At 45.0% G+C, this 144179-nt stretch overlaps 2 protein-coding genes across 9 annotated transcripts in view; one reads left to right on the top strand and one right to left on the bottom strand.

Annotated features, from left to right (window-relative positions):
- Window positions 1-17507, top strand: part of USP47 (ubiquitin specific peptidase 47) — a 130859-nt gene extending 113352 nt beyond the window's left edge. For all 7 annotated transcript variants that reach the window (XM_082269626.1, XM_082269625.1, XM_082269622.1 and 4 more), the window contains 2 exons: window positions 5013-5143; window positions 16909-17507. In XM_082269626.1, coding sequence (XP_082125752.1) covers window positions 5013-5143; window positions 16909-17083 — 306 coding nt within the window. In that variant the 3' untranslated portion in view covers window positions 17084-17507. The remainder of the gene's footprint in view (window positions 1-5012; window positions 5144-16908) is intronic.
- Window positions 17508-34643: 17136 nt separating this feature from the next.
- On the bottom strand, window positions 34644-131310 carry DKK3 (dickkopf WNT signaling pathway inhibitor 3). Of its 2 annotated transcripts, none has more exons than XM_082270294.1 (8): window positions 131183-131310; window positions 96531-96799; window positions 88039-88167; window positions 86774-86854; window positions 45283-45375; window positions 40736-40874; window positions 37747-37900; window positions 34644-35021 (listed from the first exon to the last, which is right to left on the bottom strand). In XM_082270294.1, exons 2-8 carry the CDS (start codon window positions 96729-96731, stop codon window positions 34811-34813), a joined length of 1008 nt encoding a protein of 335 aa, XP_082126420.1. In that variant the 5' UTR covers window positions 96732-96799; window positions 131183-131310; the 3' UTR covers window positions 34644-34810. The 2 variants fall into 2 exon arrangements, with proteins under 2 accessions (XP_082126420.1, XP_082126421.1); XM_082270295.1 differs by lacking the exon at window positions 131183-131310 and adding an exon at window positions 130602-130719.
- Window positions 131311-144179: the final 12869 nt, after the last annotated feature.

The raw sequence follows: 144179 nt of genomic DNA, 5'->3' as shown, positions 1-144179 counted from the left end.
GTTGGCCCTGGTGGTAGCGTTGTTATGTTAGCAGGAGATTGCGGTCCTGGGCAACTTGGACGACCTTCTTCTGCGAGCAGAGTCTCCTTCTGCGCTGGAGGAAAACCTAGAGATCTCCATACGGACCTTGAGGAAGTTGGGCTTGATTCTGAATCTTCAGAAGTCTGGCTGGTTCCGTCCACAAAACTAGACTATCTGGGTCTGACTCTAGACTCGGCCTTAGCCAGAGTAATCCTTGCTCTGGACAAAAACTAGAAACTGCAGACTGCAATTCACCTTCTGCTGTCCAGCAGATGGTCATTCCTCCGGACTTCCATGTGAGTGCTTGACAACCAAATCCAGCTGAACCGGGGCTGCAAACGGGTCCTTGATCTGGTGGTTTCATTCTCCGGCAGGGCAAGTCCTTCCTCCCCTTGTATTGGAAGGTGACCACCACGGATGACAGCCTGTCGGGGTGGGGAGGCGTTCTCGACAGTGAATTCTGATCAGGGGATCTGATCCCTGTAAGATTCCAGGCTACCGAACAATATCCTGGAGTTCTGAGCGATCAGACTGTGCCTGGAACATTGGACGTGTGATCTCCAAGGATGTCAAGTGCGCATTCAATCAGACAATGCCACAGCCGTGGCTTATGTCAATCACCAAGGGGGCATAGGAAGTGTCCTGGCGGCTCTGGAGGTAGCCAGCATTCTCAGGTGGGCAGAAAGTTCCTTCCAGCCCTTTCCACCGTACACATTCCCGGGGTGGAAAACTGGCAGGCGGATTACATCAGTCGGCAGGCGTTGGACCAGTTGGGAATAGTCTCTTCATCCTGAGGTGTTTCATTAGTTGTGTCTCCGGTGGGGCATCCCCGAGGTGGATCTTTTTGCATCTTGGCTCAACAGGAAGGTGCAGAGGTTTGTGGCATGGTCACGGGATCCTCTGGCGGACGCCACAGACGCACTGGTGGCCCTGTGGGGTCAGCATCTTCTGATTGATGCCTTCCCTCCTCTCAAGCTTCTGCCAAGACTTCTACGCAGGATCGAGACAGAAGGGAATCCGGTCCTCTTAGTGGCCCCGGACTGACCTCGCTGGGCTTGGTATGCCAATCTGGTGCGGCTGCTGTCCCAAGGGCCAATCTTCAACCCTGCTTTACAGTCGCTGGCTTTGTCGGCTTGGCTGTTGAAAGCCAGATACTGAAGAATAGGGGTTGGTCTGAATCGGTGAATCCAACGTTGTTAAAGCAGAGTTCCACCCTGGAATTTTTTTTTTTTTTTTTTAAAATACCCCCGGGACAGTCAGGGCTAGTGCATTCCACAATGGCTAGCCTCTGATCTGTCCCGGGTTGCACTTACCTGTTAGGACAAATACTTACCTTGAAAACGTCTTGTCCAGCGCTGCCATCTCAGATGTGGGCAGCTTGAAGCCAGCGAGATCCTCTTCGGCGTCCTCTTCCGCCTTCTTCGGTCCCACGATGCCCTGCGCCGGCCCTGCCGTCACTTCCGGGTCGCGCGCATCATCCCTCCACAGCTTCTGGGCATGCCCAGAAGCTGTTTAGAAGGGGATGACGCGCGCGCCCCGGAACTGACGTCGGGGCCGGTGCAGGCGCAATGATTCCTGGGAGCGATGACGTTCAGCTCCCAGGAATCATTGCAGAGCCAGGAAGTGACGACGGGCCGCGGCCGAGGAAGGAGGAAGAAGGAAGTAATGTAAGTATATTTTCTTCGCTACGTGGTAAGTAAAAAAAAAAATGCGATTATCCATTTCTTTTTCAGGTGACCCGGAGCGAAAAGATGGAGGTAAGTATAAAATTAGGGTGGAACTCCACTTTAAAAGCTAGGAAATCTACTTCTAGGAAGATCCACCATTGTATGTGGAAGATGTACATCGCGTGGTGTGAGTCCATTGGGGTTCATCCTCGCTCCTTCTTGGTGGCTCAGATCTTGACTTCTTCCTTCATGGGGGGTTAAACAGAAATTGGCCTTGAGTACCGTCAAAGGCCAGATGTCGGCTTTGGCAGTCTTCTTTCAACGGCCCTTGGCCACACACTCCCTGGTACCTTTCTTAAGGGTGTTCGCCATTTGGTTCCTCCAGTGCGGTCTCCATTGCCGCCTTGGGACCTCAGTTTAGTGCTTTAGGTCCTCCAGAAGTTTACCTTTGAGAATCTTTGAGAGATTCCCTTGTTTACACTGTCTCAGAAGGTGGGAATGTAGAAATTGTGTTGACTGGTGGCGTTATCCTGTCTTTCACCTTACTTGGTGGTTCACAGGGATAAGATGGTTCTTCGCCCCTGCCTGTCATTCCTTCCAAAGGTTGTCTCTGATTTCCATTTGAATGAAGACGTGTTGCCTTCCCTGTGTCCCTGGCCAAAACATCCTAAGGAAATGGCCTTGGATGTGGTTTGGGCAATTTGGGTGTACCTGGCAGCTATGGAGTCTTTTAGGAAGTCAGACTCACTATTTGTGCCTATGGATGGGTCTCAGACAGGGTTGTCCACTTCCTCTGCGACCATTTCCAGATGGATCAGTCATACAGTAATTCAGACCTATTCCATCAGGGGTCATGTTCCTCCTTTGGGAGGTTCCGGACATCGCGCTTGTCACGCCCCCAGGACGCCGGCTGCATGCTTACCATAGCGGGACGCCGCTTTTTATATCCAGTCGCTTGTGCATATTCATCCTCTTGTAAGTAGAACTTGTAATAAAGCTGCATTTTTTACCATACGGGAGTACACTATGTTATCTTCATTCCTCCACATATTGCCATATACTCCGGAGTCATTCCTGGACCTATGAATAGGCGGAGGATAACTGAAGTGCAAACCTGGTCTGTTCGTGCAGAGGAGAGAGTCCAGCCCATAAGAGCTAACATCTTATACTTTCAGTGGCCTTTCCATTAACTTGGAGGCCCACGCATTGTGGTAAGCTGCCACCTTGTCTATCTGCACGGGTGCCTGTTTTCCATTCTGTTTTCCACATCTTGGGATCTTCATTCTTTAAGTGGACTCTTTATATCTCCATGTGCTGAATGGACTCACGTTTTTGATGCATATTATGTCACCATATTGCATTTGTTTATCCTTTTTTAAGCACAATTTATTTTTTTGTTCATAGCGCTGCACTACTTGATATATATACTGAATGGGGATTGCTATGATTCCAGTGTTCTAGCTGCTATTTGCTTATGTCATTTGCTTATGTCATTTCACTATATTGAACTCATCTACCATTAAGCGCAGGATTCCCCCCTTGATTTACATGTTCCTCCTTTCCCTGTCAAGGCGCACTCTACCCGTGCGCTCAGTGCCTCCTGGGCACTTCCGTCATCAGGCGTCAATGACGCAGGTTTGCAAGGCGGTCACCTGGTTGTCGGTGCACACTTTCACAAAGTTCTATAAAGTGGATGTGTTGGCATCTGCGGATGCCTCTTTTGGTCTCAAGGTTTTGCAGGCTTCTGTTTAGAGGACTTGTTGGTCCTCTTTGAGGGTGTATTGTTTTTTCAGGTGGGCTCAAGTTGTTTTGGTTAAGACTGTTGCCTGGTTGGCTACTGTTATTAGCCTTGGGAATTTTTTGCTGTTCCCAACCCTCATCTTTAACACTGCTTTGGGACATCCCAATGGTTAAGATAAATCAGGAGCTGTGTCTGTCAATGACCCAAAGAGAAAATGGGATTTTTGACTTACCGTAAAATCCATTTCTCTGACGTTCATTGAAGGACACAGCACCCACCCCTCTGTGGAGTTATATTTTCTCTGACACTGCTTGTAACAAAACTGAGTACCTATAGCAGAGAGAGGGAGAATACCCCCTGGGACTGCCCTATAAGCGTAGCCAGACTTTTTTCTGCCTAGTGTCCTACTCCTGTAGGGGGCAGTATAACCCAATGGTTAAGAATATCAGGAGCTGTGTCCATCAATGAACATCAGAGAAATGGATTTTATGGTAAGTCAAAAAATCCCCCCCCCCCCAAATAGAACTTTCTTTTGGTGGTATTTTATCACCTCTGCGTTTTTTGTTTTTTTTTTGCGATCTAAACAAAAAACTGACAATTTTGGGGAAAATAAATATATTTTTTACTTTCTGCTGTAAAACATAGAAAATAAAAATCAAAGTTAAATCTAATTTCTTCATAAATTTAGGCCAATATGTATTCTGCTACATATTTTTGGTAAAAAAAAAAATCAGAATAAGTGTATATTAATTGGTTTACGCAAACGTTCTAGCATCTAAAAACTATGGGATATATTTATGGAATTTTTATTTATTAAATTTTTATACTAGTAATGGCGGCAATTAGCCAGTTATAGCGGGATTGCGATATTGCGGCAGATAATCGGACACTAACTGACTTTTTTTTCCCTGGCTGCAGCTGCACAGACCGGGAAACATCTCAATGCCTGGCTGGATCTACTACTGACAGTGTCAGATACCTCCGCATACCTTTGGGGGTCTAGTGGAGTCCTTGCCTCAATGGGTCAGGACTGTGTTGGCGGGACAAGGGGGACCAATTTAATATTAGGTGGTTGGTCTTAATTAGGGATGCACCAATCCCACTTTTTTGGACCTGATACCGATATCTGGCATTGTGAAATCACCGATACCGGAACCGATCCGGAGCTACACACAAAGCAAGCGGCCGCAGTACAGAGCAAAGCCGCTGCTTCATGTGTACGGCTCCTCCATTCACAGGCGGAGTGCATCTGATATCACTCCGCCTGTGAGCCGGGACTATACAGGAAGTAGCGGCTCCCATCCCATACTACTACTACACCTAGTAAGGGAGGGCTGAGCCGTTACCAAGCAAAAACCGGATCGGCCAGTGGATCGGTCAATGTTACCGATCCCCCGATCCAGCTATAATGGCCATATCGGCGCCGATATCCGATCCGAATATCGGATCGGTGCATCACTAGTCTTAATGTTATAGCTGATATTTGTAACAGAAACTAGGAAATGTCTGATTTGAAGTGACCCCCCCCCCCCATCTGATTGATGAATCTACATTTGCCAATCCTTATTCTTTGTACCCTGCAGGGTCGAGGGACATTTCCCTGTGACATTTCTGTCCTGGAGATCCATCAAGAGCTAGACTGGAACCCAAAAGTATCGACACTGAACGCCTGGCCGCTGTATATCTCGGACGATGGGGCCGTTATAGTCTATAGGTACGCTGAACAGTCAAATTAAAAAGTCAAATTTTAATTCTACAAAAAATGTAAATGCTGAGTAAAAACTCTGGTCTCTATACATGCAAAATTAGACACCTTAGCAGCAGTAAATGTTGGAAACATCAATACTTACCTAGCAAATTAATTTAATCACAGTACTTCCAACACGTTTCAATTCTCAAGAGATCTTCAGGGAATAGTGGTGAAAATGCATGAATGAGTTAAGAGTTGGGCCGATCACCACCCTGTTCGGTTTGCACCAGAACTTCCAAACATGTAATATTTGCAACCATCGAACTGTTGGCCATACCAATCAGGAGGAGAGGCATCCATCCCTAATGGATAGACAAAAAGTGCCAGGTGGGCCAAAAGGGGGAGGAGTGGGACTTTGAGCGATGAGAGAAATCATATGATGAATAAGAACATCATTGTATAAAATTATAAATTTATTGTTAGGGCTCTTTCACACGGTCCGCCTCCGTAGGCGGATCCGTGCTGCTCAGCGGGGATCGATCCGCGATCCCCGCTGAGCCGGCGGATGGCTCAGCGGGGATCACAGTCACAGTCCCCGCTGCTCTCTATGGGGAATCGGATGAGAGCGGACGCCTGTCCGCTTTCATCCGATCTGATCCCCAGGACGGATGGAAAATAGGGTTTCCATCCGTCCGGATTTCACGGACTGGATCGGATGCGGATGGCAGTGGGTGTCAGCGGACATGTCACCGCTGACATCCGCTGCTCCATAGGGCTGAATGGGGCATCCGATCAGATCCGCCTAAAAAACTGACAGGCGGATCTGATATGACCGCCCGTGTGAAAGAGCCCTTAACATGAGTTAAAACATCCCCACAAAGTGGGACTCAATGACAGACGGTTAAAACAACCACATAAGCGGTCAAACCCATGTAGCATCGCAGCATGGACTTGTCAATGTTAGTGCACAGCAGGGTACAGTCCCATTGGTTGTTGTCCAAATTCCAACGCGTTTCAACTTGTTCAGTCTTCTTCAGGGGGCTACTGGATAATAGGGTTATACTGATATTTCTGAAAATATAACATATATTCAAATGCATGTATATATAAGACAATACAGCATATACATGTGGTCTCACAGAATGGATGAAAAGCATTACAAAAATGGCACGTTGTGCTGGGAGTCCATCCAAGCATCGGAATCAAAAAATGAGGAGTGATTTTTTTTTTTTTTTAAACAGCGGCGGTCCGTTTAACATAAAAGTGGTCCCAGCGGTGGATTCGCCGCGGGATCACTTTTATGGGCGGCGGGAGAGGTCCTTTTCCCCGCTTAACAAGGCCGCCGGTAGCAGGGAAAACAATCCGGTGCTTTCCCCCGGATGGTCCCCCTCAACTCTATGGCCTTGGAGGACCAGAGCAATGCCATACATCGCTTCCTCCCAATGGTGTGTTACTAGTGATTTAAATCGACTTGATTAAAATCAAATCCACCCTGCTGAGTTGTACAAAAATATGACCCTCTCCCCTGGCAACACCCTTCCACTTTATTAGCTTTATTGGGGCTGCACTTTTCCCTTTACACCACAAGATGGCACAGTCCATACTGTAGGTCAGGGGTGTCAAACTCAATTTAATCGCGGGCCGCATCAGCATTATGGTTTCCCTCAAAGGGCCGGTTATATTTATCGATCTGCTATACTGTGGTGGTCCGTGGTCTGCCTGTACTGTGGTGGCTTATTATCTGAATCCATTAACCACTTAAGCCCCGGAGGATTTGGCTGCTAAACGACCAGAGGGCATTTTGCGATTCGGCACTGCGTGACTTTAACGGACAATTGCGCGGTCGTGCGACGCTGTACCGAAACGAATTTGGCGTCCTTTTTTTCCCACAAACAGAGCTTTCTTTTGGTGGTATTTGATCACCTGTGCGATTTTTTGATCACGCGCTATAAACAAAAAAAGAGCGTAAATTTTGCAAAAATAGCAATATTTTTCCCTTTTTTTTATATGAAATTCCCCCAAAAAAAAATGTAAAAATCAAAATTTTTTAATATTTTCGGCCAATTTGTTTTATGCTACCTATGTTTGGTAAAAAAAATCGCAAAAAGCGTATTTTGATTGGTTTGCGCAAAAGTTATTGCGTTTACTAACAAAGGGAAAGATTTTTGTCATTTTTGTTGTTTTTTTTTTTAACGCGTAATGGCGGCGATCTGCGATTTTTTTTGCGGTACTGCGACATTGCGGCGGACAGATCGGACCCTTGACTGACATTTTTGACACTTTTGGGGTTACCAGTGACATTTCTACAGTAATTAGTGCTATACATATGCACTGTTACTGTAAAAATGCACTGGTAGTGAAGGGGTTAACTTTATTTGAGAGGGAGGGGCTGTGTGTGTCCCTAGGGGCGTGATTCTAACTGTGATTGGCTGTGGCTTCAACTGTATGCAGAGTGATCAATGGATCTACATAGTAGATCCATGTGATCAGCTCTCATACAGAGAGGAGAATGACAGGCAGCTTGTTTACACAAGCTGCCTGACTATCTCCCTCTCCCCCGCCGATCGCAGAGTGGCCGGCGGCGATCGGGTCCGCCGGTCACGCGCGCGGGGGGGTCCGTGACCACGCGGGAGCGGGAGCGCGCCTCCGGCGGCGCGCGCTCGCTCCCTAAACCCTCACAGGCGAGCGACGTAGACCTACGTCACTTTGCCTGTGAGGGGCTGACCGCCGCCGTAGATAGTCGTGCGGCGGTCGGCAAGTGGTTAAGGATAAAATCGAAAGGCATAATTTCTACCATCTTCTGGTAAGCATATGAGCTTGTCTTTCTAACGCAGGGGTGTCAAACTCAATTTCATCGCGGGCCACATCAGCATTATGATTGCCCTCAGAGGGCCGATTATATCTGTAAGATTAGATGTCCAGAGCACCCCCCCCCCCCAACTTACATGAGATGTCTAGAGCACCCCACCATTATAAGTCAAGAGTCACCCACCCTTCCTTACATCACAGTGCACCCCCTTACCTTGTGCTGCTGCCAGGAAGAAAATGAGGATGAATCTGGGAAGAAGTGCAGGGTCAGGAGGAGGACCAGAAGAGGGCTGAAGTCCGCTTCCAGAGTCTGCTGAATGCTGAGACCAGGGGTGGCAGAGACAAGGTGGTGTTGTGGCTGCACAGAGAGGTGCAGGATCTGTAGGAAGTGTTCTGCCCTCCTGTCTGCTGCAGACTGCTGAGAAGGGGGGTGGGCAAAGACGAGCCTTTCTGCAGAAGCACAGGATCTGGCAAAGGAGTTCTGTCCTCTCTGCTGCCTACTGCTGGGACAAGGTTGGGGCAGAGACAAGGGGGGATGCCGCAGCTGCAGGAAAGTTGCGAGGGCCACATGAAATGACCTGGGGGGCCTTGTGTTTGACACCTGTTCTGTAAGCTGATAACTAGTAGCAGAGGTGTAGATTATACCTTCATAGAAATCTCCCTTCCTTGCTCATTATTCAATGTCCCACTGGGGCGGTTACCATGGACATATATAATTAATGGTGCCACGTCCAAAAATATATATATATATATATATATATATATATTTTATATATTGAAGAAAAGGTAGAGAAGCGCAAACTTTAATGGCACATAGCTTCAAATGACCCATGAATATAAAATCAATCATTTATTAAAGTACTTATATTAAAAATGTTTACTATTTCAAAAACGCAATCCCATCACAAATACAATTTTTACAATGTGAACACAAGAGTGTGTCTATACATATATACAGCGCTGTGCAAATGGATGCCAACTACCACTTAAATAATACATATAGATTGAGGACATAACTTCCCTTGATGTATTTTTCCGACCAACGTCAGTATTCTAATCTTCTTATAGCCTAGGCCAGTGATGGCAAACCTTGGCACCCCAGATGTTTTGGAACTACATTTCCCATGATGCTCATGCACTCTGCAGTGTAGATGAGCATTATAGGAAATGTAGTTCCAAAACATCTGGGGTGCCAAGGTTCACCATCACTGGCCTAGGCCATCTTTATGTAGAGCAACAATTCTTTTTTTCAGATTCTCAGAGTTCTTTGCCATGAGGTGCCATGTTGAACTTCCAGTGACCGCCGGTACCTCGAGCCACACAGGAGAGGCAGAAGGAGATTAGGGAATTTAACAAGTGGCTGAGGAATTGGTGTAGGAAGGAGGGGTTTGGGTTCCTGGAGAATTGGGCTGACTTCTCAGTCGGCTACAGTCTCTTTAGTAAGGATGGGCTGCACCTTAATGGGGACGGTACAGCTCTTTTGGGGAGAAAGATGGCCACCAAGTTGGAGGGGCTTTTAAACTAGGAGAAGGGGGGAGGGCTCAGAAGTATAGTCAGTTAGAAGGGATCTAAGGACAGAAGGCGTTACTAAGGACAGCAGCAACAGCAGGTCCGTAAGGTCTAATAACGGGAAGACTGTGTGGGAAAACCTCAAACCAAACAGGAATGCGGCAGCAGTGCAGTGTGCGCAGTGTCAGTCTGTGTCTGGTGGAGCCGTGTGTTGGCGTGCTGCTGGCTCTCTGCTCCGCTCACACAAATCCTGCAGCCGGAGATAATTGTGAGATCATAGTACTGGTCTAGTGCAGTCTGTTGGACGCTTCCACCACTGGCCAGCCTCCAAACTCTCACACATGTCATTCCTAGTGGGCTCAGTTTTTGAGGGTTGGATCCACAGAACCGGATAGAACATTTATGGGTCCCTTTTGTGGCAGTGAAGTGCTGAGCCCCTGTCAGGGGCAGTGTTGGCGGTGAGTAACGAGCATTGTCTTCAGCTTTTAATTAAAAAGAAAAAAACAAACAGAAATTAAAGTAAGCGCCAATCACTATCAACTTCTACAATAATAAGAGGGGTATGTGCAAATGCCAGGAGCCTAGCTAATAAATTGGATGAGTTGGAAATGTTAGTACAAGAGGAGGAATTTGGGAATAACAGAAACTTGGTTCGACCCTTCACATGACTGGCTGGCCAATATCCAAGGGTATTCGGTGTATCGGAAGGACAGGGTAGGAAAAAGAGGGGGAGGGTTATGTCTCTATGTCAAGAATAATGTAAGGGTGATAGAGAGGAGTGATATTATGGAAGGGATGAGTATGGAGTTGGAACCCGTGTGGGTAGAGCTCCGTAGAGAAGATGTAAAGAGAAAAGTAGTTGTGGGGGTTTGTTAATAGACCACCCAACCAAAGGGAGGAGGTAGAGCTGGAATTTATATCACTGTTGGGTAAAGTGGCAACACTGGGATCAGTCATCATATTGGGGGACTTCAATTATCCCGACATTGACTAAGAAGAGGGGACTGCACACTCACAGAAGGCCCGTCTATTCGCGGAAACCTTACAGGACAACTACATGTCACAGTTGGTGGATTCTCCGACTAGAGAAAATGCAGTCCTGGATCTATTGATCACTAATGACCCAGACCTAATCTCGGAGGTAGGAGTCCAGGACAACCTGGGCTCTAGCGATCACAGAATGATCACATTTAGCGTAAATCACAACATAGCAAGGCATGAGGGGAACATAAGAACCCTAAACATCAGAAGGGCAAACTTTCCCAAATTGTGCTCAATGATGGAAAGGGTAAACTGGGACTAAACCCTGGGAACACTGACCATAGAGGAGAAATGGGAATACTTTAGGAATATTTTAAACAAATGCATCTCGCAGTGCATTCCGTTGGGAAATACATTTTAGAAGAGACAAAGCCAAACCTGGCTGGCTAAACCATAATGTTAAAAAACTTATTAGGGGAAAAAAAATGGCCTTCAAGAATTATAAATCAGAGGGCACAGTATTGGCCTTCCAGCAATACAAAGAGGCAAATAATAAATGTAAATGCGAAATCAAAATGGCTAAAATCAACTTTGAGAGACAAATAGCGGAGGATAGTAAAAAGAACCCAAAGAAATTCTTTAAATATATCAACAGCAAAAAAACGAGGGCAGAGCATATTGCACACATAATTAACGATGATGGGAGGATGGTTACAGAGGACACTGAAAAGGCAACCGTGCTGAATGCTTTTTTCTCTTCAGTCTTTACACAGGAAAAGGAGGGGTACACGGACCATGACTGTATGGTTAGTAGTAACACACAGGTCTTGCCGCTATGGCTAACAGAGGGTGAAATCAGGGAAAGGCTGGATAAAATTAACACAAATAAATCACCAGGCCCGGATGGCGTACATCCGAGAGTACTCAAGGAACTCAGTAAGGTTATATCTAGACCACTGTTCCTGATCTTTGCTGACAGTATTAGGACAGGAGATGTACCAGGGGAGTGGAGGAAAGCAAACGTGATTCCGATATTCAAAAAAGGGCAGAGGCATGTCCCGGGAAATTATAGGCCGGTCAGCCTGACATCGATAGTATGTAAACTTCTGGAGGGGATGATAAGGGACTATATCACAGAGTTTGCTAAAGATAACATCAGCAGTAATCAGCACGGGTTTACAAATGGGCTTTCTTGTCAAACCAATCTGTTAACATTCTACGAGGAGGTGAGCTGATAGGGTGAGACCAGTGGATGTGGTGTACCTGGATTTCGCTAAGGCGTTTGATACAGTTCCCCACAAACGCTTAATATATAAAATAAGGTATGCGGGCATCGACCACAACGTGTGCTCTTGGATACGGAACTGGTTCAAAGGGCGTGTCCAAAGGGTGGCAATCAATAACGCATACTCAGACTGGTCTGAGGTAGTAAGTGGGGTCCCCCAGGGATCAGTCCTAGGACCAATCTTGTTCAATTTATTCATAAACAGCATTGAGGACGGGATCAGTAGTTCGTTATCAGTTTTTGCAGATGACACAAAATTGGGAAGGGCAATAACTGCACAGCATGAAGCAGATATCCTACAGAATGACCTGGACAAAATAACAGAGTGGGCAACGACATGGCAAATGAGGTTTAATGTGGAGAAGTGTAAGGTTTTGCACTTGGGGGCTAAAAACATAAAAGCACAATACACGTTAGGAGGGAACCCTTGGGGGAATCAAAAATGGAGAAGGATCTGGGAGTCCTGGTAGAGGATAGACTTGGCAATAGCATGCAATGTCAAGCTGCAGCTGCCAAGGCCGACCGAATATTAGCATGCATAAAGAAAGGGATGCATTCCAGAGATAAAAATATAATCCTTCCACTTTATAAAATTCTGGTCCGACCGCATCTGGAGTATTCTGTCCAGTTCTGGTCGCCAGTCCTCAGGAGGGATGTGTTGGAGCTGGAGAGAGTCCAGAGAAGGGCAACTAAACTAATTAGGGGATTGGAGGACCTTGACTATGAAGAGCGTCTGCAATCGCTTGATTTATTCTCCCTGGAGAAGAGACGCCTGAGAGGGGACATGATAGCAATTTATAAATACCTCAATGGTGATCAAAGCTATTCAGTCGAAAGGATTTCATGAGGACTCGAGGACATACAATGCGATTTAGAGGGGAAGCATTTTAACCTCAGGCAACGCAGGGGGTTCTTTACTGTTAGGGCTACAAGATTGTGGAATTCTCTACCACAAGAGGTGGTTTCTGCAGAAAGTATGGCTACTTTCAAAAGACTCTTAGACTTACATCTCATGAATCCGAACATTCAGGGCTATGTGTGATGATTACGGCCACACACACCCACACAGGTTGAACTATTGTCTTTATTCAACCTCAACTACTATGTAACTATATGTATGAGAGAGTGAGAGCGATAACACCAAATTTAACACACTTGATCCTCATTCACACCTGAGACCTTGTAACACTAACGAGTCACATGACACCGGGAGGGAAAATGGCTAATTGGACCCAATCTGGACATGACAATTTTTTTTTTTTTTATATCTTCATTTTTCAAAACAAGTTACAACTGCAAACGACTCGCCATGCCTCTTACTATATTCATTGGACTGTCTACTTTCCAAAAAGGGGTCATTTTTGGAAGATATTTGTACTGTCCTGGCATTTTAAGGGTTCAAAAAATGAGATATGCCAGTACGTCAGGATTGATCGACTTTCAGATATACAGTATATACCATAGTTTGTGGACGCTATCATTTCTTACAGACTAATATACACTAATTTGGGTTATTTTCACCAAAGAAATTTAGCAGAATACATTTTGGGCTAAATTTCTGAAGAAAGATATATTTTCTAACAGAAACTAAGAAAAATTTGTTTTTTTTCCATAAAATTTTCTGTATTTTTTTCATTTAGCAAAACTAAAAACAGTGGTGATTAAATACCACCAAAAGAAAGCTCTATTTGTGTGAAAAAAAAAATGATAAAAATATAATTCGTATACAGTGTTGCATGACCGCTCAATTGTCATTGAACTACTTCCGGACCGCCCGCCGCAGTTTTACTGCGCCAGGCAGCCCCTCCTGCGCCAACCGACGTAGACCTACGTCAGTCGCGCGCCTGCTGCTCGGGGGCAAACGCGCGTCTCTGACGGCACGCTCCCACCCCCACTCGTCAGCTGGGACTCCGATGCACGGGACTGACGGCTCTGATTGCCATCCGCGATCGCTCCCCGCTGAGAGAGAAGGATGGTCGGCTGTTGTAAACACATCTGACCGTTCTTCTCCCTGGAATAATCACAGAGCGCCTGTGATCCTTCTATATAGGATCACATGTCTCTATGGTCATTTCAAAAGCCCAACCCCCATACAGTTAGAATCACTCCCCTAGGTTTACATTTAACCCCTTGATCACCCACAGTGTTAACCCCTTCCCTGCCAGTGTCATTATCAGGGCTGCTGTTAGAAATCACGGGGCCCTGTACAGCCTACCTGGCAGGGCCCCCCCAAATACTGTATATCAAGACAATATTTTCACTAAAAATACACTAAAATCATTATTAGCAGACACAAACATAACCGAGAACCTGTGTGAATTAACCTTTTTTAATTTTTTTTTTACATTGTATTTTTACAAAAATTATAATTTATTTTAAAATGTTAAAAATGTTTACAATTTTATTTTACAATTTTTTGTTAAATTATTTCATTCAATTTTTTTTAAATTATTTCATTCAATGTCTAATTATTTTTTTTCTTACATGAATGGGAAGCCCGCAGAGATTCCCCATGCTGTTGGGGCCCCCTGTGTGCCTGGGCCCCCTACAGGAGGACTGGTGGTCCCCTCCCCATCAGCAGCACTGGTCATTATTACAGTAACTGTGTATATGTCTATCACTGATTACTGTAGTAATGTCACTGGTACCCCCAAAAGTGTAAAAAAAAAAAAAGTCAGGTGTCCGATCTGTCCGCCGCAATGTCGCAGTCCCGCTAAAAATCGCAGATCACTGCCATTACTAGTAAAAAAAAAAAGAAACCATAAAAATGACATAAATCTTTCCCATAGTTTGCAGACGCGATAACTATTGCGAAAACCAATCAAAATACGCTTATTGCGATTTTTTTTTTTTTTTTTTTTAACAAAAATATGTAGCAGAATACAACAAATTGGCCTAAAATGATGAAAAAATTTGATATTTTTTTATTTATTTTTGGGAATATTATATAGCAATGATTAGATTATCAATCAGACTGAACCATGTGAGCACCATGAGTAACAGTGCAGCATTGTGATTGGCAGCATGTGGTGCATTACCACATTTCACCAGTAGAGGTTACTGTAGGCTAAATTGTACCTACAAAACATTATTATAAATAAATTATTATTATTCATTTTATTATTATTTATTAGGCCCCTATCTCCCATACCGTGCAAAGTATTCACAGTGCTTCACTTTTTCCACATTTTATGTTACAGCCTTATTCCAAAATGGATTAAATTCATTATTTTCCTCAAAATTCTACAAACCATCCCCCATAATGATGTGAAAGAAGTTTGTTTGAAATCTTTGCAAATTTATTAAAAAATGAAAAGAATGCCATGTAAATAATTATCGCAGCCTTTGCCAGGACACTCAAAATTGAGCTCAGGTGCATCGTGTTTCCACTGATCATCATTAAGATGTTTCTACAACTTGATTGGAGTCCACCTGTGGTAAATTCAGTTGATTGGACATGATTTGGAAAGGCACACACCTGTCTATAGAAGGTCCCACAGGTAACAGTGCATGTCAGAGCACAAACCAAGCCATGAAGTCCAAGGAATTGTCTGTAGACCTCCGAGACAGGATTGTATGGAGGCACAGATCTGGGGAAGGGTACAGAAAAATATCTGCAGCATTGAAGGTCCCAATGAGCACAGTGGCCTCCATCATTGTAAATGGAGGAAGTCTGGAACCACCAGGACTCTCCCTAGAGCGGGCCACCCGGCCAAACTGAGCAATTGGTGGAGAAGAGCCTTAGTCAGGGAGGTGACCAAGAACCTGATGGTCACTCTGACAGAGCTCCAGCATTTCTCTGTGGAGAGAGGAGAACCTTCCAGAAGAACAACCATCTCTGCAGCACTCCACAAATCAGGCGTGTATGGTAGAGTGGCCAGACGGAAGCCACTCCTCAGTAAAAGGCACATGACAGCCCGCCTGGAGTTTGCCAAAAGGCACCTGAAAGGACTCTCAGACCATGAGAAACAAAATTCTCTGGTCTGATGAAACAAAGATTGAACTCTTTGGCCTGAATGTCAAGTGTCATGTCTGGAGGAAACCAGGCACCGCTCATCACCTGGCAAATACCATCCCTACAGTGAAGCATGGTGGTGGCAGCATCATGTGGTGGGGATGTATTTCAGCGGCAGGAACTGAGAGACTAGTCAGGATCGAGGGAAAGATGAATGCAGCAATGTACAGAGACATCCTTGATGAAAACCTGCTCCAGAGCGCTCTGGACCTCAGACTGGGGCGAAGGTTCATCTTCCAACAGGACAACGACCCTGAGCACACAGGCAACATAACAAAGGAGTGGCTATGAGACAACTTTGTGAATGTCCTTGAGTGGCCCAGCCTGAGCCCAGACTCTAACCAGAATGAACATCTCTGGAGAGATCTGAAAATGGCTGTGCACCGACACTCCCCATCCAACCTGATGGAACTTTAGAGGTCCTGCAAAGAATCATGGGAGAAACTGCCCAAAAATAGGAGTGCCAAGCTTGTAGCATCATACTCAGAAATACTGGAGGCTGTAATTGGTGCCAAAGGGGCTTCACCAAAGTATTGAGCAAAGGCTGTGAATACTTATCTACATGGGATTTTTTTCCTTTTTTACTTTTAATAAATTTGCAAGGATTTTAAACAAACTTCTTTCACGTTGTCATTTTGGGGATAAGACTGCAACATAAAATGTGGGAAAAGTGAAGCGCTGTGAATACTTTCCAGATGCGCTGTATATACATATTACGGCCAGTTAACCTACCAATATGTCTTTGGAGTGTGAGAAGAAATTGGAGTACTTGGAGGAAACGCATGCAAGTACAGGGAGGACATGCAGACTCCTTGCAGATAGTGTCCTATCCTGAATAAGATCTGAGGACCCCCAGTACTGCAAGGTAGAAGTGCCAACCACTAAGTCTTAGTGTATGCCAGTGGTTCTCAACCAGAGTTCCTCCAGAGGTTGCTAGGGGTTCCTTGAGCAATGAGCAATTTCTGCCTCTCAGATAAGTTCCTCCTTACACCTTCTCCCCAATGTCCTCAAGTGTAAGGAGCATTCATCCCACTGACCATCACACTAATGTATCATGAGCTGTAAATAGTAATTTTTAGCAGGGGTTCCCTGACACCTGAACATTATTTTAAGGGTTCCTCTGTGTTGAGAAGGTTGAGAAAGGCTGGTCTATGCCCTGATCACATAATTAATATTCTCTTCCTCTTATAGGGATAAAACCGAGGAGCTGGTCGAGTTAACAGACGAGCAGCGCAACCAACTGATGAAAAAGGAAAGCAGTCGGTTGCAAAAAACTGGACACCGTGTTACTTACTCCCCCCGGAAGGAAAAAGCCCTCAAAATCTACTTGGACGGAGCTTCGAGTAAAGACGCCACTCAAGACTGACGGGCAGCCCGGCGGCCCATCTCAGAGAGCCGTGATTACCACACAGACACTGCCGCCAAGGAGTGCCTCTCTTAGCCCGGGTTCCACTTACAGAGTGTGAAGCTATAAAGTAAAACCAGCACTGATTGGTGGACTTGCACGGCCAATCAGCACCCTTGTTCCTTACGAGAAAACAAAAAAAAAAAAAAAGTGGGGGGGCAATCACCGTTTGTGACTTGAGATCTTGTTTCTGCACTATGGTCGATTAAACTGTAAAAAAAAAAAAAAAAAATACGCTGAAAGGGATGTGCAAATAACAAAAAAAAATATAGAAATATATAGAGAAATATATTAAATTAAGTCAGGTGCATTGAAAGGTATGGGATTCATCTTGCTCAGGTAGGATGTGAGCCCCACGTTGGCTTCTGGCTATTCAAAAGAAAAAGTCTTGTACAGTCTTTTTATTTTGCTGATAAACACATTACCTCATTGAACGCTAGAAACGTTTTTATGTAAAAGTCTGAAAGCGAAGCACAGCGCAAGAGAAAAGGAAAAGATGTCTATTTGTACCGCAATCAGGCTAAGCCACGTTTTCAACTGGGCATGGCACAAGATCAGCGCCCCCCCCGTTACCGTAATAAAGTTGAGGTGGTCGTCCACTGGGCATGGCGCAAGAGGGGGAGCCTTGTATTACAGTATTGACACTGAGACAGGCGGTTGTCCACTGGGTGTAATGCAGGATATGCGTGCCTCCTCCCCCCCCCCCCCCCCCCCATTGCGGTGTTAAAAACAAGGGTAATCACCAACTGGGCTTGATGCACGATGGGCAACCCTCCCATTATGGTATTAAAATCAAAGCGGTCTTCAACTGGGCATGATACAAGGTGAGCGTCCCCAATTATGACATTGAAATTAAGGCTACAGTCAACTGGGCTTGATTCAAGATGGGCGCGCCCCCGCATTACTGTATTGAGATCAAGGGGGTTGGCGACTGGGCATGATGGGTGCCCTGCATCACGTTCTTAAACTCAAGGAGGTAGTCAACTGGGTGTGATGCAAGATGGGCGTCCATCATTATTGGGGGCCCATCAAAGGTGGTTGGTGACTGGGCATGATGGGTGCCCTGCAATATGGTATTGAAATAAAGGCGGTCGTCAACTGGCTATGATGGGTGCTCTGCATCGCGTTCTTGAAATCAAGGAGGTAGTCAACTGGGTGTAATGCAAGCTGGGCGTCCATTATTGGAGGCCCATCAAGGTGGTTGATGATGGCCATGATGGCTGCCCTGCAATATGGTATTGAAATCAAGGTGGTCGTCAACTGGGTATGATGGGTGCCTGCATCACGTTATTGAAATCAAGGAGGTAGTCAGCTGGGCAAGATGGGCATCCCCCAATTTTTGGTGATAAAATTAAGTTAGTTGGTGGCTAGGCATGATGCAAAATGGGTGCCCTGTATTACGGTATTGAAATCAAGCTCCCCCCGATTGCGGAATTGAAATCAAGGCAGTCTTCAACTGGGCATGGGCATCCACCATTACTGGGGGCCCATCAAAGTGGTTGGCAACTGGGCATGATGGGTGCCCTGCATTATGGTTATGAAGTCAAGGCGGTCATCAATGTGATGCAAGATGGGTGTCCCCCCATTTTGGTATTGAAATCATGTCAGTTGGTGGCTGGACATGATGCAAGATGGGTGCCAAGTATTACGGTATTGAAGTCGGTCAGTTATCAACTGGGCATGATGCAAGATGGGGGCCCCACCATTATGGTATTGAATTCAAAGCAGCGGTCAACTTGCCTTGATGCAAGATTGGTGCCCCCCCACCCCATTTTGGTATTGAAATTAAGGTTGGTCATCAACTGGGCATGGTTAAAGATGGACACCCCCCCATTAAGGTATTGAATTTAAGGTGACTGGGCATGTAATGCATAATGGGTGCCCTGCATTACAGTATTGAAATCGAGGGCGGTCATCAACTGGACATGATGTAAGACGGGGGCCCCGATTATGGTATTGAAATCAAGGCAATCGTCCACTGGGCATGATGCAAGTTGGGTGCCCTACATTACTGTATTGAAATGGAGACGGTCGTTCACTGGACATGACGCAAGATAGGCTCCCCATATTACGGTATTGAAATCAAGGTGGGGGTCGGTAGCAATATAAGAGGTCTCAGGCCTCCCGCAGCTTTCTGGCAGTTGCTAGACTTGAGAGCTGCAAGGGAGTCTTGCTTTGCAATAGAGCAATCTCCTGTGTTTCATGGTAGTGTAAATAACCCTTCCCCCTATAAAATAAATTAAAAAAAAAAAGATCCCCCCCCCCCTCCCAATTTCCTGTTCCTAGATTTATCGCATATCAACACTGTGTACATTGGGAAAAAATGAAATTAGCTGCCTATTTAAGTTTTTCTTTACTGCTGTTTGACTATTCTGGTACTTTAATTTTTTTTTTTTTTTTTTTAAGCATGGTTTGTTTTTGTTCCTGTTTTTAGTTCTCCTCCTCCACTCGCACACCAGATTTTTAGTTTTTTTTTTTTTTTTGTTTTTTTGTTTTTCAGTAAAGACCCGACATCTGACAAGCGCTGACCTGGGGATATATATCATGTAATCATTTTTTTGTTGTTTTTCAGTTTTTGATCTGTATAATTTGCAAAATAAACTTTCACACGCGCGCAAACCACAAATGTAACAGATTCTCGCCTACCTTTTGGAAAATTGCCATAATTTGTAACAGATCGATAATGAGGTTTTGATAATTTTTTTCATGCCGCTGTTTACACAGATAAAACATGCCAATAAATTAAAAATGAGAAAAAAGTTTAGTTTTTTTCTGAGTTTTTTTTTTTTTTTTTTAGTTTTGGGAGGTGGGTATAAGGTGGGTATATACCTAGAACGTGCCTGGGCAGAATACTCATCGACCAATTCAGCCCATAGTTCTTCCCCCCCCCCCCCCCCATCTCTTCTGGGAGGCTAGTAAGGCCTTTTTACAAGGTCGCATTATTTCGTACGCATCGGCTTTTAAACGACACGCCAATAGCTGTAATAAACTAACCAGCGAGCAATTACGGGTGGCGCAGCGTACTCTCATATTGACTGACACCCCTACGGCTAGGGAAAACTGGTTGGAAGCCAAGACCAATTTTGACACTTGGGCTGACAAGCTGGAACTTATCAATAGCATGTACCTTTCTGCAACTTTGCACAGATTCGGCAACAAAGCTGGCAAGCTTTTGGCGAGGCTGTGCAAGGGTCAATATTACCCAACCCATATTGGCTCATTGTGGGATTGCACAGGGTCAGTTGACTCAACCTCCTAAGGAATCCAACGCGTTATGCAAGCCTTTTATTCCTCATTATACGCACCTGATAATATAGATAGCTCCATAGCGGACACCTTCCTTTCTAATACTGGGCTCCCCGTACTCTCCCAAGCACAACTAGACATGTTAAACGCCCCTATTTCTCCGGAGGAAGTCTCTGCGACTATTAAATCTTTAGCCTTAAATAAGTCCCCGGGACCCGACGGACTCCCTGAGTTCTACAAGGCCCTTTCCCCTTGCATGGTCCCTACACTAGTTGATGTCTACACCTCCATATGGGAAGGTGGTTCTTATCTCCCTACAGGTAATCAAGCGATTTATTAAATTACTAGCAAAAAAGGGTAAAGATCCTCTCGGACCGGGCTCATACCGTCCCATCTCGCTGCTAAATCTGGACATTAAAATTCTCTTGAAACTCATGTATAGCCCTTATCATGCCTCATTTGATCCATCCGGCCCAATCGGGCTTCACTAAAGGTAGGTCGGCTACTGTCAACATTAGGAAAGTTCTCGTAGCCTTAGATTACGCCCACTTACACCCAGAGAAGGGCACTGCCATTGTGACCTTAGACGCCGAAAAGGCATTCGACAATGTGAACTTTGCCTCGCTTTGCAGAGTTCTGACTACCATGGGTGTTCAGGGTCCTTTTGTCAACCTTGTGAACTCTATGTATGCCTCTCCGGCGGCTAGGTTATGTGTGGGGAGCTCCCTTACCGAAGAATTCCGCCTCTATAAAGGTAATACACGCCAAGGCTGCCCCCTTTTGCCACTCCTCTTCAATCTAGCGATTGAACCCCTCTCTCGATATCTGTTAACAAAAGCCCCCCCTTCACGCTGTACATATTGGCTCCCAAGAATTACGCATGTCCTTGTTTGCGGACGATGTCTTACTTTTTACCTCCAACCCCCTTGCGGATATACCAGTGATTGTCTCTACCTTTTGATAAATTTAAACTATGCTCAGGTTTGCGGATTAACTACTCTAAAAGTGAGATACTCCCACTGGGGGGGAAACCGGGGACGACCGTGGGAAGTCAATTCTCCCTTCATGATTGCAAAAAATTATATCACATATCTCGGCATTAAAATAGGAAAGACCCCCCTCCACCATATACACTTTGAATTACCACCTTTTGTTCTCCAAGATAATGCGGGAACTGGAAAACTGGATGGAAATGCCGCTGTAACTTCTGGGAAGATGCCACTTAATTAAAACGGTCAGCTTTGCTCGCCTGCTTTATCTACTACAGACCCTCCCCCTGCTGATTAAACACAAGGATGTACAAACCATTGACAGTGCTTTCTCCTGATTTCTTTGGAGGGCAAGAGACCCCGCATTTCCATTAAAAAACGTAGTCTTCCCAGACGCGACGGTGGCATTAATTTTCCGAATCTGAGACTGTTCAATTTATCCTGTTTACTTAGAGTTGCCTTGGACTGGATATCTCAGACCTCACAATATTCCAACTATGCTTTGCTTTGGAGTCCCAGATGTCCCGCCCTTTCTCCTTGTCGGCTCTTCTCCATCCCAAATGGGCCCTGATGCGACCAGAGCTTCGTCATAACCTGTTATTGGGAGACACTGTTATTGTATGGAGGGAGGTGCGCAAACTTTTAAAACTCCCCTTACAGATTTCTAAATTTCTCCCGATCCGGGGTAATCCTAATTTTCCACCGGGACTGGATCACGCTGCATTCCAGATGTGGGAGCACAAGGGACTCGTAGGTTTTGCGGATCTTTGTGACTTACAGAAGGGAACTCCTTACCTTTATCAAACTATCATGGCCAAATATGACCTCCCGAGCTCAAACTATTTCTATCTGGTGCAATGCTATCACTTCATTGAATCCACGGCCCGGAGCCCTGAGAGCAGGTTTTGGACATCTCTTATAGACGGCCTGCTGGAGTCAGGGAATTTCAACATCTCAAGCATCTACAAACCTCTCTTGGCTATCTGCCCACTGGCACAGGCCACATCTACTGCCTCTAATTGGCTAAAAGACTTCCCGGGAGACGGTGTCCTATCTAACATATGCCAAGGATTGCGCACCACTCTTAGCCTCACTCCGAACGCGATCTGGAAAGAGACTCAGCTGAAAATTTTTCGCCGGGCTCATATCCCGTTTCTCTCTGACAAAGCTAATCCTACCGCTAGCAAATGTCCTCTTTGCTCTGCTGTGAGTCCCTCTCTACGACATAAGTTTTGGTCCTGCCCCTCTATCTCCTTGTTCTAGGATCAACTCTTGACTTTCATCGCTGACACCACACATTCCAATATACCTAAAGACCCTTTGCTTCTTATTTTTGGGTACTGGGATAAACTATTGCAAAAACGGTCGGGCACTCCCGCCTCGCCTGTGGATCCTTACCTGCTTGTTAGTGGCGAGAAGGGTAATCCTGGCTCAGTGAATCTCTAGGACTCCCCCCTCAGTATCCCGAGTACGAAAAGGAGCTTACAACTCTTCTATCGACTGCATCGACACAAATTTTAATTCACTCTCTTCCCGAAAACGTTTCTACCTTAAATGGTCAAGTTTCCTCTCTTCAAACTCGAAGGACTCGGACCTGTCTGCCGACACTACTACATTCTCATTCCAAGACCCGTCTAAGGAAATTGCCTTGATGACCCCTACCCACTAAGAGGTCATTGAGTTCTGACCTCATTTCCCGTCCCCCCCCCCCTCTCTGGTTCCCCCTTTGTTGTGTTCTCCCCACATGTTAAAATGATATACCTGTACAGTTATATATATATATCTGTTCTATGTCCTCTTTGTTCAATAAAATTTTAAATTTAAAAAAAAAATAGACCCCCCAAAAAAAAAAAGGCATGTTTTACTGTTTGTGCTAGCTGTAGCTGCTCCCTAGCCTGAAGCCCAATTTATGAGTGTTCCTATAGGGGAGTTACAATCAGCACTGAAACTACATCTTTCATCTCTTTCTTACATCTGCTGCCCTATCTAAACTTGAATCCCTCTGCCTCTTCTGCTCTACCCCTCTGCTATCTGCCTTTTTCAATGCACTGAAAAATACTTCCTTGTACTTAGAAGAGCATAGCCAAAGTGCACTGCTGTGACCCAGATTCAGCCGAAAGTAGGCTTTAGCACATTGTCGGAGGACATCGCAGAGGCTAGTCCAGTCTCTGCAAGGATCCCGACCATATTGTCGGGATCCACCCAGATGCCTGATTGGCAGCTGGCCTAAACTCTAAGCGCGCTGCTAAGAGCCTGAGCCACCCGGTCTGCCCTGGGGCGAGCAGAGAGCTGGTGACTGACAGTTACTGCTCTGCTCAGTGAAGACCGAGAACTGAGTAATCAGCGCTCATGTGATCACTCGGATCTCAGTCTTATAGGCCATACACACTATACAATTGTCGTTAGATTTTTTCCTTTAGATTTACCAAAACCATATAATATGAGGTCAAATCTAAACACTTTTAATTTGTATGCAATCAGGCAGGCCCTTGCACTACATAGTAAAGGTAAATCTAAAGGAAATCTAACCACAAACGTTGTATAGTGTTTATCCAGCTTCAGAGCCAGCGGGGGACAGCTGCAGCTCGGATCAATGCTGCTTCCACATTTATGAGTATGGATGTTTTTTTTTTTTTTTTAACCGGTTGCCAACCGCCGCACGACTATATACTGCGGCGGTCAGCCCCGGCCAGGCAGAGTGACGTATCGGTACGTCACTCGCCTGTCACTGACTTGCGAGCCTATCGCGGGCGGGCTCGCGCCCGCCGAGGCGCGCGCCCGCCGCGGCTCGTTCACAGGCAAGTCAGTGCGTGTGACCGGCGGACTCGATGTCCGCCAGTCACACTGCGATCGCTCCTGTGAAGGGAGAAAGACAGAGCAGCTTGTGTAAACAAGCTGCCTGTCAGTTCTCCCTGTGTAAAAGTAAAGATCTGACCGTTCTACTATGTAGAACGGTTGATCTTTGCTTTTACACCAATAGGAATGTCCCTACACAGTAGAAAGCACGCCCCTAGGACACACTTAACCCCTCCCTGTCCAATAAAGTTAACCCCTTCCCTGCCAGTGTCATTTTTGCAGTAACAGTGCATATGTATAGCACTGATTACTGCAGTAATGTCACTGGTAACCCCAAAAGTGTCAAAAATGTCAGTCAAGGGTCCGATCTGTCCGCCGCAATGTCGCAGTACCGAAAAAAAATCGCAGATCGCCGCCATTACGCGTTAAAAAAAAAACACCAAAAATGACAAAAATCTTTCTCTTTGTTAGTAAACGCGATAACTTTTGCGCAAACCAATCAAAATACGCTTTTTGCGATTTTTTTTACCAAACATAGGTAGCATAAAACAAATTGGCTGAAAAATGTTAAAAAATTTTGATTTTTACTTTTTTTTTTGGGGAATTTCATATAAAAAAATGTGAAAAATATTGTTATTTTTGCAAAATTTACGCTCTTTTTTTGTTTATAGCGCGTGATCAAAAAATCGCACAGGTGATCAAATACCACCAAAAGAAAGCTCTGTTTGTGGGAAAAAAAGGACGCCAAATTCGTTTAGGTACAGCGTCGCACGACCGCGCAATTGTCCGTTAAAGTCACGCAGTAAAAAATCGCAAAAAAACCCCTGGTCCTTTAGCAGCCAAATCCTCCGGGGCTTAAGTGGTTAAATTCCGCACTTCTCAAAGAAAAGACTGAGCCCAGACCTGCCCACCAGATCTTATAAGGAGAGAGGCTAGGGTACTTGCTGGAAGCTTGTGTTGTGAACGATGACACACTGGAAAAAGTGTCGTCATTTACAACAAACCAACACACAATACACACCAGCTACTACTCTAGTCTCTTCCTTAGCATAGCAGGCAGGCAGATGGGTCTGGGTGCAGCTGTCCAAGGGAGACTAGAATGGTAGCTGGCAGGTGGTATTTTTATCTCCAGCACGCTGTCATTCACCAAAATATAAGCCCACAAAACCACATGCCAGCTACCACTCAAATCTCAGACAACTGCACCAAGACCAGCCCGCAGGCTATGCTAACTAAGAGGCTAGAGTAGTAGCTGGCATGTGTTGTGGTCTGGGTTGTGAATGATGATGCTATTCTCTCTAGTGTACCATCATTTACACTGCCAGCTAATACGTTAGTCTCTCTCCCCAGAAGGGCTGACTGGTGGACAGGCCTGGGCTCAGTTGTTCGAGAGAGACTAGAGCAGTAGTTGAGTATGTTGTGTTGTAAACTTGTATTTTTGTTCAAGATGGTGCTCGTCGCCAGTGAGCCATCATTTACAACACAAGCAGCCAGCTAGTATTTAAGTCTTTATTACCCAGAAGAGCTGGTGAGAAGATCTGGGCTTAGTTGAGCAAGCGAAACTAGACCAGTAGCAGAGTTGTAGGCTTATACATTTTTTTTTAATGAAAATGGAATGGAGTGCTCATCTCCAGTGACCTAGTACTCTAGTCTCTCTTCAGGTAGATCTGGGCAGCATGGTCAGACAGTGGCGGGGATGGAACAGTGGTAATCTTTGGATCATGCAAATTCAACAACCACTGCACACAGATCTTAACAAGGCCTAGTGCTATGTGTAATGGGTTCCTCGGCAGATTCGTCAGTGATTTTTAACTTCTGGTGATACATTTGTAATGTAAAGTAGGAGGAGGAAGTATTGGGTTTTACACCTAAACAGATTAATTTGTCAAACTACCCAAATCAGTGAATCAAAAACTTTTACCTCCAGATTTGTACCTGGTCCAATTTTTGATCCCCGACCATACACAAGCAAGCTGCACTGCAGGATTATCTCTTCTAGCTTACTGGATCCAACAAAGAGAGGGGTTTTCGCTTACTTTTATTGATGGACTCCGCTCTTTTTTTTTTTTTTTTTAAGATATGTTTGTTGTTATTTTTTATAAACTCTTAATAAACAGAAGATATTAGGTTGCAACTGCAACCAGAATGTGCCTCCCAAGTTACATAAGGAATGAACTAGTCATCAACTGATATGGTGTTTTTTTTTTAGTGTCGATACCGATACCAATATTTTGGTCATGGGATATCGGTATCGGCCGATATTTTCAGACATTTATATATATTTTTTTTTTTTTCACAGGTACAGTTGTGGAGTCTAAAAGATCCCAAACCCCTCCTCTGCACTTAAAAGCATTCAAAACAGCATTTTGAATCCAAGTTTTGAAGCCAAGTTTGGCTGTTTTGAATGCTTTCACTTTTTTTAATCTGGCATCGAATACCTAGAAGTGATGTCATTGTCAAACTTTCTGTTTTTTTTACATAGAGACCCGATCAGAGCCGAATGCAGCTTTGATCGGGTCTTCTCTTCGGCGGCCGTGCAGGTAGAATGCCTGGGTCTCCCGGTGGGACAGGAGACCCGGGCAAGGTAGTATTCAGAGATTAATTTGGTAGTTTATGGGTTTCTAAGTAATTTTTCCAATGGGGCCATACATAATGGGAATGAGAGTGAGCCGAATTGCGCTCTCAGGGCATGCCAAAGCTGAAGATAAAAAAAAAAACAGAGGCAGGAAGATCAAAATCCTCTCTCAGCTGGACAAAAGACTTGAGGCCTTGTTCAGTATATAAGTGACAGATATTTGATGCCTCTAAAGCCCCGTACACACGATAAGAAATTTGGCCGGGAAATTTCGTCCGACGAACGATCTGCCGATTTTCGGCTTGTTAGTATGGTGCTTCCGACAGCCGACTCCGACTTTTCGGCTGACAAAATCCTGATGTGCAGGCATTAAAATTTTTGTCCTCTGTCAACACACGTCCGATTTTCGTCTCATTAGTACAGATTTCGACGGAGAAAAATCTTATGAGCAAGACTAGGCATGCTCAGAGATGAAAGAACACATAGAAAGCAATCCAACACAAGACCTCACTTCTAAAATAGAATTCTGTCGTACGGGAGGAAAATTCGTGTGCAGTCTAGAGCACATTCCAACCAACAGACACGCACTCTGGACAAAAGACGGACGACCGGTCGGCGGAAATTCGTTGCGTGTGTACGAGGCTTTACAATCCATTATTGTGGATTGAGGATTGTGAGAAGTTCATTCAGCGTGGGGTTGTACCAAAGGGGATTGTTAGGAGAGGCGGTCCAGGGATCCCTAGAAAAACGGGTCACTATGGTAATAAAGAGAGACAGTGTAGTATGTAGCATTGCCGCTTCGGGGCAGGTAGGTATCTGTCTCAGGTATATGATATTATGTAAAGTTTCCAAGGATGAATCTATAGTTTCTAGGGCTATTTTGGGAGCAGGGCGATTTCAGAGGAAACCCGTGCATAGGGAATCAATTTGTTTGAAGAGAGATTTGGGGATCCTGCAAGGAGCAAGAAATGAATTGGTTGTGCTGCAGTGTAGGGAGAACGCTAATAGTTGGAGAGGGAAGAGAGATAATCTCATCAGTCTGATGCTTCTCCTTTTTCTGTCCAATCACAGGCTAAGGGAGGGACAAATATATAGTAATGTGTATCAGCGCTGCTAACCTCCAAAACACACAAAAATATAAACTATGATCAATAATACTAATTAATTATCACCATATCTGCTAAATCGTTATGTGCTCATCACTGCGCATCAAAAATCACCAATCAAATTCACTGATACAGCGCTACTCACAAATTACTTTTCATGTGTATGTGCAAATCCAGCAAAAATAAAGTGCATATATAAACGTAAAAGTGCTAAAATAGTGCAAGGAGTAACTTCCTATGGCAAAAATAATCTTTACCCTCCGATATCGCTACTTTAACTGAGATCTCACTAATGTGTCCAAGTGGATAATATAGTATTGCACTGTATTTGATATGCCTATGTGCAAATAACTGCAAATATTAACCACTTTACGAACGCCAGCCGCAGCTGCGCAAACCCCGCCGTAGGTATATGTCGGGCACTTGCAGGGAGCTAGGGGGCGAGCGCGCTACCGCCCCCCCCCCTCGTCAGCGGGGAAGCCGATGCACGGTGGGCAGATGGCTCCGATTGCCGTCTGACACCAGCGATCGTTCCCCGCTGAGAGAGAAGAACTTTTAGCTGTTGTAAACACATCTGACCGTTCTTCTCCCTGGAATGATCGCAGAGCCCCTGTGATCCTTCTATATAGGATCACAGGTCTCTATGGTCATTTCACAAGCCCCATCCCCATACAGTTAGAATCACTCCCATAGCCTCACATTGAACCCCTTGATCACCCACTGTGTTAACCCCTTCCCTGCCAGTGTCATTACAGTAACAGTGCTAATTTTTAGCACTGATTACTGTAGTAATGTCACTGGTCCCCCCAAAAGTGTCAAAAATGTCAGTTAGGGGTCCGATCTGTGCGCCACAATGTCGCAGTCCCGCAAAAAATCGCAGATCGCTGCCATTACTAGTAAAAAAAAAAAACTGTAAAAATTACATAAATCTTTCCCGTAGTAGACGCGATAACTTTTGCGCAAACCAATCAAAATACGCTTATAAATTTTTATTTATTTTTTTTACCAAAAATATGTAGCAGAAAACAAATTTGCCTAAAATGTTAAAAAATTTTGATTTTTTACATTTTTTGGAGGGGGGAATGTTATATAGCAATATGTAAAAAAAATATTGTTTTTTTTTTTTTTTTTTTTTCAGAATTGTCGCTGTTTTTTTTATGTATAGTGTAAAAAATTAAAATTGCAGAGGTGATCAAATACCCCCAAAAGAAAGCTCTATTTGTGGGAAAAAAAAGGACGGAAATTTCGTTTGGGCATGACCGCGCAATTGTCTGTTAAATTCACGCAGTGCCAAGTTGAAAAAAGTGGCCTGGTCATTAAGGGGGCAAATCCTTCCGGTCTTAAAGTGGTTAAAGTGCATGTAAAATCCAAAAAAAAAAAAAATAATAATTTCCCCGCTCGTCAGCGGGGAAGCCGATGCACGGGGCACGTGGCTCCGATTGCCGTCTGTACAGGCATGTAATCAAAGGCGGAATCGCGTCCTGAGCCGGCTGCCGGATCTCGTCCCACTCAGAGTCTCCGCCCCCCTATACGCATTGCGTCACTTGCTTCACATAATCGACTTCCTCAGTATTGGTGCCATAGGATATTACTCCTTGCACTATAATAGTACTTTTAAGTTTATATATGCACTTTATTTTTGCTGGATTTGCACATACACATGAAAAGTCCTTTGTGAGTAGCGCTGCATCAATGAATTTGATAAGGGAGGGACAAGACTTGTAAGTGCTGCTGAATCGCAGCAGGGAATTACTTGTTAATGGCAGTCAAAACTATTGATGGTCTTAGGCTGGCCATACACCATACAATTTTCTTATTCAATTTCCTTTAGATTTACCTTCAACTATGTAGTGCAAGGGCCTGCCTGATTGCATACAAATTGAAAGTGTTCAGGTTTGAACTTATATTATATGGTTTTGGTAAATCTAAAGGAAAGTTGAACAAGAAAATTGTATGGTGTATGGCCAGCCTTAGAAGCTGAGTTGTGAACTGACAATCACATGAAAAAAAAATAGAAAAAATAGCAAAATTTGATCAAATATCCTGTATGTGGTTAAAAAAAAAAAAGAGGAAACAATGTTAATAATTAGTGATTTTATTCACTAGTGATCATTTTGATCCTAGTATGTGAAAATGCATTATCCTATTATCCACTGATGGACACTGTGATAAAAGGTAAGCTATGGTGTATACTGCCACCTACAGGGGTTACTAGGCACAGGGAAAATTGTAGATCAGCTTCCCTGAGGCTACAACCCCCCCCCCCCACATCACAGCTGCCCAGTTTTACATAGTGTTCTTGGGAGAACAGAAGTCTTTCTTTTCTGTTTTATTTTTGGCTTGTATTGAAATGTTTTTCTGCTATTAACAGCTACTGATATATTCAAGTCCAATATTGGAAATCCTATAAAAGTCTCAAGTTAGCATGAAGCAAAATTTTGGAGACAGACTGAACTATTAAAATATTTTAATAAGGACATGAGAACATTAAATAGATCATTTAATAATCATCCAAAATCTACAACCTCTCCACATCAAATGACACATGCAAACAATGAAATGAGAATATAAATTAGACACTTGGAGTTATTGCATTTCCATCCAGCAGAGGGCGACATCAACCAAACAATCCTGTCTGCTCAGCATAAGGCAACACTATACTAAAAGTTTAAGCTAGCCACATTTTTATCAAGATGGTGAATCCAACCAGAAAGAAATAAAGGGAGAAGTCAAAAACCGTGAGAACTGTCTCACCCTGAGGTTTGTGGCCAAGTGGTTTGGAGGATGACGTTCAGGCAGAGCCAACGAGTTAGCAACTCAACTTGAACTGAGACTCCTGCCATGGATGGAGGGTTCTTTTCATGAAGGGTATTTCTCTTCTGTTCTTGTAAGGGCGCAGCAAAGATCTGGAAGATCTGAACCGTTGGGTTATAGTGCCGTCTACAAGAGTACAAAATTCAGGTGGTGGTGGTCCTCAAATGATGGGTCAGCCCAGGGGCGTAACTAGAACCTTCAGGGCCCTGGTGCAAGAAACCATGAAGGGCCCCCCGGACCCCTGGCCTGGGGTCGTTCCCTTCAAGCCTGGGGCTCTTCCCACTGATCCTGGGGCCCTTTACTCTGGTTGTGGGGCCGTTTATTACGGTCCCTTTCACAAGTTCTGCAGTGCGCCCCCTTTCTGCCATCTTGGTGGCACTGATGTCAGTAGTTTTTATTTTTTTGGTATTTTAATTGTATTATTTTTTTATAATTTTATTTTATTTTTTACAATGTCACTGACTATGACTCTGTCCATTTAGAAAAGGAAGGAGCTGGTAAATTACATAATTACCGACCCCTTCCTGGTTCTCTATTGTGACACATCCCCTGCAGCAACTGGCAGGAGAGGGAAGGGAGAACAGTGGGGGGCAGCACAGTGGGGGGGGGGACCAGGGGAGCACACAGGGGCCCGGAGACAGCAGAACACAAGTGAACTGGATGGGAGGAGTGGCGGGGGCAGCATACAGAGGAACCAATCTCCTCTATTTTCCTCCTGCAGCTACAGGAGGAAAAAGGAGGACAGGGATTTCTCTACATGCTGCCCCCGCCGCCCCTCCTATCCAGGTGTACAGGGGAGCTGCATGGGCCCCCTGGAGCATGGGGCCCGGTTGCAATTGCAACCCCTGTAGTTACGCCCCTGGGTCAGCCCGTAAAAACTGGTTGAAGACCCATAGAGAGTCCTGAGATGTACCGATCAATGACTCTGTTTATTAGGACAAGGAAGGGCTGGTGAATGACACATTTACTGGCTCCTTCCCCACTCTCCATCTTGACAGATCCCCCCGCAGCAGCCAGTGGGAGGGGGAACTCTGCAGCGCTGGGGGGGGGGGGCAGGGAAGCACACAGAAGCCCAGGACAGTGTTAGGGGAGCGGCATGTGGAGTAACCGATGCCCTACATTTTCCTCCTGCAGCCGCTGAGGGTGAGGAAGAGAAGCCGGCATTCAGCAGCTGCATGGAGTGAACGGTTCCTCTACATGCCGCCACCCCTCCTATCCAGGCGTACTGGGGCTGGGTCGTGATATTGACCCCTGTATGTATGCCCCTGCATCTAGCTCATGCTGTGTGTGGCATTGCCTACAAAAGCCCTATCCTGGACCCTAAGGCAGCCTGTAGGACATCACATGTTGGTCAAACATGGCTAAATGCAACCGGCAAATAGTGTCCCCAGAGGAGGTGGCCTGTCAGGGGAGAGGTACCCCCACCGTCCCTTACTAAGGGTATATTTTGGAATTTATCTTTTTTTTTTTTTTTTTTTTCTTTTTTCCTTTACAGTCTGGATTAAAATGTGGCCATAAATTGACATTAAACAGCAAAGATGAAATAAAATATAGATAAAGCAGGAGAAGAAAGCGGAAATTTTATGTTATAAATATAGGTAATTCAGCAATATAAACAGCGTTTGGCAAAGCTGAATCTGAGGGTCTTCTCCCAATTTGGTTTTGTCAATCTTTGGTCCATATTCCCAACCCTTCTCTCTTTCATTGCAGGCCAGAATGGACCTCTCTGTATATTCCCCGCCTATAGGAGGATGGATGACGATAGTTGCTTTTTGCTTCAGTTTAAAGTACTTCTGGGCTTTGCCCAAATCAATGGTTTCCCTTTAATGGTGCCCCCATGGCTGCTCAAATTTTAATTGCCTGCATGGGTCACCATTGGGAACAGTGAAAAGAGGTCCTGCATAAACTGCAAATCATGACTTGGTGCCTACAGGAGGACTCTCTCCCCACAATGCTGGGTGCTGAGCAACCAATTACCAGCGCCCTCATGTGGCAGGCACTGGAATGAGTCACATGCTCTCCCATACTTGGAAGTACCAGGTAGTTGGAAAACAGAACACCTCCATTATAGAGAACCTATTGCCTTGACCTGCAAGGGCAAAATGCTGGTACACGTTATGTAATTTTTAATCTAGTACTCAGTGGTTGACTTTGGCTGATCATGAGGAGAGGCGTCTGCCGGGCCTTTTGGATAGGTCGACCTGAGCCTAGGAGTCCTGAGCTCTGGAAGGATCAAGAAAGAGTCCATCCTCTTTGGGTGGGGACCATATGACACACCCTAGTGCAGAGGCGTAATTAGAACCTTCATGTCCCCAGTCCAAGAAACCATGAAGGCCCCCCTGGACCCCTGGCCGGGGCCCTTCCCTTCAAGCCTTGGGCTCTTCCCACTGAGCCTGGGGCCCTTTACTCTTGTTGCAGGGCCCTTTATTACGGTCCCGCAGCGGGAAAATTTCACAAGTTCTGCAGTGGGCCCCCTTCCTGCCATCTTGGGGCCTCCCCACAGTGGTGGAATGCCAGGGCCTGGTCGCAAGTGTGACCTTTGTGATCCTGGAAGTTCACCCACTGGTGTCAGTAATTTTTATTTTTTCTGTATTTTAATTGTATTATTTTTTATAATTTTATTTTATTTTTTTTTACAATGTCACTGACTATGACTCTGTCCATTCAGAAAAGGAAGGAGCTGGTAAATTACATATTTACCGACCCCCTTCCTGGTTCTCTGTTGTGACATCCCCTGCAGCAGCCGGCAGGAGAGGGTAGGGAGGAAGCCGGCAGCACAGTGTGGGGGTGGGGGAGGGGGGGCAGGGGAGCACACAGGGGCCCAGAGACAGCAGAACACAAGTGAACTGGATAGGAGGAGTGGTGGGGGCAGCATACAGAGGAACCAATCTCCTCCATTTTCCTTCTGCAGCTACAGGAGGTAAAAGGAGGACAGTGATTTCTCTACATGCTGCCCCCGCCGCCCCTCCTATCCAGGTGTACAGGGGAGCCGCACAGGCCCTGGAGCATGAGGCCCGGTTGCAATTGCAACTCCTGTAGTTACGCCCCTGCCCTAGTGCAATTTTTGTGGGTGTTCACATGTACTTTTTGGTTCACTTTGATGTTATTGTATGTTTTTGGTAACCCATCACAGACTTGAAGAAACAAATTATTTCCAAATTATTAAATTTTTCTAGTAACTAATAAACAGAGCATTGTCATAGAGGAAATCCTGAGGCTGTAGTTGGCAGCAAATAGATAGTTACAGACCCAGCCCTGTTAGACAAAGACTATGCAAGTACAGATTGACAGCCAGCAAGGTATGCTGGGACTTGTAGTACTTGAGCAGCTGGCTGTATCAAAAATTTGGCAATTTCTTGCTTCTATGTACATGTCAGTATTATAATCCTCTATGAGAGCTGTCCTGTGACAGATTAAAATCTGGGCTGGTTACTTTTTGCACATTAGATATATTGTTTGGAAGCATCCCCAACACCCCTCTGAGGTCCTGCACCACACTCCAACCATGGGTGGCCGCTGGACTTTTGAGTTCCGTCACCCCAACCCTCATCCCCTTTGCAATAGAAACAGATGTGCAGCCGCCCATTGTTTCTTTCTCTGCAAACAAAATATTACTGTGCAAACAACAGAGAGACACTCCACCCACGCATTTTGCCACCCACTGGGGCTTCATTGAGATTAAGAGAAAACTCTACATGTAAGCCCCCAGTAGGGGGCGAAGCAAGTTAGAGAGGATTGAGTGGGGTGTGGCTGCTGTTTGCTCAATAAAGTTTTGTTTGCAGACGCAGTCTCCAGTTCTTTGTTTATATTTTTAGGCATTATTCAGCACTCGATGTATCATTTTACGGGGGAAAAGTGCCAAATTCCATAATTACAGCATAATGCAACCCGTTAAACTTAAACTAGATTTAACCCATACATACGCTCTTTGTAGGTCAATTTGATGGCGTGTGAAAGATCTGTCGTCAGAATGGGTCAATGGTCAAAGAAAGGTCCCATGTATGTGTATGCACCATGCCAACCACAGCAATGGCTTCCCAGTTTCTCATGATATAACGGAATTTGCCAGTTTGGAGAATATGTGTCGATTTCCGAGTGATCAGTTCTTCAATCCACCCCCCCCCCCCCCCCCCCAGAGGTCCTTCATTAATTAATAAGTTCTCTAGATATAGTCCACAAAGGGACGTTCAGAATCAATAAAATCTCTTTCGTCTTCGGAAAGGCTGAGATCGGCTCCGATTCCCGTGGGTGAAATATTGCCGTCTTCGTAGTTAATCTCCTCCTGCGGCAAGGCGGTAAAAAATGGCAGGTTGATCGTCTCCTCCCTCTTGGTCTGTGTAAAAAGTTCTTCGCAGACAAGCGCAAAGCCGTCCCTGCAGCAACAAACAACGAAAGAAGTTATGGCCGGGAAGTCTCTAGGACTACAAGTGCATCTCATAAAATTAGAATATTATCAAAAAGCTAATTTGTTTCAGTAATTTAATTCAAAAAGTAAAACTTGTATATTTTATATAGATGCGTTACACACAGAGTGAAATCCCAAAATTCAGTATCTCAGGAAATTAGAATATTACATAAGACCACTTTCCTCTTTTGACCCACATACAGGAGCATCTCATAACATTCGAATATCATCAAAAAGTTGATTAATTTCAGTAATTCAATTCAAAAAGTGAAACTCATATATTTTATATAGATGCGTTACACACATAGTGATATATTTCAAGCATTTCTTTCTTTTAATTTTGATGATTATGGCTTACAGCTAGTGACACCCCAAAATTCAGTATCTCAGAAAATTAGAATATTACATAGGACCAATAAAAAAAAGGATTCTTAATACAGAAATGTTGGCTTAGTGAAAAGTCTGTCCATGTACAGTATAGTATGCACTCAATACTTGGTTGGGGCTCCTTTTGCATAAATTACTGCATCAATGAGGCATTGCATGGAGGCGATCAGCCCGTGGCACTACTGAGGTGTTATGGAAGCCCAGGTTGCTTTGATATCAGCCTTCAGCTCCTCTGCATTGTTGGGTCTGGTGTCTCTCATCTTCCTCTTGACAATACCCCACAGATTCTCTATGGGGTTTAGGTCAGGCGAGTTTGTTGGCCAATCAAGCTCAGTGATCTCATAATCATGTGACCAGGTATTGGTAGTTTTGGCAGTGTGGGCGGTGCCAAGTCCTGCTGGAAAATGAAATCAGCATCTCCATAAAGCTGGTCAGCAGAGAGAAGCATGAAGTGCTCTAGGATTTCCTGCTAGAGGGCTGTGCTAAGTTTTGACTTGATAAAACACAGCGGACCAACACCAGCAGATGACATGGCTCTCCAAATCATCACTGACTGTGGAAAATGTTGCATTTCATTTGGAAATCAAGGTCCCAGAGTCTGGAAGAAGAGTGGAGAGGCACAGAATCCAAGTTGCATGAGGTCCAGTGTGAAGTTTTCACAGTCAGTGATAATTTGGGGAGCCATTTCATCTGCTGGTGTTGGTCCGCTGTGTTTTATCAAGTCCAAAGTCGGCGCAGCCCTCTACCAGGAAATTCTATAGAGTACTTCCCTCTGCTGACCAGCTTTATGGAGATGCTGATTTTATTTTCCAGCAGGACTTGGCACCACCCACACTGCCAAACCTACCAATACCTGGTCACATGATCATGGGATCACTGTGCTTGATTGGCCAGCAAACTCTCCTGACCTAAGCCCCATAGAGAATCTGTGGGGTATTGTCAAGAGGAAGATGAGAGACACCAGACCCAACAATGCAGAGGAGCTGAAGGCCGCTATCAAAGGAACCTGGGCTTCCATAACACCTCAGCAGTGCCACAGGCTGATCGCCTCCATGCCACGCCGCATTGATGCAGTAATTCATGCAAAAGGAGCCCCGACCAAGTATTGAGTGCATACTATACTGTACATGGACAGACTTTTCAGCAAGCCAACATTTCTGTATTAAAAATCCTTTTTTTTTATTGGTCCTATGTAATTTTCTAATTTTCTGAGATACTGAATTTTGGGTTTTCACTAGCTGGAAGCCATAATCTTCAAAATTAAAAGAAAGAAATTATTGAAATAAATCACTCTGCGTGTAAAACATCTTTTTTTTCACTTTTTGAATTGAATTACTGAAATTAATCAACTTTTTGATGATATTCTAATGTTATGAGATGCACCTGTATGTGGGTCACAGGGGAAAGTACATTGAACAGTACATTAGGTAGAAGAGTGTCTTAAAGGGTCTCCGCTTCATCAACGTCAATTTCACCAGCCCCCTCTCTAATCTGGCCACCAGAGTTGAGTGGTGGCTTTATTGTAAGGCATGTTGGTGGCTTTATGGTAAGACATCTTATGTTGGCTTCATGGTAAGACATTAGCTCTCAATTAATTGGTGCCATTATTAGCCAAGACTGGTTTAAAGAAGCAGCAAAGTATCGACCCAAAAAGTATCATCCTAGTAGTTCAGGAGATACTTCAGGTTTTGGAGTCAACAAGGTGCTGATTCCCTTTCAAAGGGCCAGTTTATGACACCCTGTGCTCCCAGGCAGAGTGGAATAACTGCAGAGGGACAGCGCTGGAGAGGAGGTGAATGCTGCAGCCAATGCAGGTTTAAACCCACTAGCAAGGGATAGGGTTAACTGCTAAAATTAGAGTAAGTGTATGGGTTTAGGTAAGGCTAATGGCTAATTTTCAGTGTTAAGGATTGAGCAGAGCCCCCTCTGAATGAAGTGAAGAGTGAGGAAGGATAAAACCTCTCTTAAGCTGTTTTTTGTGTCCCTCTGGTGAAACGAAGGTATATGTCATCAGAGAACCATAAAATTGCCTTTCACCCAATCACAATTTAAAAAAAACAGCCCTTTCTGTTCCCTTTTCTACTAATCTGGATTTATCCTCCATCCAGCATACTAGCATCTTCTGGTAGTAGAAACTGGTGATCCACCACAGTCACAACAGTCGGGGCTCTCCACCAACCAGCGATGGTTGATGCCATTTGTTGTAGCGACCCAATGGGAAGTACACTGGCTGGACCTCTACTCTACACTGGAGAACCTTTTCTTGTGTTTTATGGGAACAGTGATGGTCAAAGGAGGCTACCTACCTCTGAGCCTGGCAGATCAGTCCGCTGGCACAGGGACAACGGTTTAGAGGAGCTTCTGACTCCAGATCCCATGAAAATATATCGAGGAGTGAGTTTGGATTCTGACACTCCTCGCCCTTAACCAGATAAGGAGTGCAGACTGGAAAGAGGAGACCTGAAAGACAAAGAAACCAGGTTTACAAATGATCACTTAGAGCAAACTTGGTCAACCTTTTTACCCTAGTGGAATCCTTCAAATAATTTTCAGGTCTCAGGGAACCCCTGCTTAAACAACATTATTAGGGGTCAATGGGAAAAATGCTCCTTACATCGGTAGTCAGTGGGAAGAATATCCCCTACATTTTGATCAGTGGGAAGAATGCCTCATACATTTTAGGGTCGATGGAAAAAAATCCCCTTACATTGGTGGTTAGCAGGAAGAATGCCCCCCATATTGGAGGTCAGCGGAAAGAATGCTCTTAATATTGATGGTCAATGGAAAGAATGCCCCTTACATTGGTGGTCAGTGGGAAGAATGATCCTTGGATTGGTGGTCAGTAGGAGGAATTCCACCTACATTGTTGGTCAGTGGGAAGAATGCTCCTTACATTTGTGGTCAGTGGGAAGAATACTTCTTAAATTGGTGATCAGTGGGAAGAATGCCTCTTACATTGGTGGTCAGTGGGAAGAATGTCCCTACACTGGTGGTTAACTGGAAGAATGCTCCTTACGTTGGTGATCAGTGAAAAGAATGCCCCTTACAGTGGTGGTCAGTGGGAAGAATGCCCCTTACATTGGCGGTCAGTGGAAAGAATGCCCTTTACATTGGTGGTCAGTGAAAAGAATGCCCCTACATTGGTGGTCCGCTGGAAGAATGCTCCCCACATTAGTGGTTAGCTGGAAGAATGCTCCTCACATTGGTGATCAGCAGGAAGAATGCCCCTTACATTGGCGGTCAGTGGGAAGAATGCTCCTTACATTGGTGGTCAGTGGGAAGAATGCCCCTTACATTGGCGGTCAGTGGAAAGAATGCTCCTTACATTGGTGGTTAGCTGGAAGAATGCCCCTCACATTGGTGGTCAGCGGGAAGAATGCTCCTTACATTGGTGGCCAATGGGAAGAAAACCCCCACTACACTAATGGTCAGAGTGCCATCCTTACCAACAGCTATAAATAGCATTGGTGTCAAGCCAAGTGGCATTGGCCCTGGAACTATGCAGGAACCATCCAATGGAACGTCAATACGCCACAGCTTAAGGATCCCCTTACAACATCTCTATGAACCCTGGTTGAGAATGGCTGACCCAGAGGGACTCTATCACAGAGATAAGGGAAACATGAAATCTTTTGAAATTTCTGGATTTAACATATCAGACCATACTAATTTTTAACTTGAAACAATGGCCAAAAAGATAGATGCCCATGTAGCTATAAATGCTGGGTATGTTACTGACATTCATAACACTGGGAAGCCATTTTATTGAGTGTTGATACATCTTCAGCATTACAGAACAGGTCCATCTGGATGTTAACAACTTCGACCTATATCATGATCTAAATAAATGAAAACCTTCACAGCCAATAACTGCAAACTCATCCATGTTCAGATCATAGATAAACAGGTCAATATGAGATCCTGAGAGCTGAAGTATGTCTAGATTAGCCTTTCAACACAGAGGAACCCTTAAAGTAACTTTCGGGTATCAGGGAACCCCTGCTAAAATTGACTAGCTCTACAAATCATGATACATTAGTGGGATGGTCAATGGAAAGAAATCTTCTTACACTTGTGGTCATTGGGAAGAATTACCTCCTTACAGATAGATAAAAAGATCAATGGTGTCAGTGAGAACTTGGCTGAGAGGCAGAAATTTCTCATTGCTCAAGGAACCCCTAGCAACCTCTGGAGGAACCCTTAAGTTCTATGGAACCCTGGATGAGGAGCCCTGGTCTAGACCAAACCTTCTCAACCTTTTTAACCCAGAGGAACCCATTGGTGTTCAGCTGTAAGAATGTCCCTTACATTGATACATCAAAATGCCTCCCTTCCCAAGAGTTAAAAAGATCAATGGTATCATGGTGGCTCTGCCAAGTGGCTTTGGACCAAGACTTCATCAGCAGTGGCGTAGCGTGGGTTGTCAGTGCCCGGGGCAAGGTAAGCAATTTGTGCCCCCTACACAAATCTACTAGACCACTACACTGACACCTACACTGACCTAGCTGACTACTACACAGACCTACCTTATTCCTACACTGACCTACCTGATTACTATACTGACACCTACACAGACCTATCTGACCACTAGAGAGACCTACCTTATACCTACACTGACCCCCCCCCCCCTCCCACACTGACACCTTCACTAACAACTACACTGACCCCCCCCCCCCCAATCCCCATACACTGACTCCCCCATACACTGACAACTACACTGACCCCCCCTATACTGACACCTTCACTGACAGCTACACTGACCCCCCTACACTGACCACCCTTACATTCCCACATACACTGAGACCTACACTGACCCCACACACTGACAACTATACTGACACCTACACTGACCCCCCTACACTGACCCCCCTACACTGACACCACACACTGACACTGGAAGGTCAATCAGCCACAGCTAAAACCCCTAGCAACCTCTTGAGGAACCCTAGGTTTCTATGTAACTTTGGCTGAGAATAGTTGGTCCACCAATATTCCCATTCTTTTCCTTCCACCTCAGGTTGGGAGGAGAAGAAATCCCAATCCACTTAGTTCAGCTCTGTAGCACCCAACCTCAGTTCTCTTTCAGTAAAGCCCAACCCTTTCCCAATCTATCCAAAGAAAAACGTTTAGCTTAGTCTTAGTATTAGGATACACTGGGTGGATGTGCGGACTTGAACACAATTGAAGAGTTTTTTGGTTATCAATTCACAGGTTGATTCTACTTGATGTCTGAGGTTTGCACTATAAATCATAAAAACATTTTGTATGGGGGGGGGGGGGGGCTTAGATAGTTACTTGAATGTACGGCACAGCAGAAGCCGGGGTCGCAGTCGCTCTGCTTCTCACAGATGGCGCCACTCTCTCCCTTCTCAGATTTCTTGCACTGACCCCAGATGCACAGCTGCCCGTCGCAGCATTCGCCGTCTCTGGTGCACTGCATGAGATAAGAAAAAAATCAGATATGTACAATGATCCAACTATACATTTCACTGCCTTCACACCTGCCAGGGGGGCCAGTGAGCTACTTGGGGGCCAAGGAACAAACTGCAGCCATGCTAACGTTTAACCACTTGCCGACCGCTCACTCGAGCTCTACTGCGGCAAAGTGGTTCGATTCCGTCCAGCCCTTGTGGGCGGCGCACGTGCGCCGCCGGAGGCTCGCTCCCTCTGTATTCAGTCACAGCGGGAGTCGGGCCAGGGGAGGAGCAGCGGCGATTGTCGCTGCTCTTCCCCGATCGTCGGGGAATCGAGTCTGGAGATCCGCCCGCTTGTGTAAACAAAGCGGGCGGATCTCCTATGTGACAGACAGTGTCAGATTGCAGGGTTCAGCATAGCTGAACATGCGATCTGTCCCTGTGTCACTCAGTCACCTCCCCCCACACACGTCAGTGAGCACCAGGCATACATTAACCCCTCCCTCTCCAATAAAATTAACCCCTTCCCTGCCAGTGTCATTTTTAAGGTAACAGTGCATATTTATAGCACTGATTACTGCAGTAATGTCCCTGGTACCCCCAAAAGTGTCAAAAATGTCAGTCAAGGGTCCAATCTGTCCGCCGCAATGTCGCAGTCCCGCAAAAAAAATCACAGATCGCCGCCATTACTTGTTAAAAAAAAAACACCAAAAATGACAGAAATCTTTCCCTTAGTTAGTAAACGCAATAACTTTTGCGCAAACCAATCAAAATACGCTTATTGCGATTTTTTTTTACCAAACATATGTAGCAGAAAACAAATTGGCCAAAAATGTAAAAAAATTTTGATTTTTACATTTTTTTTGGGGGGGGGGGGGGAATTTCATATAAAAAATGTGAAAAATATTGTTATTTTTTCAAAATTTACGCTCTTTTTTTGTTTATAGCGCAAAAAGTAAAAATTGCACAGGTGATCAAATACCACCAAAAGAAAGCTCTGTTTGTGGGAAAAAAAGGACATAAATTTCATTTGGGTACAGCGTCGCACAACCGCAAAATTGTCAGTTAAAGTCGCACAGCGCCGAATCGCAAAAAGTGGCCTGGATGTAAGACAGCAAAATCCTCCGGTGGTAAAGTGGTTAAAGTTAAAAGTCTTCCCTTTATTAAATCCTGGCCGCTGATAAAGATTATGAATGTGTGGCCCCAGAAACCCGTTCAACCAGTTGAAGAATGAAGACTTTGGACTCCTAAGGACTTTTTGTTTGACCTGTAACACTTGACTTTGCAAAGTGGCAGAGATGTGTGGATTACAAAACTGTCTGAACAGCATTACAAAATTCTTTGGCTGGTGTAACGATTCACAGATATGTATTACAACGGTGAATTTACTGTGTACCTGCAGTTCAGTTTGACCTGTTTGGATGGAGTTTTTGCCTTTTCTAATTTAAAATGTGAAAAAGTCATCTTTGGCAAATTTTTCAGACTTAACCACTTCTGGACCGGAAGATTTTCCCCCTTAATGACCAGGCCATATTTTGCGATTTGATTACTTTAACGGACAATTGCGCGGACATGCGACGCTGTACCCAAAATAAAATTGATGTCCTTTTTTCCCTACAAACAGAGCTTTATTTTGGTGGTATTTGATCACCTGTGCGATTTTTTTTTTTGCACTATAAACAAAAAAAAGAGCGACAATTCTGGAAAAAAAAAAATAATAATTTTTCACATTCTGCTATATAACATTCTCAAAAAAAAAAAAAAAATTCAAAATCAAAATTTTTTAACATTTTAGGCCAATTTGTTTTCTGCTACATATTTGTGGTAAAAAAAAATCGCAATAAGCATATTTTGATTGGTTTGCGCAAAAGTTATCGCGTCTACAAATTACGGGAAAGATTGATGTCTTTTTTTTTACTAGTAATGGCGGCGATCTGCGATTTTTAGCGGGACTGCGACATTGCGGCGGACAGATCGGACCCCTAACTGACATTTTTGACACTTTTGGGGGGACCAGTGACATTACTACAGTAATCAGTGCTAAAAATATGCACTACTACTGTAATAATGACACTGGCAGGGAAGGGGTTAACATTGTGGGTGATCAAGGGGTTAAATGTGAGCCTAGGGGCGTGTTTCTAAACTGTGGGGGCGATGGGCTTATGAAATGATCATAGAGACCTGTGTTCCTATATAGAAGGATCACAGGCACTCTGTGATCATTCCAGGGAGAAGAACGGTCAGCTGTGTTTACAACATCTGACCGCTCTTCTCTCTCAGCGGGGAGCGATCGCGGGTGTCAGGCGGCAATCGGAGCTGCCTGCCCTGTGCATCGGGATCCCTGCTGCTGAGTGGGGGCAGGTGCACGCCGGCGGCGGCGCGCACTCGCCCCCTAGCTGCAGGCGCGCGACCGATGTAGGTCTACGTCAGTAGACTACATGTACAGTAAAGTAGATTACATGTAAAATAATGGGGGCTTCAACTCCCTCTTACTCTAAGACACATCCTATGACTGGCAGAAATCCCCCCACACCATGGTATTGCCAAAAAATAATAAAGATTTAATTTCAAATATATATTTGTAACTAAATTTAAAACAGTTTATTGAAAAAAATTATTTATTTTTACTTGGAATTCCACATTACGTTTTTTTTATTTATTTTGTACATGTGACCCGCAGCAGAGGACTACAAACTCCTCCTATTTATATTTCCCTGCAGACAGGCTGGGAGAGATCTGCGTTATTTGACGGCTGTATATCGATTAGGAAAAAGGCACTTTTATTAAAAGATTTACAGTGCCACCCCCCCCCCCCCCATACAGAAATGGAAGGGGCAATGTAATTTTAACAGTGTGTGTTTAGTATCACTTCAACCACTTCTGGACCGGAAGGATTTGGCCTCTTAATGACCAGGCCATTTATTGGGATTCGGCACTGCGTTACTTTAACGGAAAATTGCACGGTCGTGCAACGCTGTACCCAAATAAAATTGATGTCCCCCCCCCCCAAAATAGAGCTTTCTTTTGGTGGTATTTGATCACCTGTGCGATTTTTATTTTTTGCCCTATAAACAAAAAAGAGCGACAATTCTGAAAAAAATAATATATTTTTTTCATATTCTGCTATATAACATTCCCAAAAAAAATTTTTTTTTCATAATTTTAGGCTAATTTGTATTCTGCTACATATTTATGATAAAAAAAAAATCACAATAAGCGTATTTGGATTGATTTGCGCAAAAGTTATCGCTTCTATAAACTAGGGGAAAGGTTTATGTCATTTTTATTTATTTCATTTTTTTTACTAGTAGCCGAGGCGAACAGCGACATTGCGGCGGACAGATCAGACACCTAACTGACATTTTTGACACTTTTGGGGGGGACCAGTGACATTACTACAGTAATCAGTGCTAAAAATATGCTCTGTTACTGTACTAATGACACTGGCAGGGAAGGGGTTAACCTAGAGGGTGATCAAAGGATTAAATGTGAGCCTAGGGGAGTGTTTACAAACTGTAATGGGAGGGGCTTGTGAAATGACCATAGAGACCTGTGATCCTATATAGAAGGATCACAGGCACTCTGCATTGTTTACAACAGCAAACCGCCGTTCTCTCTTCACAAGGAGCGATCGCGGGTGCCCTGCGGCAATCGCGGCCACCAGCCCCGTGGATCGACTTCCCCGTTGGTGAGTGGGCGCGCGGGCCCCCAGGATCGTGCCTGCGAACCGCCATACAGGTATGGCGATTCGCGGGAACCTGCCGACCTGCTGCCGTATATAGGCGGCGGCTGGTCAACAAGTGGTTAAATAATAAATCCAAAATATTTTGTGGCATTAATATTAGCGTACCAAGCAATTATCGATTCCACAGTAGCGCAACCACTGCCACTATGCAGTGCACAATCATATATATGCGGTGATATAATTAAACGTGAAAATAATACAAAATATTAAAAAATTTCTAAATCATACAAAAAAGTCCATACAACTGTCAAAATAATGGTGTATAAATCAAAAATAAATCTACAATATATATATATATATATATATACTGTATATATATATTTATATATATATTTTATATATATATATATAAATATATATAGATATATACATATATCTATATATATTTATATATATAAATATATATATATTTTTTATTTATATATATATATATATATATATATATATATATATTTATAAAAAAAATATATATATATATATAAATAAATATATATATATATATATATATATATATATATATATATATATATATATATATATATATATATATATATAATATTAACAATTTATATTTATTTTATTAATTTATTTCTATATGGATTTTTTCAGACTTTCTTAAAAACATTTGAAAACAAAAATCCAGTCTTAGATGTGTATGGCTAGCCTCAGTATGCAGGACATACCTCTTCCTGTTCCTTGCACGGTAGACATCTATAGACGAAGTCTGACAGATGACAGAAGCCGTCCAGACCACAGTCCTCGTCCACAATGCACTCCTGGAAAAAAATTATAAGACATCAGACAGAGCAGGGAGTGGAAATAAAAGTTACATTTAAATGTCTCCACTGCGCTAAAGATGGAAAATCCGCCCAAAGCAACCGAAAATCTACACTCCATATTTAACTCTTAAAATGTACAATTGTTTTGGTTTTGGATGGAGTGGGGAAAAACTTGACGGAACGTCCCAGACTCCGCTTGAGTGCCTCCGCCAGTATACCACCTCCTCCAGTCTGAACATAGATATCAGATATTGTAGCCGCATATTGTAATCAAGAACTAGACGGGACTGATTTATTTCATTGCTCTCCATCGAGGTGCTGCCACACTGTTATCTGTCTGGTTGTGTTACATGCTTCATGTTATCTGGTCACTTTTTCTTTACCTTGTTATGTGACCTTTTATTAAATAAAGAATAACAAAAACAAAAAACTAGACAGGACTAGCTCAGCTGCAAAACTGGAACTGTTTATTGAACAGGAATACAGGCTTTTTATACACTTGAGAAGTTGGTTGGTGACCACAATTACAATGACAAAAAATTTACCCAAAACATTCCACAATAGTTTAGATAATGAGGTACAGCCGACTCATGGCTAAGCCCATTATAGAGGATCCTTAAGAATTTAGTCAAATTAGCCAACATATACTGGAAACATTAAGTTGACTAAACAACTAGCCACCTGGCCACTCAGAGGTCTAATTTCTGGTCAGACTTGCTGGCATCGAGCTCATAAAGTACAATACACATTATTACAAGTATAAACACATCCCCATCGTAGTTTGCTAGCAGACAATAGGTGTGTTAATTAGCACAATTAACAATACAAACAGTGACCCCCCCCCCTCTTCAGACTAGTAGCCAACAGACTATAGCAGGAGACCTACTTACAATAAAAACATTATGACACGGGGAACCCCAGTGGTTTAAGCGGATTACATTAACATCTACAGTCATTTCTGGTTTGAGGTATAGAGGCCTCAAATATGGATATGGAACCTCCAGTTGCCAGAGTCTGTGTGTTTTGGGGAGACATGAACTTGAATCAGAAACAAGACTACTCTACAGATCCCCCAGGCATACACCTCCCAAAGAGTAGGGTTCCCTTAAATGCCAAGGTCCATAGTCAGAGGGTAAGTGGCTTGCTTCCAGTCCTCTCCAAAAGCCCCTGTCCGGGTTCGGTCTGTAACAAAAAATACTTACCTAGGTGGATGCTACATCTGTCCCCCACGGGCTCTAAGGGTGAGAACCGAGTGATCAAACACCGCCGATCGCTCAGTTCTCAGAGCTCCCTGAGCAGAGAGCTGGTGACTGTCAGTCAGTGGCTTTCTGCTTCACTCCGCCCACGCTCACAGGAGCGCCAGGCTGTGGAGGGTACGGGAGCGGCATGCTGAGAGGCTGAGCCGGGTGCCAGAGGTCGATCCCGACCATATGGTCACAATGTTTCCTGGGCCTGGGCTGGACCGGCTCAGTGATGTCAGCTGACAGCAGGCTTCGGCCCCCTGTCTGCTGAAAACGGGTCACAGGAGTGTAGAACAGAATTAACTCCTGTGATCCACAGGAAAAGTACAGCCAAACGAGCTTCGAAGAAATACAAATGTTTCCTATGCAGTGAGGCTGTGCCTGCACTGCACGGTAACTGCTTGCCTTTGTCGAGGGGTGAAGAGAGCGGAGATATACTTACCTAGTTCGCAGAACCTCCGAGTGTTAGAGGGTCCCTGCTGCTCCTACCCCCCCCCCCCCTCGCACTTTGGCAGTCTTGTACATGGACTGTTCTTGACTGTTCCTGCTGTGACCGCCCCCGGACACAGCAGGAACAGTCCACTGCTGGATGTGGGGGAGCGATGTTTTCCGGAGGATGAAAGGATAGGGTAAGTGGGACCGCTAGCCACGTGCAACCATTCGCCACAGGGGGAGCCAATCAGCGGGGCCGGTTGTCGCGATTGCTGCCGGGCACCTGTGATTGCTCCCTGTGGAGACAGAATGGTGGTCTGCCGTTGTAAACACGGCAGGCTGCTGTTCTGGCAGTAATGAACACAGGGTTCCTCCACCAAGCCCACCCCCCACAGTTAGAAAACACCCCCTAGGGACACATTTAACCCTTTGATCGCCTCTGGTGTTAACCCCTTCCCTGCCAGTGTCATTAGTACAGTGATAGTGCATATTTTTAGCACTGATTACTGTAGTAATGTCACTGGTCCCCAGTGTCAAAAATGTCAGTTAGGTGTCCGATCTGTCCGCCGCCGCAATGTCGCAGTCCCACTAAAATCGTTAATTGCCGCCATTACTGGTAAAATAAATAAATTAAAATGACATAAACCTTTCCCCTAGTTTGTAGACGCGATAACTTTTGCGCAAACCAATCAGTATACACTTACTGGGATTTTTTCCCCAAAAAATATGTAGTAGAATACAAATTGGCATAAAATGATGAAAACATTTTTTTTTTTTGGGGAATGTTTTATAGCAGAAAGTGAAAAATATTTTTTGTTTTGCTTTTTTTCAGAATTGTCGCTCTTTTTTTGTTTATAGCGCAAAAAAATAAAAATACCACCAAAAGAAAGCTCTATATTGTGGGGTGGGGGAGGGGGGGGAAAGGACATCAATTTTATTGCTGCACGACGCACAATTGTCAGTTAAAATAATGCAGTGCCGAATCGCAAACAATGGCCTGGTCATTAAGGGGGGTAAATCCTTCTGGTCCAGAAGTGGTTAAATTGAAAAAAAAAGTGCAGAGGACCGGGGTTGGTCCTGACGGGTTTTGATTTGAATTCTTTCGATTTCAGTGGCAGCCGAGGGGACAAATCTCATCCAGAGCAATGTTTACCGACGACGTTCTTCCTGGATGGCTCGCCCAGACGAACGATTCTCCTGCCAAATGTACAGACCAGCAGCTGTCCTGCTTTATCATTAATGGTCTAAGTGGCTTCATTAAGCAGGAGGGGCGAAGGATAAGAGAAATGAAGGCTTTCAATCCCTCTGAGCGTTCTTCTAATTGCCGGGGACACAATGTACCAGCTACCTTCAATGTAATTAAAATAATTTGTGTTATCTTTTTTTTTTTTTTTTTTTCGGATGCCGGCTCCATGGAAACGCTACTTGTTTAACAATCAATGCAAATAGCATTGTTGCACGTGTGTATCCCTGTGCGGAATGTTGTTTACCGCTTTGTGAAACGTTTCTGGAAGCCATAAAAGACTTTCCGAAGCCCAGAAGTCGGAAGATTTAAAGTGATTTTTAAAATCATTTTTTTGAAATCTGCAGCTTTCATTATATTAATGCATAGGGATCCCACTATATAGGTCCTCATTCAGGACCTTCCTGTTATAGGGTGACAACACTGTGCCTGTTTCCCAAATGTGCCCCACTGTTGTCACCCTGTTACCTTGAGACTACAAGAGGAGAGGAGAGATGGAAGAGAGAGAGGAGAAGAGAATGGTAAGATGGAAGAGAGAGGAGAAGGGAGTGATGAAGAGATGAAAGATGGAAGAGGGAGGGAGAGGAGAGGAGGAGAAGAGGGATGGAAGAGAGAGAAGAGAGTGGTGAGAAGAGGAGAGGAGAGATGAAAAAGAGATAGGAGAAGAGAGTGGTGAGAAGAGGAGAGAAGAGATGGAAGAGAGGAAAAGAGAGTGGTGAGAAGAGAGATGGATGAGAGAGACAGGAGAAGAGAGTGGTGAGAAGAGGAGAGATGAAAGATGAAAGAGAGAGAGAAGTGGTGAGAACAGGAGAGATTGATGAGAGAGAGAGAGAGAGAAGAAGAGAGTGGCAAGAAGAGGAGAGGTGATATGGAAGAGAGAGAGGAGAAGAGAATGGTGCGAGGAGATAATAGAGGGGGGGGGGGGGAGACAAGAGAATGGTGAGAGGAGGAGAGGAGATGGAAGAGGGGGAGGAGAAGAGAGTGGTGAGAAGAGGAAAGATGGAAGAGAGAGGAGAAGAGGGATGGAAGAGAGAGAAGAGAGTGGTGAGAAGAGGAGAGGAGAGATGAATGAGAGAGACAGGAGAAGAGAGTGGTGAGAAGAGGAGAGATGGAAGAGAGAGAGAGAGGAGAAGAGAGATGGAAGAGCGAGAAGAGAAGAGAGTGGTGAAAAGAGGAGAGGAGAGATGAATGAGAGAGGAGAAGAGAGTAGTGAGAAGAGGAGAGGAAAGATGGAAGAGGGAGAGAGAGGAGAAGAGAGATGGAAGAGCGAGAAGAGAAGAGAGTGGTGAAAAGAGGAGAGGAGAGATGAATGAGAGAGGAGAAGAGAGTGGTGAGAAGAGGAGAGATGAAAGAGAGAGAGAGGAGAAGAGAGTAGTGAGAAGAGGAGAGGAGAGATGGAAGAGAGAGAGGAGAAGAGAGTGGTGAGAAGAGAAGAGGAGAGATGGGAGAGAGAGAGAGGAGAAGAGAGTGGTGAGAAGCGGAGAGGAGAGATGGAAGAGAGAAAGAAGTGATGAGGAGAGGAAAGATGAAAGAGAGAGAGAGAGAGGAGGAGAGAGTCGTGAGAAGAGGAGAGGAGAGGAGAGATGGAAGAGAGAGAGGAAAAGAGTGGTGAGAAGAGGAGAGGAGAGATGAATGAGAGAGACAGGAGAGGAGAGTGGTGAGAAGAGGAGAGATGGAAGAGAGAGAGGAGAAGAGAATGGTGAGATTGAAGAGAGAGGAGAAGGGACTGATGAAGAGAGGAAAGATGGAAGAGGGAGAGAGAGGAGAGGAGAAGAGGGATGGAAGAGAGAGAAGAGAGTGGTGAAAAGAGGAGAGGAGAGATGAATGAGAGAGGAGAAGAGAGTGGTGAGAAGAGGAGATGAGAGATGGAAGAGAGAGAGGAGAAGAGAGTGGTGAGAAGAGAAGAGGAGAGATGGAAGAGAGAGAGAGGAGAAGAGAGTGGTGAGAAGAGGAGAGATGGAAGAGAGAAAGAAGTGATGAGGAGAGGAAAGATGAAAGAGAGAGAGAGGAGGAAAGAGTCGTGAGAAGAGGAGAGATGGAAGAGAGAGACAGGAGAAGAGAGTGGTGAGAAGAGGAGAAGATAGATGAATGAGAGAGACAGGAGAAGAGAGTGGTGAGAAGAGGAGAGATGAAATATGAAAGAGAGAAAGAAGAGGAGAGTTGGAAGAGGGACAGGAGAAGAGAGTGGTGAGAACAGGAGAGATGGATGAGAGAGAGAAGAAGAGAGTGGCAAGAAGAGGAGAGGTGATATGGAAGAGAGAGGAGAAGAGAATGGTGAGAGGAGGAGAGAAGATGGAAGAGGGGGAGGAGAAGAGAGTGATGAAAAGAGAGAGAGAGAGAGAGAGAGGGGGGGGGGGGAAAGAAAGGGAGAGGGGAGGAGAGGAGATGGAGGAGGGAGAAGGAAGGGGAGGAGAGAGAGAATTATAGATGAAAGAGGGAAGTGAGAGCAGTAGAGAGAGTGGAAAAAAGAAAGGAGAGGAGATGGACAAGGTAGTAGAAGAAAGAGGGCAGAATGGATCTTGAAGGGGAGAAAGGAGAGAAGTGAGTGATGAGAAGAGGAACATTGAGAGAAATGGAAGAGGGAGAGGGAGAGAGAGTAGTGAGGGGAGAGGAGGAGAAAAGAGAGGAGGGAGAGGGAGAAGGAAGTAGGATGGAGTAGTTGGAAGAGGGAGAGAGAGAGAAAGGTGAACAGAGTGGTGAGGAGAGGAGAGATGGAAGAGAGAGGAGTAGAAAGAATGGGGAAAAGAAAGGAGAGGAGACAGAGGGAGAGGGGAGAAGATAGAGGGGGGGGGGGGGGAGATAGAGGGGGGGGGGAGATAAAAAAAGGAAGAGGGAGAGAGAAGAGGGGGTGGGGAGGAGGGAAAAATGAAAGGAGATGGACAAGGTATTAAAAGAGAGAGAGGATGAAGATATGGGGAATAGAGAGAGAGAGAGAGAGAGAGAGAGCAGAAGAAAATAGAGAATTAGAGGAGAGAGGGGAACAGGTTTCCTTTTCTTTTTTTTCTTGGGGGGGGGGGGGGGTAATACAAAGGGGAGAGACTGAGGGAGAGGAGACAGGAAAGGGAGACAATAAGAGGGTTGAAGATGAGATGGGAGAAGGGTGATGAAGAGGGAGAGGAGACAGAAAAGAAATAAGAAGCAAGCATGAATAATGAGAGTAGAAAAGATGAGAGATGAGGCAGGGAGATGAAAGGAAGGAGAGAGAGGAGAGAAGAGCATGGAGGAGCAGTGAGGAGGAGTTCAGTATTTCCAGTGACGTTTGCTCATATAAATAAATCCTGTACAATACAAATGTTTTGTTTTTTTTAATCATCGATAAGACATTTTAATTACATTGATCACATTCACACACATATCTACAATAAGCCATAAAATGTTTGTAGGACCCTTTTAACATGTGTTGGCTGACAGTGACTGCCATGGCACGGCCTGTTTGGCTCCCCCCGGTGGTCATTCTCTCAAATCACACCAAGCTCCTGGGAACTGACAGCTCAGGAACTTTGCCAGGACAAATCCTCAGACTGGCTGTTCTTTTGTCACAGGAGATGAACAAACACAAGCTGGCATTTGCTGCGGGGAGATTACTGTCACCGGTCCCCGACACAAAGCCCTGGCACTGTCTGTTATCCCAGTCCTCCATTCCCCCATTACTGGCGCTTGGCTCGCTGCCTTTATTGTCAGAATTCTCAACTATAATAATAAAAGGAAATGCCAGCTTTTTAGTGCTTTTTGCATTGAGTATATAATTAATGATACAATTTTTTGCCTTCGCGGATCCTCTTGTCCTTAAAGAGGCTGATAGAAAACAGCAAACTCTCTACAGTCTCTAATGACATTAAACACCCACAATGACCCTGAATGTCATCTAAGCCGCCTAGGCCTAAAGCTGAGCTCCAGGCAGATAAAAATGCTACAAATTAAAGCAGCTTTGTATTCAATAAAGTGGATATTCCATGAAAATGGAAGGTCTGCTCTATTGAAAGCACCCCCCCCCTCCCCCCTCCAAAGTCAAATTTCCAGCATAGGTTGTACTGGTAGTAATATGGCCCCCCTGAGGGTGGGCATGTGCATGTCAGCAGGGTTGCACAGGAAGAGGAAGTGTGACCATGGCCATCCCACATCTGAAAGTCTGCAGGAGCCCACTTAGGCAATGAAGATTTGGTTTTATTCCTGAGTGACACAATATATAAAAGTGAGTTCTGCAAAGTTCTGCTTTAACTTCATGTTGTATATGAAAAACCGTTCTCATTTTAAAGCTAAATACTAGCTATGCATTAGAAGCTACAGCAAGTCAGATAGAGCCTGCCCTGTTTCCTCACTGGAGGACATCCAACATCATCCAGCTCTTACCTCCCCAGCCTGACGCCCCCCTGGCCCTCCCCTTTTATTCTTAGAGGTTCAGTGTCACATGTGGGCGGTCTGCATGCAAATACAACCTGCCTAGGAACACCCACTCCTGTAGACTGCCGCATACCCATCAAAGTATTTTGATATTTGCATAACTCCTCCCAAGAGCCAGCCCACTGCTTGCATCTGCAAGGCCAGGGGTATTGGATTAACATTCAAGGAGGTCCAGTCACTAAAATTTTTCTTCCAGCCGAGGTCCAAATCTCAAGTTTGTGCTATGACTCAGAAAGATTGTAGCTATTGTAATTATTTTTAAAAAATGAGAAATGTACAATTTCTATAGCATTTCAACAGTATTTATCCCCCATCACAGAGCCCCTTTACATCAAGTGTTGCTATCAAAGTGCCCCCATAGATCAGGTTCCCCCATCAGAGTTCCCCCATAGATCAGGTTCCCCCATTAGAGTTCCCCTTTATATTAGGTGTGCCCATCGGAGTGCGCCCATAGATCAGAGTTCCTCTTTATATCAGGTGTGCCATGAGAGTTCCCCTTTATATCAGGTGTGCCCATCAGAGTGCCCCCATAGATCACGTTCCCCTATCAGAGTTCCCCCATAGATCAGGTTCCCCCATCAGAGTGCCCCCATAGATCAGGTTCCCCCCATCAGAGTTCCCCCATAGATCAGGTTCCCCCATCAGAGTTCCCCTTTATATCAGGTTTGCCCATCAGAGTGCCCCCATAGATGAGGTTCCCCCCCATCAGAGTTCCCTTTTATATCAGGTTCCCCCATCAGAGTGCCCCCATAGAGCAGGTTCCCCCATCAGAGTTCCCCCATAGAGCAGGTTCCCCCATCAGAGTTCCCCCATAGAGCAGGTTTCCCCATCATAGCACCCCCATAGAGCAGGTTCCCCCATCAGAGTACCTCCATAGATCAGGTGTACCCATCAGAGTGCCCCCATATATCAGGTTCCCCCATCAGAGTGCTCCCATAGATCAGGTGTGCCCATCAGAGTGCCCCCATAGATCAGGTTCCCCCATCAGAGTTCCCCCATAGAGCAGGTTTCCCCATCATAGCACCCCCATAGTGCAGGTTCCCCCATCAGAGTACCTCCATAGATCAGGTGTGCCCATCAGAGTGCCCCCATATATCAGGTTCCCCCATCAGAGTGCTCCCATAGATCAGGTGTGCCCATCAGAGTGCCCCCATAGATCAGGTTCCCCCATCAGAGTTCCCCCATAGAGCAGGTTTCCCCATCAGAGTGCCTCCATAGATCAGGTGTGCCCCTCAGAGTGCCCCCATAGATCAGTTGTGCCCATCAGAGTGCCCCCATATATCAGGTTTCCCCATCAGAGTGCCCCCATATATCAGGTTCCCCCATCAGAGTGCCCCCATAGATCAGGTGTGCAGATCAGAATGCCCCCATAGAACAGGTGTGCCCATCAGAGTGCCCCCATAGATCAGGTTCCCCTATCAGAGTGCCCCCATAGATCAGGTTCCCCCATCAGAGTGCCCTCATAGATCAGGTGTGCCCATCAGAGTGCCCCCATAGATCAGATGTCCCTATCAGAGTGCCCCCATAGAGCAGGTTCCCCCATCAGAGTCCCCCCATAGATCAGGTGTCCCCATCAGAGTGTCCCCATACAGTAGGTGTCCCCGTCAGAGCACCCCCCCCCCAGATCAGGTGTCCCTATCAGAGTGCCTCCATAGAACAGGTGTGCCCATCAGAGTGCCCCCATAGATCAGATGTGCCCATCAGAGTGCCCCCATAGATCAGGTGTGCCCATCAGAGTGCCCCCATAGAACAGGTGTGCCCATCAGAGTGCCCCCATAGATCAGGTTCCCCTATCAGAGTGCCCCCATAGATCAGGTTCCCCCATCAGAGTGCCCTCATAGATCAGGTGTGCCCATCAGAGTGCCCCCATAGATCAGATGTCCCTATCAGAGTGCCCCCATAGAGCAGGTTCCCCCATCAGAGTCCCCCCATAGATCAGGTGTCCCCATCAGAGTGTCCCCATACAGTAGGTGTCCCCGTCAGAGCACCCCCCCCCCCAGATCAGGTGTCCCTATCAGAGTGCCTCCATAGAACAGGTGTGCCCATCAGAGTGCCCCCATAGATCAGATGTGCCAGATAATAAAGGTTCTTGCACTACTTGGGGGCGACTTGCATTGACTTCTATTAAAGAAGTTGTTTGCAAGCCGCGATGTACGAGGCGGTTTCAGAGTTGGGCGACTTTGAAGCTACCCCAATGTGAGCCGAGCCTTAGTGTCACACGTGGGAGGTCTGTATGCAAATGCGACCTGCCTATGACCGCCCCCTCCTCTAGACTGACACCCACCCATCAAGGCATTTTGCTATTTGCATAACTCCTCCCAGGGGCCAGCCCACTGCTTGCATCAGGGCTGAGGGAGCTATGTACAGCCCCCTTTCTGCCCCTCCCACCAGCCATGATCTGCCTGTATTGCACAGAGAAGAACAGAGATCCAGTAATGACATCACTGGAAATAAAATAAGGTATGTAGGTATTTTTTTTTGCTTGTTTTATGAATGTTATTTTGCTTTTTTAAAAAGTTGAAGTTAAGGGTGCATTTACACTTCTGCGTTTTGAATCGCGGGCAGATTTGCCGCTATTCTACCTGCGATTTCAAAGCGCCGAGGTGTGAATGACAAATCACAGAACACACATTTGAGTTGCCATTCCTTTAAATGGCACCTAAAATTGCGGTGTGGTCTGGTTCTTTGTATCCCTGAAGCTGCATTCGCACCTCTGCCTTTTGAGTCGCGGGCAGATTTGCTGCGATTCTGCCAGCGATTTCAAAGCGCCAAGGTGTGATTGATGCGCAAATTGCTGCAACCTGCATTGTGTAAAGCTTGTCGCCCCAAAAAACTTCAGGTGCTACTTTTGGACAGCATGCTTCGCGCGATGCGAGGTGTCCCCATTGCAGCGTGATTTATCGCATGAAAATCTCAGCCGAACTGCACCGCGATTTTAGGTGCCATTCAAATGAATGGCATCTCAAATGTGCGTTGTCATTCCCACCTCGGCGCCTTGAAATCGCGCGCAGAATCCAGGCAAATCTGCCCGTGATTCAAAACGCTGAGGTGTGAATGCAGCTTCAAGGATACAAAGAATCCAGGGCAACAATTTGTTACAATGTATCATTTGAATGGAATGTTCCTGAAGAATTGTGACCCCATAAAATATGATGATGGATACAATGGAATGGGTTGCAGCTGCTGTAGACAGGTGCTTGTAGTTCCTGAACAGGATTCAGGTAGGTGTTTGCCCCTCCCCCCCCCCCAGGTTATCTCATCCCGCTGGGAGTTGGTGCGCTCAGTAAACAGCCCCCCCAGGAGCCGCCAGGCTGTTCTATAAATAGATCTCCCAGTAAACACGCTGCCATTACAGAGATTAAAGTCTGCAAGCGTCATCTTCCATCCATCTGGAAGTGGGCGTGTCACCGCTTTCATCAACGCAACCTTCCCTGCATTCGGATAGTGGTAACATTCAATCACAATATGACTTGGGTTGCAATTGAATACGCTATATTGTTTTTTCTTTATTTGCTATTCCCCCCCCCCTCCCCCACGAAAGTGGAATTACCCTTTAACCACCCCTTAATGACCAGGCCATTTTTTGCGATTCGGCACTGCGTTAAGTTAACTGACAATTGCGCAGTGGTGCGACGCTGTACCCAAATAAAATTGATGTCCTTTTTTTCCCCACAAACAGAGCTTTCTTTTGGTGGTATTTGATCACCTGTGCGATTTTTTGATCATGCGCTATAAACAAAAAAAGAGCGTCAATTTTGCAAAAATAACAATATTTTTCACATTTTTTATATGAAATTCCCCCCAAAAAAAAGTAAAAATCTAAATTTTTTAACATTTTCGGCCAATTTGTTTTCTGCTATATATGTTTGGTAAAAAAAAAAAAAACGCAAAAAGCGTATTTTGATTGGTTTGCGCAAAAGTTATCGCGTTTACTAACTAAGGGAAAGATTTTTGTAATTTTTGTTGTTTTTTTTAACGAGTAATGGCGGCGATCTGTGATTTTTTTTGCGGTACTGCGACATTGCGGCGGACAGATCGAACCTCTGACTGACATTTTTGACACTTTTGGGGTTACCAGTGACATTACTACAGTAATCAGTGCTATACATATGCACTGTTACTGTAAAATTACACTGGCAGTGGAAGGGTTAACTTTTTTTTTTTTTTTTTTTTTTTTTAGAGGGAGGGGTTATGTGTGTCCCTAGGGGCGTGATTCTAACTGTGATTGGCTGTGGCTTGAGATGTATGAACAGTGATCAACGGTCCTACATAGTAGAACCGTATGATCACAATTCATACACAGGGGAGAATGACAGGCGGCTTGTTTACATTAGCCGCCTGCCTTTCTCCCTCTGCACCGACGATCGGCGAGTGACCGGCGGACATCGGGTCCGCCGGTCACACGCGTGGGGGGGGGGGGTCCGTGACCACTCGGGAGCGGAAGCGCGCCTCCGGGGGCGCGCGCTCGCTCCCTAGACCCTCACAGGCTAGTGAGGGGCTGACCGCCACAGTAAATAGTCGTTCGGCGGTCGGCAAGTGCCCAGGCCATTTTTTTTTGCCCAGGCCATTTTAATGACCAGGCCATTTTTTGTGATTCAGCACTGCATTACTTTAACGGACAATTGTGCGGTCGTGCGACGCTGTACCCAAATAAAATTGATGTCCTTTTTTCCCCCACAAATAGAGCTTTCTTTTGGTGGAGTATTTGATCACCTGTGCGATTTTAATTTTTTGCGCAAAATACAACAAAAGAGCGACAATTCTGAAAAAAAACAAAACAATATTTTTCACATTCTGCTATATAACATTCTCAAAAATCAAATTTTTTTAACATTTTAGGCCAATTTGTTTTCTGCTACATATTTTTGGTATAAAAAAAATCACAATAAGTGTATTTTGATTGGTTTGCGCAAAAGTTATCGCGTCTACTAACTATGGGAACGATTTATGTCATTTTTATTGTTTTTTTTTTTTACTAGTAATGGCGGCGATCTGCGATTTTTTGCGGGACTGCGACATTGCGGCGGACAGATCGGACCCCTAACTGACATTTTTGACACTTTGGGGGTACCAGTGACATTACTACAGTAATCAGTGCTAAAAATATGCACTGTTACTGTAATAATGACACTGGTAGGGAAGGGGTTAAAACCAGAGGCGATCAAAGGGTTAAATGTGTCCCTAGGGGGTGTTTTCTAACTGGGGGGGGGGCTTGCTAGAGGAACACGGGATCCCTGTGTTCATTACTGACAGAACAGCGGTTGGTTGGTGATCAAGGGGTTAAATGTAAGCCTAGGGGAGTGATTCTAACTGTGGGGGGGTTGGGCTTGTGAAATGATCACAGAGACATGCGATCCTATATAGCAGGATCACATGACCTCTGTGATCATTGCAGGGAGAAGGACGGACGGCTGTGTTTACATCAGCCGACCGTCCTTCTCTGTCAGCGCGGAGCCACCTGACACATGCGCCAGCTTCCCCGCTGAAGAGCGGGGGCGGGAGTGCGCCCCGGCGGCGGCACACGCTCGCCCCCTAGCTGCCTGCGCGCGACCGGCATAGAGCTACACCGGTTTGCCCAGGAGCGGCCGCCTGCCGCGGTAAATCTGCGGCGGGCGGTCGTAAAGTGGTCAAAGACTGATTGGGGTTGATTTTCTAAAGGCAAATAGACTGCGCACTTTGCAATATGCAGTTGCTCCAGAGCTTAGTAAATGTGGGAAAGCTTCACTTTGCAGAGACTATCCAATAACATGCAAGGAAACTTAAAAAAACAGCTTTTTTTGCTTGCAAGTGATTGGATTATGGAAGTCAGCAGAGCTTCTGATCATTTAATAAGCTCTGGAGGAACTGTACTTGCAGAGTGCACAGTCTGTTTGGCGATAAAAAATCAACCCCAATATTTCCAGGAAGGAGAACAGTCCAGCATCTTTTCTCTGTACATAGGGAGGAAGTTGTCCCCATCTGTTGTTTCAGTCAAGCTGGGCGTCCCATAACCCCTCCACCCCATCCAAGTTACCTCTAATAAAAACAAGCCCAGGGACTGATTTCTTGTGTCTGGATGCAAGTCAGAAATGGGTGTTGCCTGGCTGTGCAGGAATAGGAAAGCCAGTTACCAGCAGCCCAGGTGGGGGTAGTGCTACACATGTAACATGTGTGGTTCGGGACTGGAGATGTGCTGAAGGAGCCAGATGCATGGGGACATGGAACATGTGCAGCTAGGGACTGGAGATGTGCTGTAGGAGCCAGAGACTATGGACATGCTACATTGGCCATTGAAGACTGGAGATGTGCTGTAAAATACAGCCAGAAACTGGGGACATGTACATAGGCTGTTGAAGACTGGAGATGTGCTGTAGAAGCCAGAGACTGGGGACATGCTACATAGGCCATTGAAGACTGGAGATGTGCTGTAGGAGCCAGAGACTGGGGAAATGTTACATGTGCAGCTAGAGACTGGAGATGTGCTGTAAGATACAGCCAGAAACTTGGGACATGTACATAGGCTGTTGAAGACTGGAGAGGTGCTGTAGGAGCCAGAGACTGGGGACATGCTACATGTGCAGCTAGAGACTGGAGACGTCCTGTAAGATACAACCAGAAACTGGGGACATGCTACATAGGCCGTTGAAGACTGGAGATGTGCTGTAGGAGCCAGAGACTGGGGACATGCTACATAGGCCGTTGACGACTGGAGATGTGCTGTAGGAGCCAGAGACTGGGGACATGCTACATAGACCGTTGAAGACTGGAGATGTGCCATAGGAGACAGCCAGAGACTAGGGACATGCTACATAGGCCATTGAAGACTGGAGATGTGCTGTAGGAGCCAGAGACTGGGGAAATGTTACATATGCAGCTAGAGACTGGAGATGTGCTGTAAGATACAGCCAGAAATTGGGGATATTCTACATAGGCTACTGAAGGCTGGAGATGTGCTGTAGGAGCCAGAGACTGGGGACATGTTACATAGGCCATTGAAGACTGGGGATGTGCTGTAGGAGACAACCAGAGAGTGAGGACATGCCACATAGGCCATTGAAGACTGGAGGTGTGCTGTAGGAGACAGCCAGAGACTAGGGACATGCTACATAGGCCATTGAAGACTGGAGATGTGCCGCAGGAGACAGCCAGAGACTGGGGACATGCTACATAGGCCATTGAAGACTGGGGATGTGCTGTAGGAGACAACCAGAGAGTGAGGACATGCCATATAGGCCATGGAAGACTGGAGGTGTGCTGTAGGAGACAGCCAGAGACTAGGGACATGCTACATAGGCCATTGAAGACTGGAGAAATGCCGCAGGAGACAGCCAGAGACTAGGGACATGCTACACAGGCCATTGAAGACTGGTGATGTGCTGTAGGAGACAACCAGAGAGTGAGGACATGCCACATAGGCCATTAAAGACTGGAGGTGTGCTGTAGGAGACAGCCAGAGACTGGGGACATGCCACATAGGCCATTGAAGACTGGAGATGTGCCGCAGGTGACAGCCAGAGACTAGGGACATGCTACATATGCCATTGAAGACTGGAGATATACTGTAAGAGCCAGAGACTGGAGACATGTTCCATGACACTGTGAAGGCCCTTTCAGGTCTTAGTCCTGGTGCGGTGTGTTAGTGCACTTTTTCTGGAGTGTTACATGCATTACATTATGGCAGTCCATTGAAATTGGCCGTCAACATACCAAAATGACCAAAAAATGGACATGCACCGTTTCTGGCAATGCAGCGCAGCACAATGCACAGAAGTGAGTTTCCTATGCGTTGTGGCGTGCTGCATGCAGGTGCATTGGAGCTGCGCTGCCACAGTGTGTTGTAGTTCTTTTCAAACTGAACGGCAACGCGTCACGCGATCGTGTGTAACGTTTGTGACCACAGTGCACCACAGCCAGAAAGTGTGTGTTCACCCCTTTGCAAATCTACACTCCCAATGCTGGGGTCCAAGTGCAGCGCTGCAAGCACCAAAGGACCACCGGGCCCTCAAGATGTTCGTCGGGCAACAAAGGGTGTTGATTGTTCAATGCACTCTGACAGCTCTATGTAAATGAGTCAGAACCCATTCACACTAGTGGCAGTAGCAGTGTGGTGCATTGTGCTGTACAATGTGTTAGGGGTCCTATTTACAATGAATGATGCTGAAATGCACCGCATGCAGGGCAGCTGCATTGCCATGCGTTGTGGTAATGAGTGTTACTGCATGTATTGCCCCAATGCATGGGAATGTGAATGGGCCCTACAAAAACATTTAAATCCTGCGACAGCAGCTCTTCTTTAACCCTTCTTGTCATACGCTGCAGCGACTCTGCAACCTTTAGGAGGCTTCCAGCCAATACCGTAAAAGCACATTAACGCGCCGGGGGAGTGCGGTGAGTCACGATGAATTACGCGGAGAGCCGGTGTCATGCACAGTGACAGCTCTGCCTGCCAGCATATCATGAATTAAATATCAGTTGCCTTTTAGCCGAGAATAATTCAGATTTAACATCCCCCAGACTAGCGTGCGTCTCGGCACTTAAAAGAGAATGGCGGACCGGATCAGAACCGCGGGGACACTTACATAATGTCAGCTCTATGGAGATAAATGTTCTCAATTCCCCATCAGGCCCGCTGCTGCCACCATTGCACAGCCGGCTTAACCACTTCTCCTTAGGTGGACATCATATGACGTTCTGGAGTTTAAGTAGAGATATCTGAATGATGGGTGCAGCTACAGGCATCATTCAGATATCATCTTTTTCTGCCAGCTATTCTGCCAATGATTCCCTACAACAGGGGTGTCAAACTCAATTTCATCAAGGGGCCAAATAAGCAGTATAAGTGCCGAGTTCAGGAGTGCGCTATGTAAAGAGTTCAGGAGTGCGCTACGTATGAAGTGCAGAGTTCAGGAGTGCGCTACATACAAACTGCAGAGTTCAGGAGTGCGCTACGTACAGAGTTCAGGAGTGTGAAACGTAAAGAGTTCAGGAGTGCGCTACGTATGAATTGCAGAGTTCAGGAGTGCGCTACATACAAACTGCAGAGTTCAGGAGTGTGCTACGTACAGAGTTCAGGAGTGCGCTACGTATGAAGTGCAGAGTTCAGGAGTGTGCTATGTACAAAGTGCAGAGTTCAGGAGTGTGCTATTTACAAAGTGCAGAGTTCAGGAGTGCGCTATGTACAGGGTTCAGGAGCGCGCTACGTACAGAGTACAGAAGTGCGCTACGTAGAGAGCGCAGAGTTCAAGAGTGCGCTACGTACAGAGTGCAGAGTTCAGGAGTGCACTACGTACAGAGTGCAGAGTTCAAGAGTGTGCTACATATAGAGTGCAGAGTTCCGGAGTGCGATACGTACAGAGTGCAGAGTTCAGGAGTGCCCTACGTACAGAGTGCACAGGTCAGGAGTGCGCTACGTACAGAATGCAGAGTTCAGGAGTGCACTACGTACAGAGTGTAGAGTTCAGGAGTGCACTACGTACAGAGTGCAGAGTTCAGGAGTGCACTACGTACAGAGTGCAGCGTTCAGGAGTGCGCTATGTGCAGAGTGCAGAGTTCAGGAGTGCCCTACGTACAGAGTGCAGAGTTCAGGAGTGCGCTACGTACAGAGTGCAGAGTTCAGGAGTGCGCTACGTACAGAATGCAGAGTTCAGGAGTGCACTACGTACAGAGTGTAGAGTTCAGGAGTGCACTACGTACAGAGTGCAGAGTTCAGGAGTGCACTACGTACAGAGTGCAGAGTTCAGGAGTGCACTACGTACAGAGTGTAGAGTTTAGGAGTGCACTACGTACAGAGTGCAGAGTTCAGGAGTGTGCTATGGGCAGGGTTCAGAAGTCTGTTGTGTACAAACTAAAACCCAACCACAACCCTTCCCAATGCTTCCTCGCATCTCTCTCTCCTACCTGGCTCCAGTGCCTCCCTGTGTAGGCAGCTCTGCCTCGCGTTGCAAAGTGATCGTTCTCATTGTTTGGGATTTCTGAGTAATTTTCTAGCAAAAAAATGATGGATTTTTACATGTAGGAGAGGAATGCCTCCTCTCCTACATGGAGAATAGACCTGGTATGGAAGTGGTTAAAGGATCGCTCCACTCCTAATTGATTTTTTAGTTAAAGGGGAACTCTGGTAGCTGAATTAGCCTCAGGATTCTTCAGTCTTTCAGGGGCCAAGGGAGCTCCTAGGAGTCTTACTCACCTTGCTGCATTCTCTAACAAAAAATCCAAAGGGCAGAGTGTGCACTGTTCTTTTTCCAATGCCTCTTTATGCATTGCCATAAGTCCTAAGACCCAGTCTGTCTGGTCAGTATGGTCACCTGCTGACTTGGCACCATCCACAGGCAGCTTAACTCTTCAATAAGACACAGAAGTTGAATCTGATTATACATCAGCTAATTGCAGTACAGAAGATGTTCTTCCAGTCTTTTGAAGTGTAAGAAGACGACTAGCTCTGTCTCTTTGAATAGCTAAAGCCGGGCATACATGGATCAAATCTTTTCTGGTTCAGCAGGAACCAGCCGAGATTCAATCCATCTATGGGTCGGCTGGTTGTACTGATTTTGATCCATCGATCAACTTCAGTACAACCAGCCTGTCAGATTTTTTTTTGTATGCAATTATTGCCAGTGGCTATAGCTGCCAGCAGTAATCATTGTGTTCTAAGGTAAAAATTGTGTTGCGCTGTTCTAAATGGATGGTGACAGATCATAGAACTAAGTATAAAATGAATACAGGCGGTTCCCGGGTTACAAACATCCGACTTACAAATGACTCCTACTTACAAACGGAGGGAGACAACAGGAAGTGAGGAGAAATCTCCCCCAAAGAAGGGAAATTCACTCCTGTAAGAGTTTCCTGGGGAAAAAGGTGTCTCCACTGAAGCTTTATCACCAATCCTGGTTTCCACAACAACCCAAAATTTTCAAAATCCAATTTTGTCACAGGGACAGAAAGTGAGGTGAAATCTTCTGAACAGGGGTACAGACAGCAAAACAAATGGTACAGGGGTGTTACCCTTCTCTATGCTATCCAAAAAACTTAAAAATTATTATTTTGGCTGGAGCTAAAATTTTAAAATGTACCTGTTCCGGACTTACAAACAAATTCAATTTAAGAACAAACCTACAGTCCCTATCTTGTCTGTAACCCCGAGACCGCCTGTAAAGCTAGAAATTACGTTAAATGCAATAAATACAAAAAGAGGAAGGTTTGGGACTTTGAATGAGACATATAGATTGTCTCCATCCCTGGTTCAATGAGACATAAAGGAGGGTTGGGACTATGAACGAGGAGCAATGCAAAAAATGGGCCAAAAGTGATGAGTATATAATAAAAATAGCAAAGTTTATTGCGGCTGCCACAGCATGTAATACATGAAATACATATTGTCAATGGAATAACATAATGGAAAAAAACATGACATCACCAACAGAGTCATTGTAAGAGAATGTTTGCTGTGCAAAGACATGTTCCTGTCAGAAACCTGACAATGGCCAATGCGCATGCGTGAACTCGCGCAACCGCGCACGCACGTTCACGGGTACGCAAACGTACGTTAGACATTGGCGCCAAAGGGACTATTTAAACCCAGCCATTGCACTGCTCTAGTGCTGCTTTGTCTTCAGCCTTGGATACCTGTTTACCTGCATCTTGTTCCTAAGTTCCAGACCCAGCTTGTCCTGACGATTCTCTGATCTCCACCTGCACCGACCTTGGCTTGTCCTATGACCTCTCTGTCTGCTCCTACTGGCTTCTACGTTACCAATTGGCTCCTGACCCGGCTTGTCTTACCAGCGCTTCTGTCATTCACAGATCTGTCCATCCTGCATAGGAAGCTCCTCCTGTTACCCAGGAACCCCTGCTTCCAGCACCTGCTGCCTGCTCAACACCCTGCTCATCGGACTTCTCTGGCGACCTTTACCAGTAGCCATCGTCCGCTCCAAGCAAGCCTCCAGGCGCTCGTGCTACTCTACACTCAGGCGTCCCCTGTCTGCACTATCAGGGGTCCCGAGTCGGAGGCGCAAGGGAGGCCTTCCTCACAGTGTCAGGCTCATCTCCAGGTACGTGATAGTCATAAACCAACAACATGAAATACGGTGATACAAATGAATGCATTACAATATTGATGTTTGGAAAATGTAGTACAAAAATGAGGTAGGTATATTCAGCACAGTAATGGCATCATATAGCTCGACGCGTTTCGTAGACCAAGCTACTTCCTCAGGAGCGGATGCACAAAAGGGTGTCTAGAATAAATATACATCATAAGAAAAGTAATCAACAGAAAGTGTAAATAAACTCAATCTGTGTATCAGATAATGGAACCGGAGGGGGGGAAGAAAAAATGTCCCCACCAAATGGTCTTCTCTGATAATTTACCTTGAAAATAGCATATGAAGGTGTATGATAGCTGATGGCCAGGGACTGTCAAAGCGTCCAAAAACAACCATGATGGGAACTGAGGGAGTTAAACCCAAGGTACAAACGTATGCAGAAACCGCATTTGATAAGAATTGCCATAGGGATGAGTAGGATGGCAAAATGGACAAGGCAACAAGGATTCTAGGGGTGAAACAACAGAGTAAAAGAGTATATATATATATATATATATATATATATATATGTGTGTGTGTAAATATGTCCACATATAAAGATATAAAGATGCCAGAAGGCATATAGTAGGTGACGAATGAGTATTGAGAAGACAAAGATGCCAGAGAGAATCCATATTAGTGATATATGGGTGCACCCAGAACGTAATACAGTAACCATCGTGATAGAAAAATACTGAATGAGAAAGGAGTTCCCAATGAAGTAACATGTGAATTGTAAAATGCAATAAATATATCAAGGCGGGAAGATAATCTTCTGCTGGATTTCAAATTACATAGGAATAAAAATAGAATTAATAAAATATCAGACGTGCACAGTCGTCTTGGTACAAATGAAATAAATATAACGTGGACATTAGAAAAGTGAAGCAAAATGCCAAATTGATAGATTAATAAATTACTGGATGATCAACTAAAGGCAATGTAATAGAACTTCTGGTGATAGTTAAATTAAAAAAAAGGTGCATATAAAGCCAATATTTTGGTCTATAGTGAGCAAAAATTCATCAAAAACTGCGCTTAGAGTGTTCTAAACTCAAAACAGGAGTAAGACATAAATATAAAAAATACAAAAGCAGAATGTGAGCCAGCAGGCTCCTCGCAGCACTAATGATATACAGGCATACCCTGTTTTACGTACACTCACTTTACGTACACTCACGAGTACGGACACAGCTTGGTCAGCTTGGCATGGCACTACTCCCAATTTTTAACATTGGAGTCTATGGGAAATCGTGGTCAGCTTGGCATGGCACTACTCCCAAACCATAAGTGACAGGGATACCAAACTTAGGGAGCATTGAGAGGAGACCCAGGACTACAACCTATCCTATATGTGGCTGGCCAGCTTACCTAGGTAATCTACCCTGTCATAGTCCTGGTTCCCCTTAACATGCTCCCCAACTTTGGTGTCCTTGTCACTTATGGTTTGGGAGCAGTGCCATGTCAAGCTGACCAAGATTTCCTATATTGCTTGTGTATTTACATGCATTGAGAAGTGAAAAAAGGTATTGCTTCACTTTAAGTACATTTTCGTTTTACATACATGCTCTGGTCCCATTGTGTACTTAAAAGTGGGGTATGCCTGTATTACATTGTGCAGTTTTAATGTTTATCACAGTCTATGGAAGTAATAAGCGGATAATCCAGCAATGCACCCTAAAACAGTTTATTTCCAGTGGGGGGACTTCCCTCAACCAACGGTGGTAGGTTGCTGCAAGGGGCAAAATCCAAGGTGGCGTATTCTGTCCAGTTCTGGTCGCCAGTCCTCAGGAGGGATGTGTTGGAGCTGGAGAGGATCCAGAGAAGGGCAACTAAACTAATTAGGGGATTGGAGGACCTTAATTATGAAGAGCGTCTGCAATCGCTTGATTTATTCTCCCTGGAGAAGAGACGCCTGAGAGGGGACATGATAGTCATTTATAAATATCTCAATGGTGATCTCGACATAGAAAAAAAGCTATTCAGTCGTAGAGAGTACATGAGGACTCGAGGGCATACATTGCGATTAGAGGAGAAGCGTTTTAACCTCAGGCAACGTGGGGGGTTCTTTACTGTTAGGGCTACAAGATTGTGGAATTCTCTACCACAAGAGGTGGTTTCTGTGGGAAGTATGGTGGCTTTCAAAAGACTCTTAGACGTACATCTCAAGGATCAGAACATTCAGGGGTATGAGGGATGATTACGGCCACACACACCTACACTGGTTGAACTGGATGGACTATTGTCTTTATTCAACCTCACCTACTATGTAACTATGAAACTATGATATGGTTGTACTAAATTCTTACCTTACAGCTGTAAGAAGTCACGTGACAGACAGAGCTCAAAACTCTACTCTCTCACTAGCACCTACCTAGGAGGGCGCTACAACTGCCTTGCCCCAGTTTTTACCCATTGGCCTAATAATGGAGGACCCTTTCCAGAGTCAGATATCTGCAGCGGATGATAAAAGCTCCCAGAAATGTGCTGTGCTTGCATTGCAGATGAGATGACAAATATTTATTACAACTGATGTCTGTTGTTTATTACATTTTTTAGCATCTAATCCTTGGCTCAGTATGGAGTGCAGAGACCATGTGCAGCTGCTGGGGAGCGGAGACACCGCTGCTTCCAATACATGAAAAGGGGAGTATATAAAAACTCCTTTTACAGGTGAACTGTTGGCTAAAAATGGCGACAGGGTCGCTTTAACCACATCGAAACCAGGGCTATTTTTTAATTTTTCACACACATCAGCATTGTTTGCTAAAAAATGACTTGAAACCCCCCAAACATTGTATGTAATCTACAAGCAGAGGCCATTGATTTTGTTATGGCTCAAATCGCACCGCAAAGGTATCAGTACTCGGCAAGTGCCTGAGCGAAGGATTCGCACTCGGCGGTAAAAAAACAGTATTGGTGCATCCCTAATTATGTCAATAAACATGAATGTGTTTGCCCCAGCAGTATTATAAGGCATTGGGGTTGATCTACTGAAACCGGAGAGAGCGCAAAATCTGGTGCAGCTCTGCATAGAAACCAATCAGCTTCCAAAAAAGCTAAAGTTAGAAGCTGATTGGTTACCATGCACAGCTGCACCAGATTTTGCACTCTCTAGTTTTAGAGCCGGTTCACACTGATCCGACTTGGTCGCCTGACAAGTAGCTCCCAATGCTGTGCAATGGAACCATTCTAATCAGAGCGACTCAAGTCGCTCCGACTTAGAAAAAGGTTCCTGCACTATTTTTTGGCAAAGTCGGAGCGACTTGCATTGACTTCTATGATGAGAAGTCGTTTGCAAGCCGCGCTGAAGTTGCGCTGTGCGGGGGACTTCAAAGTCGCCCGAAGTCTGGGCGACTTTGAGTCGAATTAGTGTGAACCGACTCTAAGGAAAATCAATCCCAATATGTTTACAAAGACATTTTTATTTTGATCATTTCTACCCCTGGTTCACACTGAATGCAGCTTTAATCGCTTCCCGTCCACCCGCCGCCTTTTTACTGCGGCAGGCTGGCTCTCCTGCGCAAACCGATGTAGGTCTACATCGGTCGCGTGCCGGCAGCTAGGGGGCAAGCGTGCGCCAGCGGCGTGCTCCTGCCCCCCCCCCCCCGCTCGTCAGCGGGGAAGCCGATGTATGGGGCAGGCGGCTCCGATTGCCACCTGACACTCGCGATCATTCCTCGCTGAGAGAGAAGAACGGTCAGCGATTTTAAACACACCTGACCGTTCTTCTCCCTGGAATGATCATAGAGCCCCTGTGATCCTTCTATATAGGATCACATGTCTCTATGGTCATTTCAGAAGCCACACCCCCCCAACAGTTAGAATCACTCCCCTAGGTACACATTTAACCCCTTGATCACCTATAATGTTAACCCCTTCCCTGCCAGTCGCCAGCAGGGAAGCAGATCTGCAGGGCCAGCGGCCGCAATTGCCGCCAGTATTACAGTAACAGTGCATGTTTTTAGCACTGATTACTGTAGTAAAAAAAAAACAATGTTTTTCACTTTCTGCTATAAAACATTCCCAATAAAAAAAAATTAAAAATCAAAATTTTTCATCATTTTAGGCCAATTTGTATTCTGCTATATATTTTTGATAAAAAAAAATCCAAATAGGCGTATATTTATTGGTTTGCGCAAAAGTTATTGTGTCTACAAATTACGGGAAAGATTTATGTCATTTTAATTTTTTTACTAGTAATGGCGGCGATCTGCGATTTTTAGCAGGACTGCGAAATTGCGGCGGACAGATCGGACCCCTAACTGACATTTTTGACACTTTTAGGGGGACCAGTGACATTACTACAGTAATCAGTGCTAAAAATATGCACTGTTGCTGTAAAAATGACATTGGCAGGGAAGGGGTTAACCCAGGGGCGATCAAAGGGTTTATTGTATGCCCAGGGGGTGTTTTCTGTGGGGGGGGGGGGGGGGGGTGGGCTTATGGAATCATCACAGAGACCTGTGATCCTGAATAGGAGGAACACAGGATTCCTGAGAAAACAACTGGCTGCTGCGTTTACAACAGCAGACCGCCGTTCTGTCTCCACGGGGAGCGAACGCGGGTGCCTGGGCGGCAATCGCGGCCGCTGGCCCTGCAGATCTGCTTCCCTGCTGGCGAATGGTCGCGTGCGCGCTCCCGCAAAGAGATGTACGGGTACGTAGTTTTGCGGCGGCTGATCGCCTAGTGCAGGGGTGTCAAACTCAATTTCATTGTGGGCCACATCAGCATTAGGGCTGCCCTCAAAGGGCTGGCTGTATCTGTAAGATATACTTAGAAGTATGCAGTGTACAGAGAGTAGAGTTCAAGAGTGTTCTACATACAGATTGCAGAGTTCAGGGGTGCACTATGTACAGACTGCAGGGTTGAGAAGTGTAAGACACACAGAGTGCAGGGTTTATGGGTGCGCTTTGTACAGAGTGCAGAGATAAGTAGTACGTGGTGTGCAGAGTTCAGGAGTGTGCAGAGTACAGAGTGCTCCCACCCCCCAAAAAGCTTACTTACATCTCATCTGCCTGGCTCTAGTACCTCCCGGCAGTATAGGTGGCTCCGCGTCTCTCTCTCCCTTGGAGTGAGATCATTGGTCGGCACTGCTATGCCCTGCTCTGAGTGCATGCAGGGTAGGCAGGAATCTGCAGGAGCCAGAGGTGGCGGAACGGAGTTCCACCACGTTCCAGCTGAAAAAAAGCCCTGCGTGCGAGGGCCACATGAAATTGCCTGGCGGGCCGCATTCAGCCCGCGGGCCTTGTGTTTGACATCTGTGGCCTAGTGGTTAGGTAGATGGAGCCACACTGCAAGCACATGCCAAGCGCTTGGTGCATATAGACCCCAGATCCCTCTATAGACCCCCAGATCTCTCCATAAAGAGCACCTGTCACTGCCTATTGCTGTCACAAGGGGTGTTTACATTCATTGTGACAGTAATAAAAGTAACCAAAGGAAAAAAAAAATAAGCAACAGTGAAAAAATAAATAAATTAATTAATTAATAATTTACAAAAAAATAAAATATAGTGCCCTCTTTCCCCTAGTGCGCAAAGGCAAACGCATGCATTGGTCCCACATGCACGCAAACATCGATCGGCCCACACACGTGAGGTATCGCTGCAAACATCAGATCATGGACACTAATTCTAGCACCAGAGCTCCTCTGTAATTCCAAAGTGGTAACCTATAAAGGCTTTTAAAGAGTCACCTATGGATAGTAAAAGTTACGTTGTTGCATGGCCGTGCGAAATTTTAAAGCGTGACATGTTTGGTATCTATTTACTCGCCGTAACTTCATCTTTTATATTTTACTAAACAACTGGGTTATGTATTGTGTTTTTTTTTGCAATAAAATTAAAAAAGTGAATTTTTCCCAAAAACTGCATTTGAAAAACCGCGGTGCCAATACCGTGTGAAATTAAAAAAATGGCAAAAACAACCAATTTATTCTCTAGGGCCTCTGCTTTTAAAAATAATAATAATAATAATAATAATAATAATAATATATATATAATGTTTGGGGGTTCTAACTAATTTTCTAGCAAAAAAATTGATTGTTACATGTGAACAAAAAGTGCCAGAAAAGGCCGGGGGATCAGGTGGGATGGTGAATATCATGATTTGTGACGAGCTCTGTGTCATCCTATGGGGTTCTGTTCCCCCCTCCTGTATATGTGGGTGATATAGGGTCCTGATGATGGATCTGTTGGCTGGCTCTGGGTTCAATGAGTAATAGAAAAATGAAGCTAATTCAGCAGAGGGGGGCGCCGCATGTTATGTGAGGACTCCAACCCGTCATACATCCCAGGATGACCTCTGTAACCAGATAGGTGTAGGATTTCCTGGCAAGTACTGGGATCCCCAGGCATTCCACATCTGGATTACTTTAATGGAGGGGAACCCACAGGAGGACAGAGGATAAACCATAGAGGAAAGCAACCAGACAGTACTCAAATACTTTATATACTCTGGAGTATTACTCCTATTCTCTAAAACAGGTCAAAAATATTCCAGTGTGACAGTTATTGGTAACAAGTCTCCTAATACTCTAATACAATAACTCATCCTACTGGGAGTAATCCTAATACTCTGCTGCAGGACTCGGAATTACTCCTATACTCTAATGCCATAAGCAGCAATAGTCAGAATACTCCTCATACTCAGTTACTGTGACAGACATTACTCACAATACTCCTAATATACTACAGTACCCAGAAGTACCCCTATTCCCTAAGGCCATAACAGGCAGTATCAAACTGTTTCTAATACCCTACCAAAGTATCAGGTATTGCTCAAAATACTCCTAATACTCTCAAAACAAAAACCGTCAGCACTGCAAATACTCCCAATAATCTGCTGCAGGACTCGGCATTACTCCTATACTCTAATGCCATAAGCAGCAATAATCAGAATATACCTGATACCCAGTTACTATGAAAGACATTACTCACAATACTTCTAATATGCTACAGTACCCAGAAGTACCCCTATTCTCTAAGGCCATAACAGGCAGTTTTCAAACGACTTCTAATTCCCAGCCAAAGTAACAGGTATTGGTCAAAATATTCCTAATACTCTCAAACAATATCTGATCCTACTAGGAATACTCAAAATACTCTGCTGCAGGACCAGGCATTACTCCTATACTCTAATGTCATAAGCAGCAATAGTCAGAATACTCCTGATACCCAGTTACTGTGGCAGGCATTATTCACAATACTCCTAATATGCTACATTACCCCAGAAGTACCCCTATCCCCTAAGGCCATAACAGGCAGTTTTGATACTACTTCTTCTACCCTACCAAAGTATCAGGTATTGGTCAAAATACTCCAAATACTCTCAAACAAAAACCATCAGTACTGCAAGTACTCGCAATAATCTGCTGAAGGGCTCAGTATTACTCCTATACTCTAATGTCATAAGCAACAATAATCAGAATACTCCTAATACCCAGTTACTGTGACAGACATTGCTCACAATACCCATAATATGCTACAATATCTAGAAGTACCCCTATTCCCTAAGGCCATACCAGGCAAGTTTGAAATTACTTCTAATACCCTGCCAAAGTAACAGGTATTGGTCAAAATACTCCAAATACTCTCAAGCAAAAACCAGCAGTACTGCAAATACTCCCAATATTCTGCTAAAGGGCTCAGCATTACTCCTATATTCTAATGCCATGAGCAGCAATAATCAGAATACTCCTGATACCCAGTTACTGTAACAGGGATTACTTACAATACTCCTAATATGCAACAGTACTCGAGTGTAACCCCTATTCTCTAAGGCCATAACAGACAGTTTTCAAATTTCTAACACCCTGCCAAAGTAATAGGTATTGGTAAAAATACTCCTAATACTCTCAAACAATATCTGATCCTACTGGGAATAATTGTAATACTCTGCTGCAGGGCTAGGCATTACTCCTATACTCTAATGCCATATGCAGCAATAATAAGAATACTCCTGATACCCAGTTACTGTAACAAGGATTACTCACAATACTCCTAATATGCTACAATACCTAGAAGTACTCCTATTCCCTAAGGCCATACCAGGCAAGTTTCAAATTACTTCTAATACCCTGCCAAAGTAACAGGTATTGGTCAAAATACTCCTAATACTCTCAAGAAAAAAATAGCAATACTGCAAATACTCCCAATAATCTACCAAAGGGCTCTGCATTATTCCTATGCTCTAATGACATAAGCAGTAATCTGAATACTCCTGATACCCAGTTACAGTAACAGGCATTATCTACTAATATCCTAATATGCTACAGTACTCAGAAGTACCCCTATTCTCTAAGGTCATAACAGGCAGCTTTCAAACTTCTAAAAGTAACAGGTATTTGTCAAAATACTCCTAATACTCTCAAATAATATCTAATCCTGGGAATAATCCTAATACTCTGCTGCAGGACCCAGCATTACTCCTCCACTCTAATGTCATAAGCAGTAATAATCTGAGTACTCCTGATACCCGGTTACAGTAATAGGCATTACTTACAATACTCCTGACGCTCCTAAACAATAAATGGTATTACTGATAACTATCCTAGTATTCTGCCACATTACCCAACATTTCTCCTATTTTCTATTGTCCTAACTGACAGTATTCAGTATACTTCTGATACCGGGCCACAGTAACAGGTATTACGCACAATACCCCTAAAACTCCAATACAGAAAGCTGCATAGCTGAGAATACTCCCAATACTATGCTGTAGTACCTAGTATTACTCCTGTTCTGTAGTGCCATAATAGATAGTACTCACAATACTCCAGATACACTTCCATTGTAAGAGGTATTAGTTACAATACTCTAAAAGAATAAACTGTATTCCTGAGAAACTTCCTAATACTTTCCTGTGGTAACCACCATTACTTTTATAATCTAATGCTATAACCAACAATATTTCGAATACTCCTGGCACCTGGGCACAAAACCCAGGCAATCACCACAAAACCCCTATGAGGCAGAAAGTGATATTAGTGAAAATACTTTCCTTTATTACTTATATTCTCGAATGCCATAACAGGCAGTGCTAAGAATACTCCTGATACTCTGCACAGTAACTAGAAATAGTCACAATACATTAATACTGTAGTGGCATAATTAGCAATACTTTAAATACTTCTGATACTCTTCCATAGTAACTATAGTAACTAGCATTAGTCCGAATGCTCCCATACTCTAATGCCATAACAGGCAGTACTCATAATACTCCTAATACTCTGCCAAAGTTACAATGGTCACAATGCTTCTATACTCCAAAGCCATAAATGTCATAACTTATAATACTTCATGTGCCATAACCAGTATATTACTCCAGATACCCTGTCCCAGTAACAAGTATTAGTCACAATACTCCTAAACAAGAAAAAACATTACTGAGAATACTTCTAATTTTTTGCTGCAGTACAAGCACTACTAATATACTCTGACAGCATTATCAGCAATTCTCTGAATACTCCTAATACCTGGACATAGTACAAGCCAATCACTATAATACTCCTATGTGGCAGAAAGTGTCATGAATGAAGAAACCTCTAATACTCTGCTGCAGCGCCCAGTATTACTCATATTCTCCGATGCCATAACAGGCAGTGTTCAAAATACCCCTAATAATCTGTCACAGTAACTAGAATTAGTAACAGTACCTTTATACTGAAAATTCATTATCAGCAACCCTCCTTCTGAAATACAATTCTTATACTCTGAAATCCTTATGATACTTTTCCACAGTAACTAGCATTAGCCAGAATACTCCGAATACTAGCATTAGTCAGGATATTCCCATACTTCAATCTTCCTAATGACTTTCCGTTGTAACCATCATTGCTATTATAATCTAATGCCATAACTAACAATGCTCAGAATACTCCTGATACCTGCCCACAGTAAAGACAATCATCACAAAACTACCAGTCTCCGAAGGGAGGGGATCATGCTCTGCTTCAGTATGTCACAGTACATGTTGGCATTCATGGTTCCCTCAATGAGCTTTAACTCCTCGGTGCCGGCAGCACTCATGCAGCCCCAGACCATGACACTCCCACCACCATGCTTGACTGTAGGCAAGACACACTTGTCTTTGTACTCCTCACCTGGTTGCCGCCACACGCGCCTGACACCATCTGAACCAAATAAGTTTATCTTGGTCTCATCAGAGCACAGGACATGGTTCCAGTAATCCATGTCCTTAGTCTGCTTGTCTTCAGCAAACTGTTTGCGGGCTTTCTTGTGCATCATCTTTAGAAGAGGCTTCCTTCTGGGACGACAGCCATGCAGACCAATTTGATGCAGTGTGCGGCGTATGGTCTGAGCACTGATAGGCTGACACCCCACCCCTTCAACCTCTGCAGCAATGCTGGCAGCACTCATACGTCTATTTCCCAAAGACAACCTCTGGATATGACGCTGAGCACGTGCACTCAACTTCTTTGGCGAGGTCTGTTCTGAGTGGAACCTGTCCTGTTAAACCGCTGTATGGTCTTGGCCACCATGCTGCAGCTCAGTTTCAGGGTCTTGGCAATCTTCTTATAGCCTAGGCCATCTTTATGTAGAGCAACAATTCTTTTTTTTCAGATCCTCAGAGAGTTCTTTGCCATGAGGTGCCATGTTGGACTTCCAGTGACCAGTATGAGAGAGTGAGAGCGATAACACCAAATTTAACACACCTGCTCCCCATTCACACCTGAGACCTTGTGTAACACTAACGAGTCACATGACACCGGGGAGGGAAAATGGCTAATCGGGCTGCAGTAACCTACAGTACTTAAATGCTAAAAGCTAACCCTCTAATAATAATACCTCCAAAATCTTTAATTTCAATATATTCCTCAATAACCATAAAATATATAAATCCACTTTGTCAGTACTAAACGCCCCTGCAAACCCAGATATTATCTTGCAAAAGTAGCAGTGACATCAGCACTGTGCTGTATATAGCCTGTGCAGAGAGGAGAGCTGTGGGAGCGGTCAGCAGACCCCATCCACTACAGGCTGCCTGCAGAAAACTACAGGAGGGGGCGGAGACATAGACCAATCACCCTGCCCAAGGAGAAAGAGATCAAAGCTGTGGGAGGGGTCATCAGGCTCCACCCACTACACTCTGCCTGTAGAAAACTACAGGATGGGTGGAGACAAGACCAATCACCCTGTACAAGGAGAGAGATCAGAGCTGTGGGAGGGGCCCATCAGGCTCCACCCACTACACTCTGCCTGTAGAAAAATACAGGAGGGGGCAGGGACATAGACCAATCACCCTGTACAAGGAGAGAGATCTGAGCTGTGGGAGGGGCCCATCAGTCTACACCGACTACACTTTTCCTTGTAGAAAACTACAGGAGGGGCGGAGACATAGACCAATCAACCTGCCCAAGGAGAGAGATCAGAGCTGTGGGAGGGGCCCATCAGACTCCGCCCACTACACTCTGCCTACAGAAAACTACAGGAGGGGCGGAGACATAGACCAATCACCCTGCCCAAGGAGAGAGATCAGAGCTGTGGGAGAGGCCCATCAGACTCCACCCACTACACTCTGCCTACAGAAAACTACAGGAGGGGCGGAGACATAGACCAATCACCCTGCCCAAGGAGAGAGATCAGAGCTGTGGGAGGGGCCCATCAGACTCCGCCCACTACACTCTGCCTACAGAAAACTACAGGAGGGGCGGAGACATAGACCAATCACCCTGCCCAAGGAGAGAGATCAGAGCTGTGGGAGGGGCCCATCAGACTCCGCCCACTACACTCTGCCTACAGAAAACTACAGGAGGGGGCGGAGACGAGACCAGTCCCCCTTCCCAAGCAGAGAGAGCAGCAGTGATCGGTCTTTATTACAGGAAGGAAAAGTCTCACACTGGATTACTGCACAGATCTGGAAGAAATACACAAAGATCACCGAGATTCAGGAAGAATATACAGGAATAAAGGATTTCAATGGTTTTTACTTCTCCCAGAGTTCAGCTTTGGGTACTAAAATGGGAAAATACCCGGATCGGCCAGCGGGGGAGGGTGGGGGGTAATACTGTCTGAAATGCGGTATATTGCCCTCAGGGACGCCCAGCAATCTGCTGACTTTTTGTTACGTTCCCAACCACGAATGAAAACAAAATCCTTCTTCCAATTGGAAACAGATCTGACTTCAGGACAAAACCGACATCAATCATCGACATTCAATATTTAATGTTCTTCATGTGATTCAGCGAGAAACAAAACAAAACCTGCAGAAAGCCAGAGGCCAAAACTAACATAGCGATTTCCCCTGATTACACCGCCGAGCCGTGAACCGCGATGGAGTCACAGCGCACCGAGCGATGGACGGGGGAGGGTCAGACACAATGAGAGGGGGACACATGTAAAGCAGATGTGAGCCCTAATGGAATGCTACTTTACTCAGTGAGCGCTATTATAATTATCTGCCATTTAAAAAAACACATATATATATATTCACTAATCAATTTATCCGTTGTTACAGCCCAGCACTGCTGATCTCTTGCAGCCTCTTTGCAGACACTTCCTGTCTACATTCACTCCAGTGTCGGCTGTTTGGCATTACTCAGGGAGGGTTTTCTGATGGTGACAATGGTGGATCATACATGGGTAACGTGTGTTGAAACTAGGGGTCGACCGATATCGTTTTTTCAGGGCCGATACCGATTTTCTTGCCACCTTTTAGGCCGATAGCCGATAACAGGTGCCGATATTCTGTACATCACCGTCACCTTTCCACCCGGTGCAGCGTGTTGCCTGCCACCATCCCCTGCCACCCGGTGCAGCACGTTACTTGGCACCGTCACCTGCCACCTAGATGCAGCATGTCACCTGCCACCATCACCTGCCACCCAGATGCAGCGTGTCACTTGCCACCGTCACCTGCCACCAGATGCAGCGCGTCACTTGCCACCATCACCTGCCACCAGATGCAGTTTGTCACTTGCCACCATCACCTGCCACCCAGCCCAGATGCAGCGTGTCATTTGCCACCGTCACCTGTCACCCAGCAGCAGCGTGTCACTTGCGACCTTCACCTGCCACCCAGATATAGTGTGTCACTTGCTATTGTCACCTGCCACCCAGATGCAGCTTGTCACTTGCAACCTTCACCTGCCACAAGATGCAGCATGTCACTTGCCACCATCACCTGCCACCCAGATGCAGCATGTCATTTGCTACCGTCACCTGCCACAAGATGCAGCATGTCACTTGCCACCATCACCTGCCACCCAGATGCAGCATGTCACTTGCTACCGTCACCTGCCACAAGATGCAGCATGTCACTTGCCACCATCACCTGCCACCCAGATGCAGCATGTCACTTGCTACCGTCACCTGCCACCCAGATGCAGCATGTCACTTGCTATCGTCACCTGCCACCCAGATGCAGCATGTCACTTGCTACCGTCACCTGCATTATTTATGCATTTCTCCAGAATTTCCAAACAAATTGTTTACTCCTGGAGCAAAAACCTTATAGCATGTTATTATTTCTGGTATTAGCCTGAGTTCACACTATAGCGATGCGGGAACCAGTGTGATTCTAGTGCTGGTTCCCGCATCGTATCTACCTTGCAGGCATTTCACACTGCCCTCTGCAAATGGCTGCGGGTGTCAATACAAAGCTAATGACACCCCCAGATCGGTTCGCAGATCGCAGTGCGAACTATGAATTCAGACAAGAATCGGATCGCATGGGTGTGAACACCCATGCAATCCGATTCCAGTGCGGGAAAAAAAAGGTTCCTGCAGCATTTTCATGCAAATGCAATGTGAGTTCAGCCATAAATTTGCATCGCACAGACATTGCATGTGATCTGCACAGCAATGCTATGCGAATCACATGCGATGTCTGCGTTCACAATAGTGTGAACCCAGGCTTAAGGTTTGAGCATGCTCTACAAACACAGATTTAGCCATTGTGATATATAACCAGTGTTAATTTTGACATCAAATTATATTTTTGTTTTAGTCCTATTTTAGTCATCTGTTTCAGTTTTGTTTGTATTGTAGTCGACTAAAATAGTGTTAATTTGGTTGACGAAAATATTTTTGTCAACCAAATTAACACTGATTATAGAGTCTACAAATTTTGTTATATACACTGGGTATAGAAAAGATTAATTTCCCCTATAAAATAATTAAGTGTTCTTGCATGGCACGACCGCTTACTGTTATCTCACATATATATTCTTATTATTACATTTTGTTGTTGCAGCCTGAAATGAAGACGGACACGGTTTTTGTTTTATCCACCTGTATTTACTTCAAGTGAAAGATATAATACCAACATGTCAGAAAATTTTTTTTTTTTTAAAAAACAGAATCACTGAGTTGGAAAAAGAGTAACCCCCCCCCCCTCCTATAAATGAGTTGTAAACTCAATCAGGTGTAGCTAATCCCCTTCTCAATGGCACACAAAGCCTCTTGACTTTCAACTGTCATCAGCTGGGGTCATTTTGATTAGCTCAGCATGAAAAGAGCTTTCCTGGAGCATTTCAGTCCCTGATAGTGCAACTGAAGAAAACACTCAACTACGGGTGGCAAGGTACTGTCATCTCCGGGATAAAGATGTGGACAGGCACAAGTCAGGAGATGGATATAAAGGCTTTATCAATGCCTAGATGCAGAGTGAAGTCTATTATCAAGAAGTGGAAGGTATTCGCTACAACACAGACCCTTCCTGGATCAGGATGTCGCTCCAAACTGGATGAAAGAGCCAGGAGGAAACTGGTCAGAGAGGCCACCAAGAGGCCTACAACAACTCTGACAAAGAGTGGCCATTGTGTGCATGTGACATCAATATCACCAATTCTCCACAAATATGGCTTGTATGGAAGGGTGCAAGGAAAAAGCCACTCCTCAAGAAAGGCCACATGCAGTCACCACTGAGCATTGCCAAGATGCACCTTGAAGATTCTGAGGCCACATGGAAAATGGTGTCATGGTCAGATGAGACTAAAATGGAATTATTTGGCCTCAGCACCAAACAATATGTCTGGCGGAAATCCAATACATCTCACCATCCAAATTGAACTGAACTAAGGAGGTCTGTAAAGAAGAGTGGAAAATATTGCCAAGTCTAGATGTGCAAAGTTAGTAGAGACAAATCCCAAAAGGCTAAAGGCTGGAAATAAAGCCAAAGGTTGTCCAACAAATTACTGACACAAGGGGGGGGGGGGGGTCCTTTTACCAACCCAGTGATTCCGATTTTGAATTTCTTTTATTTTTTGCTGACATGTTGGTCTGGTGACACTGGGACTGGTGTGATAGCAAACAGGAACACTGTTGCTGGCTTACACTGGTTTCATGAGACTGTACTGTTGCTTGCTTGCACTGGTCTGTTGACACTAATGGTGTGGCTGTGATCAGAAACACTGTTGCTGGCTGCACTGGTGGTCTGGTTGTACTGACTGGTGTGGCTGTGATCAAGGACACTGTAACTGGCTGCACTGGTCTGCTGACACTGGTACTGGTGTGGTGGTGATCAGGAACACTGCTGCTGGCTGCACTGGTCTAGTGACACAGTGACTGGTGTGGCTGTGATCAGGGACACTGTGATTGGCTGCACTGGTCTGATGACACTGTGACTGGTGTGGCTGTGATCAGGGAGGCTGTAACTGGCTGCACTGGTCTGCTGACACTGGTACTTGTATGGTGGTGATCAGGAACACTGTTGCTGGCTGCACTGGTCTGGTGACACTGTGACTAGTGTGGCTGTGATCAGGAACACTGTAACTGTCTGAACTGGCCTGCTGACACTGGTAGTGGTGTGGCGGAGATCAGGAACACTATTGCTGGCTGCACTGGTTTTGTGACACAGTGACTGGTGTGGCAGTGATCAGGGACACTGTAACTGGCTGCACTGGTCGGTTGACACTGGTACTGGTTTGGCTGTGATCAGGGACACTGTGATTGGCTGCACTGGTCTGCTGACATTGGTACTGGTGTGGCTGTGATCAGGGACACTGTGATTGGCTGCACTGGTCTGGTGACACTGTGACTGGTTCGACTAGTGATCAGGGACACTGGCTCGCAGCACTGACATACAGTGTCATCAGAGTAGCAAGCCAGTGTCCCTGCCTGATCACTAGCCTCACCAGTCCCAGTGTCACCATACTAGTGCAGCCAGGTACAGTGTTCCTGATCACTGCCACACTAGTGGCACTGGTGGTACAATATTTTTCCTCATGAATTACGTTTATAATTCCTTTTTATTTTTTCTGACCTAACCTGGCACTAAACCCCACACAATACGTCCCATATTCCCTACAGAATCCAGAGAGAAATTCAGACACATTATTCTTTAAATGTATTTGTTTTATTTAGAGTTTATTAAACTGTTCTGATTGATTGTGGCAATCTCGGAAATGTAGCCAGGCTCAAGAGTTTTTCTCATTATTGGGTATCACATTTCTCCCAGTAAGTTCTGTACACGTTATTTAATGCGGTTAACGTTTGACACCACAAATCCATGTTGGGAAATTAGCTGTGAATTAAAATAATTACAGGTTTAGTCAATCAGATCTGGATAGTATGAATTTCATTGCAAACTTTGAACCGAGATGACCCTGAAAATTTGAGTGTAGGATTATGCAAAGTGTCAATTGTGTCACTTAAAGCATATATTATACAGTGTATGTAATCATTACTAGATATGCCCATTATTAAAGATTAATGCCCATTATATAACAACAGTGCTCATTATTGAATGTTAATTCCCTTTACATTTCAATAGTGCCATTTTTGAAAAGAGATGCCCAGTATACACCAACAGTGCTCATTTTAGGAGAGAAATGTTCTTCATTATACACCAAAAGTGTCCATTATAGAAGCGAAACTCTCATTATATTCTTACAGCACTCATTATAGAAGAGAAATGCCAATTATACACCAACAGTGCCCATTATAGAAGAGAAATTTGCGTTATTTACCAACAAGTCCCATTATAGAAGTGAAAAGTCAATTACGGTATACAACAACAATGCCCATTGTAAAAGAAAAATGTCCATTATACACCAGCAGTGACCATTGCATGAGAGAAAAGTAAATCACACACCAACAGTGCCCATTAAGGAGGATAAATGTCCATTATATACCAACAGTTCCCATTATAGAGGAGAAATGTCCCTTATATACCAACAGTTCCCATTGAAGAAGTTAAAAGTAAATTACACACCAACATTGCCCATTATAGAAAAGTCAATTATACACCAACAGTGCCAATTATAGAAGAAAAATGTTCATTATATACCAACAGTTCCCATTATAGAGGAGAAATGTCCATTATATACCAACAGTTCCCATTAAAGAAGGGAAAAGTCAATTATACACCAACAGTGCCCATTACAGAAGAGAAAAGTAAATTATACACCAACAGTGCCCATTATAGAAGATAAATGTCAATCATACACCAACAGTGCCCATTATAGAAGAGAAAAGTAAATTATATACCAACAGTTCCCATTATAGAGGCGAAATGTCCATTATATACCAACAGTTCCCTTTAAAGAAGGGAAAAGTCAATTATACACCAACAGTGCCCATTATAGAAGATAAATGTGCTTTACTTACCAACAAGTCCCATTATAGAAGTGAAAAGTCAATTACGGTATACAACAACAATGCCCATTGCAAAAGAAAAATGTCCATTATATACCAGCAGTGCCCATTACAGGAGAGAAAAGTAAATCACACACCAACAGTGCCCATTATAGAGGAGAAATGTCCATTACATACCAACAGTTCCCATTATAGAGGAGAAATGTCCATTATATACCAACAGTTCCCATTATAGAGGAGAAATGTCCATTATATACCAACAGTTCCCATTATAGAGGAGAAATGTCCATTAAATACCAACAGTTCCCATTGAAGAAGTGAAAAGTAAATTATACACCAACAGTGCCCATTACAGAAGACAAATTTTGATCATACACCAACATTGCCCATTATAAAAAAGTAAATTATACACTAACAGTGGCCATTATAGAAGAAAAATGTCCATTATATACCAACAGTTCCCATTATAGAGGAGACATGTCCATTATATACCAACAGTTCCCATTAAAGAAGTGAAATGTCAATCATACACCAACATTGCCCATTATAGAAGAGAAATGTTCATTATACCAACAGTTCCCATTATAGAGGAGAAATGTCCATTATATACCAACAGTTCCCATTAAAGAAGGGACAAGTCAATTATACACCAAAATGCCCATTACAGAAGACAAAATGTCAGTTATGCACCAACAGTGCCCATTATAGAAGAGAAAAGTCAATCATACACCAACAGTGCCCATTATAGAAGAGAAAAGTCAATTATACACCAACAGTGCCCATTATAGAAGAGAAAAGTCAATTATATACCAACAGTGCCCATTATAGAAGAGAAATGTCAATCATACACCAACAGTGCCCATTATAGAAGAGAAAAGTCAATCATACACCAACAGTGCCCATTATAGAAGATAAGTGTCAATTATTCACCAACAGTGCCCATAACAGAAGAGAAAAGCCAATTTTACATCGACATTACCCATTATAGAAGAGAAATGCCAATTACACACAAAAAGTGCCCTTTATAGAGGAACAATGCTTATTAAATACCAACAGTGCCAAAAGCAGGGCAGTGTCCACTATAAAATAAACATTTATAGAGCAGCAATGCCCTAGAATAGCAGTATCCTTTATATAGCATCCATGGCCAAGATATAAGAGCAGTGCCACTATATCGGTAACACTTATTACCGTATATACTGGAGATGTCTCCATTAACAGCAGTACCATCGTATAGAATTATTGCCCATAACAGACTGGTATAACCCAATGTATGCAAGTATGTATATAAAAGCACCAAAGATGGAAATGAGTTTGGGGTTTGGAGGGGTCACCGTACATGAGTGATGTAATGTTTTATGAACTGAAGATCTCAATAACTGGAGCATGCTGCCATTTATCTAAAGGGAGAGACAACATTCCACCTGACTGACCGCGGAAACAGAAAGGATCAGCACTGATCCTTCAATAAACACAGGATGAATTACTACCAGAAGATGTGACAGCAAATAATTCGGTAAAAATCTCTGCAGGTGTCATTCAAGGGTCAGTTTGCCCAAAGTGGAAAGCTCAGTTTTGGGGGAATTCCAAGGAGCTGAATTAGTCATCTCTCAGATGGGACTCTACGGCAGGTGCATGGAGCTGGGCACTCAGGAGGAGTCATCATTATTAATTCCTTCTTAGGTGTCTGGCTGTTAGGGTAATAGAGATGGCATTAAGAGCTTTTTTGAAGCTGTTACCAAAAAAAAAAAAAAAAGGGATGCTGCAAATTAATTAGTCCAGAGTGGTGAGCAGTGATTCTGATCTGCTTTCTCTTGAAAAGCTACATTGGGTTCAGCATCCGACACTTCCAAGTGTGTCAGATGCTTGGGTGCCAAGTTGCATATGGTGGTTACTTCCACCCGCTACTTTGTCACCACTGTGTCAATGCAGAGCTGTAGTGATTTAGGGACCACAACGTGAAGTTGGGTAAGCAGGAATCCAACACACTTAGAAAACAGGAATCCACAGAATAACAAAATAACAAAAACAATACTATGGAGTTTATTTTAGAGGCACCAGAAAAACCAAAAGTGTACTAAAATACAAAAAGTTTATTGTACAATTGTTTTTAAAAAACCAAGTTCGTTTGTTAAAATGCATACAAAATACATGTCCATATCCATTGTGACCATTAACAAGAAAAATAAATCTTCATCAATTGAAAAACTCATAGATGAGAACCCAACATGTTTCGTCCCAGAACGCCTCAGCTATCTGGACAGTCAGCATGCTGGCCATTGCACTTTCTGGATTGGGGCACTATATGGTTCTCCAACTTATGGGATCTGTTGGGCCCATTATGTTATTGACTTTTTTCTACCTCAGTCATTAACAAGAAAAAGAAATCTTCATCAATTGAAAAACTCATAGATGAGAACATGAAACCCAACGTGTTTCATCCCAGAACGCCTCAGCTATGTGGACAGTCAGCGTGCTGGCCATTGCACTTTCTGGATTGGGGCACTATATGGTTCTCCAACTTATGGGATTTGTTGGGCCCATTATGTTATTGACTTTTATCCACCTCAGTCTCATTATACCTCTATAATTCTTGACATGCCTACAAAAGATTTTTCGGCTGCCCCATCCTGACTGTTTCTTGGCAACTTTACACCTGCAGGCCTCTTCTAGAGAAGCTTGCACTCCTTTGGGCTTATGTTGCCTGGTTATACTTATCAAGCCATAGTCCATTGAATCTCCCCCTGGCTGTTGGGTTGCTTGGGGAAGTCCTTGGATGTCTGGCCATGTTTGGTCTCCAACAACCACCTTAATCTATCCATCTCATTCTACAAACCCCCCTGAAGAAGACTTTGAAATTTGAAATGCGTTTGGGTTCATGTTCCAATCTATGAGTTTTTTAAATGATGGAGATTTCCTTTTCTTGTTCATAGTCACTATGTATATTATGGACATGTATTTTGTATGAATTTTAACAAACTAACTTGTTTTTTTTAAATAATTGTACAATAAACTGCTGTCTAAGGATGTGGCACCATTAATTGGGCAGCTTAGACTTATCTGATATAACTCCCCAGAACGACAAGTTGGTGAGAAACTGAAATATTAACATGTATTTTATTTAGAGGTGCCAGTGCAATTAGAGGGTATCAGAATGCACCAACAACAGCAACACTTTGAGTATGGTCATCTTGACTGTGCCCCTGTGTACAAAGCCAATTCCATAAAGACATGGTTGGGCCAGTTTGGTGTGGAGGAACTAGAATGGCATCTACAGAACCCTGACCTTAACCCTACTGAACACCCTTGGGATGAATTGGAAGCAGGCCAGGTCTTCTCATCCAAGAACTCCATAAAGACATGGTTGGTTGGGCCAGTTTGGTGTGGAGGAACGAGAATGGCATTCACAGAACCCTGACCTTAACCCTACTAAACACCCTTGGGATGAATTGGACCAAGCCAGGTTTTCTCATCCAAGAACTCCATAACGACAAGGTTGGGCCAGTTTGGTGTGGAGGAACTAGAATGGCATCTACATAACCCTGACTTTAACCCTACTGAACACCCTTGGGATGAATTGGAATCAGGCCAGGTCTTCTCATCCAAGAACTCCATAAAGACAAGGTTGGGCCAGTTTGGTGTGGAGGAACTAGAATGGCATCCACAGAACCCTGACCTTAACTCTACTGAACACCCTTGGGATGAATTGGAACAAGCCAGGTCTTCTCATCCAAGAACTCCATATAGACAAGGTTGGGCCAGTTTGGTGTGGAGGAACTAGAATGGCATCCACAGAACCCTGACCTTAACCCTACTGAACACCCTTGGGATGAATTGGAACAAGCCAGGTCTTCTCATCCAAGAACCCCATAAAGACAAGGTTGGGCCAGTTTGGTGTGGAGGAACTAGAATGGCATCCACAGAACCCTGACCTTAACCCTACTGAACACCCTTGGACTGAATTGGAACAAGCCAGGTCTTCTCATCCAAGAACTCCATAAAGACATGGTTGGATGAGTTTGGCGCGGAGGAACTTGAGTGTCCTGACCTCAATCCTACTGAACACCTTTGGGATGATTTAAAATGCCATTTTTGAGAAAGGTCTTCTCAACCGAAATCAGAACCTGACTTCACAAATGTTCTTCTGGCTACATAGACAAGCACACTCCAAAGTCTTGTGGAAAGCCTTCCCAAAAGGGTAGGGGCTAATATAACCACAAAGCTCATATGGGCAGGTGTCCACAAAACTTTGGCCATATGGTGGATCTCACAACGTCCTGTTGTGTCTCTGGGGGCAGAAAATGCAGAAAAATTCACACAGCTGGAGACGCAGACAGCTATAAAACCTGACAGATGATCAATATTGAGTTACATTTTAAATAATACATAATAATAGTTTTAGCCTGGCACCATCCTTAACACATAACAGATGCTCGGTACACATATAACAAAGACTCACATGCTCTCTCTTGTCCCCACTTTCCAGTGATGATACAATGGTCTTGGACAGGAAGGTCGATCCCGTTTTATTGTCTGTTTCCTGCAAAGACACAGAAATAATACTGACTTGTAAATTGTAAAGCAAATAATTATCTCAAAATACAAAAATCTAAGAAATACATTATATTGATTTTGATGCTCCAGGGTTTACACCAGGGTAGTATATTTCCCTCTATTAGTGATTTCCCTTCACTTCCTGTCCTGGAGAGACAACAGGAAGTCATAGGAAATCTCTCCAAAACAAGGGAAAATCCCATTAGATAGTGGTCATTGAACAGGTGTCCCTATTGCAGGTTTTAGAGCAGCTGTGATCAATTTTTTGATATAGGGGGCCCTAAATTCAGCCACCAACATCACCAAAAGGCCCCACATATTAATAATAATAAATGAATGGAATACTTCAGAAGGCTGTAAGAACAGATATGCAACAGGAGATGGTCAAAGACTATGGGCATTCTACAGAAGGTGGCCAGAAGCTATGGGCATGCTACAACAGATGGTCAGAGACTATGGGCATGCTGGAAGTGCTTGTCAGAGACTATAGGCATGATGCAAGAGATGGCCAGAGAGACTATGGGTATTCTACAAAAAATGGTCAGAGACTATAGTGGAGCTACAAGGGATGGTCAAAGACTATATGCATGCAACAAGAGATGGTCAGAAACTATGGGCATGCTACAAGAGATGGTCATAAACTATGGGCATGTTACAAAGGATGGTCAGAGAATATAGGCATGGTACAAAAGATGGCCAGGGACTATGGACATGCTACAAGAGATGGTCTGAGACTATGTGCATTCTACAGAAGGTGGCCAGAGACTATGGGCATGTTACAAGAGATGGTCAACGACTATGGGCATGCTGTAAGAGATGGTCAGAGACTATGGGCATGCTGCAAGAGATGGTCAGAGACTATGGGCATGCTGCAAGAGATGGTCAGAGACTATGGGCATGCTGCAAGAGATGGTCAGAGACTATGGGCATGCTGCAAGAGATGGTCAGAGACTATGGGCATGCTGCAAGAGATGGTCAGAGACTATGGGCATGCTGCAAGAGATGGTCAGAGACTGGAAATATGCTATAGGAGTGGCTGTAGATTGGGAGCATGCTTCAGGAGACAGCCATAGAAGGAGGACAGAATACACGAGACTGCTGGAGAACACTGCTATCAATGAATGCTCCTCTGTTTAGCTCCTTGTGTTTCCAGGTAATCACTGTACATACCTTGTTAATTAGCTCCTTGGTGACGATGGTGTCATTCCCAATTTTCGTCTCCTTGACTGTCTCATTATGGTAATTAGGTGGGAGGTCCTTCAAGGCCACTCTGTCTGCCGCAATCTCTTCAGCCTCCATCTGAAACAAGATCATCATTACAGATCTTCATCTTAGAATTTTACAATCCTACAAAGAATCTCCACCCTCTGTAGTTCCATTGACCACCTCCTGCGTGGTTCTGATTTCTATCCTGGCATCTGCCTGTGTTGGCTCATTAGCAGAAGTTTAATCTGCTTATTTAGCCTTTGCTGAATCCTCCATATAAAACACTTATTGGGATTTTTTTTTTAACAAAAATATATAGCAGAATACAAATTGGCCTAAAATGATGAAAAATTAGATTTTTTTATTTTTTTTTTTATTGGGAAAGTTATATAGCAGAAAGTAAAAAATATATATTTTTTTCAGAATTGTCGCTATTTTTTTGTTTATAGCACAAAAAATAAAAATTGCACAGGTGATCAAATAACCACCAAAAGAAAGCTCTATTTGTGGGGAAATCAATTTTATTTGGGAACAGCGTTGCACGACTGCACATTTGTCAGTTAAAGTAACGCAGTGCCGTATCGCAAAAAATGGCCTGGTCATTAAGGGGGTAAATTCTTCTGGTCCAGAAAGTCTCCCCTATTAGGTCTCCCATGAGATTGCAGTCATATAAATGAGTAGATTCCGTGTCTGGCCTGAAGCTCGGCGTTCCTTCTCCTCCTCCAGACGTCTCCCAGAAATAAAATAAAATGTGTTTTTTTCCAGGCGGGGACCCATGGAGAAAACCGCGGACGGATTTTTATTTCTACACCTTCCTCAGCATCTAATTTAATTTGCTGCCAAGAAAATTCTGCCTTTCCGAGGAAGAGAAAAAAAAAAGAAAACGTTGGGGTTTGTGGGTAAAGGGGGGGGGGGGGGGTGTACGGGGAATTGGAGAAAAATGTAGGATTCCTTTGCTTTACACTGAAAACTTTGTTAACTGATTACAACCCGGCGCCGGCTTTCTGGGTCATCAAGCCCAACTTTTTTAAAGGGGATCTCTACTGAGACGAATACAAGGGGCTGGAACTGGTTTCTGGCTGTCATGGCAATCTGGAATTTATATGGTGGAGCCCGAATTTAATGGGAATTCCGATGGGATGAAGTGATTGCTGGGATGTGCCAGCTCTCTGCTGCCCGGAGGAGGCTTAAATGTGACTTCCAGCCCCCCCCTTCAGTCTTCTACAGTTATATAGGATCCTCTCCTGTGGGGATGAGCCCACCGGCCCCTGGGTTCAGTTCAAGGAGTTCCTAAAATTTCAGATGCCCAACCAGAACCCCAGTGAAATCAATAGGGGCTAGGCTGTCGAATCAAAAATGCCCATTTTCTGGGCAAATAGGCAAAGGGGTTGTAAAAAAAAAAAACATGGCGGGGTGGGGGTGGTGGGGGGATGGGGGGGGGATTGGAGGTGGATACTGCTCTGAGGGATTTGAACAAATGCAAAAAAAATGTTTCAAAAATGCTTTTTTTTACCCTCTTATGGACCGCCCCATGCAGGTATACTGCGGCAGGGCGGCTCTCCTGCGCAAAATAACATACCTGTATGTGGTTTTGTGCACAGGGTGTGGGGCGTGCGCATGCGCGCTGCCAGCGACCTGCTACTGCTGTGATTGGACACAGCGGGAGACAATCAGCGGATCTGGCAGATGCAAAGTCCGCCGGGACCCGCCAATCGTTCACAGGAGAGGCAGAACGGCGGTCTGCCTATGTAAACAAGGCAGACCGCCGTTCTGTCAGCGAGGAAGATGGGGATCTTGTATTTCTGCTAAGCAGGAGCACGGATCTCTGTTTTCCTCCAGTTAAGCCACACCCACACAGTGAGAAAGCATTCCTTAGGAGCACACTTAACCCTTCCATCGCCCCTGATGATAACCTCTGCCCTGCCAGTGTCAATAGTACAGTAACAGAGCATTTTTTTTTAAACACTGATCACTGTATTGGTGTCACTAGTCCCCAAAAAAAGTGTCAGGTGTCCAATTTTCCTGCCGCAATGTCACAGTCCCGCTAAAAAAAAATCGCTGATTGAGTGTTGCCTTTGATAGCTGAGCTGCTAGATTGGAGGACTGTAGAAACAAAACAAAAAAAAATAAAAAATCGCTGCTCGCCGCCATTACTAATATATGAAATAAAATAAATAAATAAAAATTCCAGAAAAATATCCCATCGCTATAACTTTTGCGCAAACCAATCAATATACGCCTATTGGGATTTTATTCTACCAAAAATATGTAGCAGAATACAAATTGGCCTGAATTGATGAAGACATTTGATTTTTTTTATTGGGTTTTATAGCAGAAAGTTAAAATGATTTTTTTTTTGCATTTTTTTACATTGTCGGTTTTTTTTTGTTTATAGCGCAAAAAATAAAAACCACCAAAAGAAAGCTCTATTTGTGGGGAAAAAAGGACATCAATTGTATTTGGGTACAGCGTCGCACGACCACGCAATTTTCAGTGAAAATAACGCAGTGCCGTCTCGCAAAGAATAGCCTGGTTATGAAGGGAGTTAAATCTTCCGGAGGTCAAGTGTGAGCTGGAGTTTGGCTTCAATTTGTTAGTGTATCTAAATCTTCTACTCCATCTAATGCTCCGCTCCCCCCAGACTGACAATGCTGCTGTCTGCTGTACCTCCTGTTCTCCTTCAGCCAGAGTAGGGGCACTCTAATACAGGAGGTGTGTTATTGGCAAAATCACCGGGTAAAAACAGAAGCTTAAAAAAAAAAAGAAAACTAATGCAGCTGCCACATCTAATGATTGGTAAGCTGCAATATTTTACATTTGTGGTTTTGGGTTTAATACTGCTTTAATGTTCCCTTTAATATTTGCAGACAGTGGGTGGATTCTGCACCCTGTATATAGTCCATCCTGCACTGCATAAAATGGCCTGGTCATGAGGGGGGTAAACCTTCCAGGGCTGAAGTGGTTAGACCACTGACATTTAAAGGGGAAAAATGGTTTGAAATTGCCAGCCAATGACATTTCCCTGCGGGCTTCTAAGTAAAAAAAAAAAAAAAAAAAAGACTGCATATAAACCCCTCCAAAGACCCTCTAAAATACATAGAAATCTGCTGTGTATTTAGGGAGACCTTTGGAGGGGGTCTGTGTACGCTTTTATTATTTTTATTATTTTATTATTTATATTTTAGTTTTAATTTATTATTTTTATTATTTATATTTTAGTTTTAATTTATTATTTTTATTATTTTATTATTTATATTTAAGTTTTAATGTATTATTTTTATTATTTAAAAAAGAACAATTGAAACTGTTTCACCTTTTCTTTCTTTGTAAGCCCCCGTTCACATGCAAGCGATCCGACTTCGGGTGGCGACCTCCGAGGTCGCAGTGCGAGCAGCGCGCCGCGACCTCGGAGCGGCCGCCACGGACTTCATAACATTGAAGTCTATGGCGGTCGCCTCCTGGTCGCCCCAAAGAAACTCCGGACCCTTTTTCTAAGTCGGAGCGACTTGTGTCGCTCCTATTAGAACGGGTCCGCAGCTTCCCTATGGGAGGTGACCTACGGCGACCTGTGAGGCGACCAGGTCGCCTCACAGGTCGCCTTAGTGTGAACGGGGGCTAAATGTCACCTTTGCTGTAGCACGTCCTACAGCAAGAATAAAAAAAAATTGCCTTTGAGTCTGGTATAGATTTTAAGGGGGACCTCATGGAAAAAATAAAATAAAAAACCCAAAAAGTGTGCAGTCCCCAGGAGCTCAAAACTAGACCCTTACTCCGAGCATGAAACCTGACTGGCCAGGAAAGGGGGGGAATGAGTGTGTGCTTCCCCTCTCCTGAACCATACCATGCCCTCAACATGAGGGGTGCTTTGCCAGGACTGTCCCATGTTGATGTGGGCAAAGGCCTCTTCCCCCACACCCGAGCTCGGAGATTGTGGGGGTCTACAGGCAGAGAGTTTATTGAAATCTGGAACCTCCCTTAAAAAAGCAAGGGGGCCCCCAGATATCGGGGTTTTGGCTTTAGACACACTTTACTTTTCACTATAATAGCTGTACTAATAGGAAAAATTTGTTCCAGACACCCCAACAACAGTCTCTGCTGACCCCCCACTATGCCATGAACTGAGCACTGCTCAGACTGATGTACCCAGGAGATCCCCATTGCCTCATGGGAGCAGAGGTTTTCTCCTGGATCAGACCCGTTGAGCTGTGACACGCTATAGAGGAGAAGTGGTCACACGGAAGCACAGAAATGGAAGATTCTGCAGAGGGACTTGGCGGGTTACACAGAAATATTATAAAAACAGTGCAGCTATTATTGAAGACGGGCTTTCCATTGCCAAAAACAAATCTAAATTATAATGTGCGTAGCCAAATTCCTGAGTTGTAACCTATTCCGAACCTTAACTTCTTCTGTCCCAGAGCCTTTTTCTTCCTATACCCCCAATGAGTCCTACAGCCTTTTCCTCCTTATACTCCCAATGATTCCCAAAGCCTTTTCCTCCCTATACTATAAGTCCCAGAGCCTTTTCCCCCTATACTCCCAATGAGTCCTACAGCCTTTTCCCCCTATACTCCCAGTGAGTCCTAAAGCTTTTTCCTCCCTGTACTCCCAATGAGTCCTACAGCCTTTTCCTCCCTTTACCTCTCTATACCCCAAATGAGTCCTACAGCCTTTTCCTCCCTATACTCCCAATGAATCCCACACATTTTCCTCCCTATACTCCGAATGAGTTATACAGCCTTTCCCCCTATGCTCCCAATGAATCCCACAGCCTTTTCCTCCCTATACTCCCAATGAGGCCCAGAGCCTTTTCCTCCCTTTACCTCTCTATACTCCCAATGAGTCCTACAGATTTTTCCTCCCTGTACTCCCAATGAGTTCCAGAGCTTTCTCCTCCCCTTACCTCTCTATACCCCAAATGAGTCCCACAGCCTTTCTCCCTATACTCCCAATGAGTCCTACAGCCTTTTCCCCCTATACTCCCAATGAGTCCTACAGCTTTTTCCTCCCTTTACCTCTCTATACCCCAAATGAGTCCTACAGCCTTTTCCTCCCTATACTCCCAATGAATCCCACACATTTTCCTCCCTATACTCCGAATGAGTTATACAGCCTTTCCCCCCTATGCTCCCAATGAATCCCACAGCCTTTTCCTCCCTATACTCCCAATGAGGCCCAGAGCCTTTTCCTCCCTTTACCTCTCTATACTCCCAATGAGTCCTACAGCCTTTTCCTCCCTGTACTCCCAATGAGTTCCAGAGCTTTCTCCTCCCCTTACCTCTCTATACTTCCAATGAGTCCCACAGCCTTTTCCTCCCTATACTCCCAACGTGTCCTACAGCCTTTTCCTCCCTTTACCCCAATGAGTCCCATAGCCTTTTCCTCCATATACCCCCAATGAGTCCAGGAGCCTTTTCCTCCATATACCCCCAATGTGTCCAAGTGCCTCTTGCTCCCTTTACCTCCCAATGAGTCCCAGAGCCTTTTCCTCCCTTTACCTCTCTATATCACAAATAAGTCCCACAGCCTTTTCCTCCCTATACTTCCAATGAGTCCTACAGAGTTTTCCTCCCTTTACCCCCGATAAATCCCACAGCCTTTTCCTCCCTTTACCCACAATGAGTCAAAGAGCCTTTTCCTTCCTTTACTCCTGATGAGTCCAAGAGCTTTTTACTCCCTTTACCCCCAATGAGTCCAAGAGCCTTTTCCTCCCTTTTACCCAGATGAGTCCAAGAGTCTTTTCCTTCCTTTACCCCCAATGAGTCCAAGAGCCTTTTTCTCCCTTTATCCCCAATGAGTCCCACAGCTTTCTCCTCCCTTTACCCCCGATGAGCCAAAGAGCCTTTTCCTCCCTATACCCCCAATAAGTCCCAGAGCCTTTCCCCACCTATACCCCAATAAGTCAAAGAGCCTTTTCCTCTCTTTACGTCCAATGAGTCCAAGAGCATCTTCCTCCCTTTACCCCCAATAAGTCAAAGAGCCTTTTTCTTCCCTATACCCCCAATAAGTCCCAGAGCCTTTTCCTCCCTTTACCCCCGATGAGTCCCACAGCTTTTTCCTCCCTTTACCCCCAATGTGTTCCCCATCCTTTTCCTCCCTTTACCCCAATAAGTCCCAGAGCCTTTTCCTCTCTATACCCCTAATGAGTGCCTGAGTCTTTACCTCCCAAAACCCCCAATGAGTCCCAGAGCCTGTACCTCCAAAATCCCCCAGTGAGTCCCAGAGCCTTTTCCTTACAATATCCCCAATGAGTCCAAGAGCCTTTTCCTCTCTATTCCCCCAATGAGTCCCAGAGTCTTTACCTCCCAAACCCTCAATGTGTCCCAGACAATGTGTCCCAGAGCTTCTACCTCCAAAATCCCCCAGTGAGTCCCAGAGCATTTTCCTTACTATATCCCCAATGAGTCCAAGAGCCTTTTCCTTCCTATTCCCCCAATGAGTCCCAGAGCCTTTACCTCCCAAAACCCTCAATGAGTCCCGAAACCTCTAGCTTCAAAATCCCCCAATGAGTCCCAGAGCCTTTTCCTTCTTCTACCCCCAATGAGTCCCAGAACGTTTTCATCCCTACACCCTCAATTATTTCAAGAGCTTTTACCTCCAAAAACCCACAATGTGTCTTAAATCCTTTTCCACCTTATAACCCGCTTAAGCTTGAGAGCCTTTTCATTTCTATACCACCAATGAGTCCCAGAGCCTTTCCTTCCCAAAACTTCCAAATGGGACCCAGAGCCTTTTCCTCCCTTTATTCTCAATTAGTCTCAAAGCCTTTTCCACCCAAAACCCCCAATGAGTTCCAGAGCCTTTTCTTTCCAAAAACCCCCAATGAGTCCCAGGACCTTTTCTTCCCAAAACCCCCAATAAGTCCCAGAGCGTTTTGTACCCTATACCTTACTTAATTCCCAGAGCCTTTCCTTCCCTATACCCCACTTAAGTCCCAGAGCCTTTTCTTCCCTATACTTCACTTGAGTCCCCAAGCCTTTTCTTCCCTATACTTCACTTGAGTCCCCAAGCCTTTTCTTCCCTATACTTCACTTGAGTCCCCAAGCCTTTTCTTCTCTATACTTCACTTGAGTCCCAGAGCCTTTTCTTCCTTATACTTCATTGAATTCTAAAGCCAGTTTTCTGTCCTGGGATGACAACCCTCACTTATCTCACTGTATTTGGAAGCAACATTGTCACCCTAGGAGAGGAAGTACTGTAGAACTACAGAACACCTCCCCTCCTCCTATTTTGTAAAGCATAGGGGTGTGATTCTCTAGTCCTCAGAAATAACTAAGAATAATGTAACTGATAGGAGTGCAGCACAGGAAGCTATCAGCTTACAAGATTTCTGGCAGAATCAACTGGTATTTTTTGCAGTTATCGAACAGATATAACAAAAACAATTCAAGGCTATAATGAAATTAATTGTGAGGATTTAAATACACTTTAATAATTAAACTAATACTAAGGGGACTATTTATAGAAAAATACACAATAAAGTGTTACTAAACCCACAGCAGTAAAATCAGTCTGTATATGCAGTAAAGCATGCTTGTTATACTCATTGTGGAACCTAAGGGGTTAATCCTCTGCATTATGTAAAAAGGCTGTTGGATCCTGTCTTCTCTGATCCTCCCCTTCTCCCACTGTCCCCAATCCATCTCTTGATAGAGCAGAGTCTTGGGGTCAAGCTGCACATGCTCAGTTTGGTGTGTATTGCTAGAGAGTTTTTTTTTTTTTTCTTGGGAGGGTACATGTGATAAGCACAGGGCCAATCAGCACTGTTCAGACAGTCAGATGGTCAGGTGTCCTGCAGCCTCATAGGATAATCAGGGGAGAATGAAAACTCCTCCTACAAGCTTTAAGCAGACACTGATAGAAGTCACAAAACTGCTATATACTGCTGATGGGAAAAGGTTTATAGTGACTGTAGGCTCCTGGGGGGACCAGATATAGTGACTGCAGGCTCCTGGGGAGAGCAGATATAGTGACTGCAGGCTCCTGGGGAGAGCAGATATAGTGACTGCAGGCTCCTGGGGAGATGAGATATAGTGACTGCAGAGTCCTGGGGAGACCAGATATAGTGACTGTAGGCTCCTGGGTTTAGTAACACTTTAAATATACAGCATTATGGCCACTAGATGGTGCTGTCTATAATAGGGAAAAAGAGTGTGCCCTTCAGCTCCATCTAGTGGCCATAATGTGGTATTTTTCCCTTCTACACTGTTTTTTTTTTTTTCAATGAATAACATTTGACCCGCACAGAATACAGCCTGAGAACGCTTGATTTTTTAATTGTGATGGGGGAACAGCTATGCAAATATTTTTGATAAATATACATCTAAGTTATCTTGTAAAATTGGGTACTTATCTTGCTGGAACATCAAACTGCACTAATGAAGATGCGCTCCATGGCCTTTCTACGAACAAGCGGTTCACAGTGCCATTCTAAGATGCAGCTTGGTGCCTCCTACCTCTTTCACAGCATTCGCCAGCTTAGAGTTGGAATCCCTAATCAGATCTCCCACTTCCCTGAAGATGTCATTCAAACTGTCCGTCTCCTCAGGGAGGTCCAGGACCGGAGGGGCAGGGGTGACTTCATCGGATATCTCAGATCTTTTGGTTGGAGAGGTAGACACAAAGCTCAGGGTCACCGCCAAGAATAGGAAAAGCATCTTGGAAACAACAAGCGTGGAGCTCTCAATTGCACCCTCTAACAGAGGAAGAATTAAGTCTTGTAGACCTGAAAGAGAAAGTGAAAAGGAGTCAGGGACCCTCCTGGCTATTTTTACCTGATGCCCCCTGTGGCCCTTGCACTTTCCCCGCACTGTGTTCTGGTGTAAATGGGCACTGCGTGCATAAGGCCTAAAGCAAGGCTCTCTATACGTTTTAAATTAAGGGCCAGTGTATTTTTCTTCAGATATTAGAGGGGCCAGGCTATGGCCATCAGAAGTAGAAAATGTCCTGGTGTCAGTAAAAATGCCAATCATTCGTATCAGTGGAAGGAATAGTGCACAGTCATTGGTGTCAGAGGAAGGAATAGTGCCGCATCATTGGTGTCAGTGGGAGGAATAGTGCCCCATCATTGGTGTCAGTGGGAGGAATAGTGCCGCATCATTGGTGTCAGTGGGAGGATTAGTGCCCCATCATTGGTGGCAGTGGGAGGAATAGTGCCCCATCATTGGTATCAGTGGAAGGAATAGTGCCCCATCATTGGTGTCAGTGGGAGGAATAGTGCCCCATCATTGAAATCAGTTAGAGGACTAGAGCCTCATCATTGGTGTCAGTGATAACAATAGTGCCTCATGGTTGGTGTCAGTGGGAGGAATAGTGCCCCATCATTGGTATCAGTGGGAGGAATAGTGCCCTATCATTGATGTCAGTGGGAGGAATAGTGCCCCATCATTGGTGTCAGTGGAATGAAGAGTGCCCCATCACTGAAATCAGTTAGAGTACTAGAGCCTCATCATTGGTGTCAGTGATAACAATAGTGCCTCATGGTTGGTGTGAGAAATAGTGCCCAATCGCTGGTGTCAGTGAGAGGAATAGGGCCCCATCATTGGTGTCAGTGGGAGGACTAGCGCCCCATCATTGGTGTCAGTGGGAGGAATAGTGGCCCATCATTGGTGTCAGTGGGAGGAATAGTGCCCCATCATGGGTCTCGGTGGGAGATATAGTGCCCCATCATTGGTGTCAGTGGGAGGAATAGTGCCCCATTATTGATGTCAGTTAGAGGACTAGAGCCTCATTATTGGTGTCAGTGAAATTAATAGTGCCTTGTGGTTGGTGTCAGTGGGCGAAATAGTGCCCCATGGGTGGTGTTAGTGGGAGGAATAGTGCCCCATCATGGGTGTGAGTGGAAGGAATACTGCCCCGTCACTGGTGTCAATGGGAGGAATAGTGCCCCCTCATGGGTGTCAGTGGGAGGAATAGTGCCCCATCATTGATGTCAGTTAGAGGACTAGAGCCTCATCATTGGTGTCAGTGGGAGGAATAGTGCCTCATCATTGATGTCAGTGGGAGGAATAGTGCCTCATCATTGGTGTCAGTGGGAGAAATAGTGCCCCATTATTGGTGTCAGGGGAAGGTGTAGTGCCCCATGATCCCACTGTTAGTGTCAGTGGGAGGAATTATGCCCCATTGTTAATGTCAGTAGGAAGAATTGTGCCCAAAGGGCCCAATTAAAGCAAGCATAGGGCCGCATGTGGCCCCCGGGCCGCAGTTTGGAGACCACTGGCCTAAAGCAACATTGTATACTGTGCATCACAAACATTAAACAAACGTATCAAAAAATGTATATTTGCATCAACCTGTAATCCCTTATACCTTTTTTTTTTTTGATAGAGCAAACTTTCCTCTCCCTTATACTTATTTGATCCAATGCCTGGCACTGAGGTCATGGCCAACAGGTGAATGCAGCCTATATACGGTGAAAACTTTCTTACCAAGGAACCAATTAACGGATTATTCGGTAGGGAAGCACACACGACTCAATCCCATCACGCCTGCATTCGGGTCTATTACTCCTCAGCGCAGCCTTTCTCAACCTTTTCAACACAGGGGAGCCCTTGAAATAAATTTCTGGTCTCGGGGAACCCCTGCTAAAAATTAAAAATCTACAACTCATGACACATTAGTGTGACAGTCAGTGGGAAGAATGCTCCTTACTCTTGTCATCATTGGGAAGAATTACCCCCCTTACAGATAGCTAAAAGGAACAATGGTGTCATTGGGAACTTATCTGAGAGGCAGAAATTGCCCATTTCTCAAGGAACCCCTTGCAACCTCAGGAGGAACCATAGCTGGGAAACCCTGCCTTAGCCCATCTAAAGACATGGATGAGCGAGTTTGGGGTTGAGGAACTTGACTTGCCTGCACAGAGTCCTGACCTCAACCCGATAGAACACCTTTGGAATTAATTAAAGCGGAGACTGTGAGCCAATCCTTCTCATCCAACCTCAATGCCTGAACTCACAAATGTGCTTCTAGAATAATGGTCAAACATTCCCATAGACACACTCCTAAACCTTGTGGACAGCCTTCCCAGAAGAGTTGAAGCTGTTATAGCTGCAAAGGGTGGGCCAACTCAATATTGAACCCTACGGACTAAGACTGAGATGTCATGTGTGTGTAAAGGCAGGCGTCCCAATACTTTTGGTAATATAGTGTATATTAATCCTGAGTGATCCTGCCATGAAGGTTCTTTTTCAGGTACTTCCTTTTATGGGTTAGAAACTGTAAAGATATGTAAGATCTTTCCAAGAGCCAGGACATTATTTTCTGCTGACGGTTGGATACAAATAACCATAAAATTCTGCATGTTACGCACAGCAGCGATCTGTCAGACTGAGAAATGTGTATTTTATTTTTAGAAGTCAAATGTACATTTTTAGCTAAACCTGGAGGCACTAAACTGCAGATGTCTGCACACCCATCCCGGATATGGGATTATTTGTAAGCCATAGACAACGAAAGATGGACTGTTGTGGGTTTGTGTACATAAATGGACCTGATAAATACAATGCTGCCTGGTCTTCTTTTTATTCTTTGAACCACATGACCCCCGGAAAGGTTTTACCCCCTTCATGACCACGCCATTTTTAGCCATTTAGCACTGCGCTAATTTATCTGGTAATTGCGCGGTCATGCAACGCTGTACCCAAAATAAATTGGTCAGTGGGAAGAATGCTCCTTACATTGGTGGCCAGCAGGAAGAATGCTCCTTACATTGGTGGCCAGCAGGAAGAATGCCCCTTACATTGGTGGTCAGTGGGAAGAATGCCCCTTACATTGATGGTCAGTGGGAAGAATGTCCCTTACATTGGTGGTCAGTGGGAAGAATGCTCCTTACATTGGTGGCCAGCAGGAAGAATGCCCCTTACATTGGTGGTCAGTGGGAAGAATGCCCCTTACATTGATGGTCAGTGGGAAGAATGCTCCTTACATTGGTGGTCAGTGGGAAGAATGCCCCTTACATTGATGGTCAGTGGGAAGAATGCTCCTTACATTGGTGGTCAGTGGGAAGAATGATCCTTACATTGGTGATCAGTGGGAAGAATGCCCCTTACATTGGTGGTCAGTGGGAAGAATGCCCCTTACATTGATGGTCAGTGGGAAGAATGCTCCTTACATTGGTGGTCAGTGGGAAGAATGTTCCTTACATTGGCGGTCAGTGGGAAGAATGCCCCTTACATTGGCGGTCAGTGGGAAGAATGCTCCTTACATTGGTGGTCAGTGGGAAGAATGTTCCTTACATTGGTGGTCAGTGGGAAGAATGCTCCTTACATTGGTGGTCAGTGGGAAGAATGCTCCTTACATTGGTGATCAGTGGGAAGAATGTTCCTTACATTGGTGGTCAGTGGGAAGAATGTTCCTTACATTGGTGGTCAGTGGGAAGAATGTTCCTTACATTGGTGATCAGTGGGAAGAATGCTCCTTACATTGGTGGTCAGTGGGAAGAATGCTCCTTACATTGGTGATCAGTGGGAAGAATGCTCCTTACATTGGCGGTCAGTGGGAAGAATGCTCCTTACATTGGTGGTCAGTGGGAAGAATGTTCCTTACATTGGTGGTCAGTGGGAAGAATGTTCCTTACATTGGTGATCAGTGGGAAGAATGCTCCTTACATTGGTGGTCAGTGGGAAGAAGGAGGAGGACACACCCAAAGAGCTCTCTCAGAGAACCAGCCCTTTTCAAGCCTGGGCCTTGCTTGCTAGCTTGGCCCAGGAACAATGCCTGATCCTGGGGGAGGCCCTGGGAGGGATCCCCCTGATGACACGGGGCCTAGTGAGGAGGAGGTGGAGGACCTGTCTGTGGGTCCAGGCCCTGGTGAGAATGCGGATGTCTTCAGCCAGAAGGTTATCAATCGTTTTAGGGCGATTGGGAGAGCTGAAGAAAAACTTAAAGTTTTGAAGGCTGAACATAAATCCTTCAGAGCCAAATACTGCCAGGCCTGGAGTAAAAATCGCACAGCCATGAAGCCTGAGCTACAGGAATTGGAAGATAAGGTAAAGAAACAATCTTTATTACTGGAAAAGTTGAAAGATAGAAGCGGAGTGTTTAAAGAAAAATTTGATAATGAGAGGAGATTTGCCAGCCAAGCATCAGCAAGTTCTGTGGATCAGCAGCCTCAGTTAATGGATGACCAGGCTCCATCTGCCTCTGCACCTCTCCCCCCATGCCAGAACTGGGAATCGCCAGCGGCAACCAGCCAGGGGGTTGAGAGTGGGCATGGATCCCTGACATTTATCCAGGAGATGGAGTCCCCCCTGAGAGCAGATAAGTTTGCATTCACTGATGATCCATCAGAAATCCCTGTGGATGGGCAGAGGAGATACAAACCAGCAAAGCCAGTACTGGTGGAGAAATCCCAGTATACCATGCTGCCATCCAACATGTCTGCCCCACCTGCTGTAGTGGATGGTGTCCCAGGTGAGAAGGAGCTTTGCCTACAGCTACCTATTGGAGATTCTGCTGTGAACACAACCAGTACAGACATGCAGGGAAAATCCCTGACCGTGAAATCCCCGGACCATCAGGTGAATGTGGATGGACCTGCATCTGACACCCCAGACATGGATTTTGCTGGTCTGGCTGAGACCAGTAGTCCCTCTGAAAGCAAAATGGCTGCCAGCTCCAAGGAGTCTGTTTCACTTTCACCAGAGCTTCCCAGTGTTTCAGGGCTGATTGCTGGTGGGGGAGGGGATCAGCATGCTGCTGTTTTTGGAATGGAAGCAGCCATGGAAGTTACCTGCAGTGTTTTACCTGCTGCTGTGCTAGAACTGAATTCCATTTCCACAGCTGAAAACCCTGTCCCAGTGGAAGAGAAGATGACAGCTGAAACTCTTACCAGTGCAGCACCAACTATGGATTCTGCTGTGAAGACAACAAATATCCCAGCAAGTATTAAAAATGACAATAATCATAAAGCAATGAATGTGGTGGGTGGTGGTGAAGGGGATAATATTGCTGGGAAAAATAGAAATGACATTTCTCCCCCTGCTCAGCAGAGGAAAGATTTATCGATTGTACAGATCAATCCCGGATCTGTACAATCGTTATCTGTTATGTCTGTGTCGGATGTTTCAAAACAAACTGATGGATTTTCTGCTGGGAGGAATGTTGGAAGCTATGCTTCAGCTTTGGGGAGTCGCACCAGGGTGGGTGGTGGGGATTTGGTTAGTAATCGCATTTCAAGGAGGTTTGTTGGGGGGTTGGTTAGTGGGTATAGGAGGAGGAATGTGGTTCAGTTGCGGTGGGAGGGCGATGGAACGCCGCCAGTAAGGGGGAGAGTGGCCGAGTTGGTCTTGGAAATGGGGTTTAAAGCCTGTGACATTTTTGCTTTGATTTGCCCGGTGGGAAGTTATGAATTTGATTTGTCGTTTGTGAAACCTGAGAGTTTGGATCTCTTTTGGGAGAGATTTAGGAGGTGCAAGGGCCTTCAGCAGTGGAGTGGTTTGGTGCCAAAGGTGATTTCAAGACAGCCTCTGATAAAGTCGGTGACCATCTTGGTGCGTAACGAATCCATACCAGAGGCTGATTTATTAGTATGGCTACGCCGATATGGCGAGGTCCTCACTCCACTGCGGAAGGTCCTTGATGAGCATGGGATATGGACAGGGGCCTGGACAGTGTCACTAAAATTGGGGGTGCTGGGCGATGTAGTTCAGCACCTTCCCTGCTCAGCCTTTCTGGGTAGGGATAGGCTGACCATTTTCTACCAAGGTCAGCCTAAGGTATGTAATAAATGTGGTGATAAAGGCCACTTTGCATCGTCCTGCACCCACAAGAAGTGCTCACTGTGCCAGGATTTAGGCCATTTGGCCAGAGAATGCACCCAGATTCGGTGCAATTTGTGCCAGCAGCTGGGTCATCCATATAGCCAGTGCCCAGAGGCACTGCATAACTTGCCAGGATTGGAGACTGAGCTGCAGAGGCTTGATAAAGAAGATGAAGCAGCTGAAGTTAGAGAGGAAATTGTTGTTGCCCCTCCTGTGTCTGTTGTGTCAGATTCTGTTTCCCCTAGTGAGGTGGTCCCTGAGTCTGTCCTTCCTGTGTCTGTTGTGTCAGATTTTGTTTCCCCTAGTGATGTGGTCCCTGAGTCTGTCCCTCCTGTTGTTCCTACATCTACTGTGCGTAGATCCTCCAGACTAGCGGAAGCTGCTGGGGGGGCGGGTATAGTGGATCTTCCCCCTCGGCCTACTCCACCTCCAGTCCCTGTCTCTCGACACCGCAAACGCGGCCAAGAGGGTGCAGGGGTGCTGGATGGTGGTGGGGTCGATGGGGTTGAGGGAGGGGTGTCCATGTCCCATGTCTCACCCTCTGTTGTGGAGGATTCGGATGAGGAGGGGTGGGAGAGGACAAGGAGGAAGAAAAAGAAAAAGAGGAAAACCAGTAAAGCGGTCGTTTCCTCCTTACAGTTAGAGCCAGGAGGGGTTCCTCTTGGCAACACATTTTCGGTTTTATCAGGGGAGGAGTTAGTATCCGATTTATCCACTTCTTTATCATCTATGGATGAGGGGGAGTCACATAGTGTAAAGAGAGCTGTTTCGGGTGATGAGAGTGTGGTGGAGGTTAAGAAACGACTACCCCAATCATCCTGATGGCAGTGCCCGCTCTGATAAAGGTGGCGACCATTAATGTCGCCAGCGTGAAATCTGCAAGAGCTCGTGATATTGCCTTATTTTTGCTCAGTGAGTTTGATGCTGAGATTTTATTTTTGCAAGAGACCTGGCTCAATACTTTGGCCGATGTCCATCTAGCAAAAAGGGAGTGGAGATGTGGTCCCTCCTTTTGGTCTCTTGCGGCTGAGCCTTGCAGCGGAGTTGCGGTTCTTTTTAAAACCGATATGGTAACGTGCCGGCGGATAATTGAGGTAGAAATGGGGAGATGCATGGTCTTAGACGTCTCTGTTAGGGGGCAGGACCTGCGCCTCATCAATATCTATGGACCGCAGTCAAAATGGGACAGGAAATGCCTCTTCACAAAGATCAAGCCCTTCCTTTTTACATCCCAGCAGGTTGTCTTTGGAGGTGACTTTAACACCATAATTAGGCCTGAAGACAGGGGGGTCTCCATAGACAGGCTGGGTTATGATAGCGTTTTTCTTAGAGATATGGTTAGACAAGCAGGCCTGGTAGATGTGCACATTAAGCACTGCCCTGGCAGCACGGGATTCACGTTTCAGAGAGGGAATAGTCAGAGTAGGATAGACAGGTTTTTTTTAAAGGAGAACTCTGCTTTCTCGGCTCCTGAGTTGAGGGCGGTGGAGTTCTCTGACCACTGTATGCTGTCTGTGACTCTGAATGCCTCGGACACTCCACCCAGGGGAAGGGGTACCTGGAAACTGAATTCGGCTCTCCTGGAAGATGTAGAGGTAAGACAATCCTTTGAGGATTTTTTTCAGGCACAGGTTTCTATTCTGGACTTTTGCAGCAGTAAGTCAGAGTGGTGGGAGCTTGTGAAACAAAGGGCGATTGGACTTTTCAAGGCCATAAGTAAGAAGAAGCAGCTTGGTATGTATATTGCCTACCAGCATTTGCGGAGGAAGCTTGATCGTCTTGTCTCGTATGGAGGAGATCCAGGGGAGATCTCGGAGTAAAGCTTCTTCTTAGGAAGTGTCAATACGACCGGCATGCCTCCTTGGTTCTGGAGAGAGATTATGGGAAATATCACTCGCCTGATCCTTACCAGAACTGTAAGCAAGGCATAGCAGTTAAGACGGTCATAGGTCTGAGGGATAGTACGGGTTCCCTGGTGAAGTCCAGATCAGGGATCCTGGAGATCTTCAGGTCATATTACGCAGACCTTCTGGGAAGAAAGGACCTTAGTCGGGACAGGATGGAAAGCTTTCTGGATTCTACTCCAGGATTGGGAAATGATACATTGCCTTTGATGGATTTGACAGAACCAATTTCAGCGGATGAGGTAGTTCGTGCTATAGAGAAGCTGGCTACCAAAAAGTCGCCTGGGCCAGATGGGTTGACAGCTGAATTTTACAAGTGTTTTAAGTCCATTCTGGCTCCCTTTTTAGCGGAGGTTTATAACAGCTGTTTAGAAGAGGGTTCTCTCCCTCCCTCCATGAGGCAATCCGCTGTGATTCTTCTGTCAAAAGGTAAAGACCCCTCAATAATTGAGAACTGGCGCCCCATCAGTCTTCTCAATGTTGATAGAAAGATCTTGGCGAAGATTCTTTTTTGGCGCTTGTCGTCAGTAGCAGGCGATTTGTTGTCCAATCATCAGCACTGCTCGGTCCAGGGCAGAAGTACCTTTTCAGCAATTTTAGCTGTCCGGGAGGCTTTGGAGCGATGCAGGGCTGCTGGATGGAGAAAGTACTTGCTGGCATTGGATCAGGCGAAGGCTTTTGATCGAGTCAATCATGAGTACCTGTATTTGCTACTTGGTAGATACGGCCTGCAGGGGAGGTTTATTGATTGGCTGAAAACATTATATAAAGGGGCTGAGAGCTTCCCACTTGTTAATGGTTGGGTTGGACGGCCTTTTGAGGTTGGCTCTGGTGTGCGCCAGGGGTGTCCTTTGAGCCCCCTGCTATATGTATTCGCAATCGACCCCTTCATAAGAAGGTTAGAGAGTGGATCGTTGTGTGGGGTGCCTTTGGGCATTGCTGGTGTGCCGCCTTTGAAGGTCGTGGCCTATGCCGATGATGTGTCTGTTATTATCTCTGGGATGGAGGAGGCGCAGGAGGTGGTCTCTGTGATAGAGCAGTACACTGAGGCTTCTGGCTCTAAAATCAATCATGAAAAGAGTGAAGTTTTCTGGATGGGTGAGGAGGGTGAAAGCTTCGAACTTCCGGATGCCTTCCCAGAGCCCCAGCAGGAAATTAAAGTGTTGGGCATCAAATTTGGTCCTGGTGACTATGGTCATCGAAATTGGGAAAGCAGGTTGTTGAATGCCAATGCCAAGGTGGCAAGCTGGAAGAAATGGAAACTTTCCTTGAGGGAAAGGGTTGACTTGATTAAAGCTTACCTGATCCCAATCTTTTTATATGTCAGCTTTGTCTGTATCTTGCCGGAATCTCTCTATGCAAGGGTGTACAGCTGCTTTTTCCAACTGTTATGGGGAAATAGGCTGAACCTGATCAAACGCAATGTAACTTACCTGTCCAGGCGGGAGGGTGGTCTAGGAATGGTCAACCCTATAGTTTTCTTTTCTCTGCTTTTTTTAAAGTATAATCTTGGTAATATGTTAGCAGAGACCCCGCCGGGATGGGTGGGTATTTTTCAATCTTGGTTTAGGCCTTTTCTGCGATGCTGGGAAGATGGCGGGCCAGTGAAAAGTCTGAGAGTCCGACATGGCAAGCTTCCGGCTTATGTTGCCCCGTGTCTGAAAATACTTAGGCAGTGGCAGGTGACAGTGGGGGATATCAAGTCCCTCCCCAGAAAGCTTCTGGAGAAGAGGATTTTGGGCTCTGCTTTCAGTGTGTCGCTGACCTTAAGGGATTGCCCAGGCCCCGTAATGAGGGAGGGGTTGCGTTTAATTAACTTAGGAAGAATCCCTTTGAAGTTTAGGGATCAAGCCTGGCTCGCTTTCCATGGAAGGCTCTATGTGAGAGGGAACCTGAAGCATCGCCCTGTGGATGATCGGGATTGTCCTAGAGCGGAGTGTGTTGGTAAAGTGGAGTCTATGGACCACTTTTTGCTCCAGTGTCCCTTTAACATAGAGGTGTATAAAAGGGTGGGGAGGGCTCTAGGCATCCCCTTTCTCTATCGCATGAGTTATGCGGAGTGGGTGTACGGGGCATTCCCGACTCGCTGGGATTTTGATTTGGATACACTTTTTCTAGTTAGTATAGTTGTCCGTTACTTCACGTGGAATGCACGGTGCCAGATTACCCTGCGGAAGAAAGTCCTCCCTGTCGAGGTGGTGGTGTACGATATTCTGGGTGAGGTTGGGAAGATTCGGGGTCTTGAGAAGGGCAGGGAGCCTCGAGCGGTCTGGATAAGGGCGTGGAGGAATATCAGACCTGCTTTTGGTGAACTGTCCATCTCTGGGTGAAAAGCTTTTTTCCTATGCTATTTCTTTCACACCCTTAGCTTTTGTTAGTTAATATCTTCATTTTTGAAGAAGGGCTGCATGCATAATGGGAGTGGTTTTTGTTTCTTGACCTCGCAGGTTTGATGTCTGGTGTGGTGGTGTGAGTCTAATTAAGATTATTTTTCCCGGTAATGATGTGTTTCATGATGTGAGTTTTGTTTTTGCTGTAAAGCCATTCTTTATTTGAGAGCAGAACTTGCTATGTATTTTTTTCCCTTTTCATGTAAATATGTATATATTTATTTATGTATATTGATTTTATGATTATTGATTGCAAGACTTTTAATAAACAAAAATTGGGAAGAATGCTCCTTACATTGGTGGCCAGCAGGAAGAATGCCCCTTACATTGGTGGTCAGTGGGAAGAATGCCCCTTACATTGATGGTCAGTGGGAAGAATGCTCCTTACATTGGTGGTCAGTGGGAAGAATGCCCCTTACATTGATGGTCAGTGGGAAGAATGCTCCTTACATTGGTGGCCAGTGGGAAGAAGGAGGAGGACACACCCAAGGAGCTCTCTGTGAGAACCAGCCCTTTTCAAGCCTGGGCCTTGCTTGCTAGCTTGGCCCAGGAACAATGCCTGATCCTGGGGGAGGCCCTGGGAGGGACCCCCCTGATGACACGGGGCCTAGTGAGGAGGAGGTGGAGGACCTGTCTGTGGGTCCAGGCCCCGATGAGAATGCGGATGTCTTCAGCCAGAAGGTTATCAATCGTTTTAGGGCGATTGGAAGAGCTGAAGAAAAGCTTAAAGTTTTGAAGGCTGAACACGAATCCTTCAGAGCCAAATACTGCCAGGCCTGGAGTAAAAATCGTACAGCCATGAAGCCTGAGTTACAGGATCTGGAAGATAAGGTAAAGAAACAATCTTTATTGTTGGAAAAGTTGAAAGATAGAAGCGGAGTGTTTAAAGAAAAATTTGATAATGAGAGGAGATTTGCCAGCCAAACATCAGCAAGCTCTGTGGATCAGCAGCCTCAGTTAATGGATGACCAGGCTCCATCTGCCTCTGCACCTCTCCCCCCATGCCAGAACTGGGAATCGCCAGCGGCAACCAGCCAGGGGGTTGAGAGTGGGCATGGATCCCTGACATTTATCCAGGAGATGGAGTCACCCCTGAGAGCAGATAAGTTTGCATTCACTGATGATCCATCAGAAATCCCTGTGGATGGGCAGAGGAGATACAAACCAGCAAAGCCAGTACTGGTGGAGAAATCCCAGTATACCATGCTGCCATCCAACATGTCTGCCCCACCTGCTGTAGTGGATGGTGTCCCAGGTGAGAAGGAGCTTTGCCTACAGCTACCTATTGGAGATTCTGCTGTGAACACAACCAGTACAGACATGCAGGGAAAATCCCTGACCGTGAAATCCCCGGACCATCAGGTGAATGTGGATGGACCTGCATCTAACACCCCAGACATGGATTTTGCTGGTCTGGCTGAGACCAGTAGTCCCTCTGAAAGCAAAATGGCTGCCAGCTCCAAGGAGTCTGTTTCACTTTCACCAGAGCTTCCCAGTGTTTCAGGGCTGATTGACCAGCTGTTTGCTGGTGGGGGAGGGGATCAGCATGCTGCTGTGTTTGGAATGGAGGCAGCCATGGAAGTTACCTGCAGTGTTTTACCTGCTGCTGTGCTAGAACAGAATTCCATTTCCACAGCTGAAAACCCTGTCCCAGTGGAAGAGAAGATGACAGCTGAATCTCTTACCAGTGCAGCACCAACTATGGATTCTGCTGTGAAGACAACAAATATCCCAGCAAGTATTAAAAATGACAATAATCATAAAGCAATGAATGTGGTGGGTGGTGGTGAAGGGGATAATATTGCTGGGAAAAATAGAAATGACATTTCTCCTCCTGCTCAGCAGAGGAAAGATTTATCGATTGTACAGATCAATCCCGGATCTGTACAATCGTTATCTGTTATGTCTGTGTCGGATGTTTCAAAACAAACTGATGGATTTTCTGCTGGGAGGAATGTTGGAAGCTATGCTTCAGTTTTGGGGAGTCACACCAGGGTGGGTGGTGGGGTTTCGGTTAATAATCGCAATTCAAGGAGGTTTGTTGGGGGGTTGGTTAGTGGGTATAGGAGGAGGAATGTGGTACAGTTGCGGTGGGAGGGCGATGGAACGCCGCCAGTAAGGGGGAGAGTGGCCGAGTTGGTCTTGGAAATGGGATTTAAAGCTTGTGACATTTTTGCTTAGATTTGCCCGGTGGGAAGTTATGAATTTGATTTATCTTTTGTGAAACCTGAGAGTTTGGATCTCTTTTGGGAGAGATTTAGGAGGTGCAAGGGCCTTCAGCAGTGGAGTGGTTTGGTGCCAAAGGTGATCTCAAGACAGCCTCTGATAAAGTCGGTGACCATCTTGGTGCGTAACGAATCCATACCAGAGGCTGATTTATTAGTATGGCTACGCCGATATGGCGAGGTCCTCACTCCACTGCGGAAGGTCCTTGATGAGCATGGGATATGGACAGGGGCCTGGACAGTGTCACTAAAATTGGGGGTGCTGGGCGATGTAGTTCAGCACCTTCCCTGCTCAGCCTTTCTGGGTAGGGATAGGCTGACCATTTTCTACCAAGGTCAGCCTAAGGTATGTAATAAATGTGGTGATAAAGGCCACTTTGCATCGTCCTGCACCCACAAGAAGTGCTCACTGTGCCAGGATTTAGGCCATTTGGCCAGAGAATGCACCCAGATTCGGTGCAATTTGTGCCAGCAGCTGGGTCATCCATATAGCCAGTGCCCAGAGGCACTGCATAACCTGCCAGGATTGGAGACTGAGCTGCAGAGGCTTGATAAAGAAGATGAAGCAGCTGAAGTTAGAGAGGAAATTGTTGTTGCCCCTCCTGTGTCTGTTGTGTCAGATTCTGTTTCCCCTAGTGATGTGGTCCCTGTGTCTGTCCCTCCTGTTGTTCCTACATCTACTGTGCGTAGATCCTCCAGACTAGCGGAAGCTGCTGGGGGGGCGGGTATAGTGGATCTTCCCCCTCGGCCTACTCCACCTCCAGTCCCTGTCTCTCGACACCGCAAACGCGGCCAAGAGGGTGCAGGGGTGCTGGATGGTGGTGGGATCGATGGGGTTGAGGGAGGGGTGTCCATGTCCCATGTCTCACCCTCTGTTGTGGAGGATTCGGATGAGGAGGGGTGGGAGAGGACAAAGAGGAAGAAAAAGAAGAAGAGGAAGACCAGTAAAGCGGTCGTTTCTTCCTTACAGTTAGAGCCAGGAGGGGTTCCTCTTGGCAACACATTTTCGGTTTTATCAGGGGAGGAGTTAGTATCCGATTTATCTACTTCTTTATCATCTATGGATGAGGGGGAGTCACATAGTGTAAAGAGAGCTGCTTCGGGTGATGAGAGTGTGGTGGAGGTTAAGAAACGACTACCCCAATCATCCTGATGGCAGTGCCCGCTCTGATAAAGGTGGCGACCATTAATGTCGCCAGCGTGAAATCTACAAGAGCTCGTGATATTGCCTTATTTTTGCTCAGTGAGTTTGATGCTGAGATTTTATTTTTGCAAGAGACCTGGCTCAATACTTTGGCCGATGTCCATCTAGCAAAAAGGGAGTGGAGATGCGGTCCCTCCTTTTGGTCTCTTGCGGCTGAGCCTTGCAGCGGAGTTGCGGTTCTTTTTAAAACCGATATGGTAACGTGCCGGCGGTTAATTGAGGTAGAAATGGGGAGATGCATGGTCTTAGACGTCTCTGTTAGGGGGCAGGACCTGCGCCTCATCAATATCTATGGACCGCAGTCAAAATGGGACAGGAAATGCCTCTTCACAAAGATCAAGCCCTTCCTTTTTACATCCCAGCAGGTTGTCTTTGGAGGTGACTTTAACACCATAATTAGGCCTGAAGACAGGAGGGTCTCCATAGACAGGCTGGGTTATGATAGCGTTTTTCTTAGAGATATGGTTAGACAAGCAGGCCTGGTAGATGTGCACATTAAGCACTGCCCTGGCAGCACGGGATTCACGTTTCAGAGAGGGAATAGTCAGAGTAGGATAGATAGGTTTTTTTTAAAGGAGAACTCTGCTTTCTCGGCTCCTGAGTTGAGGGCGGTGGAGTTCTCTGACCACTGTATGCTGTCTGTGACTCTGAATGCCTCGGACACTCCACCAAGGGGAAGGGGTACCTGGAAACTGAATTCGGCTCTCCTGGAAGATGTAGAGGTAAGACAATCCTTTGAGGATTTTTTTCAGGCACAGGTTTCTATTCTGGACTTTTGCAGCAGTAAGTCAGAGTGGTGGGAGCTTGTGAAACAAAGGGCGATTGGACTTTTCAAGGCCATAAGTAAGAAGATGCAGCTTGGTATGTATATTGCCTACCAGCATTTGCGGAGGAAGCTTGATCGTCTTGTCTCGTATGGAGGAGATCCAGGGGAGATCTCGGAGGTAAAGCTTCTTCTTAGGAAGTGTCAATACGACCGGCATGCCTCCTTGGTTCTGGAGAGAGATTATGGGAAATATCACTCGCCTGATCCTTACCAGAACTGTAAGCAAGGCATAGCAGTTAAGACGGTCATAGGTCTGAGGGATAGTACGGGTTCCCTGGTGAAGTCCAGATCAGGGATCCTGGAGATCTTCAGGTCATATTACGCAGACCTTCTGGGAAGAAAGGACCTTAATCGGGACAGGATGGAAAGCTTTCTGGATTCTACTCCAGGATTGGGAAATGATACATTGCCTTTGATGGATTTGACAGAACCAATTTCAGCGGATGAGGTAGTTCGTGCTATAGAGAAGCTGGCTACCAAAAAGTCGCCTGGGCCAGATGGGTTGACAGCTGAATTTTACAAGTGTTTTAAGTCCATTCTGGCTCCCTTTTTAGCGGAGGTTTATAACAGCTGTTTAGAAGAGGGTTCTCTCCCTCCCTCCATGAGGCAATCCGCTGTGATTCTTCTGTCAAAAGGTAAAGACCCCTCAATAATTGAGAACTGGCGCCCCATCAGTCTTCTCAATGTTGATAGAAAGATCTTGGCGAAGATTCTTTTTTGGCGCTTGTCGTCAGTAGCAGGCGATTTGTTGTCCAATCATCAGCACTGCTCGGTCCAGGGCAGAAGTACCTTTTCAGCAATTTTAGCTGTCCGGGAGGCTTTGGAGCGATGCAGGGCTGCTGGATGGAGAAAGTACTTGCTGGCATTGGATCAGGCGAAGGCTTTTGATCGAGTCAATCATGAGTACCTGTATTTGCTACTTGGTAGATACGGCCTGCAGGGGAGGTTTATTGATTGGCTGAAAACATTATATAAAGGGGCTGAGAGCTTCCCACTTGTTAATGGTTGGGTTGGACGGCCTTTTGAGGTTGGCTCTGGTGTGCGCCAGGGGTGTCCTTTGAGCCCCCTGCTATATGTATTCGCAATCGACCCCTTCATAAGAAGGTTAGAGAGTGGATCGTTGTGTGGGGTGCCTTTGGGCATTGCTGGTGTGCCGCCTTTGAAGGTCGTGGCCTATGCCGATGATGTGTCTGTTATTATCTCTGGGATGGAGGAGGCGCAGGAGGTGGTCTCTGTGATAGAGCAGTACACTGAGGCTTCTGGCTCTAAAATCAATCATGAAAAGAGTGAAGTTTTCTGGATGGGTGAGGAGGGTGAAAGCTTCGAACTTCCGGATGCCTTCCCAGAGCCCCAGCAGGAAATTAAAGTGTTGGGCATCAAATTTGGTCCTGGTGACTATGGTCATCGAAATTGGGAAAGCAGGTTGTTGAATGCCAATGCCAAGGTGGCAAGCTGGAAGAAATGGAAACTTTCCTTGAGGGAAAGGGTTGACTTGATTAAAACTTACCTGATCCCAATCTTTTTATATGTCAGCTTTGTCTGTATCTTGCCGGAATCTCTCTATGCAAGGGTGTACAGCTGCTTTTTCCAACTGTTATGGGGAAATAGGCTGAACCTGATCAAACGCAATGTAACTTACCTGTCCAGGCGGGAGGGTGGTCTAGGAATGGTCAACCCTATAGTTTTCTTTTCTCTGCTTTTTTTAAAGTATAATCTTGGTAATATGTTAGCAGAGACCCCGCCGGGATGGGTGGGTATTTTTCAATCTTGGTTTAGGCCTTTTCTGCGATGCTGGGAAGATGGCGGGCCAGTGAAAAGTCTGAGAGTCCGACATGGCAAGCTTCCGGCTTGTGTTGCCCCGTGTCTGAAAATACTTAGGCAGTGGCAGGTGACAGTGGGGGATATCAAGTCCCTCCCCAGAAAGCTTCTGGAGAAGAGGATTTTGGGCTCTGCTTTCAGTGTGTTGCTGACCTTAAGGGATTGCCCAGGCCCCGTAATGAGGGAGGGGTTGCGTTTAATTAACTTAGGAAGAATCCCTTTGAAGTTTAGGGATCAAGCCTGGCTCGCTTTCCATGGAAGGCTCTATGTGAGAGGGAACCTGAAGCATCGCCCTGTGGATGATCGGGATTGTCCTAGAGCGGAGTGTGTTGGTAAAGTGGAGTCTATGGACCACTTTTTGCTCCAGTGTCCCTTTAACATAGAGGTGTATAAAAGGGTGGGGAGGGCTCTAGGCATCCCCTTTCTCTATCGCATGAGTTATGCGGAGTGGGTGTACGGGGCATTCCCGACTCGCTGGGATTTTGATTTGGATACACTTTTTCTAGTTAGTATAGTTGTCCGTTACTTCACGTGGAATGCACGGTGCCAGATTACCCTGCGGAAGAAAGTCCTCCCTGTCGAGGTGGTGGTGTACGATATTCTTGGTGAGGTTGGGAAGATTCGGGGTCTTGAGAAGGGCAGGGAGCCTCGAGCGGTCTGGATAAAGGCGTGGAGGAATATCAGACCTGCTTTTGGTGAACTGTCCATCTCTGGGTAAAAAGCTTTTTTCCTATGCTATTTCTTTCACGCCCTTAGCTTTTGTTGGTTAATATCTTCATTTTTGAAGAAGGGCTGCATGCATAATGGGAGTGGTTTTGTTTCTTGACCTCGCAGGTTTGATGTCTGGTGTAGTGGTGTGAGTGTTATTAAGATTATTTTTCCCGGTACTGATGTGTTTCATGATGTGAGTTTTGTTTTTGCTGTAAAGGCAGTCTTTATTTGAGAGCATAATTTGCTATGTATTTATTTTTTTTTTTCCCCTTTTCATGTAAATATGTATATATTTATTTATGTATATTGATTTTATGCTTATTGATTGCAAGACTTTTAATAAACAAAATTGGGAAGAATGATCCTTACATTGGTGATCAGTGGGAAGAATGCCCCTTACATTGGTGGTCAGTGGGAAGAATGCCCCTTACATTGATGGTCAGTGGGAAGAATGCTCCTTACATTGGTGGTCAGTGGGAAGAATGTTCCTTACATTGGCGGTCAGTGGGAAGAATGCCCCTTACATTGGCGGTCAGTGGGAAGAATGCTCCTTACATTGGTGGTCAGTGGGAAGAATGTTCCTTACATTGGTGGTCAGTGGGAAGAATGCTCCTTACATTGGTGGTCAGTGGGAAGAATGCTCCTTACATTGGTGATCAGTGGGAAGAATGTTCCTTACATTGGTGGTCAGTGGGAAGAATGTTCCTTACATTGGTGGTCAGTGGGAAGAATGTTCCTTACATTGGTGATCAGTGGGAAGAATGCTCCTTACATTGGTGGTCAGTGGGAAGAATGCTCCTTACATTGGTGATCAGTGGGAAGAATGCTCCTTACATTGGCGGTCAGTGGGAAGAATGCTCCTTACATTGGTGGTCAGTGGGAAGAATGTTCCTTACATTGGTGGTCAGTGGGAAGAATGTTCCTTACATTGGTGATCAGTGGGAAGAATGCTCCTTACATTGGTGGTCAGTGGGAAGAAGGAGGAGGACACACCCAAAGAGCTCTCTCAGAGAACCAGCCCTTTTCAAGCCTGGGCCTTGCTTGCTAGCTTGGCCCAGGAACAATGCCTGATCCTGGGGGAGGCCCTGGGAGGGATCCCCCTGATGACACGGGGCCTAGTGAGGAGGAGGTGGAGGACCTGTCTGTGGGTCCAGGCCCTGGTGAGAATGCGGATGTCTTCAGCCAGAAGGTTATCAATCGTTTTAGGGCGATTGGGAGAGCTGAAGAAAAACTTAAAGTTTTGAAGGCTGAACATAAATCCTTCAGAGCCAAATACTGCCAGGCCTGGAGTAAAAATCGCACAGCCATGAAGCCTGAGCTACAGGAATTGGAAGATAAGGTAAAGAAACAATCTTTATTACTGGAAAAGTTGAAAGATAGAAGCGGAGTGTTTAAAGAAAAATTTGATAATGAGAGGAGATTTGCCAGCCAAGCATCAGCAAGTTCTGTGGATCAGCAGCCTCAGTTAATGGATGACCAGGCTCCATCTGCCTCTGCACCTCTCCCCCCATGCCAGAACTGGGAATCGCCAGCGGCAACCAGCCAGGGGGTTGAGAGTGGGCATGGATCCCTGACATTTATCCAGGAGATGGAGTCCCCCCTGAGAGCAGATAAGTTTGCATTCACTGATGATCCATCAGAAATCCCTGTGGATGGGCAGAGGAGATACAAACCAGCAAAGCCAGTACTGGTGGAGAAATCCCAGTATACCATGCTGCCATCCAACATGTCTGCCCCACCTGCTGTAGTGGATGGTGTCCCAGGTGAGAAGGAGCTTTGCCTACAGCTACCTATTGGAGATTCTGCTGTGAACACAACCAGTACAGACATGCAGGGAAAATCCCTGACCGTGAAATCCCCGGACCATCAGGTGAATGTGGATGGACCTGCATCTGACACCCCAGACATGGATTTTGCTGGTCTGGCTGAGACCAGTAGTCCCTCTGAAAGCAAAATGGCTGCCAGCTCCAAGGAGTCTGTTTCACTTTCACCAGAGCTTCCCAGTGTTTCAGGGCTGATTGCTGGTGGGGGAGGGGATCAGCATGCTGCTGTTTTTGGAATGGAAGCAGCCATGGAAGTTACCTGCAGTGTTTTACCTGCTGCTGTGCTAGAACTGAATTCCATTTCCACAGCTGAAAACCCTGTCCCAGTGGAAGAGAAGATGACAGCTGAAACTCTTACCAGTGCAGCACCAACTATGGATTCTGCTGTGAAGACAACAAATATCCCAGCAAGTATTAAAAATGACAATAATCATAAAGCAATGAATGTGGTGGGTGGTGGTGAAGGGGATAATATTGCTGGGAAAAATAGAAATGACATTTCTCCCCCTGCTCAGCAGAGGAAAGATTTATCGATTGTACAGATCAATCCCGGATCTGTACAATCGTTATCTGTTATGTCTGTGTCGGATGTTTCAAAACAAACTGATGGATTTTCTGCTGGGAGGAATGTTGGAAGCTATGCTTCAGCTTTGGGGAGTCGCACCAGGGTGGGTGGTGGGGATTTGGTTAGTAATCGCATTTCAAGGAGGTTTGTTGGGGGGTTGGTTAGTGGGTATAGGAGGAGGAATGTGGTTCAGTTGCGGTGGGAGGGCGATGGAACGCCGCCAGTAAGGGGGAGAGTGGCCGAGTTGGTCTTGGAAATGGGGTTTAAAGCCTGTGACATTTTTGCTTTGATTTGCCCGGTGGGAAGTTATGAATTTGATTTGTCGTTTGTGAAACCTGAGAGTTTGGATCTCTTTTGGGAGAGATTTAGGAGGTGCAAGGGCCTTCAGCAGTGGAGTGGTTTGGTGCCAAAGGTGATTTCAAGACAGCCTCTGATAAAGTCGGTGACCATCTTGGTGCGTAACGAATCCATACCAGAGGCTGATTTATTAGTATGGCTACGCCGATATGGCGAGGTCCTCACTCCACTGCGGAAGGTCCTTGATGAGCATGGGATATGGACAGGGGCCTGGACAGTGTCACTAAAATTGGGGGTGCTGGGCGATGTAGTTCAGCACCTTCCCTGCTCAGCCTTTCTGGGTAGGGATAGGCTGACCATTTTCTACCAAGGTCAGCCTAAGGTATGTAATAAATGTGGTGATAAAGGCCACTTTGCATCGTCCTGCACCCACAAGAAGTGCTCACTGTACCAGGATTTAGGCCATTTGGCCAGAGAATGCACCCAGATTCGGTGCAATTTGTGCCAGCAGCTGGGTCATCCATATAGCCAGTGCCCAGAGGCACTGCATAACTTGCCAGGATTGGAGACTGAGCTGCAGAGGCTTGATAAAGAAGATGAAGCAGCTGAAGTTAGAGAGGAAATTGTTGTTGCCCCTCCTGTGTCTGTTGTGTCAGATTCTGTTTCCCCTAGTGAGGTGGTCCCTGAGTCTGTCCTTCCTGTGTCTGTTGTGTCAGATTTTGTTTCCCCTAGTGATGTGGTCCCTGAGTCTGTCCCTCCTGTTGTTCCTACATCTACTGTGCGTAGATCCTCCAGACTAGCGGAAGCTGCTGGGGGGGCGGGTATAGTGGATCTTCCCCCTCGGCCTACTCCACCTCCAGTCCCTGTCTCTCGACACCGCAAACGCGGCCAAGAGGGTGCAGGGGTGCTGGATGGTGGTGGGGTCGATGGGGTTGAGGGAGGGGTGTCCATGTCCCATGTCTCACCCTCTGTTGTGGAGGATTCGGATGAGGAGGGGTGGGAGAGGACAAGGAGGAAGAAAAAGAAAAAGAGGAAAACCAGTAAAGCGGTCGTTTCCTCCTTACAGTTAGAGCCAGGAGGGGTTCCTCTTGGCAACACATTTTCGGTTTTATCAGGGGAGGAGTTAGTATCCGATTTATCCACTTCTTTATCATCTATGGATGAGGGGGAGTCACATAGTGTAAAGAGAGCTGTTTCGGGTGATGAGAGTGTGGTGGAGGTTAAGAAACGACTACCCCAATCATCCTGATGGCAGTGCCCGCTCTGATAAAGGTGGCGACCATTAATGTCGCCAGTGTGAAATCTGCAAGAGCTCGTGATATTGCCTTATTTTTGCTCAGTGAGTTTGATGCTGAGATTTTATTTTTGCAAGAGACCTGGCTCAATACTTTGGCCGATGTCCATCTAGCAAAAAGGGAGTGGAGATGTGGTCCCTCCTTTTGGTCTCTTGCGGCTGAGCCTTGCAGCGGAGTTGCGGTTCTTTTTAAAACCGATATGGTAACGTGCCGGCGGATAATTGAGGTAGAAATGGGGAGATGCATGGTCTTAGACGTCTCTGTTAGGGGGCAGGACCTGCGTCTCATCAATATCTATGGACCGCAGTCAAAATGGGACAGGAAATGCCTCTTCACAAAGATCAAGCCCTTCCTTTTTACATCCCAGCAGGTTGTCTTTGGAGGTGACTTTAACACCATAATTAGGCCTGAAGACAGGGGGGTCTCCATAGACAGGCTGGGTTATGATAGCGTTTTTCTTAGAGATATGGTTAGACAAGCAGGCCTGGTAGATGTGCACATTAAGCACTGCCCTGGCAGCACGGGATTCACGTTTCAGAGAGGGAATAGTCAGAGTAGGATAGACAGGTTTTTTTTAAAGGAGAACTCTGCTTTCTCGGCTCCTGAGTTGAGGGCGGTGGAGTTCTCTGACCACTGTATGCTGTCTGTGACTCTGAATGCCTCGGACACTCCACCCAGGGGAAGGGGTACCTGGAAACTGAATTCGGCTCTCCTGGAAGATGTAGAGGTAAGACAATCCTTTGAGGATTTTTTTCAGGCACAGGTTTCTATTCTGGACTTTTGCAGCAGTAAGTCAGAGTGGTGGGAGCTTGTGAAACAAAGGGCGATTGGACTTTTCAAGGCCATAAGTAAGAAGAAGCAGCTTGGTATGTATATTGCCTACCAGCATTTGCGGAGGAAGCTTGATCGTCTTGTCTCGTATGGAGGAGATCCAGGGGAGATCTCGGAGTAAAGCTTCTTCTTAGGAAGTGTCAAAACGACCGGCATGCCTCCTTGGTTCTGGAGAGAGATTATGGGAAATATCACTCGCCTGATCCTTACCAGAACTGTAAGCAAGGCATAGCAGTTAAGACGGTCATAGGTCTGAGGGATAGTACGGGTTCCCTGGTGAAGTCCAGATCAGGGATCCTGGAGATCTTCAGGTCATATTACGCAGACCTTCTGGGAAGAAAGGACCTTAGTCGGGACAGGATGGAAAGCTTTCTGGATTCTACTCCAGGATTGGGAAATGATACATTGCCTTTGATGGATTTGACAGAACCAATTTCAGCGGATGAGGTAGTTCGTGCTATAGAGAAGCTGGCTACCAAAAAGTCGCCTGGGCCAGATGGGTTGACAGCTGAATTTTACAAGTGTTTTAAGTCCATTCTGGCTCCCTTTTTAGCGGAGGTTTATAACAGCTGTTTAGAAGAGGGTTCTCTCCCTCCCTCCATGAGGCAATCCGCTGTGATTCTTCTGTCAAAAGGTAAAGACCCCTCAATAATTGAGAACTGGCGCCCCATCAGTCTTCTCAATGTTGATAGAAAGATCTTGGCGAAGATTCTTTTTTGGCGCTTGTCGTCAGTAGCAGGCGATTTGTTGTCCAATCATCAGCACTGCTCGGTCCAGGGCAGAAGTACCTTTTCAGCAATTTTAGCTGTCCGGGAGGCTTTGGAGCGATGCAGGGCTGCTGGATGGAGAAAGTACTTGCTGGCATTGGATCAGGCGAAGGCTTTTGATCGAGTCAATCATGAGTACCTGTATTTGCTACTTGGTAGATACGGCCTGCAGGGGAGGTTTATTGATTGGCTGAAAACATTATATAAAGGGGCTGAGAGCTTCCCACTTGTTAATGGTTGGGTTGGACGGCCTTTTGAGGTTGGCTCTGGTGTGCGCCAGGGGTGTCCTTTGAGCCCCCTGCTATATGTATTCGCAATCGACCCCTTCATAAGAAGGTTAGAGAGTGGATCGTTGTGTGGGGTGCCTTTGGGCATTGCTGGTGTGCCGCCTTTGAAGGTCGTGGCCTATGCCGATGATGTGTCTGTTATTATCTCTGGGATGGAGGAGGCGCAGGAGGTGGTCTCTGTGATAGAGCAGTACACTGAGGCTTCTGGCTCTAAAATCAATCATGAAAAGAGTGAAGTTTTCTGGATGGGTGAGGAGGGTGAAAGCTTCGAACTTCCGGATGCCTTCCCAGAGCCCCAGCAGGAAATTAAAGTGTTGGGCATCAAATTTGGTCCTGGTGACTATGGTCATCGAAATTGGGAAAGCAGGTTGTTGAATGCCAATGCCAAGGTGGCAAGCTGGAAGAAATGGAAACTTTCCTTGAGGGAAAGGGTTGACTTGATTAAAGCTTACCTGATCCCAATCTTTTTATATGTCAGCTTTGTCTGTATCTTGCCGGAATCTCTCTATGCAAGGGTGTACAGCTGCTTTTTCCAACTGTTATGGGGAAATAGGCTGAACCTGATCAAACGCAATGTAACTTACCTGTCCAGGCGGGAGGGTGGTCTAGGAATGGTCAACCCTATAGTTTTCTTTTCTCTGCTTTTTTTAAAGTATAATCTTGGTAATATGTTAGCAGAGACCCCGCCGGGATGGGTGGGTATTTTTCAATCTTGGTTTAGGCCTTTTCTGCGATGCTGGGAAGATGGCGGGCCAGTGAAAAGTCTGAGAGTCCGACATGGCAAGCTTCCGGCTTATGTTGCCCCGTGTCTGAAAATACTTAGGCAGTGGCAGGTGACAGTGGGGGATATCAAGTCCCTCCCCAGAAAGCTTCTGGAGAAGAGGATTTTGGGCTCTGCTTTCAGTGTGTCGCTGACCTTAAGGGATTGCCCAGGCCCCGTAATGAGGGAGGGGTTGCGTTTAATTAACTTAGGAAGAATCCCTTTGAAGTTTAGGGATCAAGCCTGGCTCGCTTTCCATGGAAGGCTCTATGTGAGAGGGAACCTGAAGCATCGCCCTGTGGATGATCGGGATTGTCCTAGAGCGGAGTGTGTTGGTAAAGTGGAGTCTATGGACCACTTTTTGCTCCAGTGTCCCTTTAACATAGAGGTGTATAAAAGGGTGGGGAGGGCTCTAGGCATCCCCTTTCTCTATCGCATGAGTTATGCGGAGTGGGTGTACGGGGCATTCCCGACTCGCTGGGATTTTGATTTGGATACACTTTTTCTAGTTAGTATAGTTGTCCGTTACTTCACGTGGAATGCACGGTGCCAGATTACCCTGCGGAAGAAAGTCCTCCCTGTCGAGGTGGTGGTGTACGATATTCTGGGTGAGGTTGGGAAGATTCGGGGTCTTGAGAAGGGCAGGGAGCCTCGAGCGGTCTGGATAAGGGCGTGGAGGAATATCAGACCTGCTTTTGGTGAACTGTCCATCTCTGGGTGAAAAGCTTTTTTCCTATGCTATTTCTTTCACGCCCTTAGCTTTTGTTAGTTAATATCTTCATTTTTGAAGAAGGGCTGCATGCATAATGGGAGTGGTTTTGTTTCTTGACCTCGCAGGTTTGATGTCTGGTGTGGTGGTGTGAGTCTTATTAAGATTATTTTTCCCGGTAATGATGTGTTTCATGATGTGAGTTTTGTTTTTGCTGTAAAGGCAGTCTTTATTTGAGAGCAGAATTTGCTATGTATTTTTTTTTTCCCCCCTTTTCATGTAAATATGTATATATTTATTTATGTATATTGATTTTATGCTTATTGATTGCAAGACTTTTAATAAACAAAATTGGGAAGAATGCTCCTTACATTGGTGATCAGTGGGAAGAATGCTCCTTACATTGGTGGTCAGTGGGAAGAATGATCCTTACATTGGTGGTCAGTGGGAAGAATGTCCCTTACATTGGCGGTCAGTGGGAAAAATGATCCTTACATTGGCGGTCAGTAAGAAGAATGTCCCTTACATTGGTGGCCAGCGGGAAGAATGCCCTTTACATTGGTGGTCAGTCAGTGGGAAGAATGCCCCTTACACTGGTGGTTAGTGGGAAGAATGCCCCTTACACTGGTTGTTAGTGGGAAGAATGGTCCCAGTAACCCCAGACCAGTGTGAGCCAGCAGTGTTTCTGATTGCTGTCAACAGTGTCCCCATTTACCACCACAGCAGTCCCAGTGCCACCAGACCAGTGTAAGCCATCAACAGTGTTCCTGATAACCACCAGGGATGAGCCCATGCCAGGTTTCAGCCAAGGAGTTGACCAGTGAATCACCTTTTTTCTATTCTGCAGGGTGTTGACCCACTCCTTTCACCATCTCCTTACAAGGTGGTGTGTATTCCTTCATTGAAGATAATACCGCTGCTGTTATCTTTTATGTTCTCTTATGTTTTTCTTCTTCTGCTTTGGGGATAAATTATAATTGAAGCATTTAAAGGGAGGAAGTGGAAACAGTAGGTGAGGAAATCATAGCATTGATTATCACCTGGAGAAAGTACAAGGCTCCTTAAAGTAATCAATATCTGCAATCAATATCTGCAAACACCAATAACAGGAAGCAGGATACTAATCAATAAATGCAAAGATCATTCTCCCAGTGGGGAAGTGTTTTTGAGTGAATGTCAGCTGGCCTCGCACGCCGGGAGGATTCATTCAAATAAGAATCAGCAAAATATGGAAATGTTGCCCTTTGTGACCACCGATTTTTAAATTTTATTTAACAGAAAAATGACAGGGATTCTGATTGGTCACTCTGGGTAACAATTTTACGACCCCAAAGAACCCATTAAGATACAAAACGCAGTCATCCTAGGCAAAATATATGTAAGCCCATAAAAAAAAATAGATAAAATACAATAAAAAAAATTATAATAATATTTTTAGCAATAACAATAATAACAACAACAATAATAATAACAATAACATTTAACTAAAAAATATAAATTCATAAATAAACAGACATAACAGAAAAAAATAATAAAAATGTTCACTTAAAAATATATAAATCAAATAAAAAAAAAGAATACATAAATAAATATTATTAATAATAATAAAACAATTCAAATAATATATAAATAAAATTAAAAAATTCATAAACAAACAGATTATTATTACTACTAATACTAATATTATTATTATTATTATAATTATTATTATTATTATTAATAATAAGAATAAGAATACAAATATATATAAATTAAAAAAAATTAATGAAAAAATAATACAATTGAAATAAAAATAAAATAAGAAAAGAAAATAGCAAAAATTAGATAGATAGATAGATAGATAGATAGATAGATAGATAGATAGATAGATAGATAGATAGATAGATAGATAGATAGATAGATAGATAGATAGATAGATAGATAGATAGATATGCACTGTGTATTATAAGCAGGTGCCAAACAAAAAAAAAAAATTTTTTAAATGTTTTCACATATTATTTTATCCACTTTTGCTTCTGAGTGATTTTTATCTCCTACAACCTCTTTGTAGCCACCTTCAATCTACATACACCCCTGTGATGGCTGTATGCCATTTTCCAGGCCCATGCCTGTGTAATATGTGTTAAAATGACCACCTCCAGTATCCATGTGACAGGGTGACCACAATTCTGACAAAGGGACAGCGTTGTCACCTTATAACAGGAAGTACCTGAACGAAGACCTTTATGACAGGATCACCAGGGATTATTTTAATGAATGCTGATTTAAAAATAAACTCTTGTTGCAGACCCTAATAATAAAAAATCCAACAGGCAGAACAGGAAACCTTTGTAATCACTCTGGCCGGCAGACAGAGTTGGATAATTAAGCTGGCCATACACTAGTAGATTTTCCAAGGAACATTCAAATGAGAATTCTTACGAGTACATTTGATGACATGACAAAAGTCGAAATTACTTTAGGAAACATTTGGTCTTAACATTTAGTTTTTGGAGTGAATGTAATTTCCTGAACCAAGACCACATTCATTGTTAGAAATTTGTTTGAGAAAACTTTTTTACCCCACTCCTTTGAGTTTTCTCATTGCCCGAAAATGAATGTTATTATTTTATAATAATATTACAATTAAAATATATAAATATAGCCGCTGGTAGATTAGGCGCCCACCAATGTGGGATGTGTGACCAATTTCCCTGGGTCAGGGAGGGTTCCACCCTTCCCCTACCCAGAGGAGGAGTGTTAAGGCCAAGATTTTCGGCCAATTGCCAGACAGAAGGCGTCGTTTACCTAGCTATGTGTAGGTGAGGCGCTTTCTATATTGGAAAGACTTAGGGCTCTTTCACATGGTCTGCCTCCGTAGGCGGATCCGTGCTGCTGAGCGAGGATCTATCCGGCGATCCCCGCTGAGCCGGCGGATGACAGCTCCGTCTCCGCTTGCAGTGCGGAGAGGGAGGTGTCACAGCCCCCGCTGCTCTCTATGGGGGATCGGATGAGAGCGGGCCGCCTGTCCGCTCTCATCCGATCCAATCCGATCCGATCCCTGAACGGATGGAAAAATAGGGTTTCCATCCATCCGGATTTCACAGACAGGATCGGATACGGATGGCAGCGGGTGTCAGCGGAGGTGTCTCCGCTGACATCCGCTGCCCCATAGAGCTGCATGGAGGATCCGATCAGATCCACCTAAAAAACTGACAGGCGGATCTGATCGGACCGCCCGTGTGAAAGAGCCCTAAGAGAAAATTTTGCTAAAGGAGTAACGATCACCTTTATTATTTGGAAGTAGGATTGATATATACGCCAATATGTAAGCATATCGGACTCAACCACAGCTACGACCAGGGGCAGACTGACAACTTTCGGCCCAGGGGGCAAGTACAAACCAGAGGCCCATGGTGCAGCGACTTGGCTCCCTCACCCCTACCTCCCTTCCACTCTCCCAATCCTCCTCCTGACCCCCATTCCAAGCTGGAGCCCTGCTCCAGATACTCTCTACTTACCGGCTGAATCTGGGTTCCCAACCTGGCCAGCAGGGGGAGCTGGGACAGCTCGGTTGGGGCTGGCCGGGGCAGAAGAGTCTCGCCGGCCTCTGCTCAGACACAGTTTACACCATCCATGCTGGGAAGGGCCTGCGTTTTGTCCTTGTCCTCAACCCGCACTCAGTAGGTCAGCGGCAGGGACTTTTTACTTTTTTACTTCCCTTCACCAGGAATTCTTTAGGCATGTCTGTGGCAGAAGTGGTGCAGCCTTTTAATGGGGCATTAGAGCAGCCCAGGGGGCAATTGCCCCCCTGCCCCCTGGCCCAGTCCTCCCCTGGCTACGACCCAAATATGATCTCTTTTTCAGTCTTAGAAGTAAGCACTTCTTACTTACCTAGGTCCTCAGCACCCCTCGCCTAAAAACCCACGAGGTGGAGATACAGATAAACATATTTTACAAAAAGAGGCAAAATGGATTTTTGACCAACAAGCTACTAGCTGAAGAGACAAGAACTCACTGCTCAAGGTGGTATGATTGCCTGATGACTCCCGGCTCGCCTCCGTGGAAACTTGATAAAGGAAAAGGAATTGGCAGCACTCCAGGTTGAGTCAAAATCCAGATTTATTGACTGGACATCCAAATATGACAATAGTGACAAGGTAGACGTGTGAAACGTGTCTACCTTGTCACGATTGTCATATTTGGATGTCCAGTCAATAAATCTGGATTTTGACTCAACCTGGAATGCTGCCAATTCCTTTTCCTTTATCAAGCTACTAGCTGGCCTAGCCTTAATATGGCTGTTTCATATAAACCATAAACCATTTCTTTGACTATCTCAATCATACACATTTCCCATTTTTATTTGTCGTTTCCCCTTTATTTATAAAAATCCTTCCCTGTTTGTTCTGTTTATGTTTTTGTTTTGGTTCCTATATTTGCTATTGTCATTATCGTGTTGTCAGTCACTTGTTGCTGTTATTTACAATTGCCTACTTAGGTACGAATGTATAATAATCAATAACTGTCATTATCTATGTAAACGATTTGTATTTTTTCCATTGTATTGTATGAGTACATTAGGACCTGTTTATTGATTGATATTTGTGATTTCCTAATGTTGCCCTCTCGATCTATTGCAGTATAACCTCCAAGTGCTGTGAATTCGGGCGCAAAGCAGGAGTTGGGACCATTTTGTCCCTAGTCTCCTTCCATCCCCTCCTGGGATATCGCGCTGTCCTAGCCGCAGCTGTGGTTTCACTGACTTCCACTGCGGTCTCGCGGACATGCGCAGTTCGTCGCGCCCGCGCCGGAAGTGACGCGGGACGCCTTTACGGCGTCTCACTTCCGGTGGGATCACTCCCATTTATACCCCACGAGGCATGGACGCCAACACAAGCGGCTACATAGACGCGGAAGTTCGCGTCCAAGCCCATGCTGCCTTAGAACACCACACAGGTAAGAATACTCCTGGACCTTTGTTGGAACTATATTTTACCATGTCTTGTTTAAGGGCTCTTTCACACGGGCGGTCCGATCAGATCAGGTCAGTTTTTTAGGCGGATCTGATCGGATTCTCCATGCAGCTCTATGGGGCAGCGGATGTCAGCGGAGACACCTCCGCTGACACCCGCTGCCATCCGTATCCGATCCTGTCCGTGAAATCCGGACGGATGGAAAACCTATTTTTCCATCCGTTCAGGGATCGGATCGGATGAGAGCGGACAGGCATACCTGGCGGCACAGTGGTGTAGCGGAAAGCACTTTCACCTAGCAGCAAGAGGGTCGCTGGTTTGAATCCCAACCACGACACTACCTGCCTGGAGTTTGCATGTTCTCCCTGTGCCTGCGTGGGTTTCCTCTGGGTACTCCGGTTTCCTCCCACCCTCCAAAGACATGCTGGTAAGTTAATTGGATCCTGTATAAAAAAAAAAATAAATTGGCCCTACTGTGATTGTAAGCTCCTTGAGAGCAGGGACTGATGTGAATGTGCAATGTATATGTAAAGTGCTGCGTAAATTGACAGCGCTATATAAGTACCTGAAATAATAATAAATAAATACCTCTCTCTTTGGGACTACTTTTGGGAACTTCAAGTATTATCCTCAGCCAGCTTGACTGTTGCCCTCTATCCTATTGATATAGTGATGTATTAGCCCTTTTAGCCATTAACTATGATGTCTTTAATCTGGCATAGATTACGCTACCTTTTGAAGATTGCTCATTAACAGTGCCTTGCTAAAGTATTCGGCCCCCTTGAACTTTTTGACTTTTTGCCACATTTCAGGCTTCAAACATAAAGATATAAAACTGTAATTTTTTGTGAAGAACCAACAACAAGTGGGACACAATCATGAAGTGGAACGAAATTTATTGGATATTTCAAACTTTTTTAACAAATAAAAAACTGAAAAATTGGGCGTGCAAAATTATTCAGCCCCCTTAAGTTAATACTTTGTAGCGCCACCTTTTGCTGCGATTACAGCTGTAAGTCGCTTGGGGTATGTCTCTATCAGTTTTGCACATCGAGAGACTGAAATTTTTGCCCATTCCTCCTTGCAAAACAGCTGGAGCTCAGTGAGGTTGGATGGAGAGCGTTTGTGAACAGCAGTTTTCAGTTCTTTCCACAGATTCTCGATTGGATTCAGGTCTTGACTTTGACTTGGCCATTCTAACACCTGGATATGTTTATTTGTGAACCATTCCATTGTAGATTTTGCTTTATGTTTTGGATCATTGTCTTGTTGGAAGACAAATCTCCGTCCCAGTCTCAGGTCTTTTGCAGACTCCATCAGGTTTTCTTCCAGAATGGTCCTGTATTTGGCTCCATCCATCTTCCCATCAATTTTAACCATCTTCCCTGTCCCTGCTGAAGAAAAGCAGGCCCAAACCATGATGCTGCCACCACCATGTTTGACAGTAGGGATGGTGTGTTCAGGGTGATGAGCTGTGTTGCTTTTACGCCAAACATAATGTTTTGCATTGTTGCCAAAAAGTTTGATTTTGGTTTCATCTGACCAGAGCACCTTCTTCCACATGTTTGGTGTCTCCCAGGTGGCTTGTGGCAAACTTTAAATAACACTTTTTATGGATATCTTTAAGAAATGGCTTTCTTCTTGCCACTCTTCCATAAAGGCCAGATTTGTGCAGTATAAGACTGATTGTTGTCCTATGGACAGAGTCTCCCACCTCAGCTGTAGATCTCTGCAGTTCATCCAGAGTGATCATGGGCCTCTTGGCTGCATCTCTGATCAGTCTTCTCCTTGTATGAGCTGAAAGTTTAGAGGGACGACCAGGTCTTCGTAGATTTGCAGTGGTCTGATACTCCTTCCATTTCAATATTATCGCTTGCACAGTGCTCCTTGGGATGTTTAAAGCTTGGGAAATCTTTTTGTATCCAAATCCGGCTTTAAACTTCTCCAAAACAGTATCTCGGACCTGCCTGGTGTGTTCCTTGTTCTTCATGATGCTCTCTGCACTTTAAACGGACCTCTGAGACTATCACAGTGCAGGTGCATTTATACGGAGACTTGATTACACACAGGTGGATTCTATTTATCGTTATTAGTCATTTAGGTCAACATTGGATCATTCAGAGATCCTCACTGAACTTCTGGAGAGAGTTTGCTGCACTGAAAGTAAAGGGGCTGAATAATTTTGCACGCCCAAATTTTCAGTTTTTTATCTGTTAACAAAGTTTGAAATATCCAATAAATTTCGTTCCACTTCATGATTGTGTCCCACTTGTTGTTGATTCTTCACAAAAAATTACAGTTTTATATCTTTATGTTTGAAGCCTGAAATGTGGCAAAAGGTCGCAAAGTTCAAGGGGGCCGAATACTTTCGCAAGGCACTGTATCAATTACCATTTTGGCTATATCTACTTATACCTTTAATGGGCTCCATCAAACCTAGGGTGACTGGCGGTGTACCCTATCTTCCTTTTTCTCATATACTGTACAATAATAATTTTTTCTTTAAAAAATTTTTGGGTTTTCCCCCATTATTACTATTATATATCTTGTCCCTTTTCAGAGTTTATGGGTACTACTATTTACTAGCCCAAACTGCATGGGATGTCCACCATCAATATACCTTGCTGGATATACCCCCTCTGTTGGCTACTATTACCCCTATCTGGTTACCACATGGGTTTGGTCCGATCCACAATGCCCTTGTGGCATATCTGACCCTGTAAAGGGTCAAATTTGGAGATTTATCTGCCTTGGAGGATATGGCTAGCTTGAAATCACAGATATCAAAGTTGACTGTCTCTTGTTGAAAGGTGAGCACTGTAATACCATTGAGTATCTATGCCTCGTATGACACCACACATGCACACTCTAGATTCATTTAGGTGTTTACTAGTGAAAAAATGTTCTTTATATTTGCTCATATAAATCTTTTTTGTATGTTATAAAGGATACCAATCAACCATAATGGTTCCTGAGGAATCCACTTTTCACCTAATTGGCGAAACGCATCGAACCTTATGAATCAATATGATTGCCCCTTCGCTAATCCTTTGATGCACTGTCAGATGCAACGTATTGTATATATTTATCTATTATGTTTTTACTCATTTAAATAAAGATTTTTTTGAATGTTTTACATTCTATTTGTGCTCTCTGACTGCCAGACCATATCCATTAAAATCCAATGGTTTCTAATCCACTGTAATCCCCTGGTCGTTCATCAATGACACAGTGTGATTATCTATATACTTTTGTTGTTCAAAATAATATTACAATTAAAAAATATGTAAATTAAACAATAAAATGAATAGAATAGGAATACAATTTCAATTAAAAATAAATAAATTATGTATAATAAATAAAATATAATAAAAATGAGTTAATAACATTATTATTTTTAATATTAATAAAAAATAATAATAATATTACAATTTAAATATATAAATAAACTAAAAAAGGGAAAAATAGACTAATAATACAATTTAAATTAAAAATAAATAAATTATGTATAATAAATTACATAAAATAAAAATGAGTAAATAAAATTATTATTTTTAATAAAAAATAAATAATACTAATAATAATAAAATTACAATTTAAATATATAAATAAACCAATCAATGAATAAATAAATAGACTAATAATACAATTTAAATTAAAAATAAATAAATTATGTATAATAAATGAAATAAATAAAAATGAGTAAATAACAATATTATTAATAATAATAATAATAATAATAATAATAATAATAATAATAATAATATTACAATTAAAATATATAAATAAAACAATAAATGTATAACATAGAATAATACTATTTAAATAAAAATAAATTATGTTTAATAAATGAAATAAAAATGAGTAAATAACATTATTAATAATAATAATAATAATAATAATAAATAATAATAATATTACAATTAACATATATAAATAAAACAAATGAATACATAAATATAATAATAATACAGGTTAAATTAAAAATAAATTATGTATAATAAATGAAATAAAATAAAAATGAGTAAATAACATGAATATTGATAATAATAAATAATAATAATAATAATAATATTACAATTATAAGTACCTGAAATAATAATAATAATAATAATAATAATTAAAATATATAAATCATATAATAAATGAGTAAATAAATAGCATATTAATAGTAATAATAATAATAATAATAATAATATAATTTAAATAAAAATGAAATATAATAAATAAATATTAATAATAAAAAAAATTAAAAATACAATTTGAAATAAATTATATAACTAAAATAATACATGAATAAATTTAATAATAATAAAAACAACAGCACAATAAAAATAAAATAAGATATTATTAAGATAGATAGATCGATCGATCAGTAGAATAGATGTAAACCCTAACTGAATGATATTTCATTTTCTCTATCCACTGTATATCATAAGCAGGTGCTGCTGATCGCCTACCTCTCCTTTGTCGCCACTTCCTATCTACATTTCCCCATCGTAGTTTGTGTCCCTGCCCCTCCCATACAGCCATTATGAAGGTGTCACAGGTTGCAGAAGCAGGGTGTGAGTGTCTCATCCTTCAAGAGACATCCTATGACATATCTTCCCAGCAACCAGGTAGGTATGAATTAGGAGTTTAGGTTGGAGTCAACCTCAAAAATCTCTAAGATTGGTTGCTGGGATTTTCCACCGTGACGACAAATCTCAGGTCAGTGGTATAGAGCCGGGTTCTGCAACAGCTGGACGGCCGTAGTTTGAGGATCCCTGGTATAGAGTTTTATTGCTTCCGCAAGCTCATCGTTAACCCCTGCACCACCCCAATAGTGAGATGCTGGGAGGTCCAGTGTAGAGGTGACCGTTCTGTAGCTAACCGGTCTCCCCCCCCCCACCCCCACAACCCCCAGGCATGCAAACGCAGGACAGTCGGTCGTACAGACAGCGTAGACAGAATGAGCCCCACTCCCTCCCAGCACTGACCTGCAGTCGGTGAGATGCTGGATGAACAATGATCAGCTGCTGCAGCAGCAGAGCCAGACTGGGAGTGGGGCACGCCTACTCATCTGCATAGTGAGCCCTGATTGGAGGGGGGCGGACGTCACCTGCAGGGGAGGGGGACCTGCATGGACCACGTGTGCAGAGGACAACACATACACCACATGCTCTATAGAACAAGTGATGTGCAATGCAATGTTCCAGATTTAACTGATGTGTCGTGTTTGCGCAATTTTTACATTTTTAAAATATTTAAATTTTTTTTTTTTTTGCTATTTAATGACGAGGGAAATTTTACACATGAAGGTCTGACTGACAGAAGACAACAACTGAAACAATGTTTCCAGTAGCAGCAGAAACATTGTACGTTATCCAATGACTCACATTGCATCCCGGAGGATTGTATTTGCATAGAGGATGCGTAAACCAATCGCAGCGTGATACCAATCACCGAAATGTCACAGAAGATTTAAAGCCCAACTCCGGGCTGAGATAAAAATCTGCATTCATTAACCACTTAAGCCCCGGAAGATTTTACCCCCTTCCTGACCAGGGCCTATTTTGCGATTCGGCACTGCGTGACTTTAACGGACAATTGCGCGGTCGTGCGATGCTGTACCCAAACGAATTTGACGTCCTTTTTTTCCCACAAACAGATCTTTCTTTTGGTGGCATTTGATCACCTGTGCGATTTTTACTTTTTGCGCTATAAACAAAAAAAGAGCGTCAATTTTGCAAAAATAACAATATTTTTCACATTTTTTATATGAAATTCCCCAAAAAAAAAATTTAAAAATCAAATTTTTTTAACATTTTCAGCCAATTTGTTTTATGCTACATATGTTTGGTAAAAAAAAAAATCGCAAAAAGCGTATTTTGATTGGTTTGCGCAAAAGTTATCGCGTTTACTAACAAAGGGAAAGATTTTTGTCTTTTTTGTTGTTTTTTTTTTTTTAAACGCGTAATGGCGGCGATCTGCAATTTTTTTTGCGGGACTGCGACATTGAGGCAGACAGATCGGACCCTTGACTGACATTTTTGACACTTTTGGGGTTACCAGTGACATTACTACAGTAATCAGTGCTATACATATGCACTGTTACTGTAAAATGACACTGGCAGGGAAGGGGTAAACTTTATTTGAGAGGGAGGGGTTAAGTGTGTCCCTAGGGGCGTGATTCTAACTGTGATTGGCTGTGGCTTGAGGTGTAGGAACAATGATCAACGGTTCTACATAGTAAAACCATATGATCACCATTCCTACACAGGGGCTTTTTTACATCAGCCGCCTGCCTATCTCCCGCTGTCATGGATGATCGTGAGATCGGGTCCGCCGCTCACATGCGCGGGGGGGTCCGTGACCGCGCGGGAGCGGGAGCGCGCCTCTGGCGGCGCGCGCTCGCTCCCAAGAGCCTCACAGGCTAGTGACGTACCGGTACGTCACTTTGCCTGTGAGGGGCTGACCGCCGCAGTATATGTACTTGCGGCGGTCGGCAAGTGGTTAAACTGAGAAAATGTATCATTTTAAGGGAAAAATAAATTGATTTTGAATTTCATGGCATCAACACATCTCAAAAAAGTTGGGACAAGGCCATGTTTACCACTGTGTGGCCTCCCCTCTTCTTCTTATAACAGTCTGCAAACGTCTGGGGACTGAGGAGAAGTTGCTGAAGTTTAGGAATAGGAATGTTGTCCCATTCTTGTCTAATACAGGCTTCTAGTTGCTCAACTGTCTTAGGTCTTCTTTGTCGCATCTTCCTATTTATGATGCGGCAAATGTTTTCTATGGGTGAAAGGTCTGGACTGCAGGCTGGCCATTTCAGTACCCGGATCCTTCTTCTACGCAGCCATGATGTTGTAATTGATGCAGTATGTGGTCTGGCATTGTCATGTTGGAAAATGCAAGGTCTTCCCTGAAAGAGACAACGTCTGGATGGGAGCATATGTTGTTCTAGAACTTGGATATACCTTTCAGCATTGATGGTGCCTTTCCAGATGTGTAAGCTGCCCATGCCACACTCACTCATGCAACCCCATACCATCAGAGATACAGGCTTCTGAACTGAGCGCTGATAACAACTCGGGTTGTCCTTGTCCTCTTTAGTTCGGTTGACATGGCGTCCCAGTTTTCCAAAAAGAACTTCAAATTTTGATTCGTCTGACCACAGAACAGTTTTTCACTTTGCCACAGACCATTTTAAATGAGCCTTGGCCCAGAGAAAACGCCTGCACTTCTGGATCATGTTTAGATATGGCTTCTTTTTTGGCTTCCTTCTGTAATTTCCCCTCCTTCCGACCACACTGATTCCCCGTGCTGTTAGAGCCCCCCCCCCCCTGTGTGCCCGGGCCCCCTACAGGAGGACTGGTGCCCCCCCCCCCCCTCCATCAGCAGCCCTGAGTGCATGCACTACTTTTTGTGCATTCTGGTGCCATCAGCTGCCTATTCAAATGAATGGGCTGTCAAATTGCACTGCAGAGGAATGCACAGGAATCGCACAGGAGTGTGAACCGACCCGAAAAAGAAAACACCGCAGGGTGATTTAACAAACACATTGCAGTGCAGCTCACACTGCACACCAGCGCACCCTTTGCAGGGGATTTCCTCCAGCCAGCACCAGCCTGACAGCAGTGACCTGGAATTGAGACATATTTCAGTTCCTCCAGTATTGCCCCCCCAGGGGAAGAGCTCAGGAAATGATATTGGTAAATGATTGATAACTGGTTCCTGGGGAGGGGGGAGGGGAGCACATAGCACAGGTCGCTTTATCTTCTAGCTGTAGAACACCATGCAGTTAAACAGGCCTGTCTGGTCTTTCCTTAGAAGGAGAAATATCATGTAAGTCAGGTTTTCTTTTGCCACAATAACATATATATATATATATATATATATATATATATATATATATATATCTATCCTTACTGGTATGTACTGTACATCTCAACATGTATGTGGGAAAAAAAAATGCGCACTATTGATTTTGGGCTGTACTATGGGTACAAACAGCAACTAACATACACATATCTGGTATCGCTGCGATCGCCAGGAGCAGGAAAAAATATTTTGGGTTGTTTTTTTTTTTGGTAAAAGGTTATGGTAGTAACATGCAATATACAGAAAAAGGGGATTGTATACCAGCGCTATGGAGTTTTTATGTGTACTGAATCAGGCTTAAATGGTGGTGTAAGCTGCCTCCAACCTACCTCTGAGGTAGTAAAATAGAAAAAGTTGCAAAAATGTTGGAACCGGCGCTACCACTTTAAATCGTGCATGTGCAAAATAGAAAAGTGCATGTAGTGCTAAAAGTGCACGCAATAAAATATAATATAAAATAATATAATATAAAGTGCCACGCCCTACGCGTTTACGTACGTACGTATGACGTACACAAACCACGCCCTACGCGTTTCGTCATACAACGTCATCTGGAGCGCTCCAGATGACATCGTATGACGAAACGCGTAGGGCGTGGTTTGTGTACGTCAATACGTCACTTCCGGGAACGGTGGTTTGAGCCGGTGGAACGCGGAAGCGGTCCGGCGAACACCTCTCAAGCTGACAGTGAACTCCCTAACTGTGAGTGGATGCTACGTTAATTCGTTTGACATAACATATGCTACGCAATGGAGGCTTATCCTTTATTTTAGTGACCGAGAAGTGTCGAGGCATCGGCCGAAAGAGTGTGGTAAGCAGCGGTGTTTTGGTGGGTCATCTACCGACGCCATACTTTGCTTGTTTATTTGGTTCCTTAATCACTACACGTGGTTTTTGGCATTATTAGCACTCGGCACTTTATATGTATAACATATGATGTTTACAGTATGGTACACTAAGCACAGCCCATAAACAGCACGTAGCACTTTATATTATATTATTTTATATTATATTTTATTGCGTGCACTTTTAGCACTATATGCACTTTTCTATTTTGCACATGCACGATTTAAAGTGGTAGCGCCGGTTCCAACATTTTTGCAACTTTTTCTAACATGCAATATACAGCTACATTTAAAAATTATGATTTTTTTTTTTTTTTACTACTTTGGACCAGTTTTCCTTTGATAACGAGCAGGGCTGTCCAATTCCTCCTGTATTGAATTGTATTGTAACTGTATTGTCTTCCCCCCATATTGTAAAGGGCTGCGCAGACTGTTGGCGCTATATAAATCCTGTATAATAATAATGACAAAAAAAAAAATCAGGAGAAATCCATTACCATTTACCGACAAAAGAGAGCCCAAAGTTGCAAAATTGTGCTTAGGCATTAGGATTTGTTTAAGACTTGATTCACACTGCCGCGACTTGTCAGCCTGACAAGTTGCGGTCCATCGCAGTCCATTGACCGCTACAGGACCCGTTCTAAAAGGAGCGACACAAGTCGCTCCGACTTAGAAAAAGGGTCCTGTACTACTTCGGAGCGACTTGCATAGACATCGCATACTAGCTCATTATGAAATACTTACCTTGCCGCTCACTCACCTGAACATGTCGCCCGTCTTCCGGGATCACGGCATCCGGCCATCTGATTGGCCAGACCCGGGTAACGTCACTCCCGCGCACGCGCATGGGAGCCGACGGTCACGGCACGGGACTCTGAAGGAACGGCACCAGCGGCCGTTCCTTCAGAGCGCATGCGCCAGTGACGTCACTGGCTGCATGTAAGGTAAATATCTCCTAAACGGTACATGTTTAGGAGATATTTACAGTACCTATAGGTAAGCCTTATCATAGGATCACCTATAGGGAAAAGTGTCAGAGGAGGGTTTACTTCCTCTTTAAAGGTCCGTTCTGCACACGCGGAGTACAGATCACCGTCTGGCCGGTGTTCACAGATCATTTATTACACAGCTAAGTACAAACAGACAACCGATGACTAACACAAGAAACTCGGTCTGTTTCCTGAACTCCACATCATCGTCGTGAGTCACGCTCGTTCGTTCTGAGGTTGGCTCCTCTGATCTGGCCGTGTTTTTATGGGCCAAATGAAGATGTCGCTGTATCGGAAAATGGCTGAAACTTGTACTCTCCTCAGGACAGTACCACTCGGGGTTTACACGTGCGTTTTAGATGCCTGGCGTGCTTTATTAGCACTTTCCCACGCTAGGGAAGCCGCATGTACTGCGTAGTACAGTCTGCCACACAAGTCCATTGCTGTATGTGGCCCTGCTCTTGTGAATACTAAGGGCCTGTCTACATAGCAATGGGTCGCTGCCGCACACTAAACCACAGCGGTTACAGCCTTCCAGCTGCAGTCAGCCAGCAGTAGGGGGCGTTGTGGTGCGCGCTTCAGTGCATCGCACAGGTCCCCTTTCTTTGACTCAACTATTTATGAAACAGTGACACTTCGTTTGTGTCACTATACAGCAACATGATATGCGATTCCACCTTGAAAAGCTGCAATAAAATGCATTTTATCGCAGTTCACTGCACCGCACCTCTGGGATGCATTCAATGTAAATTGGGCACATAGAAAACAATTGTTTTCTGGGTGTCCTACCGGTGAATGTGCTGAGCTTCTTCCATCTTCTGGAATTCCCACCCCAATCTGTCCAGGACCTCTTCCTTCTTCTGTAACTCCGTACCCAAATCTGTCCAGGATGTCTCCCATTTTCTGGATATCCATATCTCAATCTGTCCAGGACCTTGCTCCTCTTCTGGAACTCCATACCCCGAACTATCCAGAACCTCTCCCATCTTCTAGAACTCTGTACCTCAATCTGTCCACGACCTTGCCCATCTTCTGGAACTCTGTACCCTAATCTCTCCAGGACCCCTCCCATTTTCTGAAACTCCATACATCAATCTGTCCAGCACCTTGACCGTCTTCTGGAACTCCGTACCCCAATCTGTCCAGAACCTCTCCCATCTTCTGGAATTCTGTACCCCAATCTGTCCAGAACCTCTCCCATCTTCTGGAACTCCACCTCAATCTTTCCAGAACCTTGCCCATGTTCTGGATCTCTGTACCCTTATCAGTCCAGGACCCCTCCCATCTTCTGAAACTCCATATCTCAATCTGTCCTGGTGTAAGAGGACCTTACCCATCTTCTGGAATTCTGTACCCCAATCTGTCCAGGATCTCTCCCATCTTCTGGAACTCAATACCCCAATCTGTCCAGGAACTCTCCCATATTCTTAAACTCCGTACCTCAATCTTTCCAGGACCTCTCCTATCTTTAGGAACTCCACACCCCAATCTGTCCAGGACCTCTCCCATCTTCTGGAACTCCATACTCCAATCTGTCCAGGACCTCCCCCATCCTCTGAAACTCTATACCCCAATCTGTCCAGGACCTCTTTCATCTTCTGGAACTCTGTACCCCAATCTGTCCATAACCTCTTCCATCTTCTGGAACTCCGTACCCCAATCTGTCCAGGACCTCACCCATCTTCTGGAACTCCATACCTCAATCCTTCCAGAACCTCTCCCATCTTCTGTAATTCTGTACCCTAATCTGTCCATGACCCCTCCCATCTTCTGGAACTCTGTACCCCAAACTGTCCAGAACCTCTCCCATCTTCTGTAACTCCACACCCCAATCTGTCCAGGACCTCTCCCATCTTCTGGAACTCCACCTCAATCTTTCCAGAACCTTGCCCATGTTCTGGATCTCTGTACCCTTATCAGTCCAGGACCCCTCCCATCTTCTGAAACTCCATATCTCAATCTGTCCTGGTGTAAGAGGACCTTACCCATCTTCTGGAATTCTGTACCCGAATCTGTCCAGGATCTCTCCCATCTTCTGGAACTCAATACCCCAATCTGTCCAGGAACTCTCCCATATTCTTAAACTCCGTACCTCAATCTTTCCAGGACCTCTCCTATCTTTAGGAACTCCACACCCCAGTCTGTCCAGGACCTCTCCCATCTTCTGGAACTCCATACTCCAATCTGTCCAGGACCTCCCCCATCCTCTGAAACTCTATACCCCAATCTGTCCAGGACCTCTTTCATCTTCTGGAACTCCGTACCCCAATCTGTCCAGGACCTCACCCATCTTCTGGAACTCCATACCTCAATCCTTCCAGAACCTCTCCCATCTTCTGTAATTCTGTACCCTAATCTCTCCATGACCCCTCCCATCTTCTGGAACTCTGTACCCCAAACTGTCCAGAACCTCTCCCATCTTCTGTAACTCCACACCCCAATCTGTCCAGGACCTCTCCCATCTTCTGGAACTCCATACTCCAATCTGTCGAGGACCTCCCCCATCCTCTAGAACTCTATACCCCAATCTGTCCAGGACCTCTTTCATCTTCTGGAACTCTGTACCCCAATCTGTCCATAACCTCTTCCATCTTTTGGAATTCTGTACCCGAATCTGTCCAGGACCTCTCCCATCTTCTGGAACTCTGTACCCCATTCTGTTCAGGACCTCTCCTATTTTCTCGAACTCCATACCCCAATGTTTCCAGGACCTCTGCCATCTTCTGGATCCCTGTACCCCAATCTGACCAGGACTCCTCACATCTTATGGAACTCTGTACCCCAGTCTGTCCAGGACTTTTCCCATCTTCTGGACCTCTGTACCCAAATCTGTCCAGGACCTGTTCCATCTTCTGGAACTCCATATCCCAATCTGTCCAGGACCCTCCTATCTTCTGGAAGTTTGTACCCCAATCTGTCCAACACAACTCCTGAGGAAGCGTTTTCACGTGAAACGGCCGTAGAGCAATATTACATGCCAGAGGTCCTAGCCACCAGTGCTATTGTGGGTTCTGGTGGCTTTTCATGTAAGTGATGTTCTGAAGATTGGACCTTTGTGTTTGTTTTTTTCTTGTTTTTAGTTGTCTTTTAATAAATACTACACTATGGAAAGCATTTTCTCTCTTGAATAACTATTGATATAACGTCCTGCTGGTTGGAGTACTTGAAGGAATTTTCTCCAGTGTCATCCTCTCTTCTGATTTGCTTTCTGGCTCAAGACCTGCTGTATAATATACAAAAACGCATTAGCTGAGCGATCGCTCCCCGCTGACAGAGAAGGACGGACGGCTGATGTAAACACAGCCGTCCGTCCTTCTTCCTGACATGATCACAGAGACCATGTGATCCTTCTATATAGGATCACATGTCTCTATGGTCATCTCACAAGCCCCTCCTCACAGTTAGAATCACTCCCCTGGGCTTACATTTAACCCCTTGATCACCCACAGCGTTAGCCCTTTCCCTGCCAGTGTCATTATTACAGTGACAGTCCATATTTTTAGCACTGATTACTGTAGTAATGTCACTGGTCCCCCAATAGTGTCAAAAATGTCAGTTAGGGGTCCGATCTGTCCGCCGCAATGTCGCAGTCCCGCTAAAAATCGCAGATCTCCGCCATTACTAGTAAAAAAAAAAATGACATAAATCTTTCCCGTAGTTAGTAGACGCAATAACTTTTGCGCAAACCAATCAAAATACGCTTATTGCAATTTTTTTTACCAAAAATATGTAGCAGAAAACAAATTGGCCTAAAATGTAAAAAAAAATTTGATTTTTACATTTTTTTTTTTGGGAATCTTATATAGCAGAATGCGAGAAATATTGTTTTTTTCAAACTTGTCGCTCAGGTGATCAAATACCACCAAAAGAACGCTCTATTTATGAGAAAAAAAAGGACGTCAATTTCGTTTGGGTACAGCGTCGCACGACCGCGCAATTCTCAGTTAAAATAACGCAGTGCCGAATCGCAAAATAGGGCCTGGTCATTAAGCAGCAAAATCTTCCGGTCTTAAAGTGGTTAAAAGTCAGCAGCTACAGTATGTGTAGCTGCTGACTTTTAATTTTTGGAGGCGGGGGGGGGGGGGGGGGGGCTGCATCTCAGCCTAGGCAAAGTCACTGGACTGGAGCTCAAGGCAGATTGGCTGGTATGACTCGGCAGTCACGCCTTGTGGCTTTAAATAACTCCTATAAGTATCCAGGTGTGCGCCCCGCAGCATCCCTCCCCAGACCGTCTGCTGCGATTACACACATCGCCCGCCACGGCAACATATTCTATAGTTCTGACTAATCAAAATACTTCCTAACAACGATGTATACACATAATCAGAGCTAAAAATAGATGCAGGTACTCCAATCTTCTGGGTCAGCCCCTTGTCTCTGCTGCCTATCCACCCCCAAGCACCGATCCTTTGTTCCAACCCCCCCCCCCCCCAGAACAAAGTATCATTTTGTGATGCTATTGTGGCTGTCAAAAATAGACCCCCACCAACAACAACAATCCCCCCCCCAGCAAAAATTTGCCCCTTGCAACAACCACCCCCCCCCCCCCCCAGCAACAACTAACCCCTGCCAGCAACAATAACACCTTGCAGCAACAACAAACCCCCACAACAACAATAGACCTCCTGCAACAATCCCCCAGCAACAATATATCTACCCCAGCAACAATAGACCCCCACCAGCAACAATAGACCCTCAGCAGCAATAGATCTCCCATCAGCCATCATCAATATACCCTCCCGCAGCCAGCAACAATAGATCTCTTTTTCAACAGTAGATCTCTACCAGAAACAATTGACCCCCCAACAACAATAGTCCCCCAATACACCCCCCCCCACAACAACAATAGACCTCCCGCAACAATCCCCCAGCAACAATATATCTACCCCAGCAACAATAGACCCCCACCAGCAACGAAAAGTCCCCCCAGCAACAATAGACCCTATGCAGCAATAGATCTCCCATCAGCCATCATCAATATACCCTCCCGCAGCCAGCAACAATAGATCTCTCTTTCAACAGTAGATCTCTACCAGAAACAATTTACCCCCCAACAACAATAGTCCCCCCCCCCCCCCGAACAATAGGCTTCCCCAACAAAACGAAATCCCTTTAGCAGCCAGCATCAAAAAACCCTCCAGCACACCCCAGTACCCCATGCCATTACATACACTCAGTCACCCCCCCAGCAACAATAGACCCCCTGCCAGCAACAATAAATCCCTGCAGCAGCAACAACCCCCCAGCTACAATATATCCACCCCAGCAACAACAGATCCACCCCTAGCAACAATTGACCCCCACCAGCAACGAAAATTCCCCCCAACAACAATAAACCCTCAGCAGCAATAGATCTCCCATCAGCCATTATCAATACACCCCCCCCAGCAGCCAGCAACAATAGATCTCTCTTTCAACAGTAGATCTCTACCCCCCAACAACAATAGGCCCCCCCCCGTAACATTAGACTTCCCCAACAACACTAGATCCTTCAGCAGCCCGCTCAAAAAAAACCTAGGCTCCAGCACACCCCAGCACCCCTTGCCATTACATACATTCAGGGCTGGAGGTGCCGGAACTGCGTTCCTCCCGCGTTCCCGCTGAAATAAAGTCCTGCATATAATATTCTGCCCATGGCATTTAATATGACACCATTGATGATTCAATCCCCTATGTAGGTATTAGGAAGACCTATCCTAAATACATAGAATGTCCCTACTGTCCTTCTGGGTTCCAGGCCCGCAACAAGTTTGCAGATCAGGAGCTTTGATTTCACTTGCAGCATGCTTGTTCCAGGTCAGTGACCTGTGCTCAGAACATGCAGGACAAAATAATAGGTACATGTTAAAGTGACCCTGTCTTAACCACTTTAAGACTGCAAGATTTTCCTGCTTAATGACCAGGACCTATTTTGCGATTCGGGCACTGCGTTACTTTAACGGACAATTACGCGGTCGTGCAATGATGTACCCAAACAAAATTTATGTCCTTTTTTCCCCACAAATAGAGCTTTTTCTTTTGGTGGTATTTGATCACCTGTGTGATTTTTATTTTTTGCGCTATAAACAAAAAATTGAGCGACAATTTTGAAAAAACAACAATATTTTTTACATTCTGCTATATAACATTCCAAAAAAAAAAAAAAAAAAAGTAAAAATCAATATTTTTTAACATTTTAGGCAAATTTGTTTTCTGCTACATATTTTTGGTAAAAAAAAATTGCAATGCGGCAACGTCACCCGGAGGCTGGAGGGCGCACGACGTGTTTCTGAGCATGCGCCAAGTCCCAATCGGACATGCATGCTCTTTCCTCAGGTCTGAGGTCAAAGGTGAAATACAGTAAGCGGCCTAGCCCTGACTAGCTCAATCAGCGTCAACCAGCGTCAATCAGTGTTAACCAGCGTCAGTCAGAATCTTTTGTACAGTCTCTGCCTTTTTGTGCATAGTTCAGTTATTGGAGTATCCCACTCATCCCTTCTCCTATCCAAGTTACAAATAAAAACACAAAAACCAAAGAAACTGGACTGGTCCTTGTCTGCGGTTAAATCACTTGGAAACATGTCTGAATGGTCTACTGTTGCTAATGATAACCCAGGGGAACCCGTCTTCATCAGCTCCCTTGGGAGTAGTGCTACAAACAGTTTGAGTGAAATCAATAAACGTTCCCCAGTGAACTATTTGGTAAATTCTGACCCCGGAAATTGCAGTGTACAACTTTCTCCTTCTCAGGGCTTTTTTTCTCAGAGAATAGGTACCCCCCCCCCCCCCCACTTCCAAATCACCCACCTTTGAGCACGCCCCTTGGTACCATCCCCTAGCCCCCTCCCAGTACCGACCCTTTTCGAGAAAACCAAGTATTTTTTTGGTGCTAAGTGATTTGTATGGAATTAAACATTAATTTTAACAAGAAAAGCTGTAAAATAGATACCTAAAGCAATTATAGACCCCCATCACCAACAATAGATCCCCCAGCAACAATATTGCCCCAACCAAAACAATAGATACACTTCAGCAACAATAGACCCTCTCCACCAAAAATATATCTCCTAGCAGCCAACATCAACAGACCCTTCAATGGCCTGCAACAAAAGACCCCTCACTCAACAGTGGATCTCCCAATAGATCCCCTACCAGCAACAAAGGACCCTCCCAACCCCTTCCAGCAACAATAAATCCCCCAGCAGCTAGCATCAATAGATCCTCTAGCATATCCCAGCAACCCTTGCTATTACATACATGTAGTGATAGAGGTGCCGGAACTGCGTTCCCCCGCGTTCCCACAGAAAAAAAGCCCTGCTCCTTCTACAATAAAGGTATGTAATGAAAAACGGAAAGAATTTATTTACAAAATTAAATGACAGATTGATGAGTCAGAAAAGAAGAGACCGGGGAGGTAAAAATATAAGCAGATGAATTCTTCAGCCATAGCCCAGTATAGAGGGAAGGGTCACTCTGACCCGGATGAACAGATTCTGGTTCTGTTTCTACAGCCGGTCATGACTCGATATAAAATATTCCGCTGCTCCGGTCCCATCGGTTTCCTGAACTCTGTCGCTGAATCTCTGATGGATACAACCTGGGCTGAATTACTACCAAGTATGTCTCCAACTTATCGAATTGAGGCCGGCTTGATTCAATCAGTCCATAATCAGAAGCCAGAAAGCAGGCTGCAGCGGCAGGAAATGAGTCACCATGGAAAGCAGTAGACGCTCCATTAATTAGGGCCCCGCAGACTAGAATCATTTTTGGATTTAATCCATCAAAGCGCTCAGAGGAAGAATTGTTCTTGTGTCCAATAACAACAAAGACTCAGTTCCTTTCAAGTGTCTGAGATCCTGCACAGGAGAGGGAAACAAGTCATCAATGTAACAAGTATAGCACCCTCCTAGGTAGGTGCTAGTGAGAGAGAATAGTTTTTGGCTCTGTCTGGCTATCAGAGGGGCTGCAGGGAAATCTATATTGTTCTCTGCCTACCAGATAGCAGGATCTGTCTGTGAGGTCTGCTCATAGCTCAGTATGTGATTCATTGGGTCTAGGGAGTGTTTCACGACGCTGGTCCAATAGGAAGCCATGTTGGCCAGTGGGAGGAAACCTGACCAAAGGATACATAGGCTTTGATACAGTCCTGGTGATTGGCAGTGGCAGGTCACCTCGGTGCATTCTGGGATACTGTATAAAAGCCAGGAGCACATGTGCTGCGGGGTCTTTGGCTGGTAAGCGGAATTCAGGAGGGAGGGTGGAGGCTGCCTCCTCCTCTGTAGTAGTGGCACATGGCC

This window comes from Pelophylax lessonae (genome assembly GCF_965119305.1).
Source record: "Pelophylax lessonae genome assembly, chromosome: 10".
Taxonomy (NCBI): domain Eukaryota; kingdom Metazoa; phylum Chordata; class Amphibia; order Anura; family Ranidae; genus Pelophylax; species Pelophylax lessonae.
This window is presented reverse-complemented; position numbering and strand designations above follow the sequence as displayed.

Excerpts from the sequence above, each read along its gene's own strand:
- DKK3 (XM_082270294.1), bottom strand. The coding sequence starts at position 96,731 with ATGCTTTTCCTATTCTTGGCGGTGACCCTGAGCTTTGTGTCTACCTCT. Across the intron at positions 40,875-45,282 it reads CGTGCAAGGAACAGGAAGAG|TGCACCAGAGACGGCGAATG; the intron begins GTATGTCCTGCA and ends TATCTCATGCAG. Across the intron at positions 37,901-40,735 it reads CTGCTGTGCCGTACATTCAA|GTCTCCTCTTTCCAGTCTGC; the intron begins GTAACTATCTAA and ends TTTGTCTTTCAG.